Source organism: Triticum dicoccoides, chromosome 7A (assembly GCF_002162155.2).
Source record: "Triticum dicoccoides isolate Atlit2015 ecotype Zavitan chromosome 7A, WEW_v2.0, whole genome shotgun sequence".
NCBI lineage: Eukaryota > Viridiplantae > Streptophyta > Magnoliopsida > Poales > Poaceae > Triticum > Triticum dicoccoides.
Window position 1 is genome coordinate 623,503,996 of NC_041392.1, and position 144,179 is coordinate 623,648,174.

Consider the following 144,179-nt stretch of genomic DNA (forward strand, 5'->3'; position numbering starts at 1 on the left):
ATATCCATAGTACTAATGGTGATTGCACTAGTTATGATGAAAATGTCTCCTATAAACATGTCAAGTTTTGTGGAGTGCATTGGGTTTGTAAGTACACACCAAATAGGGAAGATAGATATTGCAAGAGGCATAAATACTTAGAAACTAAACTGTTGCAGGAAAGGCTAGATGATTGTGCTAAAAATTTAAATTTTTTTGGCCGTACTTGTGGACTTTGCAATGAACAGGGTCATTTAGCTATACGATGCAAATTGTTTCATGATCTAATCGTGTCCAAAAATTGTGATGACTTGATTTCCCTTGCACATTATAATGAACTTAGTTTGCTTATGGGTTATGAAGAAATGAAACGTATAACTAAGCATCTTCCAGAATTTGCCCGTTATAAACTTCTTGGTTTTGATCTAGAGGAAATTTATATGTATTGCGCGGTGAATTGCATTGAAAATCCTTATATTGCCAATTACATAAAGAAAAGAAAACAAATAGAAGATGATGAGAATACTAATGAAAGGGAGAGACTTCCCAATATTCTCCTATTATTTCTTATGATGGATCAGGTAACGAGGAGGAGCCTTCTATTCAACCAATCTCATTAATAATGAGCTCCAAAGAGAGGATTGAACCCACACATGATGTGGTGAAGAAGAAGAGAAGAAAACGGAAGAGCGGTAAAAAGATATCTCTCCCAAATAATGCTGCTTCTATTACTGTTGTGACTCATGAAAATATAATTGTGGAAGATAATGATACTTCTTATGATCTTGAAAATCTTTTTGGCACTTGCTTGGAAGATTATGATAATTGCTATACTATTAATGATAAGAGTGATTATGCTTATGATATGAAAAGGCCCAAGCTTGGGGATGCTATGTTTGATGAAGATGATGTTTTTGGAATATATTTGCTGCAATTAATGTTTGTCCCAAGCTTGCGGATGCTACATTTAATGAAGATGATATTTTTAGTCTCCCAAGTTTTGATATGCAAATTTATAATGTTGATAGCATGCCTCCTACTTATGATGATTATTGTGATGATACTTATGCTATAAAAAGTAGTGATTATATTTATAAAACTTTCCATGATTATGATTACCCTTTTTCTGAACATTACTCTTTTAGTATGGAAACAATTTATAGTATTCGAGTCTCTTATGATACTCCCACTATTCCGATTGACAAGAATTTTTCTTATGTGGAGAGTAGTAAATTATCTATGCTTTTAGATCATGAAAAGAATGCTTTAGGTGCTGGTTATATTGTTGAATTCATTCATGATGCTACTGAAAATTATTATGAGGGAGGAACTTATGCTTGTAGGAATTGCAATAATATCAAGTTTCCTCTCTATGTGCTTAAAGTTTTGAAGTTATGCTTGTTTTACCTTCCTATGCAAGTTGATTCTTGTTTCCATAAGTTGTTTGCTCACAAAATCCCTATGCATAGGAAGTGGGTTAGACTTAAATGTGCTAGTCAGATTCTTCATGATGCTCTATTTTTGTTTCAATTCTTATCCTTTATGTGAGCATCATTGAAATCATCATGCCTAGCTAGGGACGTTAAACGATAGCGCTTGTTGGGAGGCAACCCAATTTTTTTTGTTCCTTGCTTTTTGCTCCCGCTTAGTAATAAATAATTTATCTAGCCTCTGTTATGATTGAGTCTTTATGTTTTAAGTAGTGTTTGCGCCAAGTAGAACCGTTGGGAAGACTTGGGGAAAGTCTTGTTGATCTTGCTGTAAAAAACAGAAACTTTAGTGCTCATGAGAATTGCTGCCATTTTTTATTGGATAGTTCTATTTAGTTAATTCTTTTCGCAGATGATTAATAGATAACTTCCTCACGCTAGCTACAGATTAGTACAGACTATTCTGTTTTTGACTGATTCTGTTTTCCGTGTGTTGTTTGCTTATTTTGATGAATCTATGGCTAGTAAAATAGTTTATAAACCATAGAGAAGTTGGAATACATTAGGTTAAAGACCAATATAAATAAAGAATGAGTTCATTACAGTACCTTGAAGTGGTGTTTTGTTTTCTTTGGCTAACGGAGCTCACGAGATTTTCTACTTTAAGATTTTGTGTTGTGAAGTTTTCATGTTTTGGGTAAAGATTTGATGGATTATGGAATAAGGAGTGGCAAGAGCCTAAGCTTGGGGATGCCCAAGGCAACCCAAGGTAATATTAAAGGACAACTAAGAGCCTAAGGTTGGGGATGCCCCGGAAGGCATCCCCTCTTTCGTCTTCATTCATCGGTAACTTTACTTGGAGCTATATTTTTATTCGCCACATGATATGTGTTTTGCTTGGAGCGTCATTCATTTTCTTTTGTTTTGCTTGCTGTTTGAATAAAATACCAATATCTGAAATTCTTAAATGTTATAGAGTCTTCACATAGTTGCATAATTATTCGACTACTCATTGATCTTCACTTATATCTTTCAGAGTAGTTTGTCGTTTGCTCTAGTGCTTCACTTATATCTTTTTAGAGCACGGTGGTGGTTTTATTTTGAAGAATTAGATGAACTCTCGTGCTTCACTTATATTATTTTGAGAGTCTTTAGAACAGCATGATAGTTTCCTTTGGTTATGAAACTAGTCCTAATATGATGGGCATCCAAGAGGGATATAATAAAAACTTTCATATAGAGTGCATTGAATACTATGAGAAGTTTGATGCTTGATAATTGTTTTGAGATATGAAGATGGTGATATTAGAGTCATGCTAGTTGAGTAGTTGTGAATTTGAGAGATACTTGTGTTAAAGTTTGTGATTCTTGTAGCATGCACGTATGGTGAACCGTTATGTGATGAAGTCGGAGCATGATTTATTTACTGATTGTCTTCCTTATGAGTGGCGGTCGGGGACGAGCGATGGTCTTTTCCTACAAATCTATCCCCCTAGGAGCATGCACGTAGTACTTTGTTTCGATAACTAATAGATTTCTGCAATAAGTATGTGAGTTCTTTACTAGCACATATGCACGTGCGTTGCAACAGGAAAAATTGATATTTTGTGCAAGTATAATGTCCCACAACATCCGGTTCACCATGACTTTCTACAAAATGAACATAAAAAAATACGTTGCAATTTAGTCGTGTTCATATTTTCTTTGTCGGGCATAGTCTCCCACTGATTCCATTTAAGTATAATCATTTTTAATGGCATATAAATATAATCCTTTCATTAATTACCATGACGTCCTCATCCGTTTTAATCGGAAATCAGATCCTTCCTTTTTCTAATTTAGTAGCCGTAACACATTTAAGCATACAGATATTTCTTTTAATTATACTACCTTTTTACCTCAAATCCTTCATTGAAAATTTATTTATTAAGATCACAATCTTTCTTTTAGTTATTCCACCGGTTTACCCATAATCCTTTCTTTAATTAGCCACATCCATTTAAATATTCCATTCAAGCCCACAATCCTTCCTTTATTAGCTCATTCGCTTAACTAGCTCGCCCTAAATATGATGACTGCCACTCGTATATTTAGAGCGAGTTGGGATTAGTAAATGTGAAAGGCACATAGGTTGTTGGTTGTTACATCGAAGAGCTAGACAGGAGGTCATGTGTTTAATTTCCACAATGTTGATTTATTTTGACCCAATTATTTTTCACGGTTTCTATAAAAGCCCATAGAGGCCCATCAACGTACAAGTACCTGGCCCAAATCGCTTAATGTGTAAGCCAAACGAAAAGGATTAAACCAAACCAAGAATACCTATTCCCTTTAATAGTAGGTATAGAGGTATAGATGACTAATGTCGAGTCCATGGATTATACGCACTCTCACCCTTCCACCATTGCTAGCCTCTCTAGTACCGCACAACTTTCGCCGGTACCATAAACCCGCCATATACCTTCCTCAAAACAGCCACCATACCTACCTATTATGGCATTTCCATAGCCATTCCGAGATATATTGCCATGCAACTTTCCACCATTCTGTTTATTATGACACGCTCCATCATTGTCATGTTGCTATGCATGATCATGTAGTTGACATTGTATTTGTGGCAAAGCCACCGTTCATAATTCTTTCATACATGTCACTCATGAGTCATTGCACATACCGATACACCCCCAGAGGCATTCACATAGAGTCATATCTTGTTCTAAGTATCGAGTTGTAATTCTTGAGTTGTAAGTAAATAAAAGTGTGATGATCATCATTATTAGAACATTGTCCCAGTTAGGAAAGGATGATGGAGACTATGATTTCCCCACAAGTCGGGATGAGACTCCAGAATAAAAAAAAGTGGCCAAAAAAGAGAAATAGCCCAAATAAAAAATAAAAATAATAATAAGAGGCCATAAAAAAGGGAAGGCCCAAAAAATAAAAAAATGAGAGAAAAAGAGAGAAGGGACAATGCTACTATCCTTTTACCACACTTGTGCTTCAAAGTAGCACCATGATCTTCATAGTAGAGAGTCTCCTATGCTGTCACTTTCATATACTAGTGGGAAATTTACATTATAGAACTTGGCTTGTATATTCCGATGATGGGCTTCCTTAAAATGCCCTAGGTCTTCGTGAGCAAGCAAGTTGGATGCACACCCACTTAGTTTCTTTTTGAGTTTTCATACACTTATACCTCTAGTACATCCATTGCATGGCAATCCCTACTCACTCACATTGATATCTATTGATGGGCCTCTCCATAGCCCGTTGATACACCTAGATGATGTGAGACTATCTTCTCCTTTTTGTCTTCTCCACAACCACCATATTATTCCACCTATAGTGCTATGTCCATGGCTCACGCTCATGTATTGCGTGAAGATTGAAAAAGTTTGAGAACATCAAAAGTATGAAACAATTGCTTGGCTTGTCATCGGGGTTGTGCATTATTTAAATACTTTGTGTGGTGAAGATGGAGCATAGCCAGACTATATGATTTTGTAGGGATAGCTTTCTTTGGCCATGTTATTTTGAGAAGACTTAATTGCTTAGTTAGTATGCTTGAAGTATTATTGTTTTTATGTCAATATCAAACATTTATCTTGATTCTTATGGATCTGAATATTCCTTCCACAATAAAGAGAACTACATGGATAAATATGTTAGGTAACATTCCACATCAAAAATTCTGTTTTAATCATTTACCTAGTCGAGGACGAGCAGGAATTAAGCTTGGGGATGTTGATACGTCTCCAACGTATCTATAATTTTTGATTGTTCCATGCTATTATATTATCAACCTTGGATGTTTTATATGCATTTATATGCTATTTTATATGATTTTTGGGACTAACCTATTAACCCAGAGCCTAATGCCAGTTTCTGTTTTTCCCTTGTTTAAGTGTTCCGCAGAAAAGGAATATCAAAAGGAGTCCAAATGGAATGAAACCCTCGGAAAAGCTATTTTTGGAAAGAAAGCAATACAGGAGACTTGGAGTGCACGTTAGGGGATCAACAAGGAAGCCACGAGGCAGGGGGTGGGCCCACCCCCCTGGGCGCGCCCTCCACCCTCGTGGCTCCCCTGATGTATTTCTTCCGCCTATATATATACCCATATATCCTAAAACTATCGAAGAGCACAACAGATCGGGAGTTCCGCCGCCAGAAGCCTCCGTAGCCACCGAAAACCAATCTAGACCCGCTCCGGCACCCTGCCGGAGGGGGAATCCCTCTCTGGTGGCCATCTTCATCATCCCGGTGCTCTCCATGACGAGGAGGGAGTAGTTATCCCTCGGGTCTGAGGGTATGTACCAGTAGCTATGTGTTTGATCTCTCTCTCTCTCTCGTGTTCTTGATTTGGCACGATCTTGATGTATCGCGATCTTTGCTATTATAGTTGGATCTTATGTTCCTCCTCCCCCTCTACTCTCTTGTAATGGATTGACTTTCCCCATTGAAGTTATCTTATCGGATTGATTCTTTAAAGATTTGAGAACACTTGATGTATGTCTTGTCGTGCGTATCTATGGTGACAATGGGATATCACGTGATTCACTTGATGTATGTTTTGGTGATCAACTTGTAGGTTCCACCCATGAACCTATGCATAGGGTTTGGCACACGTTTTCGTCATGATTCTCTCGTAGAAACTATGGGGCACTCTTTGAGGTTCTATGTGTTGGTTGAATAGATGAATCTGAGATTGTGTGACGCATATCGTATAATCATACCCACGGATACTTGAGGTGACATTGGAGTATCTAGGTGACATTAGGGTTTTGGTTGATTTGTGTCTTAAGGTGTTATTCTAGTACGAACTCTAGGGCTGTTTGTAACACTTATAAGAATAGCCCAACGGATTGATTGGAAAGAATAACTTTGAGGTGGTTTCATACCCTACCATAATCTCTTCGTTTGTTCTCCGCTATTAGTGACTTTGGGGTGACTCTTTGTTGCATGTTGAGTGAAAGTATGAACCCTAGGCCTTGTTTCAACACATTGCAATACCGTTTGTGCTCACTTTTATCATTGGTTACCTTGTTGTTTTTATATTTTCAGATTACAAAAACCATTATCTACTATCCATATACTACTTGTATCACCATCTCATCCCGAACTAGTGCACCTATACAATTTACCATTGTATTGGGTGTGTTGGGGACACAAGAGACTCTTTGTTATTTGGTTGCAGGGTTGCTTGAGATAGACCATCTACATCCTACGCCTCCCGCGGATTGATATACCTTAGGTCATCCACTTGAGGGAAATTTGCTGCTGTCCTACAAACCTCTGCACTTGGAGGCCCAACAACGTCTACAAGAATAAGGTTGTGTAGTAGACATCAGGAGGCCGGTGCCAACCCCATCCAGATCAACGACGGCGGCGGCCAGACGCGACGGCTTTGCTCCTGGCCCGACGAGAGATCGGGGGCATGTAGCTGTCATCGCTCGTCTCCGGAGACTCGGCAAGCTCGGGAGAGTCGCTGGACCACCAGGAGTCACCGTTGTCCTGGCGACCCCCTTCAGGGCAGCACTCCAAGCGGCGGCCTTCCTCGTCGAAGACCTTGAAGAATAGTGTACAGGCGCCATCATACTCATAGTGGATGGCGAGGGCGCCTTCCGCGCGGCAGACTCGGGCGACCTCGCTCGAGTCATGAAGATCCTCCCGGAGGCGACCGCTTCAACCTCCACTCCAGTCGCCGGGGCGTCGCAGTCGGCGTGTTGCATCCAAAGATCGAGAGGGGCCCTCGGCAGCAGCTCGACGGTGAAGAACTGTGGAAGGCAAATCCAAACGCTCGGAGGCATTGCCGCCCACAACACGAACTCGCACGAGGAGTCCGCAGCATGGACCCCTGGGGCGACGACGTGCGCCTCCGCGGCACGGCGGCCACGGCCCTGGCGCGGGTGGCGGCGCTCGTCGCCCCTCCCTCCAGAAACCTCGGTGTGAGCGCACAAGGGCAATGGGTACCCAGGAGGTGGCCTCTCGTACCATGGTCGCGACACTACCGGCCTCACGACCATCTCGCGACGATGGGACCTCCTCTTCTTCGGCGGAAGTAGCTCGGGTTCGCTGAGGGAAGTCTTTCCCTTCTCCGCGGCCAAGAACCTCCGTGTCGGCGTCATGACTACACCAGCGAGCAGTGAAGCAAGGAAGGAGCAGAGGCAGGAGAAGCAAGGAAGAGACGGGTGATGGGGGGCTCCGCCCCCACTTCCCATTTATAGCCAAGAGGAGGCCAACCGCCGGCGTACACAATCCAAGGTAATAATGATCTTTTTCTGCATGCAGCAAGGACCCGTCAAGTCGGGCAGTTGCCGAGGCTGCATGGGGAAGCGGAGACGCCCAGGTCCAATCAATCGCCATGCGCCAACCACAGCCACAGTCTATTAGGGCCCGCGACGCTCCGCACTTTCCCTTTGGCTTCGCCTCGAAGCCAATCCCGAGAGTGCCTTGGGCCCAGGAGCTATTGTCGGCATTCTAGGAACGGGGGTCCCCAGACTTGCCTGCCTGCGGCCCACAGCGTGGCTCCACCAGCGGCCCCGAGAGCCTGATATTCAACCACACAAGCACACCAAGCACAAGAACACCTCTCCTCGCGAGGCTGCTCTTCCCTTGTACTGTTCATCCTCAGCCCAAGAGGCAATCCACCACACCACACTAGAGTAGGGTATTACACCACAACGGTGGCCCGAACCAGTATAAATCTTGTGTCTCATGTTCTTTGGGTTCGTCGAGCTAGGTCGTAAGATCGCAGAGCATGTGAGCTAGGGAGGGGGGAGATCTTCGTGCGCACCCTAGTGTTCGAACCTCAAGGGTTTTGCCGGAACCCGAAATCCAACACGCAGTAAACGGGACGGATTAGGAAGGGGCGCTTCGATCTCCGCACCACATTTTTCGCCACGTACCGAGTGCACGACTGTTGCGGGATTTGACAAGATCTCTCGAGCCCGCATGTCAGCCACTCGGAAGCGGGCAAGTAAAAGGCTCCGCGGATAGTGCGTCTGCACAGCGCATCCCATTCTCCTTCTCCTTCCTCTGTTTCTCCACCTCATCCTCCGTCACTCTCAACACCACCACACCACCCGTGAGCAGCAAGCGGCAATGGGGAAGGACAAGATGGCGGCCCTGGAGTGTGACTAGAAGGCGATGGCGATGGCGAAGGCGACGGGGAAGCCGAAGGGCAAGAAGACGAGTCGGGGGGGTCTTCTTCGAGGTCCGGCCTGCCACCCGGCTGGATCCAGGGTGACTGGATTCGGTCCACGATTCAGCAGGAGGATGTGGAGGATCTGGCCGAAGGGGTCTTGATTGCCCACAGATCTTGGAGGCTGCTTGGCAACGAGACCGAGCCGCAGGAGGGTGAGTGCGTCCTCCTCGCGACTCATGTTGAATGTGGTTTCTCTCTGCCCCCTCATCCTTTCTTTCGGGGTTTTCTGAACTTTTATGGAGCCCAACTTCACCACTTTAACCCTAACACCATCTCGTACCTCGCTGCATTTGTTTCCATGCGTGAAAATTTTCTAGGTTGTCGACCGCACAGGGGTCTCTTCAAACACATCTTTACCTGTGCTCTGAGTCTATGAAAAAGGCTAATCTGTCTGATGAGAGGACGCATGTGATCCAGATGTGTGGAGGTCCAGGTATTCAGATGAGAGGCAAAAGTACTTTTCCAGCTGTGATTCTTCCCGGGTCGGTTAGAGGGTGGCAGTCGACCTGGTTTTACATCAAGGACCAACCGACTCCTGGTCAGTCAACCGGTCTTCCTCCCTTCTCCATGGAGCGAGTCTAGCAGCCCACTTCTTTGAAAGTAACTCCGGCAGAGAAAGCAGAGGTGAACATGTTGATGGAACGAGTAGTCCAATTAGTCCGTGACAGCATGACTGGTATGGACTTGCTGGAGGTGTTTCTCAGTGGACGCATCCAACCACTCCAGGCCTGCGATCATCCTATGTGGATGTACTCGGGTATTTAAGACACCACTCGGATCCACCCGGAGGAGGTCACCGAAGAAATGGTGGAGCAGTGGTTCTAGGGCATCATTGGAAACAAAGATAACCCCAGGGGCTCCAGAAGAATCCAACCATTCGGCGCTGACCATGAACCTGAAAAGGTCTGTCTTTTACTATAGAGTGTTTCTTCATTCTGATTTGCAACTCTCTTTGTGTCCAACTGAATTCTATGCTATTATTTGCCTTCCAGGTTTACACTGAGATGTACTCGATGCCCAATGGAGAGCAGGACTAGGAAAGAGAGGCGAGTGAAGGCGAAGTGGCGACTGGAAATCCAATGACGAAGACGGGGAGGAGAGTGAGGACTCAAGAGACGGCGAGGAGGTCGACTCCCAGCCCCGTACTAAAAGGCGCTCCAAGCAGACCCATGACCCAGCGAGTATCCGTCGCAAGGCAGTCACGCAGACCTCAAAGCGCACTCGGACTTCCTCCCCCGTGCCAACTGAGAAGGCCCTAAAGCAACCCAAGATTGCAGCCCCCAAGCCTCGGAAGACCCTGCCTAAGATCAAGGTTGATGTTCCCATCGCCTCCTGGTAAGTGTCTTGTTTTCTCTTTTTATTCAAGAACTTCTTAAGTAGCTGTCGACTCGTTTTCTTGCTTGACAGAGTGAGTTCAGGAACTTGCAGTGTTGCTACTTCTGGGACCTACATGGGTATTTACAGGGATGAAGATGATGCGGAAATGGAAGATGCGACCACCTCCAAAGCAGGTGTGATTCTGCCATATTGCCTCCACTTTGTCAATTAATTTGCAGGTCGACTGATATCTTACGGTCGAATCTTTTGCAGCGCCGCAACATGTGATTGACCTTCCGGACGACGATGAATATGATCCCCAAAGGCCTATGGGGAGGAGAGGCACGAGCTCGGGCAGGAAGGCATCGGCCGGCAAGATAGCTCACACGACATCAGTGCTCGAACCGGTTGATATGTCTCCAACGTATCTATAATTTTTTATTGCTCCATGCTATATTATCTACTGTTTTGGGCAATATTGGGCTTTATTATCTACTTTTATATTATTTTTGGGACTAACCTATTAACCGGAGGCCCAGCCCAGATTTGTTGTTTTATGCCTATTTCAATGTTTTGAAGAAAAGGAATATCACACGGAGTCGAAACGGAACGAAATCAACTGGAGAAGTTATTTTTGGAAGGAAACACACCTGATGGACTTGGACCCCATGTCAAGGAAGGAACAAGGTGCTCACGAGGGTAGGGGGCTCCCCCCCTAGGGCGCGCCCCCTGTCTCGTGGGGCCCTCATGGCTCCCCAGACGTACCTCCTGCACCTATATATATCCACGTACCCTAAAACTTCCAGAACGTAACATAGATCGGGAGTTCCTCCGCCAGAGGCCTCCGTAACCACCTAAAACCAATCTAGACCCGTTTCGGCACCCTGCCGGAGGGGGCAATCCCTCACCGGTGGCCAACTTCATCATCCCGGCGCTCTCCATGACGAGGAGGGAGTAGTTCTCCCTCGGGGCTGAGGGTATGTACCAGTAGCTATGTGTTTGATCTCTCTCTCTCGCATGTTCTTGAGATGATACGATCTTGATGTATCGCGAGCTTTTCTATTATAGTTGGATCTTATGTTTCTCCTCCCCCTCTTCTCTCTTGTAATTAATCGGGTTTCCCCTTTGAAGTAATATTATCGGATTGAGTCTTTAAAGACTTGAGAACACTTGATATATGTCTTGTCGTGGATATCTGTGGTGACAATGGGATACCACGTGCCACTTGATGTATATTTTGGTGACCAACTTGCTGGTTTCGTGACATTGGGAACCTATGCATAGGGGTTGGCACACGTTTTCGTCGTGATTCTCCGGTAGAACTTTGGGGCACTCTTTGAGGTCCTTTGTGTTGGTTGAATAGATGAATCTGAGATTGTGTGATGCATATCGTATAATCATGCCCATGGATACTTGAGGTGACATTGGAGTATCTATGTGAAATTAGGGTTTTGGTTGATTTGTATATTAAGGTGTTATTCTAGTATGAACTCTAGGGCTGTTTGTGACACCTATAGGAATACCACAACGGATTGATTGGAAAGAATAACCTTGAGGTGGTTTCCTACCCTACCATAATCTCTTCGTTCGTTCTCCGCTATTAGTGACTTTGTAGTGACTCTTTGTTGCATGTTGAGGGATAGTTATATGATCCAATTATGTTATTATTGTTGAGAGGACTTACACTAGTGAAAGTATGAACCCTAGGCCTTGTTTACCATCATTGCAATACCATTTACGCTCACTTTTATCACTTGCTACCTTGCTGTTTTTATTATTTCAGATTACAAAAACTATTATCTACTATCCATATTGCACTTGTATCACCATCTCTTCGCCGAACTAGTGCACCTATACAATTTACCATTGTATTGGGTGTGTTGGGGACACAAGAGACTCTTTGTTGTTTGGTTGCAGGGATGCTTGAGAGAGACCATCTTCATCCTACGCCTCCTACGGATTGATAAACCTTAGGTCATCCACTTGAGGGAAATTTGCTACTGCCTACAAACCTCTGCACTTGGAGGCCCAACAACATCTACAAGAAGAAGGTTGTGTAGTAGACATCAAGCTCTTTTCTGGCGCCATTGCCGGGGAGGTTAGCGCTTGAAGGTATATCTTTAGATCTTGCAATCGAGTCTTTTAATTTCTTGTTTTATCACTAGTTTAGTTTATAAAAGAAAACTATAGAAAAATGGAATTGAGTTTGGCTCATACGCTTCACCTTTTTTAATATCTTTCGTGAGTATGATGGAAAGGATAATTGTGCTCAAGTGCTAGAAGAAGAAATCTATAAAATGTTTGGCACTGAATATTTTCATGATGAGCATGATTGCAATGTTGTTAGTATGAATTCCTTGAATATCCATGATGCTAATGATATGCAAAGCCACAAGCTTGGGGAAGCTATGTTTGATGAAGATGATATTTTTTGTCCCCCAAGTTTTGATGAGAAAATTTATTATGATGAAACCATGTCTCCTATTTATGATGATTATATTTATGAAAGAGGATTTGGAGAGGTCATGACTTTATTTTGTGATGAATCCACTATTCCGGAAGAGGTTCCAATTGATTATGAGAACAAGGTTGCTATCTATGATGATTATTGTGATGACTTGTATGCTATAAAAAATAATGATATCCATGAAACTTGTCATCATGATTTTAGTTTTCAATTGGATTATTCCTCACATGATAATTATTTTGTCGAGCTTGCTCCCACTACTATTAATGAGAACAATTTTGCTTGTGTGGAGAGTAGTAAAAATTCTATGCTTGTAGATCATGAAAAGAATGCTTTAGGTGTTGGTTATATTGTTGAATTCATTCATGATGCTACTGACAATTATTATGAGGGGGGAATATATGCTTGTAGGAATTGCAATAATATCAAGCTTCCTCTCTATGTGCTTAAAGTTTTGAAGTTATGCTATTTTTGCCATCCTATGCTAGTTGATTATTGTTCCCATAAATTGTTTGCTCGCAACATCCCTATACATAGGAAGTGGGTGAGGCTTAAATGTGTTAGTCATATTCTTCATGATGCACTCTTTATGTTTCAATTCTTATCCTTTATGTGAGCATCATTGAAATCATCATGCCTAGCTAGGGGCGTTAAACGATAGCGCTTGTTGGGAGGCAACCCAACTTTACTTTTGTTACTTGCTTTTTGTTCCTGTTTAGTAATAAATAATTCATCTAGCCTCTGTTTAGATGTGGTTTTATGCTTTTAATTAGTGTTTGTGCCAAGTAGAACCGTTGGGAAGACTTGGGGAAAGTCTTGTTGATCATGCTGTCAAAAACAGAAACTTTAGCGCTCACGAGAACTGCTGTCATTTTTATTTGGATAGTGATATTTAGTTAATAATTTTTTCATATGATTAATAGATAAATTCCTCAGGCCCAGCAATTTATTTTAGAATTTTATGAGTTCCAGAAGTATACGTTTGATCCAGATTACTACAGACTGTTCTGTTTTTGACAGATTCTGTTTTCGATGTGTTGTTTGCTTATTTTGATGAATCTATGAGTAGTATCGGAGGGTATGAACCATATAGAAGTTGGAATACAGTAGATATTACACCAATATGAATTTATAATGAGTTCATTACAGTAACTTATGATGGTGATTTGCTTTCTTATACTAACGGAGCTTACGAGTTTTCTGTTAAGTTTTGTATTGTGAAGTTTTCATGTTTTGGGATTCAATGGACTATGGAATAAGGAGTGGAAAGAGCCTAATATTGGGGATGCCCAAGGAAACCCAAGGTAATATTCAAGGATAGCCAAGAGCCTAATCTTGGGGATGCCCCGGAAGGCATCCCCTCTTTCGTCTTCGTTCATCGGTAACTTTACTTGGAGCTACATTTTTATTCGCCACATGATATGTGTTTTGCTTGGAGCGTCAATTTATTTTGTTAGGATTTTCTTGCTGTTATTTAGAACAATGTTTTGCATCTTTTATTTCAATAAAAGTGGCATTGATAGCCTTTACTATGCCTATGTTACAAGTATACATGTTGCTGTTTGAAAACAGAAAGTTCACCGCTGTTGCAATAATTCCCTAGAAAAGTCAGAATGTGATAAAATGTTGAAACATTTTGCATATTAAGCTCTGATAAATTTACTACAGTGGGAATTTTCTTTCATAATTTTTGGAGCTAAGGAAGTATGGATGTTGCAGCATTCTTTACAGACTATCCTGTTTATCCAGATTCCTGTTATGTTTGCATTGTTTGCATATGTTTGCTTCTTTAATGATTCTATTTGAGGATAGGATTATTAAATATGCAGAGGCATTTAGTATGCAATGTTGAATAATAATTTTAGTGATTTGCTACAGTAGAGTATGATAAGGTTTTGCAATGGTTTATACTAACTTATCTCACGAGTCCTTGTTGAGTTTTGTGTGGATGAAGCTTTTGAGATTTAGGGAGACCCTGATATGAGAGGAATTAAGGAGACACAAAAGCTCAAGCTTGGGGATGCCAAAGGCACCCCAAGATAATATTTCAAGAAGTCTCAAGCATATAAGCTTGGGGATGCCCCGGTTGGCATCCCACCTTTCTTCTTCAACAATTATCGGTTAGTATCGGTTGATCCTAAGTTTTTGCTTCTTCACATGATGTTTGCTATTCTTAGATGTCATTTTATTTTGTTTTGATTGCTGTTTGAATAGAGTACCAAGATCTGAAATTATTAAATGTTAGAGAGTCTTCACATAGTTGCATAATTATTCGACTACTCATTGATCTTCACTTATATCTTTCGGAGTAGTTTGTTGTTTGCTCTAGTGCTTCACTTATATCCTTTTAGAGCATGGTCGTAGTTTTATTTTGAAGAAATAGATGAACTCTCATGCTTCACTTAGATTATTTTGAGAGTCTTAAATAGCATGGTAATTTGCTTAAAATCCTAATATGCTAGGTATTCAGGAATAATAAAATTCTCTTATGAGTGTGTTGAATACTAAGAGAAGTTTGATGCTTGATGATTGTTTTGAGATATGGAGATGGTGATATTAGAGTCATGCTAGTTGAGTAGTTGTGAATTTGATAAATACTTGTGTTGAAGTTTGTGATTCCCGTAGCATGCACGTATGGTGAACCGTTATGTGATTAAGTCGGAGCATGATTTATTTATTGATTGTCTTCCTTATGAGTGGCGGTCGGGGACGAGCGATGGTCTTTTCCTACCAATCCATCCCCCTGGGAGCATGCACGTAGTACTTTGTTTCGATAACTAATAGATTTTTTCAATAAGTATGTGAGTTCTTTATGACTAATGTTGAGTCCATGGATTATACGCACTCTCACCCTTCCACCATTGCTAGCCTCTCTAGTACCGCGCAACTTTCGCCGGTACCATAAACCCACCATATACCTTCCTCAAAACAGCCACCATACCTACCTATTATGGCATTTCCATACCCATTCCGAGATATATTGCCATGCAACTTTCCACCATTCCGTTCATCATGACACATTCATCAATGTCATATTGCTTAGCATGATCTTGTAGTTGACATAGTATTTGTGGCAAAGCCACTGTTCATAATTCTTTCATACTTGTCACTCTTGATTCATTGCATATCCCGGTACACCGCCAGAGGCATTCATATAGAGTCATACTTTGTTCTAGTATCGAGTTGTATCATTGAGTTGTAAATAAATAGAAGTGTGATGATCATCATTCAATAGAGCATTGTCCCCAAAAAAAGAAAGGCCAAATAAAAAAAGAAAGGCCAAATAAAAAAAAGGCCAAATAAAAAAAGGAAGTCCCAAAAAAGAAAATAAATAAAAAGGGGCAATGCTACTATCCTTTTTTCCACACTTGTGCTTCAAAGTAGCACCATGATATAGCGAGTCTCATATAGTGTGCTTCAAAGTAGCACCATGTTCTTCATATAGAGAGTCTCATATGTTGTCACTTTCATATACTAGTGGGAATCTTTCATTATAGAACTTGGCTTGTATATTCCAATGATGGGCTTCCTCAAAATTCCCTAGGTTTTCATGAGCAAGCAAGTTGGATGCACACCCACTTAGTTTCTTTTGTTGAGCTTTCATATATTTATAGCTCTAGTGCATCCGTTGCATGGCAATCCCTACTCACTCACATTGATATCTATTGATGGGCATCTCCATAGCCCGTTGATACCCCTAGTCGATGTGAGACTATCTTCTCACTTTTGTATTCTCCACAACCACCATTCTATTCCACCTATAGTGCTATATCCATGGCTCACGCTCATGTATTGCGTGAAGATTGAAAAAGTTTGAGAACACCAAAAGTATGAAACAATTGCTTGGCTTGTCATCAGGGTTGTGCATGATTTAAATATGTTGTGTGGTGAAGATGGAGCATAGCCAGACTATATGATTTTGTAGGGATAGCTTTCTTTGGCCATGTTATTTTGAGAAGACATGATTGCTTTGTTAGTATGCTTGAAGTATTATTATTTCTATGTCAATATGAACTTTTGTCTTGAATCTTATGGATCTGAATATTCATGCCACAATTAAGAAGAATTACATTGAAATTATGCCAAGTAGCACTCCGCATCAAAAGTTCTGTTTTTATGATTTACCTACTCGAGGACGAGCAGGAATTAAGCTTGGGGATGCTTGATACGTCTCCAACGTATCTATAATTTTTGATTGCTCCATGCTATATTATCTACTGTTTTGGGCAATATTTTGGGCTTTATTATCCACTTTTATATTATTTTTGGGACTAACCTATTAACCGGAGGCCCATCCCAGATTTGTTGTTTTATGCCTATTTCAGTGTTTTGAAGAAAAGGAATATCAGACGGAGTCGAAACGGAACGAAATCAACTAGAGAAGTTATTTTTGGAAGGAAACACACCTGATGGACTTGGGCCCCACGTCAAGGAAGGAACTAGGTGCTCACGAGGGTAGGGGGCGCCCCCCCCCTAGGGCGCGCCCCCTGTCTCGTGGGGCCCTCATGGCTCCCCTGATGTACCTCCTGCACCCATATATATCCATGCACCCTAAAACTTCCACGACGCAACATAGATCGGGAGTTCCGTCGCCAGAAGCCTCCGTAGCCACCGAAAACCAATCTAGACCCATTCTGGCACCCTGCCGGAGGGGGCAATTCCTCACCGGTGGCAATCTTCATCATCCCGGAGCTCTCCATGACGAGGAGGCAGTAGTTCTCCCTCGGGGCTGAGGGTATGTACCAGTAGCTATGTGTTTGATCTCTCTCTCGTGTTCTTGAGATGATACGATCTTGATGTATCGCGAGCTTTGCTATTATAGTTGGATCTTATTTTTCTCCTCCCCCTCTTCTCTATTGTAATGAATCGGGTTTCCCCTTTGAAGTAATCTTATCGGATTGAGTCTTTAAAGACTTGAGAACACTTGATGTATGTCTTGCCGTGGATATGTGTGGTGACAATGGGATACCACGTGCCACTTGATGTATGTTTTGGTGACCAACTTGCCGGTTTGGTGACATTGGGAACCTATGCATAGGGGTTGGCACACGTTTTCGTCGTGATTCTCTGGTAGAACTTTGGGGCACTCATTGAGGTCCTTTGTGTTGGTTGAATAGATGAATCTGAGATTGTGTGATGCATATCGTATAATCATGCCCACGAATACTTGAGGTGACATTGGAGTATCTAGGTGACATTAGGGTTTTGGTTGATTTGTATATTAAGGTGTTATTCTAGTACGAACTCTAGGGCTGTTTGTGACACCTATAGGAATAGCCCAACGGATTGATTGGAAAGAATAACTTTGAGGTGGTTTCGTACCCTACCATAATCTCTTCGTTCGTTCTCCGCTATTAGTGACTTTGTAGTGACTCTTTGTTGCATGTTGAGGGACAGTTATATGATCCAATTATGTTATTATTGTTGAGAGGACTTACACTAGTGAAAGTATGAACCCTAGGCCTTGTTTCAACACATTGCAATACCTTTTGTGCTCACTTTTATCATTAGTTACCTTGTTGTTTTTATATTTTCAGATTACAAAAACCATTATCTACTATCCATATACCACTTGTATCACCATCTCTTCCCGAACTAGTGCACCTATACAATTTACCATTGTATTGGGTGTGTTGGGGACACAAGAGACTCTTTGTTATTTGGTTGTAGGGTTGCTTGAGATAGACCATCTACATCCTACGCCTCCCACGGATTGATAAACCTTAGGTCATCCACTTGAGGGAAATTTGCTACTGTCCTACAAACATCTGCACTTGGAGGCCCAACAACGTCTACAAGAATAAGGTTGTGTAGTAGACATCAGGATGCCGCTGCCAACCCAATCCAGATCAACTACGGCGGCGGCCAGAAGCGACGACTTTGCTCCTGGCCCGACGAGAGCTCGGGGGCATGTAGCTGTCATCGCTCGTCTCCGGAGACTCGGCAAGCTCGGGAGAGTCGCTGGACTACCAGGAGTCACCGTTGTCCTGGCGACCCCCTTGAGGGCAGCACTCCAAGCGGCGGCCTTCCTCGTCGAAGACCTTGAAGAACAGTGTACAGGCGCCATCATACTCAAAGTGGATGGCGAGGGCGCCTTCCGCGCGGCAGACTCGGGCGACCTCACTCGAGTCATGAAGATCCTCCCGAAGGCGACGGCTTCAACCTCCGCTCCAGTCGCCGGGCGTCGCAGTCGGCGTGTTGCATCCAAAGATCGAGAGGGGCCCTCGGCAGCAGCTCGACGGTGAAGAACTGTGGAAGGCAAATCCAAGTGCTCGGAGGCATCGCCGCCCACAGCCCGAACTCGCGCGAGGAGTCCGCAACATGGACCCCTGGGGCGACGACGTGCGCCTCCGCGGCACGGCGGCCACGGCCCTGGCGCGGGCGGCGGCGCTCGTCGCCCCTCCCTCCAGAAACCTCGGTGTGAGCGCACAAGGGCAATGGGTACCCAGGAGGTGGCCTCTCGTACCATGGTCGCGACACTACCGGCCTCACGACCATCTCGCGACAATGGGACCTCCTCTTCTTCGGCGGAAGTAGCTCGGGTTCGCTGAGGGAAGTCTTTCCCTTCTCCGCGGCCGAGAACCTCCGTGTCGGCGCCATGACTGCACCAGCGAGCAGTGAAGCAAGGAAGGAGCAGAGGCAGGAGAAGCAAGGAAGAGACGGGTGATGGGGGCTCCGACCCCACTTCCCATTTATAGCCAAGAGGAGGCCAACCACCGGCGTACACAATCCAAGGTAATAATGATCTTTTTCTGCATGCAGCAAGGACCCGTCAAGTCGGGCAGTTGCCGAGGCTGCATGGGGAAGTGGAGACGCCCAGGTCCAATCAATCGCCACGCAGCAACCGCAGCCACAGGCTGTTAGGGCCCGCGACGCTCCTCACTTTCCCTTTGGCTTCGCCTCGAAGCCAAGCCCGAGCGTGCCTTGGGCCCAGGGGCTATTGTCGGCATTCTAGGAACGGGGGTCCCCAGACTTGCCTGCCTGTGGCCCACAGCATGGCTCCACCAGCGGCCCCGAGAGCCCGATATTCAACCACACAAGCACACCAAGCACAAGAACACCTCTCCTCGCGAGGCTGCTCTTCCCTTGTACTGTTCATCCTCAGCCCAAGAGGCAATCCACCACACCACACTAGAGTAGGGTATTACACCACAACGGTGGCCCGAACCAGTATAAATCTTGTGTCTCATGTTCTTTGGGTTCGTCGAGCTAGGTCATAAGATTGCAGAGCATGTGAGCTAGGGAGGGGGGAGATCTTCGTGCGCACCCCAGTGTTCGAACCTCAAGGGTTTTGCCGGAACCCGAAATCCGACACGCAGTAAACGGGACGGATTAGGAAGGGGCGCTTCAATCTCCGTGCCACATTTTTCGCCACGTACCGAGCGCACGGCTGTTGCGGGATTTGACAAGATCTCTCGAGCCCGCATGTCAGCCACTCGGAAGGGGGCAAATAAAAGGCTCCGCGGACAGTGCGTCTGCACAGCGCATCCCATTCTCCTTCTCCTTCCTCTGTTTCTCCACCTCATCCTCCGTCGCTCTCGACACCACCACACCACCCATGAGCAGCCTGCGGCAATGGGGAAAGACAAGATGGCGGCCCTGGAGCGTGACAAGAAGGCGACTGCGACGGCGAAGGCGACGGGGAAGCCAAAGGGCAAGAAGACGAGTCGGGGGGGGGGGGTCTTCTTCGAGGTCCGGCCTGCCACCCGGCTGGATCCAGGGTGACTGGATTTGGTCCACGATTCAGCAGGAGGATGTGGAGGATCTGGCCGAAGGGGTCTTGATTGCCCACGGATCTTGGAGGCTGCTTGGCAACGAGACCGAGCCGCAGGAGGGTGAGTGCGTCCTCCTTGCGACTCATGTTGAATGTGGTTTCTCTCTGCCCCCTCATCCTTTCTTTCAGGGTTTTCTGAACTTTTCTGGAGCCCACTTCACCACTTTAACCCTAACACCATCTCGTACCTCACTGCATTTGTTTCCATGTGTGAAAATTTTCTGGGTTGTCGACCGCACTGGGGTCTCTTCAAACACATCTTTACCTGTCGCTCTGAGTCTATGAAAAAGGCTAATCTGTCTGATGAGAGGACGCATGTGATCCAGATGTGTGGAGGTCCAGGTATTCAGATGAGAGGCAAAAGTACTTTTCCAGCTGTGATTCTTCCCGGGTCGGTTAGAGGGTGGCAGTCGACCTGGTTTTACATCAAGGACCAACCGACTCCTGGTCAGTCAACCGGTCTTCCTCCCTTCTCCATGGAGCGAGTCTAGCAGCCCACTTCTTTGAAAGTAACTCCGGCAGAGAAAGCAGAGGTGAACATGTTGATGGAACGAGTAGTCCAATTAGTCCGTGACAGCATGACTGGTATGGACTTGCTGGAGGTGTTTCTCAGTGGACGCATCCAACCACTCCAGGCCTGCGATCATCCTATGTGGATGTACTCGGGTATTTAAGACACCACTCGGATCCACCCGGAGGAGGTCACCGAAGAAATGGTGGAGCAGTGGTTCTAGGGCATCACTGGAAACAAAGATAACCCCAGGGGCTCCAGAAGAATCCAACCATTCGGCGCTAACCATGAACCTGAAAAGGTCTGTCTTTTACTATCGAGTGTTTCTTCATTTTGATTTGCAACTCTCTTTGTGTCCGACTGATTTCTATGCTATTATTTGCCTTCCAGGTTTACACTGAGATGTACTCGATGCCCAATGGAGAGCAGGACTAGGAAAGAGAGGCGAGTGGAGGCGAAAGTGGCGACTGGAAATCCAATGACGAAGACGGGGAGGAGAGTGAGGACTCAAGAGACGGCGAGGAGGTCGACTCCCCGCCTCGTACTAAAAGGCGCTCCAAGCAGACCCATGACCCAGCGAGTATCCGTCGCAAGGCAGTCACGCAGACCTCAAAGCGCACTCAGACTTCCTCCCCCGTGCCAACTGAGAAGGCCCTAAAGCAACCCAAGATTGCAGCCCCAAGCCTCGGAAGACCCTGCCTAAGATCAACGTTGATGTTCCCATCGCCTCTGGGTAAGTGTCTTGTTTTCTCTTTTTATTCAAGAACTTCTTAAGTAGCTGTCGACTTGTTTTCTTGCTTGACAGAGTGAGTTCGGGAACTTGCAGTGTTGCTACTTCTGGGACCTACATGGGCATTTACAGGGATGAAGATGATGCGGAAATGGAAGATGCGACCACCTCCAAAGCAGGTGTGATTCTGCCATATTGCCTCCACTTTGTCAATTAATTTGCAGGTCGACTGATATCTTACAGTCGAATCTTTTGCAGCGCCGCAACATGTGATTGACCTTCCAGACAACGATGAATATGATCCCCAAAGGCCTACGGGGAGGAGAGGCACGAGCTCGGGCAGGAAGGCGTCGGCCGGCAAGATAGCTCACACGACATCAGTGCTCGAACCGGTTGATACGTCTCCAACGTATCTATAATTTTTGATTGCTCCATGCTATATTATCTACTGTTTTGGGCAATATTGGGCTTTATTATCTACTTTTATATTATTTTTGGGACTAACCTATTAACCGGAGGCCCAGCCCAGATTTGTTGTTTTATGCCTATTTCAGTATTTTGAAGAAAAGGAATATCACACGGAGTCGAAACGGAACGAAATCAACTAGAGAAGTTATTTTTGGAAGGAAACACACCTGATGGACTTGGACCCCACGTCAAGGAAGGAATGAGGTGCTCACGAGGGTAGGGGGCTCCCCCCTAGGGCGCGCCCCCTGTCTCATGGGGCCCTCTTGGCTCCCCTGACGTACTTCCTGCACCCATATATATCCACGTACCCTAAAACTTCCAGAACGCAACATAGATCGGGAGTTCCGCCGCCAGAGGCCTCCGTAACCACCGAAAACCAATCTAGACCCGTTCCGACACCCTGCCGGAGGGGGCAATCCCTCACCGGTGGCCAACTTCATCATCCCGGAGCTCTCCATGACGAGGAGGGAGTAGTTCTCCCTCGGGGCTGAGGGTATGTACCAGTAGCTATGTGTTTGATCTCTCTCTCGCGCGTGTTCTTGAGATGATACGATCTTGATGTATCGCGAGCTTTGCTATTATAGTTGGATCTTATGTTTCTCATCCCCCTCTTCTCTCTTGCAATTAATCGGTTTCCCCTTTGAAGTAATATTATCGGATTGAGTCTTTAAAGACTTGAGAACACTCGATATATGTCTTGTCATGGATATCTGTGGTGACAATGGGATACAACATGCCACTTGATGTATATTTTGGTGACCAACTTGCCGGTTTCGTGACATTGGGAACCTATGCATAGGGGTTGGCACACGTTTTCGTCGTGATTCTCCGGTTGAACTTTGGGGCACTCTTTGAGGTCCTTTGTGTTGGTTGAATAGATGAATCTGAGATTGTGTGATGCATATCATATAATCATGCCCATGGATACTTGAGGTGACATTGGAGTATCTATGTGACATTAGGGTTTTGGTTGATTTGTATATTAAGGTGTTATTCTTGTATGAACTCTAGGGCTGTTTGTGACACCTATAGGAATACCACAACGGATTGATTGGAAAGAATAACCTTGAGGTGGTTTCGTACCCTACCATAGTCTCTTCGTTCGTTCTCCGCTATTAGTGACTTTGGAGTGACTCTTTGTTACATGTTGAGGGATAGTTATATGATCCAATTATGTTATTATTGTTGAGAGGACTTACACTAGTGAAAGTATGAACCCTAGGCCTTGTTTACCATCATTGCAATACCGTTTACGCTCACTTTTATCACTTGCTACCTTTCTGTTTTTATTATTTCAGATTACAAAAACTATTATCTACTATCCATATTGCACTTGTATCACCATCTCTTCGCCGAACTAGTGCACCTATACAATTTACCATTGTATTGGGTGTGTTGGGGACACAAGAGACTCTTTGTTGTTTGGTTGCAGGGCTGCCTGAGAGAGACCATCTTCATCCTACACCTCCTACGGATTGATAAACCTTAGGTCATCCACTTGAGGGAAATTTGCTACTGCCCTACAAACCTCTGCACTTGGAGGCCTAACAACGTCTACAAGAAGAAGGTTGTGTAGTAGACATCAAGCTCTTTTCTGGCGCCGTTGCCGGGGAGGTTAGTGCTTGAAGGTATATCTTTAGATCTTGCAATCGAGTCTTTTAATTTCTTGTTTTATCACTTGTTTAGTTTATAAAAGAAAACTATAGAAAAATGGAATTGAGTTTGGCTCATACGCTTCACCTTTTTTAATATCTTTCGTGAGTATGATGGAAAGGATAATTGTGCTCAAGTGCTAGAAGAAGAAATCTATAAAATGTTTGGCACTGAATATTTTCATGATGAGCATGATTGCAATGTTGTTAGTATGAATTCCTTGAATATCCATGATGCTAATGATATGCAAAGCCACAAGCTTGGGGAAGCTATGTTTGATGAAGATGATATTTTTGTCCCCCAAGTTTTGAGGAGCAAATTTATTATGATGAAATCATGCCTCCTATTTATGATGATTATATTTATGAAAGAGGATTTGGAGAGGTCATGACTTTATTTTGTGATGAATCCACTATTCCGGAAGAGGTTCCAATTGATTATGAGAACAAGGTTGCTATCTATGATGATTATTGTGATGAATTGTATGCTATAAAAAATAATGATATCCATGAAACTTGTCATCATGATTTTAGTTTTCAATTGGATTATGCCTCACGTGATAATTATTTTGTCGAGCTTGCTCCCACTACTATTAATGAGAACAATTTTGCTTGTGTGGAGAGTAGTAAAAATTCTATGCTTGTAGATCATGAAAAGAATGCTTTAGTTGTTGGTTATATTGTTGAATTCATTCATGATGCTACTGAAAATTATTATGAGGGAGGAATATATGCTTGTAGGAATTGCAATAATATCAAGTTTCCTCTCTATGTGCTTAAAGTTTTGAAGTTATGCTTGTTTTGCCATCCTATGCTAGTTGATTATTGTTCCCATAAATTGTTTGCTCACAACATCCCTATACATAGGAAGTGGGTGAGGCTTAAATGTGCTAGTCATATTCTTCATAATGCACTCTTTATGTTTCAATTCTTATCCTTTATGTGAGCATCATTGAAATCATCATGCCTAGCTAGGGGCGTTAAACGATAGCGCTTGTTGGGAGGCAACCCAACTTTACTTTTGTTACTTGCTTTTTGTTCCTGCTTAGTAATAAATAATTTATCTAGCCTCTGTTTAGATGTGGTTTTATGCTTTTAATTAGTGTTTGTGCCAAGTAGAACCGTTGGGAAGACTTGGGGAAAGTCTTGTTGATCATGCTGTCAAAAATAGAAACTTTAGCGCTCACAAGAACTGCTGTCATTTTTATTTGGATAGTGATATTTAGTTAATTATTTTTTCATATGATTAATAGATAAATTACTCAGGTCCAGAATTTTATTTTAGAATTTTATGAGTTCCAGAAGTATACGTTTGATCCAGATTACTACAGACTGTTCTGTTTTTGACAGATTCTGTTTTCGATGTGTTGTTTGCTTATTTTGATGAATCTATGAGTAGTATCGGAGGGTATGAACCATAGAGAAGTTGGAATACAGTAGATATTACACCAATATGAATTTAGAATGAGTTCATTACAGTACCTTATGATGGTGATTTGCTTTCTTATACTAACGGAGCTTACGAGTTTTCTGTTAAGTTTTGTGTTGTGAAGTTTTCATGTTTTGGGATTCAATGGACTATGGAATAAGGAGTGGAAAGAGCCTAAGATTGGGGATGCCCAAGGAAACCCAAGGTAATATTCAAGGATAGCCAAGAGCCTAAGCTTGGGGATGCCCCGGAAGGCATCCCCTCATTCGTCTTCGTTCATCGGTAACTTTACTTGGAGCTACATTTTTATTCGCCACATGATATGTGTTTTGCTTGGAGCGTCAATTTATTTTGTTAGGATTTTCTTGCTGTTATTTAGAACAATGTTTTGCATCTTTTATTTCAATAAAAGTGGCATTGATAGCCTTTACTATGCCTATGTTACAAGTATACATGTTGCTGTTTGAAAACAGAAAGTTTACCGCTGTTGCAATAATTCCCTAGAAAAGTCAGAGTGTGATAAAATGTTGAAACATTTTTCATATTAAGCTATGATAAATCTACTACAGTGGGAATTTTCTTTCATAATTTTTGGAGCTAAGGAAGTATGGATGTTGCAGCATTCTTTACAGACTATCCTGTTTAGCCAGATTGCTGTTATGTTTGCATTGTTTGCATATGTTTGCTTCTTTAATGATTCTATTTGAGGATAGGACTATTAAATATCCAGAGGCATTTAGTATGCAATGTTGAATAATAATTTTAGTGATTTGCTACAGTAGAGTATGATAAGGTTTTGCAATGGTTTATACTAACTTATCTCACGAGTCCTTGTTGAGTTTTGTGTGGATGAAGCTTTTGAGATTTAGGGAGACCGTGATATGAGAGGAATTAAGGAGACACAAAAGCTCAAGCTTGGGGATGCCCAAGGCACCCCAAGATAATATTTCAAGAAGTCTCAAGCATCTAAGCTTGGGGATGCCCCGGTTGGCATCCCACCTTTCTTCTTCAACAATTATCGGTTAGTATCGGTTGATCCTAAGTTTTTGCTTCTTCACATGATGTTTGCTATTCTTAGATGTCATTTTATTTTGTTTTGATTGCTGTTTGAATAGAGTACCAAAGATCTGAAATTATTAAATGTTAGAGAGTCTTCACATAGTTGCATAATTATTCGACTACTCATTGATCTTCACTTATATCTTTCGGAGTAGTTTGTTGTTTGCTCTAGTGCTTCACTTATATCCTTTTAGAGCATGGTCGTAGTTTTATTTTGAAGAAATAGATGAACTCTCATGCTTCACTTAGATTATTTTGAGAGTCTTAAATAGCATGGTAATTTGCTTAAAATCCTAATATGCTAGGTATTCAAGAATAATAAAATTCTCTTATGAGTGTGTTGAATACTAAGAGAAGTTTGATGCTTGATGATTGTTTTGAGATATGGAGATGGTGATATTAGAGTCATGCTAGTTGAGTAGTTGTGAATTTGAGAAATACTTGTGTTGAAGTTTGTGATTCCCGTAGCATGCACGTATGGTGAACCGTTATGTGATTAAGTCGGAGCATGATTTATTTATTGATTGTCTTCCTTATGAGTGGCGGTCGGGGACGAGCGATGGTCTTTTCCTACCAATCCATCCCCCTGGGAGCATGCGTGTAGTACTTTGTTTCTATAACTAATAGAGTTTTGCAATAAGTATGTGAGTTCTTTATGACTAATGTTGAGTCCATGGATTATACGCACTCTCACCCTTCCACCGTTGCTAGCCTCTCTAGTACCGCGCAACTTTCGCCGGTACCATAAACCCACCATATACCTTCCTCAAAACAGCCACCATACCTACCTATTATGGCATTTCCTTAGCCATTCCGATATATATTGCCATGCAACTGTCCACCATTCCGTTCATCATGACACATTCATCATTGTCATATTGCTTAGCATGATCATGTAGTTGACATAGTATTTGTGGCAAAAGCCACTGTTCATAATTCTTTCATACTTGTCACTCTTGATTCATTGCATAGCCCAGTACACCGCCGGAGGCATTCATATAGAGTCATACTTTGTTCTAGTATCGAGTTGTATCATTGAGTTGTAAATAAATAGGAGTGTGATGATCATCATTCAATAGAGCATTGTCCCAAAAAAAGAAAGAAAGGCCAAATAAAAAAAGTAAGGCCAAATTAAAAAAAGAAGAAAGGCCAAATAAAAAAAAGGAAGGCCCAAAAAAAGAAAATAAATAAAAAGGGGCAATGCTACTATCCTTTTTTCCACACTTGTGCTTCAAAGTAGCACCATGATATAGCGAGTCTCATATATTGTGCTTCAAAGTAGCACCATGTTCTTCATATAGAGAGTCTCATATGTTGTCACTTTCATATACTAGTGGGAATCTTTCATTATAGAACTTGGCTTGTATATTCCAATGATGGGCTTCCTCAAAATGCCCTAGGTTTTCGTGATCAAGCAAGTTGGATGCACACCCACTTAGTTTCTTTTGTTGAGCTTTCATATATTTATAGCTCTAGTGCATCCGTTGCATGGCAATCCCTACTCACTCACATTGATATCTATTGATGGGCATCTCCATAGCCCGTTGATACCCCTAGTCGATGTGAGACTATCTTCTCACTTTTGTCTTCTCCACAACCACCATTCTATTCCACCTATAGTGCTATATCCATGGCTCATGCTCATGTATTTCGTGAAGATTGAAAAAGTTTGAGAACACCAAAAGTATGAAACAATTGCTTGGCTTGTCATCAGGGTTGTGCATGATTTAAATATGTTGTGTGGTGAAGATGGAGCATAGCCAGACTATATAATTTTGTAGGGATAGCTTTCTTTGGCCATGTTATTTTGAGAAGACATGATTGCTTTGTTAGTATGCTTGAAGTATTATTATTTCTATGTCAATATGAACTTTTGTCTTGAATCTTATGGATCTGAATATTCATGCCACAATTAAGAAGAATTACATTGAAATTATGCCAAGTAGCACTCCGCATCAAAAATTCTGTTTTTATGATTTACCTACTCGAGGACGAGCAGGAATTAAGCTTGGGGATGCTTGATACGTCTCCAACGTATCTATAATTTTTGATTGCTCCATGCTATATTATCTACTGTTTTGAGGAATATTGGGCTTTATTATCCACTTTTATATTATTTTTGGGACTAACCTATTAACCGGAGGCCCATCCCAGATTTGTTGTTTTATGCCTATTTCAGTGTTTTGAAGAAAAGGAATATCAGACGGAGTCGAAACGGAACGAAATCAACAGGAGAAGTTATTTTTGGAAGGAAACACACCTGATGGACTTGGACCCCACGTCAAGGAAGGAACTAGGTGCTCACGAGGGTAGGGGGCGCCCCCCCCCCTAGGGCGCGCCCCCTGTCTCGTGGGGCCCTCATGGCTCCCCTTGACGTACCTCCTGCACCCATATATATCCACACACGCTAAAACTTCCACAACGCAACATAGATCGGGAGTTCCACTGCCAGAAGCCTCCGTAGACACCGAAAACCAATCTAGACCCATTCTGGCACCCTGCCGGAGGGGGCAATTCCTCACCGGTGGCAATCTTCATCATCCCGGAGCTCTCCATGACGAGGAGGGAGTAGTTCTCCCTCGGGGCTGAGGGTATGTACCAGTAGCTATGTGTTTGATCTCTCTCTCTTGTTCTTGAGATGATACGATCTTGATGTATCGCGAGCTTTGCTATTGTAGTTGGATCTTATGTTTCTCCTCCCCTCTTCTCTCTTGTAATGAATCGGGTTTCCCCTTTGAAGTAATCTTATCGGATTGAGTCTTTAAAGACTTGAGAACACTTGATGTATGTCTTGCCGTGGATATCTGTGGTGACAATGGGATACCACATGCCACTTGATGTATGTTTTGGTGACCAACTTGCGGGTTTCGTGAAATTGGGAACCTATGCATAGGGGTTGGCACATGTTTTCGTCGTGATTCTCTGGTAGAACTTTGGGGCACTCTTTGAGGTCCTTTGTGTTGGTTGAATAGATGAATCTGTGATTGTGTGATGCATATCGTATAATCATGCCCACGGATACTTGAGGTGACATTGGAGTATCTAGGTGACATTAGGGTTTTGGTTGATTTGTATCTTAAGGTGTTATTCTAGTACGAACTCTAGGGTTGTTTATGACACCTATAGGAATAGCCCAACGGATTGATTGGAAAGAATAACTTTGAGGTGGTTTCGTACCCTACCATAATCTCTTCGTTCGTTCTCCGCTATTAGTGACTTTGTAGTGACTCTTTGTTGCATGTTGAGGGATAGTTATATGATCCAATTATGTTATCATTGTTGAGAGGACTTACACTAGTGAAAGTATGAACCCTAGGCCTTGTTTACCATCATTGCAATACCATTTACGCTCACTTTTATCACTTGCTACCTTGCTGTTTTTATTATTTCAGATTACAAAAACTATTATCTACTATCCATATTGCACTTGTATCACCATCTCTTCGCTGAACTAGTGCACCTATACAATTTACCATTGTATTGGGTGTGTTGGGGACACAAGAGACTCTTTGTTATTTGGTTGCAGGGTTGCTTGAGAGAGACCATCTTCATCCTACGCCTCCTACGGATTGATAAACCTTAGGTAATCCACTTGAGGGAAATTTTCTACTACCCTACAAACCTCTGCACTTGGAGGCCCAACAACGTCTACAAGAAGAAGTTTGTGTAGTAGACATCACCGGTGATCCAGCAGACTGGAGACCTCAATCGGGCCTCTGTCACTTTTGCCGATCTTGTGTCGACTGAACGTCTTTCAGCGTCAACTGCTCAAGATCCTGCTTCATCTATACAACTCCATGCTTTAGATCCTCAGATTGCTGCGACCGTTCCACCATCTCCATTGTTCATCACCCATCATATCCCGGAGGATCAGGCGAGTGTTGCTAAAGAAGCGATACTCCAAGCAGGCCTTATGATGGAACGGATGAAGACAATGCGTGAGACCAGTCAAGCCACCTATGACGCCAATGCAGCTCCCCGAGCCAACGTCTAGGTTAGTTGATTTCCGACTGCTCTTCTAGCTTGACACTTGAAAACGGTTGCCTTATTATCTGCAAGAAGTCCGTGGATGAGCGTTTTCAAACCTTTTCAAACTTTATATGCATCTATTCACCCACTGGGTGTTTTCTTTTATTTTGTAATCTTGTTCTCTTGAGTCAACTCTGTCTCGTTGAATGAACTTTCAGATTTGTGGGGGCACGCAGAGTGCACCCATTGGGTGTAGTCCCCGAGACCGATGTCGAATGTTTGATTCGGCGAGGGTATTAGATCTTGTTTATAATATATCCACTCGGTCTTGAACGGATCCCGTCGAGTGAATTCTCGAACCAGTGGGGGCACGCCAAGTGCACCCATTGGGTGTAGTCCCCGAGACCACGGTGGACTGCGGGTAGTCGGCGGTGGTCTGAGAATCAATGTTGCAGTTGCTTTTCTCTTCCTTCTCTTTTTTTGGCGACTAGGCTGACCAAGTCGGGTACCGAACTGAACCAGTGGGGGCACGCCAAGTGCACCCACTAGGTGTAGTCCCCGAGACTACTGTTGGATGTTTGATTCTGTAGTAGTCTTAGAACTCGTTTTGTCGTAATATCCTGAACTTGTACCTTCATTTCCATCGACTGACATATCTTATTTGCGGACTTCAGAAATCATGTGAGCTCATATCCCAATATGCTGAATTCGAGAGGAAGCAGATCCAGCTCAATCCTGACCCAGACTTGGCCAAGCAGAACTTGAAGAAGGCTAAGGACGAAACAACTGGTATGGAAGGTAAAAGCTTGCTGACTGTGAGATTGGACTGTCTCCTGTGTCATCTTTATTATTTTTGAGAGAAAATGAGGCAGGCTCTGGCACAGAAGGACCTTGATCTCGCAGCGGCACAGAAAGAGGCCCAAGAGAAAATAGCACTCGCCGACGAGAAGTTGGCTTCAGTCGGGACGTTAGAGGAAGACAACACCAAGATGAAGACTGCTCTTGTCGAAGCTAACAAGGAAGTGACGCGTCTGAAGAAGGACAAGGTAGCCCTGAACAACAAGATCGAAGATCTCTCCCAGAAGAAGAATGAGCTGGAGGCTTATCTGGGGGGCCTTGCCAAGAAGTTATTCCTCATGCTTGAAGGTATTTTCTCCTGCTCGTCTGGTTTCTCTTGACAGTTGTTGATTCTTCAGATGGCTCTTCGACTCATTATTTTGATGTGCTGTGCAGAATTTTGCCAACTTTGAAGAAGATACTGGGCGGATTGAAATGAACTTGGACCCCATCAACTCTGCTGTTAAGGATGAAGCTACCAAGAATGTACTCCAACTGGAATCTCGTCTTGACAGCGTCGTGGATTATCTGGCTCGACTGAAGGTGGTGGTTTCCCGAGTCAACACGGAGCTCTGGCCGAAGGAGACGTTCCAAGATGACCTCAAGTCTCTGATGACTCGACTCAATGGGATCCTCGGACAAGTGCGGGCATGGAAGAAGTCATCCGCCCAATGTGGTGCTGATGTGGCTCTGTCTCTGGTTCGTGTCCATTGCAAAGAGGCCAAGGAGGAGAAGTTAGCAGTGCTCAAGGTCGCCAACAACAAGCATCTCCAGTTCTAGTCCTTCATGGAGACCTTAATTGAAGCAGCCACTCGCATCGCGGACGGAATTAACCTGGACGAATTTGTCGAGCCAGCTAGTCCTCCTCCATAGGAGTGAACAAACTTTATGCCTTAATTAAATTTGCCTCGGAATGCCGAGTGATTTTGTAATTGTCAAAACTCCTTCATTCCTGATGCCCGAGCACTTTTATCTACGGTTCTGAACCCTGCGGGATTTATCTGAACTTGGTTTTTCTTTGGATATGTTTGTCTTCATCTTTGATGCTTTTGAATCTCTTGACTCCGAGTGAAACTTGATTCTTCTGTCGGAACTGTCATTAACTTTGTGATGCAGCTCTGTCGAGTGGGTCATGGACAAGGGCACAAGGTGTTGTGCACGACCTACACTTCGTCGCCCTTGCGGATCGGGATGGAGTGTATGTTGTACTTGTGACGCAACTCCGTCCAGTGGGTCATGGACAAGAGCACTAGGTGCTCTGCACAACCTGCACTTCGTCATCCCTACAGATCGGGATGGAGCATACATTATAGTTGTGACGCAGCTCCGTCGAGTGGCTCATGGACAAGAACACTAGGTGTTGTGCCTAACCTGCACTTCGTCTCCCTTGCGGATCAGGATGGTTTTTAACTTAGGCGAGTACAAGACTGCAGCTATGCCTCCGAGTGGGAGGATTGCTCTCCACTCGGTAGGATTTTAGAAACTTAGGCAAGTACGGTACTACATCTAAGCCTCCGAGTGGGAGGATTGCTCTCCACTCGGTAGGATTTTAGAAACTTAGGCGAGTACAGGACTGGAGCTAAGCCTCTGAGTGGGAGGATTGCTCTCCACTCTGTAAGATTTTAGAAACTTAGGCGAGTACTGGACTGCACCTAAGCCTCCGAGTGGGAGGATTGCTCTCCACTCTGTAGGATTTTAGAAACTTAGGCGAGTACGGGACTGCAGCTAAGCCTCCGAGTGGGAGGATTGCTCTCCACTCGGTAGGATTTTAGAAACTTAGGCAAGTACGGGACTGCAACTAAGCCTCTGAGTGGGAGGATTGCTCTCCACTCGGTAGGATTTTAGAAACTTAGGTGAGTACGTGACTGCAGCTAAGCCCCGAGTGGGAGGATTTCTCTCCACTCGGTAGGATTTTTAGAAACTTAGGCAAGTACAGGACTGCAGCTAAGCCCCCGAGTGGGAGGATTGCTCCCCTCTCGGTAGGATTTTAGAAACTTAGGCGAGTCAGGTTCGTGGCTAAGCCCCTGAGGGAGTCCTGGATTAAGGGTTCCTCGGGCGTCCGGACTATATGACATGGGCCGGACAAATGGGCCGTGAAGATGCAAGACAGAAGACTTCCTCCCGTGTTCGGATGGGACTCACCTTGGCGTGGAAGGCAAGCTTAGCATGCGGATATGAATATTCCTTTCTCTGTAAACTAACTTTGTACAACCCTATCCCCCTCCGGTGTCTATATAAACCAGAGGGTTTAGTCCGTAGAGACAATCTTAATCATACAGGCTAGACAATTAGGGTTTAGCCATTACGATCTCGTGGTAGATCAACTCTTGTACCCCCTATACTCATCAAAGTCAATCAAGCAGGACGTAGGGTATTACCTCCATCGAGAGGACCCGAACCTGGGTAAAACATCGTGTCCCTTGTCTCCTGTTACCATCAATCCTTAGACGCACAGTTCGAGACCCCCTACCCGAGATCTGCAGGTTTTGACACCGACAGTGGTGCTTTCATTGAGAGTTCCACTGTGTCGTCGCCAGTAGGTTCGATGGCCCCATCAATCATACACAACAATGCTGCCCTAAGGGTGGTCTTTCTCCCCGGCCAGATCTTCATGTTCGGCGGCTTCGCCCTCCGGGCCAACTCGATTGGCCATCTAGAGCAGATCGACAGCTACGCCCCAGGTCACCAGATTAGATTTGGAAATCTGGATTACATCGCTGATATCCGAGGAGATTTGATTTTCCAAGGGTTCACAACCCCAACCTCCGCTTTGTCCATAGATCTTAAGCGTGTCTTCAGGTCCGAAGACGGGAGTTTAGAACCCGCCGGACTCTCAACGGCCTTAGAGCCCAACACTGAAAGAATAGCGTCTCCAGCAATCATCATGAAGCCGGACTCTTCTCCGAACACTGGCTCCGAGTTCTCGGAGTCAGTAGCGTGTGAGCTCGGCCTAGGAATTTGCCTCCCGCCCTACTCCATGAACTCTCTTCTCCCTGGCCGAACCTCGCCTTTAAGCGAGACTCTGGACTTAATGCGTCCCTCATCATTACAGAGGAGCGACGTCTGAACTACGCCCTGCCCGGACTAGGGGCTGAGGGTAGGGAATTTTACATCCCACCCACCACCCACTTCATAGCCACTATTGAGGACTTAACCAACATGCTCGATTACGCCTCTAGAGACATCGACGGTATGGACGACGATGCCAGAGAGGAGCAGGCCCAACACCCACCAGTGACCGGACGTTGGACGGCCACCTCCTCGTACAACGTATACATGATGGAAACACCTAAAAACGGCGATAAAAACCTAGTGAAGGGCGAACCTCCTGAGATACCGCCGAAACATCAACGTCGGCAACGCCGCCCTAAATTGCATCGCGGCAATAATAGCAATACTGGCACCAGAGACAATGATACTCCGGAGAACGCCGAAGACCAAGAAGCCCCCATCGGGCCAACATCCGAACAAGACAATCGGGAGGACGGGCAAATTGATCCCGACAAACAAACAAGGAACGAAGACTCGGAGGACAGCAACTACCTACCACTCTCCAAAGACGACGTAAGCCTTGGCGATGAAGATTTTATTGTGCCAGAGGAACCCCTAGAGCAAGAGCGCTTCAAGCGCCAGCTAATAGCCACAGCTAGAATCCTGAAAAAGAAACAGCAACAACTGCAAGCTGACCAGGATCTGCTCAACGACGGATGGACTAATGTCTTGGCAGCCGAAGAGTACGGCCTCGAACTCCCAGCAAAGACTTACCCAAAGCGTAAACTGCTACCCCAATTCGACAATGAGGCGCCGAAGCCCATACCGCCCGCACATAACGCGGCTGACGGACCTAACCGACCACCACGTGGCCAGGGCAGAACAGCAACTGAGGCCGAACACCAGCCCACTCCACCTCTCCGTAAAAGTAGAGACAAAACAGCTCGGAAATATAGTTACAACCTGCGGCATGATTTGGAAAACAAAGCGGGCTAGACTAGATCGATCTACGGATCGCGGGGGCGTGCTCCGATGCGCAAAGACGGCTATCTAGCCGGGCATGACAAACATAACCATGCCCGGGCCGAAAACCGCAGATGGACTCCATCCGAACTACGTCGTGATGTGGCCCGCTATAGAGGCGCCGTACACCCCCTCTGCTTCACTGACGAAGTAATGGTGTCGGCATTCTGGGAATGGGGGTCCCCGGACTTGCCTGCCTGCGGCCCGCAGCGTGGCTCCACCAGTGACCCCGTACGACCCATCTTCACCAGCTAACATTCAAGACCCTCACGAGGGGCCAAGCCTCACGAGGCGGACGATGCAAGACCTCCTTAGGGGCGGCCTCACCAGGATGGCTTGCGAGGGGCGGAGAGATCAAGGCGAGGGGCACCTCGCGAGGATCCTGTGATACAAGCCATGACGACCGTAACCAGGCGGGCGCCAGCGTGCAGTGTCCTCGTTTCCTCTTTGGTGCTAAAGGGGAAAGCGCAGGCAAGGAGTCCCGAGGCATTAGGCAAAGGTTTCCATATCGGTGCAACAAGACCAAGACCAGCAGGATAGCAGGACAGAGGTCATCGTGGAGCCCAAGACGGCGTCACCACCAGAGCCTTTGGTAGGCGAAGACCACTTTTGTTAGGATAGCGTGTACTAGTTGTCTCCCTTCGAATTTGGCCGTTGTGGGATCCCTTCCCCCTCAATATTTGGGAAGAGGACCAGGGCCTCTATAAATAGGACTAGCCATCATCATGGAGAGGAGATCCCGATCTTCAACCACACAACCATGCCAAGTACAAGAACACCTCTCCTTGCGAGGTTGTTCTTCCCTTGTAATTGTTCATCATCAGCCCAAGAGGCAATCCACCACACCACACTGGACTAGGGTATTAAACCACAACGGTGGCCCGAACTAGTATAAATCTTCTGTCTCGTGTTCTTTGGGCTCGTCGAGCTAGGCTGTGAGATCGTAGAGTGCGTGAGCTAGAGAGGGGGAGAGATCTTCGTGCGCACCCCAGTATTCAAACCTCAAGGGTTTTGTCGGAACCCGAAATCCGACATTTGGCGCGCCAGGTAGGGGTGCGCCGGAGCCTTTAACCCCCCGACGGCCTCGCCTCTCCGACTGACTCTCATGGACGCCGCCTCTTCTCTGAATGGATCAACGGGCGCCCTCCGCGGCGCCGGAGGGATCCGGGCCTTCACCCCCGCCTTGCGGCAGGTGCAGTGGCCGCACAAGTTCAAGCCAGAGATGCCGCCCCATTACGATGGTGAGGCGGATCCGGCAGCCTTCCTGCTGGCATACGAAGAGGCCGTCTTGGAGGCCGGCAGTGACGGTAAGGTCATGGCCAACTGGCTCCCAATGGCCCTGGCTGGCGTGCCGTGTGCCTGGCTCCTCCATCTGCCAGAATCTTCCGTGGCCTCCTAGGAGGAGTTGCGTGACCTCTTCATCGCACGCTTTAGAGGACCGACACCCCCTGCCGTTGCGTCCCTCCTCGGTGGCTCGTTGGCGCCGCCCTCGGATCGTCACACCAAGCCGTTCTTTCACCAGATCAGCGTCGTCTCCACGCGGCAGGGGGGCTTCCCCGGGTTGGGCAGCGCCCAAGGCCGACCTGATCTTCAACTTGGGGGATCACCCGGTCAACACTGTCGGCTCGAGCGTGCTTTCGATGCTTTGCACGCCCACCATCTGCGGTGTGGCCGTTACCAAGACCCTCATCGATGGCGGTGCTGGCCTCAACGTGCTCTCCGTGGAGGATTTCAGCCTCCTTCACGTACCACCCGAGTGGCTCCGCCGCAGCAAGCCTTTTTCCGGGGTCGGTGGTGGCTTCTCCGACCCCCTGGGGCAGATCCGCCTCCCCATGACTTTTGGCACACGCGACAACTACCGCACAGACCTGATCGACTTTGACATCACCTGCATCGGCTTGCCATACAACGCCATCCTTGGTTACCTGGCGCTGGCCCAGTTCATGGCAGCCACTCATCCAGCCTACAACCTCATGAAGATGCCAGGAAGCAAGGACGTCCTCACCGTGGTCGGAGACACCAAGGAAGACGTGGTGGCGCTCAAGCTTGCCTTCAGGGCCACGGCGGCAGCTTGCCCGACCAACAAGGCAGGGCCCAGAGCCAATGGGGCTGCGCCGACCAAGAAGAAGTAGCTGTTCACTCAGGGCCAAGCCAGGACGAAGCAGATACCGGTCGACAAAGACGGGGCCTCTGGCGCCACCTTTACCATAGGCGTCGACCTCGCCCCAGATCAAGAAAAAGATTTGGTGGGCTTCTTGCGGGCGAACAGGGAAGTATTTGCCTGGGAACCCAAGCAGCTGGCTGGGGTCCCGAGGAAAGTGATCAAGCACCATCTGAGGGTATGCCCCAATGTGCGCCCTGTGAGGCAGAGGGCCAGGCGGCAATCCACGGAGAAGTAGTCTTTTATTGTTCAGGAAACCCGCAAGCTGGAGGCAGCAGGTGTCATTTGCGAAGTCCGGTACCCAGAGTGGCTGGCAAACCCGGTCGTCGTGCCAAAGAAAGGAGGGAAGGAGCACATGTGTGTCGACTTCACCAACCTCAACAAGGCTTGCCCTCAAGACCCGTTCTCGCTGCAGTGTATTGCCCAGATTGTCGACTCCACTACTGAGTGTGACCTGCTATGTTTGCTGGATGCGTTCTCAGGCTACCACCAGATCTAGATGGCGGTGGAACATGAGGAGAAGACAGCTTTCCTAACCCCGTGCGGGGTGTACTGCTGCACCTGCATGCCATTCGGACTGCCCAACGCGGGAGCCACCTTCCAGCGACTGATGCACATCGCCTTGGGCATTAGCTCAGAAGAAACGCTAAGGCCTACGTCGACGACATTGTGATGAAATCTCGGTGTCGGTGTCAAATCCGGCATATCTCATAGTTGGGGTCCTAAGCTAGGCGTCTTGGAGCGATGGTAATAGGGACACATGATTTTACCCAGGTTCGGGCCCTCTTGATGGAGGTAAAACCCTACATCCCGCTTTTGATTGTATTCATATGGGGTGTAGTACAGAGTACATGTATCTACCACGAGATTGTAGTAATGAATATGAGATTGTCTATTGACTAGCCTGGCCTCGGCTTATATAAGACACCGGAGGACTAGGGTTTTAGGAGAGTCCTTGGCTTGAGCATCAAGTCTTGTGGAGTCTTCCTTGTATGCGGCATGGGCTGTCCGAACTGACCCGATAGTGAACCGCCGTGGGGGTCCTCGGCCCGATCCAGCTGGCCGAGAGATGATGTGGTGAGTACTAGTCCAGGACACCGTCAGTAGCCCCCTGAACGGGTCTTCAAGTTGGGGATGCTCCTCGATTCTTCCGAACTGTTCGTCATCTTTGGTCGTCGGTCTTGAAAACTGGTTCAACAAATCTTTCCATCTTCGATCTTGAGGATCACCAAAGTGAATCCGAAGAGTTTACGCCTCGGGTATCCGAGGAGCCCCTTTAAGTTTCCGGCCTTTATCAATGCCTTGTTCTTTTTATGCCACACCTCGGGTTTGAAGTTGTTCCCGGGCGGCAGTGTCCTCTTGCATTTTGAGCTCCAACGCCGGATTGTGTCCAAGCTCCAACGCCGGACCGTATCCGAGCTCCAACGTCGGACTGTATCCGAGCTCCAACGCCGGACTATGTCCAAGCTCCAACGCCGGACTGTATCCGAGCTCCAACGCCGGACTATGTCCAAGCTCCAACACCGGACTGTATCCGAGCTCCTACTCCGGACTATGTCCGAGGTGTCATAGATCACCTTGGTTCAAGAAAGTTAAAAGAGTTTAGCCGAGCTTAATGTCGGAAATGCCCTCTATGGAGCTACCCACTGGCGCCCAAGCTTTATGCCGGACTGCTTTCGAGGTGGTGCACCACCCCGACTGCGGGCCGATTTTTTGTCAATATTTTTGATTAGTGCAATTTATTCTCTGCCGAGATATATAGCCAGTAGCCCTCAAGGTGTGTATCGGTCTAAAACCCGAGATGCACCTGAAGGATGACATAAGAGCGCTGATCCCAGTAGCCCCTGAGACTCAGGTTGATTCGCAAAATCAGCCCGAGGATCAACTCCTAACTCGGCAGAATACTTCGGGACACAAAAAGCGGTGTGCAAAGTCATCGAGACTCAGGTTGGGTGCGGCCGACCAACCTGAGGATCATAATCTCCTCGAAAACTATATTGCACTTAAATTTTATGCATTTGATTGCCAATGTAGTAGCCCCCCGAGAATTGGGTTGGGCAACATGACCGACCCTAGGACCGTACCTCCTCGGGAACTAGTTCAACTGTAATGTATGTTTTGACAATACAGAGGTGGGGTTCGACAGAAAAGATGCCGAACTGTAGTTTTGTAAAAGAGTTTCACGCCGAACACCTCAACCAAGAGAATGTCCTGCTTCCTGAAAGCAAAACATAAAATAGGTGAAAATATGTTATAAGCTCAAAGGCCAAAAACATGCGTAAAAACTTTACGTCTAAACTAGCAGTGTGACCCGCGCATTTGTGTGGCTAGATTTAGCACATTTCTTATATTTATTTGTATTTCTCTATAGTATATGTAGTAAAGTATGACATATAATATGAGTAAGATATATGCTTTGCGGAAACATAACTGATTCTATTATGTTGTTATTATAAAATCATCAGTAAAAGACCGACATAATTGGAGGCTTTGGTGCATGGTGTGACTCATGGAGTTTTGGACTAATATAGCGCTTTTTATGTCTATATTCCCTCTAATAAACTTTAGATGGATCATTTAGTAAGGATCAAACTAAAAAGTGAAAACTCATACTCCAGGTTAGTTGATGGATTACCATCCACCTTCTCATTTACTATATATTGATGGTGTTCTTGGCCATTGCAAGAAAGCTTATCTTATTCTAATTGGGTTTGTGAAAATATAAATATTATCTCTCCCTTCTCACCATCTTTATGTCTCAACATATTACTTTTCCTAGCTTCTCATTAGGGTCATGTTCGCATTTATCCCTATTTCACTTACCCATGCATAGAAGGTGCTTATGACATCCCCCTCTTTTCCTTCAGTAATGAGTCCTTTGTTTTTATGACCTTCGCCACAACAGTGCCATTCCATTCCTTGGATAAAGTTATTTCAAGGATTGGATTTGACATGAATGTTTAGTTACACTTGCATATTACTTATCAGCACATACATGGTCCTAGTTTATTTGGGTGGAGTGGATGCCAAATCTAACTGCCTGATTGTATATAAAGTATATTTTGAATTGTAGCTCCATATATACTTGTTTCTGAAGTGAATGGAAATCAAATTGCTAATTTTCCTCTCTTTGATTTTATTTCATGTAAAAATATAGTTTATTCTTTTTTTCCAGCCTAATGGGAGTTTTTTTTCACGTCAATGGTCGTTAGCTCCATGATTCCAGTAATTAGAAAAGCTATGTGTGATTTTGCCCATGTGGTGTCATCCGTACTATACGTGTCTATATTGAATTTGGTGTTTCTCAAAAGACAATTATATCTACTATCAATTGGAAGTAGACATGTCAACTTTACCTACCAGTGTTGAAGTCTTTATTTGTTGACTGTCTCACCCATTCTTTTTCATTCTACTTTGCCTACTTCAATTGCGCGAGCTTAGTTAGCTTTGTCCCATTTCAATTGTGTGTTCTCTCTTAGCACCTATATCGGTCGATCATTTCTTTTGCATTATTATATATGATGATGTGCATCTATGTACTTGCACATCTATACATTCTATAAATGAGTATTTATATATAGTCAATTTGCATAGAGAGCATATATAATGAGTATAGCTTTGAAAGACCGTCACCATATACTGTGGGACATCATGCAAAATTAGTATATTCAGGAAACGTATATGTTACTGACTCAAATCCTATAGGAACGATGGCGTTCAGACCTGAGAGTCTTCTATGCCTATACACCAATTATTAGCTGTTTGTTATTTGGTTTTTATAACTTATTAATTACCAAGCTTGCCGCCTGGTGGGAGTTGAATACTTTTATATTAAGCCCTATAAGGTTTTACATTAAATTCTTAACATCGAAAAGATTTCACAAATAGGCCATTGCCTGACTCAGTTTCCAATCTCCACTGATTGCACGTGCAGCTGCTATATCTCTGCACATACAAAAAACAGATGTTTCATGACTCAAGCATTTGATCTCTATTAAGAAAAGAGTCTTACGCATCTTTTTTATAGGAAATATGTCTCACGCATTACTACTAATGGCCTACTACTGCTCCTTTTTTTTTTCTCTTTTGCTTTCCGATCAGGACATGCATGCAGTATATATATTGCAATCCCTGGTCTTTGTGTTAAGGTCGACCGCTTGGGCATTTTTTTTATGGAGGCAGCTCGTACACAGTTCATGTACTTCTCTTTTCTGGAAAATTGTGTGTACAATTGATACACACATGCAGTCCCTCTTAATAGGGTATTTTTAAGATAAAATGAGTATATACACTTTGTGCGTATTGGAACCACTCCATTATACACCATATTTTTTTAGAAGATAACATTATAGAAATGCGATTATATTTTGAAATAGTGCACTTTTCCTACTTATTTTATTACTCCCTCGGTCCCAAATAAGTGATGTGATTTTAGTTCAAATTTGAACTAAAACCACGTCATCTATTTTCGGACGGAGGGGGTATGAAATATCTCAATATTTTCTCCCCTTATCCTCTCATCCCTGTTGATGGCAGAGCTCAGTACCAAAATACCTGTATACTTGTTTGAAAAGGAAAGACAGTAAAAGCTACCTGAGGCATATGCAGAAAATATTTTCTTGGAAATCTATTGTAATGTATTTTACAAAAGCCATTGTATGAAAGGATCTGACGCCTGCAAAATACCCTGCAAAATATGTTGTAATGTATTGTACAAACATCATTATCCAAAATCTGTTGCAATGCGTAATACAAAAATCCTTATCATTCATTGCTTTAGCATCCATGTTTTCATGGCGACCATTCAGGCTAGCTGGTTCCCACTAAGAGTCGAGAGGTAAGACGCCATAGCACCACCTCCTCGCATGGAGCGGAGAGATACTTGGACTGAAGCAATTCTGCTCAAGATTTTGAGAGAGAAACAGTGATCCTGCTACTGCTCGCGATGCGGCGACGCGCGGTGTACGTGTGAAAAGGATGCATGTATTATCTCTCGTGCGTTAGCTTTTGTGGGGAATCTTCCGTGAGTTATTGACCATATAACAGTATAAGGTAAGAAAAGATCATGGATGCTTTGATTACGTTTTTACTTTCCTTTTCCAACACGTCCTGATTTTTTTACGTATCGTAGTTTCCTAATTCAATCCGTGGATGATTTCTGGTTGCTTGGATTACGCACTCTCTTTCCTAATTCAATCGGTGGAAGATTCCATGTTTATTAGAGGAAGAGAAAACATAGCGCAAGAGAAAGTATTTTTTTCTTGTAAAGCCGTGAGTCCCTAAATTTTACGTGCTCATGACAATTGCTAGGCTAGCCTCAATTTTTTTATTATGCATATACACGTGACAGTTGATGGTTCAATATGTTAAGTAAAAACTATAAATCTTAGCCATTAATTCTTTGATCGGACGGTGTTACTAATATTACCGCATGTGGACAAACGTCATGGCTTGTTTGTCTCTTGTCTTAATTATATAATATATTGAATCAAGTTGTTTTGGTGTCAATAAGAAATTGGTCTTAAAAATGTACTTCTGTCGTGCTTTGACATGACAAATCCGATCTCTAGACTTCGAGTGGGTCAGCCTTCGGCTTCAACCTCCCTATCCCGAAGGTGGAGTGTTTCTCAGGCCAGTTTAGCGAACTAAAAGCGAGCAGTTTGAGAGAGAAACCAGGCTACCCGGCTATTGATCATACACCTGAGTCGATAAAGGAGTGGTAGAAAAAGATTTTGCAACGACTAAGAAAAAAACACCCATTATAAAACTGATCATATTAATTTAAGAGCCCCCAAGTAATTGGGTAAAAATTTTTTATCTATAACGAGTGTATGTACCGAAGTACTTATATCATATATGTGTTCACCCGAATTTTAAACGAGTCTTAACCGACCGTCGGCTTTTCCCTCTTCGGCCAAGGGCCGAAAAGTGTTATGTACTCCACCTGTCGAGAATATCGGCGGTGTTTCCGATAACCAGGCAATCAGGCCATAAGGCTGTAATAGACAAAGCACGCTCAGGGAACTTATGGTATATTACTGACGAAGTGTAAGAAACATCTTCGAAGAAAATAGAAGCTCCACCGATACCTTTCTTCGGTTGCTCATTGTTATTATGAGACTTATGCAATAGATTTTTTGTATTCATGAGTTCCGTTGTGTGCCGACCATGATTGAAAACAATAAGAGCGCTAGCTTTCGGCTTCACCCAGTCAGAGTTACACATCCGGATGACCCGACAGTAACGATCGCAGAGATGCTCCCTTTACAACCTAGCGAACAATCGGGAACGTAGGGGTAAACACAGGAACAAGGCAACCCAGCTTGCGAAATACTTAACTCAATATGGTGCATATTGTGGCGTAATACACGAACAAGGAACAAAGCCATACAAGTATAATCATATGCAAGGGGAAAGGCTTCATAAAAGAAGCCCCTAAATAAATGGGGTATTTGAATTTGTGTGTCACAAAAAAAGTTTGGACAAGGAAGTTTTTCACAAATAACTTTTTGCCAAAAAAGTAAAATGCTTGGTCGAACCGAACAAAATTTAAAACCGAAAGTCTTTGAGCATGAAAGCGACTTAGCTGGTTAATGTGCTCGGTATTGATGACGAGGTCCGGACTTATGGCTGGACGAAGACATAGACCTCGGCCTGGCCGAGGTGCCAACCCCCAAGCCGTTCCAGAGTGTCCGACAAAAGAGCTCGGCTTGACGAAGTGGCGACATAGCACGGTTGGCATGTTGAGGAGCAGCCCCCGGTCCAGCTGAGCTGACGAAGCTGGTCGACTGATGATGCCGGAGTCTCCGGAGTAGGTTTGATGAAGAGATGGCTGATACATCTCCATCGTACCTATAATTCTTGATTGTTCCATGCCAATATTCTACAACTTTCATATACTTTTGGCAACTTTTTATATTATTTTTGGGACTAACATATTGATCCAGTGCCCAGTGCAAGTTCCTGTTTGTTGCATGTTTTATGTTTCGCAGAATATCCATACCAAACGAAATCCAAACGGGATAAAAACGGACGGAGAATATTTTTGGAATATTCGGAGAATTCCGGAAGAAAAATCCACGCGAGACGGTGCCCGAGGTGGCCACGAGGCAGGGGGCGCGCCTGCCCCCTGGGCGTGCCCCTGGCCCTCATGGGCCACCCGTAAGGCGGTTGATGCCCTTCTTCGGCCGCAAAAAGCTAATTTTTGGTCAAAAAAATCACGGCGAAGGTTCCAGTCCAATCAGAGTTACGGATCTCCATATATATACGAAACGGTGAAAGAGCAGCAGACGAGAACGCAGAACCAGAGAGAGACAGAGAGACAGATCCAATCTCGGAGGGGCTCTCGCCCCTCCCATGCCATGGAAGCCAAGGACCATACGGGAAACCCTTCTCCTATCTAGGGAGGAGGTCAAGGAAGAAGAAGACGAAGGGCCCCCCTCTCCCCTTCTCTTCCGGTGGCGCCGGAACGCTATCGTGATCATCATCATCATCACCGCGATTTACACCAACACCTCTGCCATCTTCACCAACATCTCCATCACCTTCCCCCCTCTATCTACATAGGTCCACTCTCCTGCAACACGTTGTACCCTCTACTTGAACATGGTGGTTTATGCTTCACATTATTATCCAATGATGTGTTGCCATCCTATGATGTCTGAGTAGATTTTCGTTGTCCTATCGGTGGTTGATGAATTTCTATGATTGATTTAATTTTCTTGTGGTTATGTTGCTGTTCTTTGGTGCCCATCATATGAGTGCGCACGTGGATCACACCCTAGGGTTAGTTGTATGTTGATAGGACTATGTATTGGAGGGCAAGAGTGACAGAAGCTTGAACCTAGCATAGAAATTGATGCATACGGGATTGAAGGGGGACCAATATATCTTAATGCTATGGTTGGGTTTTACCTTAATGAACGTTAGTAGTTGCGGACGCTTGCTAATAGTTCCAATCATAAGTGCATAGAATTCCAAGTCAGGGATGACATGCTAGCAGTGGCATCTCCCACATAATACTTGCTATCGGTCTAGTAAAGTAGTCAATTTCTTAGGGGCAATTTCGCAACTCCTACCATCATTTTTCCACGCTCGCTATATTTAATTTATTGCTTCTTTACTTACAACAGCCCCTACTTTTTATGTACGTAATCTTTATTACCTTGCAAACCTATCCAACAACACCTACAAAGTACTTCTAGTTTTATACTTGTTCTAGGTAAAGCGAACGTCAAGCGTGCGAAGAGTTGTATTGGTGGTCGATAGAACTTGAGGGAATATTTGTTCTGCCTTTAGCACCTCATTGGGTTCGACACTCTTACTTATCGAAAACTGTTGTGATCCCCTATACTTGTGGGTTATCAAGACCTCTTTATGGCACCGTTGCCGGGGAGCAATAGCGTGGGGTGAATATTCTCGTGTGTGCTTGTTTGCTTTATCACTAAGTAATTTTTATTTGCTTTTCTTAGTTGTTTTCTATCTTTAGTCATGGGTAGGAAACGCAAAATACCAAAAAAATTAGTTGTACCTACTAAACCAATGGTTGAAGAACCACTCAAAATCTATCACACTGCTGATCAAGCTTATTACTTGGATCATCTTCGATACCTATGTGCTCATGCTGAAACCCCAACTAGCTTAGTTGAGGGAAAATCTTTAGATGAGCATGCTTGTTATGTGCGACACCAAATATCTGAAAAAGGGAAAATTTTACTAGGTCAAATTCATCGTTTGCAATGCTATGCTTGGAATTTATGTGAAATATATGATATTATTTGTTGTTCTGAAAACCCTAAGAAACACCTTCCCTATCAATGTGAGTTTAGTGCTAATGGAATCGTATCTTCGTATGCTAAGGGTGTTTATAGTTACTATGACGTTCAACAAATTGAAGAATTTGTTGCTTTTAAGGGTGCTTATGAAATTGCTTCTTTGATTGAAACATATGATGCTACTCTTTACAAATCTGAAAATTTTGACATACTTAAATATTTCTATGATAATTATGCTTCTAATGCCTATGTTGAACCATATATTGAGGACTACCCCTCTGTCCATGAAGAGACTAATATTTTGCAGGAGTCTATGGAAGAAGAAATTGATGAAACTATGAGCTCATTGGATGAAAAAGATGAGGAGGAGAGCGAAGAACAAAAGGAGGAAGAGCGGATTAGCTACTCATGCCCACCTTCTAATTATAGTAACTCTTCAACTCATACATTGTTTAATTTCCCTTCGTGCTTACCGAAGGATGATTGCTATGATGATTGTTATGATCCCGTTGATTCTCTTGAAATATCCCTTTTTGATGATGCTTGCTATGCTTGTGGCCAAGATACCAGTATGAATTATGCTTATGGAGATGAACTTGCTATAGTTCCTTATGTTAAAAATTAAATTGTTGCTATTGCACCCACACATGATAGTCCTATTATCTTTTAGAATTCTCCAAACTACACTATATCGGAGAAGTTTGTGCTTATGAAGGATCATATTGATGGGTTGTCTTTTACTACTACACATGATGATTTTGACAGATATAATATGCATGAGCTTGCTTCCCCTACTTGCAATTATTATGAGAGAGGAACTATATCTCCACCTCTCTATGTTTCCAATACAACAAAATTGCAAGAAACTGTTTATACTATGCATTGGCCTTTACCATGTGTGCATGAATTGCTCCTTTATGACATGCCAATGCATAGAAAGAGAGCTAGACTTCGTCATTGCATGATATATGTTACTTTGTGCTCACTACTAAATTACAAATCATTGTTAATTAAAATTGGCTTTGATATACCTTGGGATCCGGGTGGATCCATTACTTGAGCACTATGTGCCTAGCTTAATGGCTTTAAAGAAAGCGCTGCCAGGGAGACAACCCGGAAGTTTTAGAGAGTCATTTATTTCTGTTGAGTGCTTTCATATATTTTAAAAACAACAAAAATAAAGAGGGGAACCCAAAACTTTTTCAAAAAGGAAAGTGAAAGTGAGAAAGACAAGCATTGTTGAAGTGGGAGAGCTCCTTGAACTTTGTTCATGCTCACGACAACTTTGTGAATCTTGATTATAGAAACTTTTCAACAAAAATAATTATCCCCTTGTACAATTCCATTGTATTATGAAAATAATGTGCCAAGGTTTGCCTTTAGGATGTTTACTTCACTTGTTGGTTTGTACGGTGCAGGACAGAAACTTTGGCTGTAGAGCGCGATTTTACGTTTTTAGCTGGAACGTCAAATGGTTCTGATTCTTTCTGCACTGTCTTTCTATAGAAATTATTTATTTTTCCGAATTTTGGTAGAATTTTTCAAGTATCAGAAGTATGGTGAATGTTCAGATTGTTACAGACTGTTCTGTTTTAGACAGATTCTGTTTTTGATGCATAGTTTGCTAGTTTTGATGAAACTATCGATTAATATCAGTGGATTACGCCATGAAAAAGTTTTATTACAGTAGCTATAATGCAAAAACAAAATATGAATTGGTTTTCAACAGTACTTAGAGTAGTGATTTGCTTTATTATACTAACGGATCTTACTGAGTTTTCTGTTGAAGTTTTCTGTGGATGAAGTGTTCGATGATCGAGAAGGTCTCGATGTGAGAAGAAGGAATCGAGGCAAGAGCTCAAGCTTGGGGATGCCCGAGGCACCCCAAGTAAACATTCATGGATACTCAAGCGTCTAATCTTGGGGATGCCTCGGAAGGCATACCCTCTTTCTTCAACAAGTATCGGTATGTTTTCGGATTCGTTTCGTTCATGCGATATGTGCAATCTTGGAGCGTCTTTTTGCATTTGGTTTTCATTTTTCTTTTATGCACCATGCTGGTATGAGGTAGTCCTTGGTTGATTTATAGAACGCTCTTTGCACTTCACTTATATCTTTTGAGTATGGCTTTATAGAATGCTTCATGTGCTTCACTTATATCATTTGAAGTTTGGATTGCCTGTTTCTCTTTACATAGAAAACCACCATTTGTAGAATGCTCTTTTGCTTCACTTATATTTGTTAGAGTGTGGGCATATCTTTTGTAGAAAGAATTAAACTCTCTTGCTTCACTTATATCTATTTAGAGAGATGACAGGAACTGGTCATTCACATGGTTAGTCATAAAATCCTATATAAAACTTGTAGATCACTGAATATGATATGTTTGATTCCTTGCAATAGTTTTGCGATAAAAAGATGGTGATATTAGAGTCATGCTAGTGGGTAGTTGTGGATTAGTAGAAATACTTGTGTTGAAGTTTGTGATTCCCGTAGCATGCACGTATGGTGAACCGTTATGTAACGAAGTCAGAGCATGATGTATTTATTGATTGTCTTCCTTATGAGTGGCGATCGGAGACGAGCGATGGTCTTTTCCTACCAATCTATCCCCCTAGGGGCATGTGTAGTCGTACTTTGCTTCGAGGGCTAATAAACTTTTGCAATAAGTATGTGAGTTCTTTATGACTAATGTTGAGTTCATGGATCATACGCACTCTCACCCTTCCACCATTGCTAGCCTCTCTAGTACCGCGCAACTTCCGCCGGTACCATAAACCCACCATATACCTTCCTCAAAACAGCCACCATACCTACCTATCATGGCATTTCCATAGCCATTCCAAGATATATTGCCATGCAACCTCCATCATCATCTTATACATGACTTGAGCATTCATTGTCATATTGCTTTGCATGATCATAAGATAGCTAGCATGATATTTTTATGGCTTGTCCGTTTGTTGATATCTTTGCTACGCTAGATCATTGCAGATCCCGGTACATCGTCGGAGGCATCCATATAGAGTCATACTTTGTTCTAGACATTGAGTTGTAATATTGAGTTGTAAGTAAATAAAAGTGTGATAATCATCATTATTAGAGCATTGCCCCAGTGAGGAAAGGATGTTGTAGACTATGATTCCCCCATGTCGGGATGAGACTTCAGACTATACAAAAAAATAAAAGAGGCCAAAGAAGCCCAAATAAAAAAAAGCCAAAGAAGCCCACCAAAAAAAATAAAAAAATAAAAAAAATAAAAAAATGAGAGAAAAAGAGAGAAGGGGCAATGTTACTATCCTTTTACCACACTTGTGCTTCAGAGTAGCACCATGTTCTTCATATAGAGAGTCTCTTGAATTATCACTTTCATATACTAGTGGAAAATTTTCATTATAGAACTTGGCTTGTATATTCCGATGATGGGCTTCCTCAAACGCCCGAGGTCTTCATGAGCTAGCAAGTTGGATGCACACCCCCTTAGTTTTTAGTCTGAGCATTCATACACTTATAGCTCTTAGTGCATCTGTTGAATGGAAATTCCTACTCACTCGCATTGATATCTATTGATGGACATCTTCATAGCCCGTTGATACGCCTAGTTGATGTGAGACTATCTTCTCTTTTTTGTCTTCCCCACAACCACCATTCTATTCCACCTATAGTGCTATATCCATGGCTCACTCTCATGTATTGCGTGAGGGTTGAAAATGTTGAAGCACGTTAAAAAGTATGAACCAACTAGCGGATTCACCCGCGCGTTTGCGCGGCTAGATCTTTATAATATACTATTTATGTATTTTAGAAAACCATTTGTTATCATTTTTGTATTTTTTTCTGTGTGGTGAAACCAACATAGTCTAACATTAAATGTTTATTTGTTAAATGGCACTAAAATTTGGTTTGACAGTAATGTGTCCTAGATTATTATATGATCAATTTAAATCAGATGTTCAATAGACACATTTATAGCTAACGATTTAAATTTTGTCGTGATTCCTGATATGGTTACTTTATTTAAAATGTATGTACATCATTTTTTTGCCTTTTTCCTCTCTTTCACCTATCTTATTTATCCATGAAGCTATGCTATTTTTCTAGTGGCATGTTTCATCAGTAATCGTCAGTGTGAAACAACTGTAGTTGTAGTCTCATCTCATTTGCTTGTCTTATGGTTGTCAATTTTTTCCTTCAATCAGTGTATCAATCCTGATTTTTTTTACTTTGTTTGATTCTACAAAACCCAACTCATATATAATTCAGGTGTCCAGTTTAACTTAGTTACACTGCTAGCAATGTGGAGCTCTCTAATAACCTAGTCTTATTTAAAACTTGGTTGGGGTATCATACTATGCTTTATGCTACTATGTCGTTAGTTTTATAACACATATAAATTCGTTCACAAAACTTATTATTCAATTATGTGCAAGCCACTTGTAATTGTTATGATTGCACGGAAGTGTAACACCGAAAAGTAGCATGGTTGTCACTGTGATGTTTTTTTGTCACAGCGAGCACTCGCTGATCTTCTAGCTTTTTTGGCATACAAATTTGTGTTGCCTCTTTTTTGCCATATGATTTCATGTTGTCGTTCTGTCAGGGCATTTCCGAACTCGTGTTTGTATGTAGTTATGTATTTATGATAGCGCATGTACCATTAAGGATGTATATATGGTGGTCTACAAAAATATTGCTTGGGAACATATTTTGTTGATCGAGTGACTCCTGGTATATATTCATGTGTCATCGCTTTTGTTGGACATCCTTCGCACCTTAACTCTCAAGTCATTGCTTCTATTTCTTGCATAGTTTCTCTCCTATCATCACGTCCAATTCGTTTAACTCATCACCAACATATAGCTTTACCCGATGAAGAGGCTTCATGTAGAAGCTATTAAGGGAAGGAAAATATTATAAATTCACAAAATGGTTAATAGTACCAAATGGCTGGATTTCAAGTGTTCCCATTTGTACTTTAAGCAAGTGTTAATTTATATAGAAGTCAAGATTAACATAGTATTTCCCTTGCAAAAACAAAGATTAACATAGTATTTGTTTGCCCAGAAAATGAATGCTCTAGAGAAAATAATCTTATAAACATTAAAAAACGTCATGCAATTCTCTTTGAATTTTCATGGAAATTTTTACCCGCACACAAAGACAAATGTGCATGACAAATAAAATCATAAAAATTACATTTGATAATATAGTATTATTTACCTGACGGCCCGTCCACTTGTTTGACATTTCCTCACTATTGATACTACTCTAAGAAAACGTTTATCACATCCGACGCGCCGCACGTTATGCATGCCTGCATGATGCATCAATATTACTCAATCACTTTGCTCATTCTCTTCTCGGCTGCAGTTCCAAACTTCCAGTAAGCTCACACACTGTTCCAGCGGAGCCGGTGGTCTGTTGGAGTCAGCATCACGGTGGATGATTTCCATGTTGGTGCTTTCCACCTTCCATCTCAACGCGGGCGTTCCTTCTTGCATTGAACCGCTCTGACTTCTAGGCAACCGTGCAGCTGGGACTCGCGGTGATCGTACGCCGCCTGCTGGTCTAATCTAGTTTCACCACTTATGGACCAGCACATCAGCTGGCACACCAGCTGTGGTTCAAGGCCGATGCCAGCTTGTTCTGTATTAGCTGCAGGTCGGATGGCCCCTCCTTGCTCATCGGCGGCCTCCGACAAAAGTGCTTGTTCCAATCATGTCCCTAGCCGCTATGATATCATGCTGCTCTCGCCGACAGTGTGTGTGGTATCAGATGATGTGTTTGTTGAAGCGATTATTGTTCGAGAGGTGGCGCTGTGGTAGGACTAAAGGAGCTTCGACCATGCCAAAGAATTCGCCTTAGTCTGTCCGGCGTTCGAGCCCCATGCGAGTCTATTTCGTGTGGGTGTTGACGTGGCAGAAGGAGCACATGGGGAGGCATTCCACAGCAAGCTGCGAAGTTATCGCACCCATGTCACCCTCTGAGAGGGTATTGTCGCCCGGAGGAACGTGCATTAAGCTTGTCGGTGTCTCCGTCCCTCTCGCATGAGATCTTGCACACTCTGGGCAGGATCATGGCCTTCATTCATAACAGTTCCTTCGGAGCGTCATTGTCCTTTCCTTGATAGCGTCACGGGCTCCGATGAGATTTCAGGCGTGCGTGACAGAGTTGGAGATGAGCCGAGGCTTTATGGATCACATGTCGTCACGGGCTCTGGTGGGATTTCAGGCGTGCGTGACAGAGTTGGAGATGAGCCGAGGCTTTATGGATCACATGTATTTTCTTATGTATTCTATATACCTGGCGTGGGTTATTGAGCTTTCCTAATTTATGTAGATCTCAATACAGTAATATATTATTAGGGATCCATCCAGTATACGTTTGTTGCATGTAGGCATCTTGCTGGATTACGACTCTATATATTTCCTATTCAACACACATGTTTTTTATATGATCACGTATGCCTTATATATGTATACAAGTGACAGTCCAATACCTAGGTACATATTACACGTTCACATGTTACATAATATCTTTAAATCTCAACCATTATTATTCTGATCAAATGGTGCTAATAATATTAGTATATGTGGACAAACGTGATGCCTCGTTTGCCTTTTATCTTAAGTATATAATAAATTGCTCGGCTTGTCATCGGGGTTGTGCATGATGTGAATGTTTTGTGTGGTGAAGATGAAGCATAGCCAGACTATATGATTTTGTAGGGATAACTTTCTTTGGCCTTGTTATTTTGAAAAGACATGATTGCTTTATTAGTGGGCTTGAAGTATTATTGTTTTTATGTCAAATGATAGACTATTGCTTTGAATCACTCGTGTTTTAATATTCATGTCATGATTAGATATGTGATCAAGATTATGCTAAGTAGCATCCCACATCAAAAATTATCTTTTTTATCATTTACCTACTCGAGGACGAGCAGGAATTAAGCTTGGGGATGCTGATACGTCTTCATCATATCTATAATTTTTGATTGTTCCATGCCAATATTCTACAACTTTCATATACTTTTGGCAACTTTTTATATTATTTTTGGAACTAACATATTGATCCAGTGCCCAGTGCCAGTTCCTGTTTGTTGCATGTTTTATGTTTCGCAGAATATCCATATCAAACGGAATTCAAACAGGATAAAAACGGATGGAGAATATTTTTGGAATATTTGGAGAATTCCGGAAGAAAAATCTACGTGAGACGGTGCCCGAGGTGGCCACGAGGCAGGGGGCGCGCCCCTGACCCTCGTGGGCCACCCGTAAGGCTGTTGATGCCCTTCTTCGGCCGCAAGAAAGCTATTTTTGGTAAAAAAATCACGGTGAAGGATTCAGTCCAATCGGACTTACGGATCTCCATATATATACGAAACGGTGAAAGGGCAGCAGATGAGAACACAGAACCAGAGAGAGACAGAGAGACAGATCCAATCTCGGAGGGGCTCTCGCCCCTCCCATGCCATGGAGGACAAGGACTAGAGGGGAAACCCTTCTCCCATCTAGGAAGGATGTCAAGGAAGAAGAAGACGAAGGGCCCCCCTCTCCCATTCTCTTCCGGTGGCATCGGAACGCTGCCGTGGCCATCATCATCATCACCACGATCTACATCAACACCTCTGTCATCTTCACCAACATCTCCATCACCTTCCCCCCTCTATTTACAACGGTCCACTCTCCCACAACCCGTTGTACCATCTACTTGAACATGGTGATTTATGCTTCATATTATTATCCAATGATGTGTTGCCATCCTATGATGTCTGAGTAGATTTTCCTTGTCCTATCGGTGGTTGATGAATTGCTATAATTGATTTAATTTGCTTGTGGTTATGTTGCTGTCCTTTGGTGCCCATCATATGAGTGCGCACATGGATCACACCCTAGGGTTAGTTGTATGTTGATAGGACTATGTATTGGAGGGCAAGAGTGACAGAAGGTTCAACCTAGCATAGAAATTGATGCATACGGGATTGAAGGGGTATCAATATATCGTAATGCAATGGTTGGGTTTTACCTTAATGAACGTTAGTAGTTGCGGACACTTGCTAATAGTTCCAATCATAAGTGCATAGAATTCCAAGTCAGGGATGACATGCTAGCAGTGGCCTCTCCCACATAATACTTGCTATCGGTCTAGTAAAGTAGTCAATTGCTTAGGGGCAATTTCGCAACTCCTACCATCACTTTTCCACACTCGCTATATTTATTTTATTGCTTCTTTACTTACAACAGCCCCTACTTTTTATTTACGTAATCTGTATTACCTTGCAAACTTATCCAACAACACCTACAAAGTACTTCTAGTTTCATACATTTTCTAGGTAAAGAGAATGTCAAGCGTGCGTAGAGTTGTATCGGTGGTCGATAGAACTTGAGGGAATATTTGTTCTGCCTTTAGCTCCTCGTTGGTTTCGACACTCTTACTTATCGAAAACTGTTGCGATCCCCTACACTTGTGGGTTATAAATGGAAAAGCCTCCGGTCCAGCCGAGGTGACGTGGTAGGTCGGTAAGGCGACGACGGAAACCGCACGTCAGCATGTCTGTACGCCAAAGTGACAGCGCCGCCCGACCCGTATCATTTACCTCGGATCCCGCTGGCCGGATTGATCTCCACAGGGAGTTGCAACAACAATTATTGATGGCTTATGTGTCGAGGAGGATAGAGCTCGGACAGAATTTTTCCCTTGAGCCGCGTGCGGGCAGAAGAATCAATATTCAATGAATATATCCAGTCCACCATTAACTTTCATGCATACATAATGATGTGCAGGACAAAAATAAATAAAAAAATAAAAAATTCCTTTGTATAATTTATTTATGCAAAATAAATAATTCGAGAAATATAGTCTGGGCGCCGAGGTCTGCTTGTGACAGCGATGACGCGACGATGCAAACACAGCTCGGTCCGAATTTGCGGGATGGCGATGCTGTTGTGGTGCGCTCCGGACTTGTAGGGCGACAATACTGACAGGACACAATGAAGCTACAAGGAGTTTGGCCTGGAGCGCTAGCGAGATGCCTGCCAGGTCGAGGCGATGGAGCGCCATGGCATCGCGTCCGAGTCATAGACAAACAGTCCGCCGTATCATGGATATGAAGACAGCCTAGTTGCGTACAAAGTACCTGAGAAGCAAAAAGCTGACATAGAGCTTTATGTAGATTAGAATTCAAAGTGTGCGTGTACTAATTGTTTGATGAATAGTACGTCTTGGCAGTAGCCAACAACCTTGATACTTATATAATTTAATTTAAAGCAATGAAACAAAGAGGATCTCCCTGGTGGATGACGCCGAGTGGGAATCTCCTCGGCTCTGCATGCACTACTTCGCGCGAGTACTTGAGTGCTATACATCCTTTTGCCCTAGGCTGCCGCCGTATGAAGCTCGGCTGTTTTTTTGTGTTGGCTGTCTGTAGTAGATCCTCCAGCCGTAGGTTGCCGGTGGCCGCCGCACAGCCCGGATTAGATGTACTAGTTGGCGGCGCTGTTAAGAATTTCTCCATCTGCAAACAAAGTTGTACGACGCGGAAGCAACAATTTTGCAAAGTAGATAATTTACGTTTGAACAGATCTAGCTGAAAAAATATCACCTGATCATTCCATCGATCCGTGACGATCACCCAGCAGGCTCTCAATGAAAGCACCAATCTCGGTGTCAAATCCGGCATATCTCATAGTAGGGGTCCTAAGCTAGGGGTCCTCCGCATTACCCCTCACTTCAGCCTATGGCTCAAGACCTTTGATGTGAAGCCGAAGACGGTTGAGGGGCAGCATGCAACGTGCGGAGGGGCATTAATAAGCAAGATCGCTGGAGCTCCGTGGCCAAAGGGTTCCTTTTCAAAGATGTCCGGAATATGGCAACGGGAGTGGTTCTACGTCACCGCTCCCAGAAGTGCCAAGTGGGTAGCTTCCCCCGCCTTTCGCTCGGACCCTCCACCACAACTGATGTCATGGATCAGTAGGGGGCTGAGCTGGGGTCCAGCCAAGGATGTGCCCATACTGCAGAGCCGCATCCAGGATCTCTTCGAGGGAGATTTTAGTTTGGTTATGGTAGTGCAAGTCATGCTGGTTCGTCAAGTCCAGCCTTGCAAACGCCGGCCCCTCCGCTTGTGGGAATTCAACCCAGAAGGATCGCGCGCTATTTAGAATTTCCTCGGCCTGATGCATGAGGAGATGTACAAGTCGTTCTTCGGACCCCAAATAGAGTGTCCGGACACCTCCAAGGACGTGGGCCTTGTTGGCGAACGTAGTAATTTCAAAATTTCCCTACGCACACGCAAGATCATGGTGATGCATAGCAACGAGAGGGGAGAGTGTTTTCCACATACCCTCGTAGACCGAAAGCGGAAGCGTTAGCACAATGCGGTTGATGTAGTCGTACGTCTTCACGATCCGACCGATCCAAGTACCGAACATACGGCACCTCCGAGTTCTGCACACGTGCAGCACGATGACATCCCTCGAACTCCGATGCAGCCGAGCTTTGAGGGAGAGTTCTGTTAGCATGACGGCGTGGTGACGATAATGATGTTCTACCGACGCAGGGCTTTGCCTAAGCACCGCTATGATATTATCGAGGTGGATTATGGCGGAGGGGGCACCGCACACGGCTAAGAGATCAAGAGATCAATTGTTGTGTCTTTGGGGTGCCCCCCCGCCCCTGTATATAAAGGAGCAAGGGAGGAGGAGGCCGGCCCTAGGAGGGGGCGCGCCATGTGTGGAGTCCTACTAGGACTCCCTAGTCCTAGTAGGATTCCACCTCCCATATGGAATAGGAAAAGAGGAAGGGAAAAGGAGAAGGAAGGAAGGGGGTGCCCCCCTTCCCTAGTCCAATTCGGACCAGACCAAGGGGAGGGGTGTGGCCACCCTTGAGGCCTTTTTCCTTCTTTCCCATATGGCCCAATAAGGCCCAATACGTATTCCCGTAACTCTCCGGTACTCCAAAAAATACTCGAATCACTCGGAAGCTTTCCGATGTCCGAATATAGTCGTCCAATATATCGATCTTTACGTCTTGACCATTTAGAGACTCCTCGTCATGTCCCTGATCTCATCCGGGACTCCGAACTCCTTCGGTACATCAAAACTCATAAACTCATAATATAACTGTCATCGAAACTTTAAGCGTGCGGACCCTACGGGTTTGAGAACTATGTAGACATGACCGAGACACGTCTCCGGTCAATAACCAATAGCGGAACCTGAATGCTCATATTGGCTCCTCCCACATATTCTACGAAGATCTTTATCGGTCAGAACGCATAACAACATACGTTGTTCCCTTTGTGATTGGTATGTTACTTGCCCGAGATTCGATCATTGGTATTTCAATACCTAGTTCAATCTCGTTACCGACAAGTCTCTTTACTCGTTCCGTAATACATCATCCCGCAACTAATTTATTAGTTGCAATGCTTGCAAGGCTTAAGTGATGTGCATTACCGAGAGGGCCCAGAGATACCTCTCCAACAATCGGAGTGACAAATCCTAATCTCGAAATACGCCAACCCAGCAAGTACCTTCGGAGACACCTATAGAGCACCTTTATAATCACCCAGTTACGTTGTGACGTTTGGTAGCACACAAATTGTTGCTCTGGTAAACGGGAGTTGCATAATCTCATAGTCATACGAACATGTATAAGTCACGAAGAAAGCAATAGTAACAAACTAAACGATCAAGTGCTATGCTAACGGAATGGGTCAAGTTAATCACATCATTCTCCTAATGATGTGATCCCATTAATCAAATGACAACTCATGTCTATGGTTAGGAAACATAACCATCTTTGATCAACAAGCTAGTCAAGTAGAGGCATACTAGTGACACTCTGTTTGTCTATGTATTCACACATGTATTATGTTTCCGGTTAATACAATTCTAGCATGAATAATAAACATTTATCATGATATAAGGACATAAACAATAACTTTATTATTGCCTCTAGGGCATATTTCCTTCAGTCTCCCACTTGCACTAGAGTCAATAATCTAGTTCACATCGCCATGTGATTTAATACCAATAGTTCACATCACCATGTGATTAACACCCATAGTTCACATCGACATGTGACCAACACCCAAAGGGTTTACTAGAGTCAATAATCTAGTTCACATCGCTATGTGATTAACACCCAAAGAGTACTGAGGTGTGATCATGTTTTGCTTGTGAGAGAAGTTTAGTCAACAGGTCTGCCACATTCAGATCCGTAAGTATTTTGCAAATTTCTATGTCAACAATGCTCTGCACAGAGCTACTCTAGCTAATTGCTCCCACTTTCAATATGTATCCAGATTGAGATTTAGAGTCATCTGGATCAGTGTCAAAATTTGCATCGACGTAACCCTTTACGACGAACCTTTTGTCACTTCCATAATCGAGAAACATATCCTTATTGCACTAAGGATAATTTTGACCAATGTCCAGTGATCTACTCCTAGATCACTATTGTACTGCTTTGCCAAACTCAGGGCAGGGCATGGCATACTTTATAGAACCTATGGCCGAGGCATAGGGAATGACTTTCATTCTCTCTCTATCTTCTGCCGTGGTCGGGTTTTGAGTCTTACTCAACTTCACACCTTGTAACACAGGCAAGAACTCCTTCTTTGATTGTTCCATTTTGAACTACTTCAAAATCTTGTCAAAGTATGTACTCATTGAAAAACTTATCAAGCGTCTTGATCTATCTCTATAGATCTTGATGCTCAATATGTAAGCAGCTTCACCGAGGTCTTTCTTTGAAAAAAAACTCCTTTCAAACATTCCTTTATGCTTTGCAGAATAATTCTACATCATCTCCGATCAACAATATGTCATACATATACTTATCAGAAATGATGTATTGCTCCCACTAACTTTCTTGTAAATACAGGCTTCACCGCAAGTCTGTATAAAACTATATGCTTTGATCAACTTATCAAAGTGTATATTCCAACTCCGAGATGCTTGCACCAGTTCATAGATGGATCGCTGGAGCTTGCATATTTTGTTAGTACCTTTAGGATCGACAAAACCTTGTGGTTGCATCATATACAACTCTTCTTTAATAAATCCTATTAAGGAATGCAGTTTTGTTTATCCATTTGCCAGATTTCATAAAATGCAACAATAGCTAACATGATTCGGACAGACTTAAGCATAGATACGAGTGAGAAATTCTCATCGTGGTCAACACCTTGACTTGTCGAAAACCTTTTTGCGACAATTCTAGCTTTGTAGATAGTAACACTACTATCAGCGTCCGTCTTCCTCTTGAAGATCCATTTAATATCAATGGCTCGCCGATCTTTGGGCAAGTCAATCAAAGTCCATACTTTGTTCTTATACATGGATCTCATCTCAGATTTCATGGCCTCAAGCCATTTCGCGGAATCTGGGCTCATCATCGCTTCTTCATAGTTCGTAGGTTCGTCATGGTCAAGTAACATGACCTCCAGAATAGGATTAGCGTACCACTCTGGTGCGGATCTCACTATGGTTTACCTACAAGGTTCGTTAGTAACTTGATTTGAAGTTACATGATCATCATCATTAGCTTCCTCACTAATTGGTGTAGTAGTCACAGGAACAGATTTCTGTGATGAACTACTTTCCAATAAGGGAGCAGGTACAATTACCTCATCAAGTTCTACTTTTCTCCCACTCACTTCTTTCGAGAGAAACTCCTTCTCTAGAAAGGATCCATTCGCAGCAATGAATATCTTGCCTTCGAATCTGTGATAGAAGGTGTACCAAACATTTTCTTTTGGGTATCCTATGAAGACGCACTTCTCCGATTTGGGTTTGAGCTTATCAGGTTGAAACTTTTTCACATAAGCATTGCAACCTCAAACTTTAAGAAACGACAGCTTAGGTTTCTTGCCAAACCATAATTCATACGGTGTCATCTCAACGGATTTAGATGGTGCTCTATTTAACGTGAATGTAGCTGCCTCTAATGCATAACCTCAAAACTATAGTGGTTAATCGGCAAGAAACATCATAGATTGCACTATATCCAATAATAGTGTCAGGACCCCGATTCCAAGTCACATCGATCTAGCCGGTAACACCTCATATCACATTGGGGCCTCACGCACGGTATCCCCACGGGTGTCGCCTTACCATGTCCCGGGACAGTTTGCGCCTTTTGGCTCAAGTATATGATAGCGTCGCTAGCATCCATATGACAGAGAACCCGGGCCGACATGGCTAGTCGTGAACCCAAAGCGGCGCAGACCTATGGAGACACGCATACATGAATAACATCGAGCATGTCGGTCATCAGTGAGTGAATCCGGGCTGTAGCACTGTGCTAACAGGACTCCGGGGAACCCGGAGCTGTAGCAGGCTAGGCAGGACTCCGGATGTCACCGCGTGACATTTCCCCGAAGGGACAGACATAGGAACAAAGTGAAACACATGCCGGCCAGTCAAGTGTCCTGAGCAGTAGTGCTGGGCTAGCAGGACTCCGGTGAACCGGGCTGTAGTGGACTACTATGGCTCGAGGAACACTAGACTACATTTCCCCATAAGAAAGGCTGCCAAGGATAAACAACTAGATTGTTGGATCCCACTCATACCAAGCATTTCAATCATACACACAATATGCCCGATATGAGTACATACAACATGGCATCACAACAAAACTCTACAACTCAAGTACTTTATTTAAAGGCTCCAGAGAGCCATACATAACATGTTCATACAGGTAGGGGTCACATGACCCGACATGCAAGTCATACAAGCATACAAGCACATGCTGAAGCAAATAGTCTGAGTAAAGACACTAGAAAGAAAGAAGGCTTCTCGAAGCCTGTCTATCTACATAGGGTCCTCCATGGCCAGGGTCACCACCTGGGTGACGAGTTACTCATCGACGTCGAGGTCTACATAAAACCCATCGGAGGGGGCGGTGTTGTCGTCTGAAAACAGTAATTAAGCAAACATGAGTACAAAGGTACTTAGCAAGTCTTTCATCAGAACCTACTATACATGCTTGTTGTCAAGAAGGTGGTGGAGTTATTTCAGCAAGCCAGCTTTGACTCTTGGCTAAGCTATCCTATGAAACACCACTAATAAAATATTTTTTGCACACGAGTCCACTACTCATCAACACAATACTCCACCGGGGATCCTCCCTCGTCATCCTACGAGAGGGCCATCCTCGGTACTCACACTTATCTTGAGTCTTTTAGTAGTATCCATTAACTTGTCTATGAACTGTATAGGCAACCAAGTAGTCCTTTACCGCAGACGTGGCTATTCGAATAGTTTTATACCCTGCAGGGGTGTACTTCTTCATACACGCTTTCACCACTTACCGCCATTTACACGACATTTACTCGGCAACCTTCAATCGGAAGCCCAACGAGGGTGTCGGCCACGGCCTACCTAAACACTCAAGCCTCTAGTCCAAGTTTATCGCCTATCCAGGTTCCCTCCGCAGGGAGTCCGGCCGAGGTTTCCACATACGGCCCCGAACGATGTGAACAGGGTTCCCAACACACCAAACGGGTGACTCGGTACACCATGCCACGGTGTATCTACCGTAACATAGCCCACCCCTAGGGTCAGCGCTACGCACGGCCGCCAACACATAACCTACAAACACCAGAAACTAATTGCAACTCCTGGACAGAGTACTAGGGTGAATAAGAAGCCGAGAGGGTCCATTGGTTTCGGGCCCAATGTATGGTAGTAACTGAATCTTAAATCACACATACAGATCTTAGTTCTTATGGACGGCCTCAATGAAACAACCCACCATGTACTCCTACATGGCCTCTCATCGATACCTTTACCAAATCATGTTCAACACATCCCTCACATTACCGACATAATCATTTCACTCTAGCCCATCACCCAGATGAACCAGACCTGACACAACTCTAAGCATAGCAGGCATAGCAAGGAAGGAAACACATACATGGCTCATTCAACTCCTACACATGCTAGTGGGTTTCATCTAGTTACTGTGGCAATGACAGGTCATGCAGAGGATAAGGGTTCAACTACCGTAGCACACATCAGTTTGAATCGCGTTGTCTTAATGCAGTAAACAAGAGCAAAAGTGAGAACATGTGTTTGTATCGGAATGATCAATGGTTGCTTGCCTGATGTAATGGTAGTAGGGTACTGCCCTTCAGACGGATACTCGGGGTTATCCTCGGAGGCAGAACCTACCACGAAGGACACACCGAAACATAATCAACACATGACAATATGCAACAATATGATGCATGCTATGACATGGCAAAATGAATGTGTCTTGGCCTAATGCAACCTAAAACAGAAAGGACTGAACTCATTTGAATCGAAGATTCAAATGTTAGTTCATTTAACATAGCCTTATTAGTGCATTATCTTATTTTGCTTAAACAGCAAGGTTAACTTGTTTTGTCATGAATGAAACCATTACAGATGGATATATTGAATTTTTTTGATCATTTTTCATATATAATTTGTTTGATTTGGAGCTATGGTTGATTTTCTATGATTTTTAGAATTTTTGGCTATTTTCTGGAATTTCCTATTAATGAATAAATCCAGAAAAGGATTTACTGCATCAGCCTGACGTAAGTGTGACGTCAGCGGTCAACTGAGACGGTCCAGGTAAAACCTGACCAGTGGGTCCCATCTGTCAGTGTCAACTAACTAACTAAATTTAGTTAGTGTTAAACTAATACTAATCTGGTTTAATTAGTGGCCTCGGGCCCACTCGTCAGTGAGTCAGGGAAAATCAAACTAGGGTCAACCCGGGTCAAACTCGCCGGAGTTGACCCGGGGCTCGTCGCCGGCAAGGCCAGGGACGGCGGAGGGGTGCGGGTTTCTTCCTCTGGTGACCAAATGGCCGGCGGAGGGCATCTAAGTGACGCGGGCACTCGCCCGCGTCGAGTGGTATGGGTGGTTGGGCCTGGGGTGGCCGGAGTCATCGCCGGCGTTGACCTTGGCGGTCGCCGGGGCTCGGGTGAGGTCGGAGTCGTCCTTGTGACGGTCGTGGAGGCTCAAGTGGGGCACGTACGTGCTCTACGTGACGCGGGGAGGAAGCTGGGCATGGCGGCCGGACCATTAGATGGTCGGAGACTCGTCGGCGGCGAGCACAGGTGGCGGTGCGTGCGGGTGAACTCGAGGCGGCGCGTACGGTGCACGAGAGCTAGAACGGAGAGGGGGAGAAGGGTCAGTAGCTCACTTCGGTTGCAGGGGAGTGAACGGCGAGCTCGGGGATGGGCTGGAGAGAGCGGGGCGGCGAGGGGGATCTCCGGCGACCGAGGTTGAAGACGAGCTCAGTGCAACGTCTCCGAGGCGAGCGAGCGCTCGGGGATGGGTCAAGGCGAAGCAGTGGACGACGGCGGAACTTCTTGGCACGACGAGGCAATGAGTGGACGGTGGTGGCTGCGGTGGTGCTTGTCGGCGGCGACGGCTGCGCCCTGCTTCGGGGGAGAGAGTGAGAGAGGCGAGACAGGGGGAAGAGTGGAGCGGTCGAGGGGTCCAGGGGGTTGGTGTGGCACTCGTAGACGCGTCCGGGGCGTCGGCGGAAGCAGGAGGTGGCCGGCGTGTGGCCACGGGCACCGGCCACGCGCCTCTCGTCCTCCTGGCGAGAGGAGGAGGAGGACTGGCAGGAGCCAGTGGACTGGGCCGAGCTGGTGGGCTAGGTGGGCTGGGCCAGGTAAGTCCCTGTTCTCTCTCTCTCTTTCTGTTTTTCATTTGTTCTATTATTTCTGTAACTTCAGGGCTTTATTAAAAATGTCGGGGCATTTCCAAAAATCATAAAATTAATCATGGCTACTGCTTAGAATATATCCAACAACAAACATTTTAGTTTATGATTATTTGAGCATTTGAAATATTTTATAGCATTTAAATGCCGAAATGCAAATACTATAAGAATTAATCCAATGACCTTAAGATGTCCTAGAAAAATGTGCACCATTTTTGTCAAAGGTTTTAACCCAAAACAAAAAGGGTGGGCTTTTTAGAAGGGCATTTCAGGTTCATTGAAAAAGTTTTTAGTAAACCCTAGTTGTTCCAGGGGGGTGTTGGGGGTTCTGTCATCCCCATTTCAAATTTAAGAGAAATTTAAACATGATGCACACTCTAATGCTTGAACTAGCTAGGGTGTGACAACTCACCCCCACTCAAAAGAATATCGTCCCGAGATTTAGGATCCTCCGGGAAGAAGGTGGGGTACTCGAGTCGAAGACGATCCTCCCTTTTCCAAGTGGCTTCTTTCTCGAAATGGTGTGACCATTGAACCTTGAGAAACTTGATATTATTGCGTCGAGTGGTACGCTCGGCTTGATCAAGGATATGAACGGGATATTCCCGATATGAGAGGTTATCTTGTAGATCAAGCGTTTCGTGGTCCACTCCACGGATATGATCCGCAAAGCAACGCCTGAGTTGAGAAACGTGGAAGACATAGTGAACTCTGGAAAGATGCGAAGGTAGTTCCAATTGGTACGCAACTTCTCCTCGTTTGGCAAGAATGCGAAAGGGTCCGATGTAACAAGGAGCCAATTTGCCTTTGATACCGAAATGATGGGTTCCCTTTAATGGAGTAACCCGAAGGTAAGCCTTCTCACCGACTTCATAAGTCATGAGCTTATATTTACGATCATATTGGCTCTTTTGACGAGATTGGGCTGTTTTCAATTTCTCACGAATAACACGAACCTACTTTTCTGCTTCCTGAATCATATCCAGGCCAAAGAGTTGTTTTTCCCCGGTTTCTGACCAGTTAAGAGGCGTTCAACATTTTCGTCCATAGAGAACTTCGAAAGGAGCTTTGCCCAAGCTAGCTTGATAACTATTGTTATAAGAAAACTCCGTGAATGGAAGGCATTTCTCCCAACCCATTCCGAATGAGATGACAGAAGCTCGGAGCATATCTTCCAGAATTTGATTGACTCGCTCTACTTGACCACTTGATTGAGGATGGAAGGCGGTGCTAAAAGAGAGACGAGTTCCCATAGAGTTTTGGAAACTTTCCCAAAATCGAGAGGTGAAAAGACTCCCACGCTCTGAGTTAATTTCCAATGGAACACCATGAAGAGACACTATTCAGGAGATGTATAAGTCAGCTAGCTGGCTAGCGGTGATACTCTCACGAACAAGTAGGAAATGGGCTACTTTGGACAGACGGTCGATCATGACGAAGATGGCATTATTCCCTCTCTTGGTCCTAGGAAACCCAGTAATGAAATCCATACTGATTTTATCCCATTTCCACTCAGGAATAGCCAAAGGTTGAAGGGTGCCAGCAGGCCGTTGATGCTCTGTGTTAACACGACGACAAACGTCGCAATTAGCAATGTATTGAGCGATTTCTCTCTTCATCCTAGTCCACCAAAACCTTTGGCGTAGGTCTTGATACATCTTAGTACTACCGGGATGAATGGTGAGAGGGAATTCATGAGCTTCCTTAAGGATCAGCCACCTCAGGTTTCGTGCCTTGGGAACCACTAAACGGTTTCCAAAGTATACGACACCTTGATCATCAACGGAGAAACAATTTGCGACTCCTTTCTTAATGTTTCTCCTAATACGGGAGATTCCCGGATCTACCTTCTATGCCTTGATGATCTGATCCATAAGGGTAGGTTTCGCCACCAGGGTGGATAGGAATCCTCGAGGAACAATGTGAAGATTGAGCTTACGAAATTCCTCGTGGATAAGTGGTTGACTTTGTTGTAACATCAGGTTGTTACACTAACATTTACGACTTAGCGCATCAGCCATGACATTGGCTTTGCCCGGGGTGTAAGTTATTCCTAAGTCGTAATCCGAGATCAACTCGACCCAACGTCTTTGCCTGAGATTCAAATCCGGTTGGGTGAAGATATATTTCAAACTTTGGTGATCGGTGAAGATCTTGCAACGATTACCGAGGAGGTAATGTCGCCAAGTTTTAAGTGCATGGACTACAGCTGCAAGCTCTAGATCACGTGTGGGATAATTTTCCTCATGCGGGTGTAATTGCCGTGAAGCATAGGCAATTACCTGACGATCTTGCATGAGTATGCAACCTAGTCCTTGTCGCGAGGCGTCGCAATAGATAATAAAGTCCTTGGAGAAATCTGGTGGTACTAGTACGGGAGCAGATGTCAGGCGTCTTTTCAGTTCCTAAAAGCTGAACTCGCACTGTGGGGTCCACTCGAACTTTTTATCTTTCTCGAGGAGTTCAGTTAGAGGCTTAGCAACCTTGGAAAAATTCTCAACGAAGCGGCAGCAATAGCTCGCTAGGCCAAGGAAGCTCCGAACTTGCTTGACCGTCTCAGGTGGAGTCCAATCAAGGACGGCTTGAACTCGCTCGGGATTGACAGCAATACCCTTACCAGAGATTACATGGCCTAGATAGGTCACTTCTAGCAACCAAAATTCACACTTGGAGAATTTGGCATAAAGGCGATGCTCTCAAAGTTTCGTCAATACCAGCCTTAGATGTTCGACATGTTCCTCTTCATTCTTGGAGTAGATGAGTATGTCATCGAGGTAAACTACGACGAATTTATCCAAATATTCCATGAAGACCGAGTTCATTAACCGAGAGAAGGTGGCTGGGGCATTGGTTAAACTAAAGAACATAACGGTGTACTCGTATTGGCCATAACGAGTAACAAAGGCCGTTTTGGGAATGTCCCCGTTTCTGATTTTGATTTGATGGTAGCCCAACCTCAAATCCATCTTGGAAAAGACTGAGGATCCAGCGAGCTGATCATACAGATCATTGATCCTGGGAAGCGGATACTTGTTCTTGATAGTGACCAAGTTGACAGGTCGGTAATCTACAACCATCTGATCCGTTCCATCCTTCTTTTTGACGAAGAGGACGGGGCAAGCCCAAGGAGAGGAAATAGGACGTATGAAACCCTTTTTCAAGGACTCATCGAGTTGGTTCTTAAGCTCGGCTAGTTCTAAGGGTGCCATCTTATAGGGTCTCCTAGAAATTGGAACGGTTCCTGGAACAAGGTCTATCACAAACTCGACATCCCTGTCAGGTGGAACACCTGGCAGTTGTTCTGGAAAGACATCCGGAAAGTCCCAGACGATCGGAATATCCTCAAGGTCTAGAAGGGGGTTGGCATTTAGGGAGTAAAGCTCGCGCTTGGCCACTCGAGTTAAGACATTGACTGTCTTGCCCGATGGGAGAGTAAGTTGAACGGTTCCAGTGGCACAATCAATCTTAGCATAATGAGCTGACATCCAGTCCATACCCAAGATGATGTTTATGTCTGAGGACTTGAGAGCTATTAAGGATGCAAGGAAGACAAGTCTATGGACAAGAATTTCATTATCATGGTTACTCTAGAAGTTTGCCATTTGGAACCCGGAGTTTGAATTACCATGGAAGTGGGCATGTCACAAAATGTCGTGTTATGCAATCGAGCATAGTTCTCGGATATGAATGAATGAGATGCTCCAGTATCGAAAAGAATAGATGCCGGATGGCTGTTAACAAGGAGCGTACCAAGGACGACGTTAGGATCCTCATGAGCCTCCTCGGCTGAGACATAGTTGACATGGCCACGTGCAGTGGTGACCGTCTTGGCATAGAATGTCTTTCCCCTGGCTTACCACGGCCAACGGACTTTCCAGACTGATTGGGGTTGTTGTTCTGGGGACACTCTCGGCTATAGTGACCCGGCTCTCCACACTTGAAACATGTCACAACATTGGGGCGTGGAGAAGCATTAGCAGCGGGGCCACCATAGGGCTTGGGCAGTGCAAACTGCTGGTTGGGACGAGGCGCCTCAAAGGATGGCCTCGGAATGAACCTGGGTGGCAGTGCTGTGCTTGGAATCCACACCCGGCGCTTCTGAGATCCAGAGCCGGATGAAGAGCCAAAATCACGAGAGTGCTTGTGTGAAGCGTCATAATCAGACTGGCCTGTCTCAGCCCTGATGGCTTTGTTGACCAACTTCTGAAAGGAGGTGCACTCGTGCAGACGAAGATCGCGGTGAAGCTTAGGGCTAAGTCCCTTGCGGAACCTTGCCTGCTTCTTAGCGTCGGTAGATACTTCTTCAGGAGCATATCGTGCCAGATTCCCAAATTCATAGCTATATGCATCCACAGTCAGTCTTCCTTGGGTGAAATTGCAGAACTCTTCCCTCTTGCGATCCATGAGACCTTCCGGAATGTGATGCTAACGGAAAGCCTCACTGAATTCAGCCCAAGTAGTGATTTGGCCGACCGGGCGCATAGCTTCAAAATTTTCCCACCAAAGGCTAGCAGGGCCTTCGAGGTGATAGGCAGCATAAGTAACCTTATCAGCTTCGGCTACATTGGCAGAACATAGCTTATGGGTGATGCTGTGAAGCCAGTCATCCACGTCGAGGGGCTCGACGGAATGATTAAACTTTGGTGGATACAACTTGATGAAGTCATTGATTGACACCAAGTCATTTCGCTGATGGCGTGCAGTGTTCTGCTCAATCCGCTCCAGCAAGCGGTTAGTCTCACGCTTGTTTCTTTCCGCCTCCAGCATCACTTCGGCCAGAGAAGGCGGGTGAGGCAGATTTTCACCCCTAGCTGCACTGGCTTCCCCCTGCTCCGGGGCAGCAGGGTTGCTGCGGGTGTTGACCATCCTAGGAGAAAACAAGACAACATTTTAGATAAGGATGGCACAAACTTAGCAAGGAAGTGCAGAATGTAATGGATAACACGGAATGCAGAGATGTTCATTGCACGACATGGTAATATAGAAACTGCCATATATATTCCATTGGTCATACACATCGTACATAGTTTAGTGCAAGCTCAGGCTAGAGTACAACTACAGTGGAAGACATTACATCTCATCAGAGGCATTCCAAGCTCCTATATATTATTTTCCTACACCTCCGGAGCATGATACACACCAAGTCGTATCCCATGGTCACGCAGGACTGTGCAGAATACAACTACTACAATACTAGTGAGACTACTACTAGCTCAAACGGCTCCATAGTAATCCTCATAGAAGTCGCCACCAAAACCTGGAAGTGGAACATGATCATGTGGGAACAGATGGTCCTGCGGAGCCTGCGGACCAAAGGGACTCGGATGTGGCCTTGGTCCCACAGGTGGTGGCAGACGGGGACCACGAGGAGGGGTGATGCCTCCCACATCGCGCCACTCCATACAATCTGGCAATCCAGACCGTACAGGGTACAGATCCCTCAGATCCATGTATCCTTCCTGTACCGCCGGTGCAAACCGAGTCAAAGTGGCCCAGTGATCAGCATGAGAGTTAAAAAGCTCCATACGCAAGGCCCGATTTTTGCGGTCCTTATCCTCAAGCATCTCGGCAGTGGTGCGGAGTAGTGACTCCTCATGTGTGGGGTCAGCATAGATAGCCTGGAGATACCCTTGCGCTCCTGGAAGTGAAGCTGGCATATAACGGAAGTCAGTGTTCTGCAGCAGGCCAGTCCGGACTCGCATGATGGTCAGCATGGAATAGGCAGCATCCTACACAGCCATCTCAACAGTAACCCCGAGTCCATAGGAACAGTGAAGGGGCTCAGTGGCTCCAGGATAAGAGGGATATATCCTGACGGTACAGAGGTACTGGGTCTAGTTGAAGTCTCTGAACTGCTCTTCGACAGTGTATTCGGGATACCAACGGTAACCCGTCTCGATCATTACCCGGACTAACATAGCAGTATGAACAGGCACATCGAGGCACCGGGTCAGGCGAACAACTTGGTTTTGAGCACGAGTGGCCATGTGAAAGCACAACCACAATGCAAAGGCATTAGAATTTCTAGGGAAAATTGGACAGCATAACAGGTGTAAATGCTCAGAAAAAGGATTGAGACATCCACAACAATTTGCAATACCACTCAACAACATCATATCAAGGTTCTGATTCAACTGGCAACATACTAAAAGTAGTAGAAACGGTACTGAGGCTTGTAACAACAACCCTATAAGCTACTACGGATTAGTAACACGTGAACCTGATAGAAGAAGAGAGCCTAGTCCTTAACCCACGTTGAATGAGAATAGAATGACTCAGATCAGAGAGCATAAGGTAAAGGAGTAAAAGAGCCTTACGTTACCTCCCACAATGAATTCCCCTACATATAACTAAAGCATTTCTAGACTAAACATCGACCAGTTTGGCTCAATGAACCTACAGGAAGTCTGGCTCTGATGCCAACGCTGTCAGGACCCCGATTCCAAGTCACATCGATCTAGCTGGTAACACCTCATATCACATTGCGGCCTCACGCACGGTATCCCCACGGGTGTCGCCTTACCATGGCCCGGGACCGTTTGCGCCTTTTGGCTCACGTATATGATAGCGTCGCTAGCATCCATATGACAGAGAACCCCGGCCGACATGGCTAGTCGTGAACCCAAAGCGGTGCAGACCTATGGAGACAGGCATACATGAATCACATCGAGCATGTCAGTCATCAGCGAGTGAATCCGGGCTGTAGCATTGTGCTAACAGGACTCCGGGGAACCCGGAGCTGTAGCAGGCTAGGCATGACTCCGGATGTCACCGCGTGACATTTCCCCGAAGGGACAGACATAGGAATGAAGTGAAACACATGCCGGCCAGTCAAGTGTCCTGAGCAGTAGTGCTGGGCTAGCAGGACTCCGGTGAACCGAGCTGAAGCAGACTACTATGGCTCGAGGAACACTAGACTACATTTACCCATAAGAAAGGCTGCCAAGGATAAACAACTAGATTGTCGGATCCCACTCATACCAAGCATTTCAATCATACACACAATATGCCCGATATAAGTACATACAACATGGCATCACAACAAAACTCTACAACTCAAGTACTTTATTTAAAGGCTCCAGAGAGCCATACATAACATGTTCATACAGGTAGGGGTCACATGACCTGACACTCAAGTCATACAAGCATACAAGCACATGCGGAAGCAAATAGTCTGAGTACAGACACTAGAAAGCAAGAAGGCTTCTCGAAGCCTGTCTATCTACATAGGGCCCTCCATGGCCAGGGTCACCACTTGGGTGACGAGTTACTCATCGACATCGAGGTCTACGTAAAACCCATCAGAGAGGGCGGTGTTGTCGTCTGTAAACAGTAATGAAGCAAACATGAGTACAAAGGTACTCAGCAAGTCTTACATCAGAACCTACTATACATGCTTGTTCTCAAGAAGGTGGTGGAGTTATTGCAGCAGGCCAGCTTTGAATCTTGGCTAAGCTATCCTACGAAACACACTAATAAAATAGTTTTCGCACACGAGTCCACTACTCATCAACACAATACTCCACCGAGGATCCTCCCTCGTCATCCTATGAGAGGGCCATCCTCGGTACTCACACTTATCTTGAGTCTTTTAGTAGTATCCATTAACTTGTCTATGAACTGTATAGGCAACCAAGTAGTCCTTTACCACGGACGCGGCTATTCGAATAGTTTTATACCCTGCAGGGGTGTACTTCTTCATACACACTTTCACACTTTAGCACCGTTTACACATGTACTCGGCAACGTTCAATCGGAAGCCCAACGAGGGTGTCGGCCACGGCCTACCTAAACACTCAAGGCTCTAGTCCAGGTTTATCGCCTATCCAGGTTCCATCCGCAGGGAGTCCGGCCGCGGTTTCCACATACGGCCCCGAACGATGTGTACAGGGTTCCCGAGACACCAAACGAGTGACTCGGTACACCGTGCCCCGGTGTATCTACCGCAACATAGCCCACCCCTAGGGTCAGCGCTACGCACGGCCGCCAACACATAACCTACAAACTCCAGAAACTAATTGCAACTCCTGGACAGAGTACTAGGGTGAATAAGAAGCCGAGAGGGTCCATAATATGGTTAAATTTGCTGTTTGGTTAAATTTGCTCCTATGCCATGTTAAAATGTTTTATCTCATAACTAAATAACTGTAGCTCGGTTTCTAATAAACTTTATATGTACATGGGGTAGAAAAATGCCTAGTTTAACATGGTGGCCTTACTTTGCATGTTTAACAACTCTAAAATATGGTTTAGGGCAGAACAGTACCATAACCAAAATATGCACATGAGGAATTACCGGAATTGTTGTTCGTTGCTTCCGGCCTCATTTAAATTGCATAGTTAGATAATTTCTTTTATGCTTCACCTCTTGCCATGCTTAATAACATTTAATAGTGTTGGGTACATAACCAAGATAGAACTAAATAAGTCATGTGGTGTTTTCTTAAATATGCAACTCCGTTGCATATTGAGCCCCACTTAATTTGTAGAATTGCTTGTGCACTTTTCCATGCCATGCCTCTTTAAAACCGGACATGCATCATACTTGATTGTGCATCATGCCATGTTATGTGGTGGTTGTTTACTATGTTGTGTGCTTCTTTCTGGTGTTGCTTCTTCGGGTTGGTTCCGATAACGTCGTGTGTGTGAGGATCCGTTCGACTACGTCCGTTTGTCATCTTCATGGACTCGTTCTTCTTCCTTGCAGGATCTCAGGCAAGATGACCATACCCTCGAAATCAATTCTATCTTTGCTTGCTATTTGCTCGCTCTTTTGCTATGCCTATGCTACGATACCTACCACTTGCTTATCATGCCTCCCATATTGTTAAGCCAAGCCTCTAACCCATCTTGACCTAGCAAACCGTTGTTTGGCTATGTTACCGCTTTGCTCAGCCCCTCTTATAGCGTTGTTAGTTGCAGGTGAAGATTGGAGCTTGTTCCATGTTTGGAACATGCATTTTTGTTGGGATATCACAATATCTCTTATTTAATTAATGCATCTATATACTTGGTAAAGGGTGGAAGGCTCGGCCTTATGCCTGGTGTTTTGTTCCACTCTTGCCACCCTAGTTTCCTTCATATCGGTGTTATGTTCCCGGATTTTGCATTCCTTACGCGGTTGGGTTATAATGGGAACCCCTTGACAGTTCGCCTTGAATAAAACTCCTCCAGCAAGGCCCAACCTTGGTTTTACCATTCGCCACCTAGCCTTTTTCCCTTGGGAGTCGTGCATCCCGAGGGTCATCTTTATTTTACCCCCTCGGGCCAGTGCTTGTCTAAGTGTTGGTCCGAACTGAGTAGACTGCGGGGCCACCTCCGGGAAACTTGAGCGCTGGTTTTACTCGTAGGATGTCTCATCCGGTGTTGCCCTGAGAACGAGATATGTGCAGCTCCCATCAGGATGTCGGCGCATCGGGCGGCTTTGCTGGTCTTGTTTTACCATTGTCGAAATGTCTTGCAACCGGGATTCCGAGTCTGATCGGGTCTTCCCGCTAGAAGGAATATCCTTCGTTGACCGTGAGAGCTTGTGATGGGCTAAGTTGGGACACCCCTGGAGGGATTTGAACTTTTGAAAGCCGTGCCCGCGGTTATGGGCAGATGGGAATTTGTTAATGTCCGGTTGTAAAAAACCTAAAGTTAACCTTAATTAAAATGCATCAACCGCATGTGTAACCGTGATGGTCTCTTTCCGGCGGAGTCCAGGAACTGAACACGGTGTTGGAGTAATGCTTGACGTAGGTTGTTCTAGGATCACTTCTTGATCATAGTTTCTCGATCGTGCTTTGCCTTCTCTCTCGCTCTCTTTTGCGAATAGGTTAGCCACCTTATATGCTAGTCGCTTGCTGCAGCTCCAGCTCATACCTTTTCCTTACCCATAAGCTTAAATAGTCTTGATCGCGAGGGTGTGAGATTTCTGAGTCCCCATGACTCACAGATACTTCCAAAACCAGTTTGCAGGTGCCGATGTTACCGAGCAGGTGACGCAACCAAGCTCAAGGAGGAGCTCGATGAAGACCTTGTCCTTTGTGTTGTTTTGTTCTAGTTGATCAGTAGTGGAGCCTAGTTGGGACGATCGGGGATCTATGTAGCATGTGGGGTAGTCTTCTTTTATTTTGGTTCCGTAGTCGGACCGTGATTGTATCTGGTTGATGTAATGCTTTATTCATGTAATTGTGTGAAGTGGTGATTGTAAGCCAACTATGTATCTTTTTCCCTTATGTATTACATGGGTTGTGTGAAGATTACCTCACTTGCGACATTGCTTTAAATGCGGTTATGCCTCTAAGTCGTTCTTCAACACGTGGGAGATATAGCCGCATCGAGGGCGTTATACACACCCCACTCCACCAGCGCGGTGCCGGTGGACCTCAGGGAAGGGCCCAAGGTCGAGAACCCACCAAGTGGAGCCGCCGAGCCGGATGAGGTAGCTCAACACCAAGACGATGCTCCTGAGATAGCGGCTGCCACGACAGGTCATCAAGCCCAAGGAGCCGGAAACCCGCAGGAAACACCTCAGTCCCCGGGAGCTAAAAACCCGGACATCTCTCCCACCCTGGTCGAGCATCCTGTATACTTCGTCAGCACAGTCCTGCAAGATGCGAGGGTGCGATACCCCATGCCTCAGAAGCTCTTGCTCGCGCTCCTGGTGGCCTCGCGTAAGCTGCGCCACTACTTCCAAGGTCACCCCATCAAGGTCGTTTCAGCCTACCCATTGGAAAGAGTACTCAGAAGCCCCAATGCCGCAGGAAGGCTCGCCGAATGGAACATCGAGCTGCAAGCTTTCGACCTAGAGTTCAGCACAACCAGAGTCATAACGGGGGCTGTGCTCGCTGACTTTGTGGCGGAATGGACTGACACCCCGGAGCTCGAAGCAGGCAAGAACCGATCCCTCTCGCCAGGAAGTGAGGCGCCAGATGGTTGGGTCATGTACTTCGACGGCACATTTGCGCGTCAGGGCGCGGGGGCTAGAGCCGTGCTTATCTCGCCCACTCGGGACAAGCTTTACTACGCCGTGCAACTCTGCTTCCAGCGGGGCGAGAAGGTCTCCAACAACATCATAGAGTACGAGGGCCTCATCGCCGGCCTTAAAGCAGCAGTGGCCCTGGGAGTGAAGCGCCTCACCGTCAAAGGAGACTCACAGCTCCTTGTCAACTTCTCCAACAAGGTGTACGAGCCAAAGGATGACCACATGGAGGCATACCTCGCGGAGGTGCCCAAAATGGAGAAGCAGTTCCTAGGTCTGGAACTACAGCATGTACCTCATGGCACCAACAAAGAGGCCGATGACATCGCCAGAAGAACATCCAAGCGGCATCCCCAAGAGCCTGGCGTCTTCGAGGAGCGGCTTTTCAAGCCCTCGGCAGCACCTCCGCCTGCGGAGTCGGTGCCATCTCAGGAGGAACTCCCCCAGCCTCCAGCCTTGGGAGCCCCCGCCTGCGGCCCGACCTCGGGGGCGCGCCTCCTCTTAGCACTTGAACCTCAGGAGGGGAGCTGGATCGAAGAGTTCAAAGCATACCTGACACAAGTTATGCTGCCGGATAAGGAGGAAGACGCGGAACGTGTGGCCCGGCAGGCTAGGGCGTATTGCATTCATGACGGTGAGCTATACAGGAAGCGGCCAAATGATGTTTCTCGATGATGCATTTCTAGGGAACAGGGGAAGGAGTTGCTGGCTGACATACATGGCGGAGACTGCAGGCACCACTCGTCGTCGTGCACACCTGGTCGGCAAGGCTTTTCGCAGTGGGTTCTACTAGCCCACGACACTCAACGACGCGGTCGAGCTGGTGAAATCTTGTGAGGCGTGCCAGTTCCACGCCAAGCAGATCCACCAGCCTTCTCAGGACCTCCAGACTATCCCGCTCTCATGGTCGTTTGTGATTTGGGGGCTAGATATCCTGGGTCCATTCCCTCGAGCGCCGGGAGGCTACCGCTACCTGTACGTCGCCATTGACAAATTCACCAAGTGGGCGGAAGTGGAAGCTGTCTGCACTATCCCGGCCGAGTCAGCAGCCAAGTTCATCAAGGGCCTCGTAAGACGATTTGGGGTCCCTAACCGCATCATCACCGACAACGGCTCACAGTTCACTAGAAATCTCTTCAAAACGCATTGTGCTAACCTTAGAACGCAGATCTGCTACGCCTCCGTGGCACGCCCCAGGAGCAGCGGCCAGGCCGAACGCGCCAATGCGGAGGTCCTGAGGGGTCTCAAGACAAGGACCTTCAAGAAGAAGCTTGAGGCCTGCAGTAGGGGCTGGCACGACAAGCTCCAGTCCGTGTTGTGGTCCATCTGCACCACCGCCACCAGGCCGACAGGCGAGACCCCGTTCTTCCTCATCTAAGGAGCAGAAGCGATTCGCCCACACGACGTCAGGCGTCGCTCCGCGTGGGTCCTGGCATTTGATGAAACACGGCAGGACGCCATGCCGGGGATGGATCTCGTGCTGGGGGGAGGAACACCGCCGAGAAGCCTCGCTCCGAGCTGCGATGTACCAGCAGGCGCTGTGGCGGTAACACTGCCGCAACGTCTGCTCCAGGACACTCGAGGTGGGTGATCTTGTCCTGAGGCGGGTGCTCTCCAGGGAAGGGCTCCACAAGCTCTCGCCCATATGGGAGGGCCCGTTTTGGGTCGCCCACGTCTCTAGGCTTGGCGCTGCGCGCCTGGAGACGCAGGACGGGATCCCCATCCGGAATGCCTGGAACATCCAGCACCTCCGGAGGTTCTACCCATGAAGTAAGGCCCGGTGCGTGTGAAGCAAGGTGATGTCTCCTACACAAGCTTCTTGTAGACGTTATTGGGCCTCCAAGTGCAGAGGTTTGTAGGACAGTAGCAAATTTCCCTCAAGTTGATGACCTAAGGTTTATCAATCCGCAGGAGGCGTAGGATGAAGATGGTCTCTCTCAAACAACCCTGCAACCAAATAACAAAGAGTCTCTTGTGTCCCCAACACACCCAATACAACGGTAAATTTTATAGGTGCACTAGTTCGGCGAAGAGATGGTGATACTAGTGCAATATGGATGGTAGATAAAGGTTTTTGTAATCTGAAATTATAAAAACAGCAAGGTAACTAATGATAAAAGTGAGAACAAATGGTACTACAATGTGTTGAAACAAGGCCTGGGGTTCATACTTTCACTAGTGCAAGTCCTCTCAACAATAATATCATACCTGGATCATATAACTATCCCTCAACATGCAACAAAGAGTCACTCCAAAGTCACTAATAGCGGAGAACAAACAAAGAGATTATGATAGGGTATGAAACCACCTCAAAGTTATCCTTTCTGATCGATCTATTCAAGAGTCCGTAGTAAAATAACATGAAGCTATTCTTTCCGTTTGATCTATCATAGAGTTCGTACTAGAAAAACACCTTAAGATACAAATCAACCAAAACCCTAATGTCACCTAGATACTCCAATGTCACCTCAAGTATCCGTGGGTGTGATTATACGATATGCATCATACAATCCCAGATTCATATATTCAAACAACACAAAGAACTTCAAAGAGTGCCCCAAAGTTTCTACCGGGGAGTCAAGACGAAAACGTGTGCCAACCCCTATGCATAAGTTCACGTGGTCACGGAACTCGCAGGTTGATCATCAAAACATACATCAAGTGGATCACATGATATCCCATTGTCACCACAGATAAGCACGTGCAAGACATACATCAAGTGTTCTCAAATCCTTAAAGACTCAATCTGATAAGATAACTTCAAAGGGAAAACTCAATCCATCACAAGAGAGTAGAGGGGGAGAAACATCATAACATCCAAGTATAATAGCAAAGCTCGCGATACATCAAGATCGTATCACCTCAAGAACACGAGAGAGAGAGATCAAACTCATAGCTACTAGTACATACCCTCATCATGGAGAGCATCGGGATGATGAAGATGGCCACCGGAGAGGGATTCCCCCCTCCGGCAGGGTGCCAGAATGGGTCTAGATTGATTTTCGGTGGCTACGGAGGCTTCTGGCGGTGGAACTCCCGATCTATTCTATTCCCCGATGTTTTTAGGGTATATGGCTATATATATAGGCGAAAGAAGTCGGCCAGGGGAGCCATGAGGGGCCCACGAGGGTGGGGGCACGCCCAGGGGGGCAGGCGCGCCTCCCTGTCTCGTGTCCACCTAGAAGCTTCCTTGACTTCAACTCCAAGTCGCCTAGATCACGTTCGTTCCAAAAATCACGCTCCGGAAGGTTTCATTCCATTGGACTCCGTTTGATATTCCTTTTCTGCGAAACACTGAAACAAGAGAAAAAACAGAAACTAGCACTAGGCTCTGTGTTAATAGGTTAGTCTAAAAAATAATATAAAAGTTTTTAATAAAGCCCATAAACATCCAAAACAGATAATATAATAGCATGGAACAATCAAAAATTATAGATACGTTGGAGACGTATCAAGCATCCCCAAGCTTAATTCCTGCTCGTCCTCGAGTAGGTAAATGATAAAAACAGAATTTTTTATGTGGAATGCTACCTAACATAATCATCAATGTAATCTTCTTTATTGTGGCATGAATGTTCAGATCCATAAGATTCAAGACAAAAGTTTAATATTGACATAAAAATAATAATACTTCAAGCATACTAACTAAGCAATTATGTCTTCTCAAAATAACATGGCCAAAGAAAGTTCATCCCTATTAAATCATATAGTTTGGTCATGCTCCATTTTCGCCACATGTCGGTGTCAAAATTGGCGGATCTCGGGTAGGGGGTCCCGAACTGTGCTTCTAGGACGGATGGTAACAGGAGGCAGGGGACAAGATGTTTTACCCAGGTTCGGGCCCTCGATGGATGTAAAACCCTACGTCCTGCTTGATTAATATCGATGATATGGGTTGTACAAGAGTAGAACTACCACGAGATCAGAGAGGCTAAACCCTAGAAGCTAGCCTATGGTATGATTGTTTTTCGTCCTACGGACTAAAACTCTCCGGTTTATATAGACACCAGAGAGGGCTAGGGTTACACAGAGTCGGTTACAATGGTAGGAGATCTACATATCTGTATCACCAAGCTTGCCTTCCACGCCAAGGAAAGTCCCTTCCGGACACGGGACGAAGTCTTCAATCTTGTATCTTCATAGTCCAGGAGTCCAGCCGAAGGTATAGTCCGGCTATCTAGACAGCCCCTAATTCAGGACTCCCTCAGTAGCCCCTGAACCAGGCTTCATTGACGACGAGTCCGGCGCACAAATTGTCTTCGGCATTGCAAGGCGGGTTCTTCTCCAAATTCCATGTACCTATTGAACAGTGTCCGGTTTCTTGTAAATGTAGTGCTCCTTGGCTTCTACGCCCAATAATGGCTGTTTTCCATGTGTCAAACAAATACGAAAAGTCAGCGTGTTTTTTATATTTACACCCCTAGCAGCATGAATGAGCCGCCCATTTAAGGGGACGAGGATTTAGATCCAAACCACACCTTCTCCCTTCCGCGAGTATTCATCAGAGCGTATCCGACAGAGATCCATTCCATCATGGCCGGCTGCCGCAGCTCCTCCTCTCGCCCTTCCAGCCCTCAGCCCGGAGATTGGAAGAGGTGCTCCATCCCGCACAGCGAGCTAGTGATGCTCCAGACCAAGGGATTTCTCCCCCTGGCCTATATGGTCCCGGTTCGAGCTGGACTTGCCACCTATAATGACGGAGAGCAAGCGGAGAGCGCCCCCAATCCCTCCAAAGGAGAGCGGGTATGCCTTGCCCCTTACTTAATAAGAGGGCTCGGATTTCCAATTCATCCATTTCTCCGGAGACTTCTGGAGTTCTATGGCCTCCAGCTGCACAACCTCACGCCTACCTCCATATTGCATATCGCAGGCTTCGTAGCCCTTTGCGAGCTGTTCTTGGGCTGCGAGGCTCATTTCGCGCTGTGGAAAAGGCTATTCTGCCTTGTGCCCCGCTCTAAGGAGGGGTCAATATATCAAGTGGGTGGAGCCGAAGTGTGGCGCATCGCCGGGACCGGATATCTATCCGAAACCCCAAAGAAGGCGTCCGAAGACTGGCCTTCGGAATGGTTTCATATAGAGGATGTCTCGCTGCCGGATCCTGTCCGGATCGGCCTCCCTGAGTTCAACAGTGCTCCCCTAAAGAAGCGCCTAAGCTGGCGTCCATGGAGCCCTCAGAGGGAAAGTGACAGGGATGTTATTTACCTGATGGGCCGGATAAGATTGTTAGCTCATTCCGGACTGACCATGATTGGGGTCATGGCCGCATGCATCATGCGAGGGGTGCAGCCGCTTCAGTATAGAGGCCGCCCCATGTGGGACTTCAACGGGGAGGACGACGCCACCCGCTGCGGCCGTAAGGGGCCGGATTCGGCTGCCGCTCTAATAAAGACCTTGTCCGCTTTGTACAAGGGAGAAGAGGAGGAATTTCTCCGCGTCAACCCACGGGGTGGATTTTCTATGTACAATCCCCCAAGTTGGGTAAGTGGACACTTTTACTTGCCCATCCGTTTTATATTCCCATTGTTAAATTTTCAGTCTAGCGACTTCAACGGAGGAACTGTGCCAGGCTGTTAAAGAAATAAACAGCCCTCCTCCACAACCCGAGGATCCGGGACGGTCCCTCGACCCGGCCTCTCAAGAGGATCCGGACTTATCTGTGGAGCTGATTGATGGAGTGTTTCATCGATTGAGCAAGGACAACGCCTTGGTGGCCATTATGGAGGATTATCCAGGGCTACTCCCAGCCTCACAGGTAACTGAGACCGAAGTCCCAGCACTTTGACAAGGGATCTGTCCTCGCGTGTTTTCGATTGCCGTATGACAACCGTGTTTTGCAGGGGAGGTCCTTGAGACGGGAGGCCGAGCCTGCGGCGACTAGCCAACGAGGGGCGGCAAGGCCCCGCGAGCTGAAAGGAAGTGCGATTCGGACTGAGGCACCGGTGCAAAGGTATAGCACGCCACCTTATTCCCAGGTGTTATTCCTTTGAGTCATATTAACGCTCGTGCTCTCTTCAGGTCGAAGAGACCTCGCCGGACTATATCCAGAGAGGCTGCCAATCGCGCCTCCACCAGCCAGGCTCCAAAGCCTGGTCCGGAAGCGGAGGCGAATAGGAGGCGCGCACCGGACTCTCCTCCGACAGAGGATGCAGATATGCTGTCTACCACCAATTCCGAGGTGGAGAGTGCCATGCACCACAGACGTCGCCAGACAGTTCTTCGCGACGCTTGTTTCTCCCAAGAGGCATTGGATGCCTTCAATTCGGGAGACGCGTACCTCCGTGCCGCTCAAAATGGTCTAGCCAGAGCCACGGAGCAGTATGTGAAAGACATACGGGTAAGAAAATTTTGGTAATTATATATATATATACCAGTAGCCCCCGAGACTTGAAACAGTTAGAATAACTGATTTAAGGATCATTTGTTATGCAGGTTCTTACAGAAAAGAATACCCTGCTGTCCCAGGAGCTGGAAGAGTGCAAAGCCCAACTTGAGGCCGCACTAGTCGCGGCAGGGGAGCCTAAGGAGACCCCCTCTGGTAATATACGCTTTGAAAGATAAGTATTTTGCAAAGTGCGGCGTGGGTGCAAATCTGACAAATGAAATTGCAGATGGCGCCGGATTAAATCCGGAAGTGCAACAACTCCGATGCCAGCTAAAGGCTGGTGAGAGCATGCTGACAAAGGTGAGGCAGGATAAGAACGATCTCCAAGATGCCAACACCAAGCTGGGCGTTGAACTGAAGGACGTTCGTGCCCAGCTGTTGGACTCCGTGAAGGAGAATCAGCGGCTTCGACGCGGCATATATAGTAAGTGCTTAAACGAACTTTGAAAAAAGAGTTCGGCGAGGAAGTCGACTAACAGAGTAATGGCTGTAGGTATGCTGACAGGTCGTCCTGCAGAGGAAATGCCCGGTTCTACGGGTGACCTTCTTCCCGAGCTCTCACAACTGCACGAGCGAGTTCGGCAGGTGATGCAAGGCGTCGCCCAGGCCTTGTGGCCATCCGTCTCCATGCCCGAAGGCCTTGGAGAGCTTGTAGAGAAGCTGAAGGGAGCGCGGTGGCGCTTCCGTTTGTGGAAGATGTCGGCCTGCAGTCAAGGCTCCAGGGAGGCCTGGGCCATGGTGAAGACGTGATACATGAAGGCTGACCCAAACCACATGGCCGAGGTCGGACCCGTAAGGCCCGATGGGAAGGAGATCCCTGTGAGCTTAGTATATGGCCAAGTAGAGTTGGCCGCAAAGTATTCCCAACAGGACTGTAAACTAGGCAGCCTGTTAGATGGTATTGAAGAGGAATACAATCAGTCAGATTGACTATGTAATTTTAATTGACATGTGTAATGCCTTCTAGCCGGATTGTAGATGGTTTGTCATGGCCGACCTTTTCGCTTCAACCTCGGGACCTGACGGTCCAGAGTGTGTCCGAATACCCTCGCGGTTATATAAGAACCGGGGTATGCATGGAGACCAGGCGTAGGGGTCATTAGTGCTTGAACAGACAAGTGCCCAACTAGTTATGTTATATTACATGGTTAGTAAGAAACATCTTCCAGGGAGAATAGTTCCGTTAGGGGTTCCTTTCCCTGGGAGGCATGCCCTAAAGTGCATGTCCATTCTGCGAAAAGAGACGCAGGAAAAACATCTGGGGACGTATAGATAAATAAGTGAAAGAAAAGATCATCTTTAGTTCACCGACCGAATATTCCCTTAAGAACGCTAGCTTTCGGCTTCACCCAGTCTGAGGTACACATCCGGCTGACCCGGCAGTAACAATCGCAGAGGTGCTCCCTTTTACCACCTAGCTGAACAATCGGGAACGTAGGGGTAAGCATAGGAGCCAGGCAACCCAGCTTGGCCAAAACTTAAGTCATATCGATGCATATAATGGCGAATAAAAGGTACATGCGGAAGTATGACACATGTGTTGGGCATGAAGCCCGTTGTCGGGACCCTGATTCCAAGTCACATCGATCTAGCCGGTAACACCTCATATCACTTTGCGGCCTCATGCACGGTATTCCCATGGGTGTCGCCTTACCATGGCTCGGGACCGTTTGCGCCTTTTGGCTCACGTATATGATAGTGTCGCTAGCATCCATATGTTAGAGAACCCGGGCTGACATGACTAGTCGTGAACCCAAAGTGGCACTAACTTACGGGGATAGGCATACATGAATCAACATCGAGCATGTCGGTCAGTAGCGTGTGAATCCGGCTGTAGAACTGGGCTAACAGGACTCTGGTGAACCAGGTTGTAGCAGGCTAGGCAGAACTCCGGATGTCATCGCGTGACATTTCCGCGAAGGGACAGACACAGGAACGAAGTGAATCACATGCCGACCAGTCAAGTGTTCCGGAGCAGTAGTGCTGGGCTAGCAGGACTCCGGTGAACCGGGCTGTAGCGGACTACTATGTCTCATGGAAGCACAAGACTACATTTCCCCATAAGAGAGGCTACCAAGGATAAACAGCTATGTTGTCGGATCCCACACATACTAAGCATTTCAATCATACACACAATATGCTCAATATGTGCAATACAACATGGCATCACCACAAGACTCTACGACTCAAAGAATTTATTCATTAGGCTCCGAGGAGCGAGATATTACAAACATGGGTCTCATGACCCAACAATCATAGCATACAAACAAAGCACATGCGGAAGCTTAACATGTCTGAGTACAGACATCTATAAATGAAAAAGGCTGAGAAGCCTGACTATCTACCAGATCCTGCCGAGGGCACAAGATCATAGCTGAGGTAACAAGCTAAACGTCGAAGTCCACGTGGAACTACTAGTGAGACTGAAGTCTCTCTGCAAAACATAAATTAAGCAAACATGAGTACAAATGTACCTAGCAAGACTTACATCAGAACTAACAACACATGCATCGGTATCAACAAAGGGGTGGTGGGGTTTAACTGCAGCAAGCCATCTTTGACTCGGTGGCTATCCTGAACTATGACTGCAAGTAACTCTTTTGAGGTGGCGCACATGAGTCCACAAATTCACCATACCAATACACCACTATGGATCCGCTCCCGTCTCCCTGCGAGACCGCCATCCATAGCACTCACGCTTATCTTGCGAGTTTTAGAGTATCCACTTTCACTTGTCTATGAACTATGCAAGGGGTCCAAGTTTCCATATCCGAGGAATCTGGCTATTCGAATAGATAATGATAACCCTGCAGGGGTGTACTTCTTCACACACGCTCTCGCCACTTACCACCATGTACACGTCGTGTATCTCGGCAACCTTCAAGCGGAAGCCTGGCGAGGGAGTCGGCCACGACCTGACTAACCAACAAGTCTCTAGTCCAGGTTTATCGCCTATTCGGGCTCCATCCGCAAGGAGATCCGGCCGGGGTGTCGCTCACGGCCCCAAACGATGTGTACAGGGTTCCCAAGCCCACCATCCGGGTGCCACTTGGTACACCGGGCCACTGTGCCTAGTCTGTCCCAAGCCCACCTGTACCGGTTGCCACTTGGTAGACTACTAACACTACCAACAAACACCAGAAACTAGTTGCAACTCCTGGACAGAGATCGAATTGATTAATAAGTAGAGAGAGCTTGGAGCGCCCGGAGCCCAATGTGTGGTAGTAACTATTCATGGATCACAAACACAGAACTCAGTTCCTGAGGACGGCTGCAATGAGACAACCCACCATGTACTCCTACATGGCCTCTCACAGCTACCTTTACCAAAACGTGTTCACACACTTAGTTCACACATAGTAGGACATGTTCGTCACCATTCCAATTCATCTCTGATGAATCAGACCTGACTCAACTCTAAGCAGTAGCAGGCATGACAACAAGCATGAATGAGTAGGCACATCAGGGCTCAAACAACTCCTACTCATGCTAGTGGGTTTCATCTATTTACTGTGGCAATGACAGGTCATGCAGAGGAAAGGGGTTCAACTACCGCAGCATACAAGAGTTCAAACGTTGTTGTCCTAATGCAGTAAAAGAGAGCAGGAGCGAGAGAGTGGGATTGTATCGGAATGAACAAGGGGTTTTTGCTTGCCTGGCACTTCTGAAGATATTATAGCTCTTCATCGGTGTCATCGAACTCATCGTCGGAAGCACGTCTATCGAGAGGGGACAATCACTGGCAACTGAGAAAGAACACAATCAATGCAATGCACAACATGACGCATGATAATGACATGGCAATATGTTGTTGATTGAGCTAATGCAACTAGCAACACAATTAAATGAAGTTGGTTTGAACCCAAAGTTCAAATTCAAACTCCACATGTGGTTATTTAAATACCATTCACTTTATTTGTCCTAAACAGTGGCCTTAAGTTGTTCTAACATGCATGAAAATGGTACAGATGGATTCCTTGAATTTTTCTGATAATTTTTCATATATAAATCTTTTCATTTGGAGTTATAGATAATTTTCTATGATTTTTAGAAGTTTTGGGCATTTTCTGGAATTTCCCGAATAAACTTAAATCCAGAAAATGATTTATAGCGTCAGCACTGTGACGTCAGCGAGTCAGCAGACGCTGACCAGGTCAAACCTGACGACCGGGTCCCACATGTCATTGGCTCACTTTTAACTGGGAGTTAATCCCGTGTTGACTGGGATTTGACCCGCTACGGGGCCCGCCTGTCAGTGTCTGTTAGAGAGGGATTAGTGGCAATTAGCGCCTAACTAAGCGACCATGTCAGCCCGCCGGAGTTCGGCCGGTGGCAACCTCAACTGCGGCGGAAACTCGACGGAAAACAGCCACGGGGCTCGGTTTTGCACGTGGTTTGCGTCTACGGGTAGCTGAAGGTGCGCCGCATCCAACTGGGCGAGGGACAGTGGCTGGGGTGGCCTATACTCGCTGGAGACGAGCTCGCGGCGGCGACCGGAGTACGGGTTCGACGGCTAAGACGCTACGGTGCATGCGAGGTCGAACGGACAGCAGTTCTGGGCTCCCGGGAGTGTGCTGAGGACGATAGCGTCCTCGGATGTGACGTGCGTGGGATCTCCCCACGGCAGCGACATGGATGGCGGTGAGCAAGCTTTCGATCATGGCGGGGCTACGGCCTAGAGGGCGAGCGCGACCAGGGGAGAAGGGGAAGACGACGCGGGTGCTCACAGCGCGTCTGATGGCGTCGTCGGCGAGGTCGGGCGCGGTCAGGTTGCTGCGAATCGAAGACGACGACTGCCGGTGCAGAGGACGAAGATGAGCTCGATGGCGACAATGGGCTGCTCCCGCGCGTGGGGTCTTCTTCTTGGAGAAGCTTTGGTCCAGGGCAGTGCTACTGGACGTGGTGGTGGAGCTAGGGGTGGCCGAAGAGGGCGGTGGCAGCAAGCGGCGGCGGCGGGCGCGCTCGGGCAAATGAGAGAGGGAGCACCAGGGGAGAGGAGAGAGCTCGAGGAAGAGTGAGAGGGGTCGAGCGGTTCGGTACGACGCTGGGGCGTTCACCCACGCGTCCAGGGGCTTGGCGGCAAGCAGGAGGAGGCGTGGCGCCTCGCGCGCACGTGCGCTGTCCCGCCTCTGCCTACTGGCAGAGGTTAGGGATGACTGGCAGGGGCCAGCTGGGCTGGGCCGGCTTGCTGGGCCACAGGTAAGGCCAGGTAAGTGCTCTGCCTTTTCTATTTTATGTTTGTTCTGTTTTCCATTTTTTGAAGTTTTTTTTGAGTTTGGTTTTCAAACAAACCAATTTTTATGCTTCTGAAAATTATTATGTGGACTTAGGAAACTAGTTCAGAGCCACATGCAAATTTTCAAAATTATTGGGCTTATATCTATTTTATAGTAAATATAAACCCAAATCAAATAGCTAGTGATTTAATTCAAAGGCCCAAGAATAATTATTTCTGTGATTCCAAAAATATTGGTTTGAGTTATAGCTCTTGCCAATATTTTCAGAGGTTAGCAGGAACATTTTGTTGGGATCATTAAACAATTTTTAATGTTGATCATTTTTGTAAAAGACTTCTGAGGCTTTCCACTTTCCCCAATTCAACTTTTAATAAAATTTAAACATAATTCAACAAGATCAAGCAAGGACAACAGGGGCTGAGCTAGGACTATGACACCTGTATAAATAAGCTTCTGTTTAAAGAGGCCCCCAGGTTTAATGAGCGCGGATAGCGCGTCACTTTTTGAGCCTTTAAAGGCTATAAGAGAGAGAGAGAGAGGAGAAGGAGAGAAATGTAAGACAGAAAGTATATAAAAATGGACAGAGGAAGGAGACAAACACAGAGTCCGGCGCTAGCCATAGAATCTTCGTAGACGGGCTGCGTTCCATGGGTTCGGCTCGAGTCGGTTATCCGATGCATCTCGCAGACGGTACACTCCACCAGTTAGGACTTGGTCGATTATGAAGGGACCTTCCCACTTGGGCTTAAGTTTGTCCTTTTTCTTGTCTGGCAGGCATATAACTAATTCGCCAATGTTGTAATTTCTGGCCCGTACTTCTCTGCTTTGGTATCTTCGAGCCTGCTGTTGATAGAATGCGGAACGGGCTTTTGCCACATCACGCTCTTCCTCCAAGGCGTCCAAACTGTCCTGCCGATCGAGCTCGGCTTCTCTTTCTTCATACATGCGCACTTGAGGTGAGTCATGAATTATATCGCAGGGCAAAACTGCCTCTGCGCCGTACACCATGAAGAATGGTGTGTATCCGGTGGTGCGATTCGGCGTGGTCCGCAACCCCTAGAGTATGGAGTCGAGCTCCTCTACCCATTGCGTATTAGATTCCTTAAGGGACCGCACTAATCTGGGTTTGATGCCGCTCATGATAAGACCATTTGCACGTTCTACCTGGCCGTTGGTTTGTGGGTGATAGACAGAAGCATGATCGAGCTTGATGTCCATGTTTTTGCACCAGAGTTTTGCCTCATCGGCCGTAAAGTTCGTGTTGTTATCAGTGATGATGCTGTGGGGGACGCCGTAACGGTGTACAACCCCGGATATAAAGTCTATCACCGGTCCAGATTCGGCCGTCTTAATAGGCTTGGCTTCTATCCATTTGGTGAACTTATCCACCATGACCAGTAAGTATTTTTTCTTGTGGGTTCCACCTTTAAGGGGTCCAACCATGTAAAGGCCCCAGACCGCGAAGGGCCAAGTGATGGGGATAGTTTGGAGGGTGGTGGGTGGCATATGGCTTTGGTTTGCAAAAAGCTGGCAACCGACGCATCGTTGGACTAAGTCCTGGGCGTCTTCCCGGGCCGTTGGCCAATAAAAGCCTGTACGGAAGGCCTTGTTTACAAGGGACCGAGCTGCAGCGTGATGTCCGCCGAGTCCGGCATGAATTTCCACCAGGAGGTTCTGCCCTTCCTCTTCGGAGATGCACCTTTGAAGGACTCCGGTAGTGCTTTTCTTATAAAGCTCTCCCTCATGGACTTTATAGGCTTTAGATTGCCGCACTATGTAGCGTGCCTCATTTTGGTCCTCAGGGAGTTCCTGCCTGGTAAGGTAGGCGAGGAATGGTTCTGTCCACGGGGCGATGACGGCCATTATTATGTGGCCTAAAGGTGTTATTTCATTTCCAGAGCCTCCAATTGTGTCAGAGTGTTTGGTGTCGGGCAGTGCAGTTGGGTCCGGGCTGTTATTAGGTTCCCCTTCCCATACTACGGACGGCTTGAACAGCCTTTCCAAGAAGATGTTGGGGGGGACTACATCGTGTTTTGCGCCGATGCGTGCCAGGACATCTGCCGCCTGATTATTTTCCTGGGCTATATGGTGAAATTCGAGCCCTTCGAACCGAGCTGACATTTTTAGGACGGCGTTGCGATAAGCTGCCATTTTTGGATCCTTGGCATCAAAGTCTCCATTTATTTGGGATATTGCGAGGTTCGAGTCCCCACGCACCTCTAGGCATTGAATGCCCATGGATACTGCCATCCGGAGACCATGTAAAAGGGCCTCATATTTGGCTGCGTTGTTGGAGTCTGTGTACATTATCTGAAGTACATATTGAACTGTGTCTCCTAGATCCAAAAATGACCGGCAAACATTTTGGAGCCGTCGATGTGCATGACCCAGTTTGAATATGTGCCATACTCTTTAGGGAGTTCGGCATCCGTCCATTCTGCGACGAAGTCGGCCAAAACTTGCGACTTGATAACTCGCCGTGGCTTGTAAGTTATGTCAAATGGGAAGAGCTCAATGGCCCATTTTGCCATCTGGCCCATCGCGTCGCGGTTTTTTATAATATCGTTAAGTGGCACTTCTGAGGCTACTGTTATTGAACACTCTTGAAAGTAGTGTCGCAGCTTCTGGGATGCCATAAATACCGCGTATGCAATATTTTGATAATGCGGGTACCGTGACTTGCACGGAGTAAGGACAATGGACACGTAATAGACCGGCTTTTGAAGGGGGAATTTGTGTCCGTCCATTTCTCGTTCGACGACGAGCACTGCACTTACGACCTGATGGGTTGCTGCAATGTACAATAGCATTGTTTCGCCAATGTTTGGCGCGGCCAGGACTGGGTTTGTTGCCAAGATGGCTTTTATTTCATCGAGTCTAGCCGTGGCTGCATCCGTCCACTCGAAGTGTTCGGTGCACCGAAGGAGGCGGTAAAGGGGTAGGGCCTTTTCTCCTAGGCGGGAGATAAAGCGGCTTAGAGCCGCCACTCATCCGGTTAATTTTTGTATTTGTTTGAGGTCCTTCAGGATATCCAATTGTGACAGAGCTCGGATCTTGGCTGGATTTGCTTCAATTCCTCTACCGGATACAATGAAGCCCAAGAGCTTTCCGGCTGGAACGCCAAAAACGCATTTTTCCGGGTTGAGCTTGATGTCGTATGTTCGGAGGTTATCGAATGTTAGCCTCAAGTCGTCTACTAGAGATTCGACATGTCTTGTTTTAACGACCACATCGTCTACGTATGCCTCCACTGTTTTGCCGATCTGGTTTGCCAGACATGTCTGAATCATGCGCTGATACGTTGCGTCGGCATTTTTGAGCCCGAAGGGCATTGTGTTGAAGCAGAATGGGTCGTATGGTGTGATGAATGTCGTTGCGGCTTGGTCTGACTCTGCCATCTTTATTTGATGGTAGCCGGAGTATGCGTCGAGGAACACAATGAATCATGTCCTGCTATGGCGTCGATAATTTGATCGATGCGGGGGAGAGGGAAGGGATCCTTTGGGCAAGCCTTGTTAAGGTCATTGAAATCAACACACAGGCGCCAGGATTTGTCCTTCTTTGGTACCATCACCAGGTTCGCTAGCCAGTCCGGATGTTTTATATCTTTGATGAATCCGGCCTCCAATAGCTTGGCTAGTTCCTCTCCCATGGCCTATCTCTTAGGTTCGGAAAAACGCCGAAGAGCTTGTTTGACTGGCTTGAATCCTTTTAGGATATTTAAGCTGTGTTCGGCCAGCCTGCGTGGGATTCCTGGCATGTCTGAAGGGTGCCAGGTGAAAATGTCCCAGTTCTCTCGTAGGAACTCTCACAGTGCGGCGTCTACATCAGGGTTTAACTGTGCCCCGATGGAAGCTGTTTTATTGGGGTCCGTTGGATGGACCTGGAATTTGACTATTTCGTCCGCCGGTTTAAAGGAGGTGGACTTGGATCTTTTATCGAGTATCACATCGTCCCTATGTACCATGGAGCGCAGCGCAGTCAGTTCCTTAGCCGCTAGGGCTTCAGATAGCGCCTCGAGGGCCAGTGCGGCTGTCTTGTTTTCGGTGCGGAGTGCTATGTCCGGATCACTAACGAGAGTGATGATTCCGTTAGGCCCGGGCATCTTGAGCTTCATGTACCCGTAATGGGGTACTGCCTGGAAGACTGTAAACGCTTCCCGCCCTAGCAGAGCGTGATATCCGAACGGGGCCACCTGGAACGTGACCTCTTCGGACCTGTAATTATCCGGCGTGCCGAACACCACATCTAGTGTGATTTTTCCTATACAGCACGCTTCCCGACTGGGGATTATTCCTCTAAAGGTTGTGCTGCTTCGCTCAATGCGGTTCCAGTCTATTTCCATTTTTTGAAGGGTTTCCTCATAAATGAGGTTCAATCCGCTGCCGCCATCCATGAGTACCTTGGTAAGACGAAAGCCGTTCACTATTGGACTGATGACCAATGCGGCTGGTGCTCGGGCTGTTCGGAATTTAGGTTCATCACTAGCCTTAAAAGTAATAGCCGTGTCACTCCATGGGTTTATTGTTGCTACTTGGTAGACTTCGGCAAGGCCGCTGAGTGTTCTTTTTCGCATATTATTTGATGCAAAAGTCTCGAAGACTGTTAATACCGTACTGGTTTCTCTGGGGTGGCTTTCTGTGGCTTCTGGAATTAGAAGATCTTCGCCAATTTTTGCTACTAGGTGCCGTACGCGGCTTTTCATTTACTTTCCGCAGTTGGTCGGCCTTTCTTTTAAGTGAGAGTTTGATTTCTGGTGTTCCTTGCTGGCCTGGTTTCTTTGTCCTTGTTGCCTCCCTTTCTGCCCTCGGTTCCTCGTTTTTGACCCGTTCTCTCCCTCGCATGCCTCGCGAGGGGGCTGGGCAGGTGCCCTCGTGAGCGTGTTTTCGCTTTCTTGTCTTTTGCAAGGCACCCTCGCTCGAGCTCGCAAGCTAGCGCGCCCTTCTCAGTCCGTGCCCCCGGGTACCGCAACGCGAAGCACAGGGTTACGGCCGGCAGTGCCTACGATCAGGGTCCGGAGGAATAAGGATTTCCTAGCAAATTTTTGCAGTTATCAGGCACCTCTCAAGCACAGGAGACCTCGTCAGGCATTGGGGAATGCATGTCTCACGAGGCGGAATCTACTCCAGGTGCATCAATCTAAGTCATTCTACGCGCATACATAAAACATGATGCTGCAGCACAACACAGGAATGATAAACATAGCACAACCACTTAGAAACCATAATTGTCGCACGCCCTAGCAGGGCCCCATACTTGTCTCTCACTAATGCAGGAAGGGAAGGAAGAACGAAACAAAAGCGGAACACGCTCCCACAACAGGCCGCGAGGACGGGCTTGTGGCGCTCTCTCGAGCTCAGCCGGACCCCTCCTCACGCTTCACCGAAGCACGGGGGTGAGTCGAACCGCTGCCACCTTCAAAGCGGGCGCGGCAGCATGGCGACTGGTCGTAGCCGCCACTACTGGAGCTACCTTCGGATGGGGAGCCGCCGTAGCTGGATGAGTCATGACCGGCACCGAGGACAAAGCCGCCTTCCTCCTTGTCACGACCACCGCCAAGGCCAAGCACGTCGTCGCCATCACTGTCCTCGGGGCAGCACCCGACACGGTGACCATCTTCCCCAAATACCCTCACGAAGAGGGTCGCATCGCCGTCATACTTGAAGTGGAGGGCACACCGCCTGCCCAGTCCACGCGCGCGGGCGAACGTCTACCAGCCACGAGCCAGGACCGTGTTACCACGGCGGAGACCTCGACCGCGGCCCGGGAAGCCTTGCTACAGCAGCCGTCCGCCTGCAGCCAAAGACCACCTGCACCAGTGGTCGGCAACTCACCGACGAAGAAGCGTGGGAGCTGTGTAACATCCCAAAATTCTAAATTTTGCAATGTTATATTAAATAAATTATTATGATTGTTTATTTGATTGTTGTGTGATTGATTGTGTGAAAATGATTGGAAATTGAAAACTTTTTGAAAGTTGAATGAGAGGGAATAAAAGGACTTTCCCGAAACTTTCATCTTGCATTTTGATCACCATGGATTCAAATTTATTTCATTACAAAACCCTAGAGTGAAGATAATATGACTTCTTCCATTTAACAAAATAAAAAGGGGTTTGAAAATGATGTGAACTCCATTTTGAAATATTTCAAACTTAGAAACTTTAAGAAACTCAATGAGTTCATGAGGGAAGATAAAATAAATTCTTCAAAATTCAAAGAAAGAGAGTTGGAAGTTTGAAAAGAATAATTTGGAGGTCACTTCGAAGTTATTTGAAACTCATTTTCCATTTGAAGTTGTTTGAAATTCCAAATTCAAATCCAATTAGGAGTTATTTGGGTTTATATTCAAATTATTTTTATCCTAAAAATAAATACATGGAAATAAGGGTAAAATGATTCACTTCAATAGAAAATTAGGAGAAAATAAATTTGAAATCATTTTGCTATTTAAAAAATGATTTTTATTGATTTTAAATGCAACAGTAGCACTGTTTGACTTTTATGAATTTTTATGGAATTTAGTTGAACTTGAAAAATAGTTCATCTTATTGCTGCTATTTTTCTGAGCATTTTGGTATATAATATGCTTATATAATTTTTCTATTATTATTACTCTGTTTGTTTGTTTTTCTGACTCTTAAAAAAACCTTTTATTAAAAAAAACTCTGGCCAGCCAGGCCACCGGCCCAGCCAGCCAAACAAGCGCCAGGAGGCCTAGTGGCCCAGCCGGCAATTGGCCCATGGCCGACCTCCCGCGCCTGAGCCGGCCCAGTAGTGCCCCAGGCCACCCCAGGCCTTACGCCTCGCTCGCCCGCGCCCCTCTCTCGCTCGCTCGCTCCCCCTCGCACTTGCTGCCATATGGGGCCCGCTCCCCAGGTCACCACCAACCTCCCGCTCCTCCCGCTGGATGAGCACGCACACGCGTGATGTCTACTACACAACCTTCTTCTTGTAGACATTGTTGGGCCTCCAAGTGCAGAGGTTTGTAGGATAGTAGCAAATTTCCCTCAAGTAGATGACCTAAGGTTTATCAATCTGTAGGAGGCATAGGATGAAGATGGTCTCTCTGAAGCAACCCTGCAACCAAATAACAAAGAGTCTCTTGTGTCCCCAACACACCCAATACAATGGTAAATTGTATAGGTGCACTAGTTCGGCGAAGAGATGGTGATACAAGTGCAATATGAATAGTAGATAATAGTTTTTGTAATCTGAAAATATAAAAACAGCAAGGTAACTAATGATAAAAGTGAGCGTAAATGGTATTGCAATGATAGGAAACAAGGCCTAGGTTTCATACTTTCGCTAGTGTAAGTTCCCTCAACAATGATAACATAATTGGATCACATAACTATCCCTCAACATGCAACAAAGAGTCACTCCAAAGTCACTAATAGCGGAGAACAAATGAAGAGATTATGGTAGGGTACGAAACCACCTCAAAGTTATTCTTTCCAATCAATCCGTTGGGCTATTCCTATAGATGTCACAAACAGCCCTAGAGTTCGTACTAGAATAACACCTTAAGACACAAATCAACCAAAACCCTAATATCACCTAGATACTCCAATGTCACCTCAAGTATCCGTGGGTATGATCATACGGTATGCATCACACAATCTCAGATTCATCTATTCAACCAACACAAAGGACCTCAAAGAGTGCCCCAAAGTTCTATCGGAGAATCACGACGAAAATGTGTGCCAACCCTATGCATAGGTTCATGGGCGGAACCCGCAAGTTGATCACCAAAACATACATCAAGTGAATCACGTGGTATCCCATTGTCACCACAGATACGCACGACAATACATACATCAAGTGTTCTCAAATCTTTAAAGACTCAATCCGATAAGATAACTTCAAAGGGGAAACTCAATTCATTACAAGAGAGTAGAGGGGGGAGAAAACATCATAGGATCCAACTATAATAGCAAAGCTCGCGATACATCAAGATCGTACCACCTCAAGAACACGAGAGAGAGAGAGAGAGATCAAACACATAGCTACTGGTACATACCCTCAGCCCCGAGGGAGAACTACTCCCTCCTCGTCATGGAGAGCACCGGGATGATGAAGATGGCCACCGGAGAAGGATTCCCCCTCCGGCAGGGTGCCGGAACGGGTCTAGATTGGTTTTCGGTGGCTACGGAGGCTTCTGGCGGCGGAACTCCCGATCTAATCTCTGTTCTGGAAGTTTTAGGGTACGTAGGTATATATGGGTGAAAGAAGTACGTCAGTGGACTGAAGGTGGGGCCACGAGGCAGGGGGCGCGCCCCCACCCTCGTGGGTACCTCCCTTCTTTCCTGACATGCACTCCAAGCTTTTCATGTAGCTTTCCATCCAAAAATAACTTCTCCAGTTGATTGCGTTCCGTTTCGACTCCGTTTGATATTCCTTTTCTTCGAAACACTGAAATAGGCAAAAAAAAATAGCAAATCTGGGCTGGGTCTCCGGTTAATAAGTTAGTCCCAAAAATAATATAAAAGTGGATAATAAAGCCCAATATTGTCTAAAACAATAGATAATATAGCATGGAGCAATCAAAAATTATAGATACGTTGGAGACGTATCAAGTATCCCCAAGCTTAATTCCTGCTCGTCCTCGAGTAGGTAAATGATAAAAACAGAATTTTTTATGCGGAGTGCTACTTGGCATAATTTCAATGTAATTCTTCTTAATTGTGGTATGAATATTCAGATCCGAAAGATTCAAGACAAAAGTTCATATTGACATAAAAATGATAATACTTCAAGCATACTAACTAAGCAATTATGTCTTCTCAAAATAACATGGCCAAAGAAAGTTCGTCCCTACAAAATCATATAGTTTAGTAATGCTCCATTTTCGTCACACAAGAATGCTCTCATCATGCACAACCCCGATGACAAGCCAAGCAACTGTTTCATACTTTAGTAATCTCAAACTCATAAACTTTCACGCAATACATGAGCGCGAGCCATGGATATAGCACTATGGGTGGAATAAAATATAATGAGGGGGTTATGTGGAGAAGACAAAAAGGAGAAAGTATCACATCAACGAGGCTAATCAATGGGCTATGGAGATGCCCACCGATTGATGTTAATGCAAGGAGTAGGGATTGCCATGCAACGGATGCACTAGAGCTATAAATGTATGAAAGCTCAATGAAAGAAACTAAGTGGGTGTGCATCCAACTTGCTTGCTCACGAAGACCTAGGGCACTTGAGGACGCCCATTGTTGGAATATACAAGCCAAGTTCTATAATGAAAAATTCCCACTAGTATATCAAAATGACAAAACAAGAGACTCTCTACTATGAAGATCATGATGCTACTTTGAAGCACAAGTGTGGTAAAAGGATAGTAGCATTGTCCCTTCTCTCTTTTTCTCTCATTTTCTGGGCCTTCTCTTTTTTTATGGCCTTTCTCTTTTTTTTGGCCTTCTCTTTTTTTTCCTCACTTGGGACAATGCTCTAATAATGATGATCATCAGACTTCTATTTATTTACAACTCAATGATTAAAACTCGATACTAGAACAAAGATGAATCTATATGAATGCCTCCGGCGGTGCACCGCGATATGCAATGAACGATGGCTTTGCCACAAATACTATGTCAACCACATGATCATGCTAAGCAATATGACAATGATGAATGTGTCCTGATGAACGGAATGATGGAAAGTTGCATGGCAATATATCTCGGAATGGCTATGGAAATGCCATAATAGGTAGGTATGGTGGCTGTTTTGAGGAAGATATAAGGAGGTTTATGTGTAAAAGAGCGTATCATATCACGGGGTTTGGATGCACCGGCGAAGTTTGCGCCAACTCTCAATATGAGAAAGGGCAATGCACGGTACCGAAGAGGCTAGCAAGGATGGAAGGGTGAGAGTGCGTATAATCCATGGACTCAACATTAGTCATAAATAACTCACATACTTATTGCAAAAATCTACAAGTCATCAAAAACCTCGGCACTACGCGCATGCTCCTGGGGGGATAGATTGGTAGGAAAAGACCATCGCTCGTCCCCGACCGCCACTCATAAGGAAGACAATCAAATAACACCTCATGTTTCAAATTTGTTACACAACGTTTACCATACGTGCATGCTACGGGACTTCCAAACTTCAACACAAGCATTTTTCAATTTCACAACTACTCAACTAGCACGACGTTGATATTATTACCTCCATATCTCAAAACAATCATCAAGCATCAAACTTCTTTTAGTATTCAATACTCTAGATGAATGTTTTTACTAATCTTGTATACCTAGCATATTAGGATTTTAAGCAAATTACCATGCTGTTCTAAAGACTCTCAAAATAATATAAGTGAAGCATGAGAGTTCATCTATTTCTTTAAAATAAAACTAACACCATGCTCTAAAAGATATAAGTGAAGCACTAGAGCAGATGACAAACTATTTCGAAAGATATAAGTGAAGATCAATGAGTAGTCGAATAATTTTGCAACTATGTGAAGACTCTCTAACATTTAATAATTTCAGATCTTGGTATTCTATTCAAACAGCAAGCAAAGCAAAATAAAATGACATTCTAAGAATGGAAAACATCATGTGAAGAAGCAAAAACATAGGATCAACCGAAACTAACCGATAATTGTTGAAGAAGAAAGGTGGGGTGCCAACCGGGGTATCCCCAAGCTTAGATGCTTGAGACTTCTTGAAATATTATCTTGGGGTGCCTTGGGCATCCCCAAGCTTGAGCTTTTGTGTGTCCTTAATTCCTCTCATATCAAGGTCTTCCTAAATCTCAAAAGCTTCATCCACACAAAACTCAACAAGGACTCGTGAGATAAGTTAGTATAAACCATTGCCAAAACCTTATCATACTCTACTGTAGCAAATCACTAAATTATTATTCAACACTGCATACTAAATGCCTCTGCATATTTAAAAGTCCTATCCTCAAATAGAATCATTAAAGAAGCAAACATATGCAAACAATGCAAACATAACAGCAATCTGCCTAAGCAGGACAGTCTGTAAAGAATGAAGCAACATCCATACTTTTCTAGCTCCAAAAATTATGAAAGAAAATTCCCACTATAGTAAATTTATCAGAGCTTAATATGCAAAAGGATTCAACATATTATCACATTCTGACTTTTCTAGGGAATTATTGCAACAGAGGTAAACTTTCTGTTTTCAAACAACATGTATACTTGTAACATAGGCATAGTAAAGGCTATCAATGCCACTTTTATTGAAATAAAAGATGCAAAACATCTATTATATAATTAAGACAAGAGACAAACAAGCCATGACGTTTGTCCACATGCGGTAATATTATTAACACCGTCCGATCAAAGAATTAATGGCTAAGATTTATAGTTTTTACGTAACATATTGAACCATCAACTGTCACGTGTATATGCATAATAAAAAAATTGAGGCTAGCCTAGCAATAGTCATGAGCACGTAAAATTTAGGGACTCACGGCTTTACAAGAAAAAAAATACTTTCTCTTGCGCTATGTTTTCTCTTCCTCTAATAAACATGGAATCTTCCACCAATTGAATTAGGAAAGAGAGAGCGTAATCCAAGCAACCAGAAATCATCCACGGATTGATTAGGAAACTAGGATACGTAAAAAAATCGGAACGTGTTGGAAAAGGAAAGTGAAAACGTAATCAAAGCATCCATAATCTTTTCTTACCTTATACTGTTATATGGTCAATAACTCACGGAAGATTCGCCGCAAAAGCTAATGCACGAGAGATAATACATGCATCCTTTTCACACGTACACTGCGCGTCGCCGCATCGCGAGCAGTAGCAGGATCACTGTTTCTCTCAAAATCATGAGCAGAATTGCTTCAGTCCAAGTATCTCTCCGCTCCATGCGAGGAGGTGGTGCTATGGCGTCTTACCTCTCGACTCTTAGTGGGATCCAGCTAGCCTGAATGGTCGCCATGAAAACATGGATGCTAAAGCAATGAAAGATAAGGATTTTTGTATTACGCATTGCAACAGATTTTGGATAATGGTGTTTGTACAATACATTACAACAGATTTGCAGGGTATTTTGCAGGCGTCAGATCCTTTCATATAATGGCTTTTGTAAAATACATTACAATAGATTTCCAAGAAAATATTTTGTGCATATGCCTCAGGTAGCTTTTACTGTCTTTCCTTTTCAAACAAGTATATAGGTATTTTGGTACTGAGCTCTGCCATCAACAGGGATGAGAGGATAAGGGGAGAAAATATTGAGATATTTCATACCCCCTCCGTCTGAAAATAGATGACGTGGTTTTAGTTCAAATTTGAACTAAAATCACATCACTTATTTGGGACCAAGGGAGTAATAAAATAAGTAGGAAAAGTGCACTATTTCAAAATATAATTGCATTTCTATAATGTTATGTTCTAAAAAAATATGGTGTATAATGGAGTGGTTCCAATACGCACAAAGTGTATATAATCATTTTATCTTAAAAATACCCTATTAAGAGGGACTGCATGTGTGTATCAATTGTACACACAATTTTCCAGAAAAGAAAAGTACATGAACTGTGTACGAGCTGCCTCCATAAAAAAAATGCCCAAGCGGTCGGCCTTAACACAAATACCAGGGATTGCAATATATATACTGCATGCATGTCCTGATCGGAAAGCAAAAAAAAAGAGCAGTAGTAGGCCAGTAGTAGTAATGCGTGAGACATCTTTCCTATAAAAAAGATGCGTGAGACTCTTTTTTTAATAGAGATCAAATGCTTGAGTCATGAAACTTCTGTTTTTTGTGTGTGCAGAGATATAACAGCTGCACGTGCAATCAGTGGAGATTGGAAACTGAGTCAGGCAATATCCTATTTGTGAAATCTTTTCGATGTTAATAATTTAATGTAAAACCTTATAGGCCTTAATATAAAAGTATTCAACTCCCACCAGGCGGCAAGCTTGGTAATTAATAAGTTATAAAAACACAATAACAAACAGCTAATAATTGGTGTATAGGCATAGAAGACTCTCAGGTCTGAACGCCATCGTTCCTATAGGATTTGAGTCAGTAACATATAAGTTTCCTGAATATACTAATTTTGCATGATGTCCCACAGTATACAGTGACGGTCTTTCAAAACTATACTCATCATATATGCTCTCTATGCAAATTGACTATATATAAATACTCATTTATAGAATGTATAGATGTGCAAGTACATAGATGCACATCATCATATATAATAATGCAAAAGAAATGATCGACCGATATAGGTGCTAAGAGAGAACACACAATTGAAATGGGACAAAGCTAACTAAGATCGCACAATTGAAGTAGGCAAAGTAGAATGAAAAAGAATGGGTGAGACAGTCAACAAATAAAGACTTCAACACTGGTAGGTAAAGTTGACATGTCTACTTCCAATTGATAGTAGATATAATTGTTTTTTGAGAAACACCAAATTCAATATAGACACGTAGAGTACGGATGACACCACATGGGCAAAATCACACATAGCTTTTCTAATTACTGGAATCATGGAGCTAACGACCATTGACGTGAAAAAAAACTCTCATTAGGCTGGAAAAAAGAATAAACTATATTTTTACATGAAATAAAATCAAAGAGAGGAAAATTAGCAATTTGATTTCCATTCACTTCAGAAACAAGTATATATGGAGCTACAATTCAAAATATACTTTATATACAATCAGGCAGTTAGATTTGGCATCCACTCCACCCAAATAAACTAGGACCATGTATGTGCTGATAGGTAATATGCAAGTGTAACTAAACATTCATGTCAAATCCAATCCTTCAAATAAGTTGATCCAAGGAATGGAATGGCACTGTTGTGGCGAAGGTCATAAAAACAGAGGACTCATTACTGAAGGAAAAGGGGAGGATGTCATAAGCACCTTCTATGCATGGGTAAGTGAAATAGGGATAAATGCGAACATGACCCTAATGAGAAGATAGGAAAAGTAATATGTTCAGACATAAAGATGGTGAGAAGGGAGAGATAATATTTATATTTTCACAAACCCAGTTAGAATAAGATAAGCTTTCTTGGAATGTCCAAGAACACCATCAATATATAGTAAATGAGAAGGCGGATGGTAATCCATCAACTAACCTCGAGTATGAGCTTTCACTTTTTAGTTTGATCCTTACTAAATGATCCATCTAAAGTTTATTAGAGGAAATATAGACATAAAAAGCCCTAAATTAGTCCAAAACTCCATGAGTCACACCATCCACCAAAGCCTCCAATTATGTCGGTCTTTTACTGATGATTTTATAATAACAACATAATAGAATCAGTATAGAGTCATGCTTGCCAAAGTGCAGTTTTGTTTCCGCAAAGCATATATCTTACTCATATTATATGTCATACTTTACTACATATACTATAGAGAAATACAAATAAATATAAGAAATGTGCTAAATCTAGCCGCGCAAATGCGCGGGTCACACTGCTAGTTGTTCTAAATAACAGCAATCAAATCATAACAAAATAAATTGACGCTCCAAGCAAAACACATATCATGTGGTAAATAAAAATATAGCTCCAAGTAAAGTTACCGATGGAAGTAGACGAAAGAGGGGATGCCTTCTGGGGCATCCCCAAGCTTAGGCTCTTGGCTATCCTTGAATATTACCTTTGGGTGCCTCGGGCATCCCCAAGCTTAGGATCTTTCCAATCCTTATTCCATAGTCCATCGAATCTTTACCCAAAACTTGAAAACTTCACAACACAAAACTTAACAGAAAACTCGTAAGCTCCGTTAGCGAAAGAAAACAAAACACTACTTCAAGGTACTATAATGAACTCATTCTTTATTTATATTGGTGTTAAACCTACTGTATTCCAACTTCTGTATGGTTTATAAACTATTTTACTAGCCATAGATTCATCAAAATAAGCAAACAACACACGAAAAGCAGAATCTGTCAAAAACAGAACAGTCTGTAGTAATCTAGATCAAACGTATACTTCTGGAACACATAAAATTCTCAAATAAATTGCTGGACCTGAGTAATTTATCTATTAATTTATCTATTAATCATCTCCAAATAAAAATGGCAGCAATTCTCCTGAGCGCTAAAGTTTCTGTTTTTTGACTGCATGATCAACAAGACTTTCCCCAAGTCTTCCCAAAGGTTCTACTTGGCACAGACACTAATTAAACACATAAAACCACATCTAAATAGAGGCTAGATGAATTATTTATTACTAAACAGGAGAAAAAGCAAGGAACTAAAATAAAATTGGGTTTCCTCCCAACAAGCGCTATCGTTTAACGCCCCTAGCTAGGCATGCTGATTTCAATGATGCTCACATAAAAGATAAGAATTGTAACATAAAGAGAGCATCATGAAGAATGTGACTAGCACATTTAAGTCTAACCCATTTCCTATGCATAGGGATTTTTTGAGCAAACAACTTGTGGGAACAATAATCAACTAGCATAGGAGGATAAAACAAGCATAATCAAAACTTTAAGCACATAGAGAGGAAACTTGATATTATTGCAATTCCTACAAGCATATGTTCCTCCCTCATAATAATTTTCAGTAGCATCATGAATGAATTCAACAATATAACCAGCACCTAAAGCATTCTTTTCATGATCTAAAAGCATAGAAATTTTATTACTCTTCACATAAGCAAAATTCTTCTCATTCGGGATAGTGGGAGTATCATAAGAGACTTTGATACTATAAATTGTTTCCACATTAAAAGAGTAATGTTCAGAAAAGGGGTAACCATAATCATGACAAGTTTTATAAATATAATCCTCACTACTTTTTATAGCACATGTATCATCACAATAATTATCATAAGTAGGAGGCATGTTATTATCATTATAAATTTGCATATCAAAACTTGGGATACTAACAATATCATCTTCATTAAGTGTAGCATCCCCAAGCTTGGGACAAACATTAATTGCAGCAAAAATATTCTCAAAAACATCATCTTCATCAAACCTAGCATCCGCAAGCTTGGGCCTTTTCATATTATAAGCATAATCACTCTCATCATTAATAGTATGGATAGCACCAATAATATAGCAATTATCATATTCTTCCAAGCAAGTGCCAAAAAGATTTTCAAGATCATAAGAAGCATCATTATCTTCGACAATTATATTTTCATAAGGCATAATAGTAATAGGAGCAGCATTATTTGGGAGAGATATCTTTTTGCCTCTCTTCCTTTTTCTTTTCTTCTTCTTCACCACATCATGTGTGGGTTCAATCCTCTTTTTGGAGCTCCTTATTAATGAGATTGGTGAATAGGAGGCTCCTCCTCGTTACCTGATTCATCATAATAAATAATAGGAGGGTATTGGCAAGCCTCTTCCCTTTCATTATTATTCTCTTCATCTTCTATTTCTTTTCTTTTCTTTATGTAGTTGGCAATATAAGGATTTTCAATGCAATTCACCAAACAATATATATAAATTATCTCTAGATCAAAATGAAGAACTTTATCAAGGGAAAATTTTGGAATATCCTTAGTTATATGTTTAATTTCTTCATAACCCAAGAGCAAACTAAGTTCATTATGATGTGCAAGGGAAATCAAGTCATCACAATTTTTGGACATGGTACGATAATGAAACAATTTGCATTGGGTACTAAAATGATCACGTTCATTGCAAAGTTCACAAGCATGGCCGACATAATTTAAATTTTCAGCACATTCATCTAGCTCTTCTTGCAACAATTTAGTTTCTAAGTACTTATGCCTCTTGCAATATCTATCTTCCCTATTTGGTGTGTACTTACAAACCCAATGTACTCCACAAAAATTGACATGTTTATGGGAGACATTTTCATCATAACTAGTGCAATCATCATTAGTATCATGGATATTCAAAGAATTTGTACTAACAACATTGCAATCATGCTCATCATTCAAAGATTTAGTGCCAAACATTTTATAGATTTCTTCTTCTAGCACTTGAGCACAATTATCCTTTCCATCATACTCATAAAAGATATTAAAAAGTGAAGCGTATGAGATAAACTCAATTCCATTTTTTATAGTTTTCTTTTATAAACTAAACTAGTGATAAAACAAGAAACTAAAAGACTCGATTGCAAGATCTAAAGATATACCTTCAAGCGCTATCCTCCCCGGCAATGGCGCCAGAAAAGAGCTTGATGCCTACTACACAACCTTCTTCTTTTAGACGTTGTTGGGCCTCCAAGTGCAGAGGTTTGTAGGGCAGTAGCAAATTTCCCTCAAGTGGATGACCTAAGGTTTATCAATCCATAGGAGGCGTAGGATGAAGATGGTCTCTCTCAAGCAGCCCTGCAACCAAACAACAAAGAGTCTCTTGTGTCCCCAACACACCCAATACAATGGTAAATTGTATAGGTGCACTAGTTCGGCGAAGAGATGGTGATACAAGTGCAATATGGATAGTAGATAATAGTTTTTGTAATCTCAAAATATAAAAACAGCAAGGTAACTAATGATAAAAGTGAGCGTAAATGGTATTGCAATGATAGGAAACAAGGCCTAGGGTTCATACTTTCACTAGTGTAAGTTCCCTCAACAATGATAACATAATTGGATCACATAACTATCCCTCAACATGCAACAAAGAGTCACTCCAAAGTCACTAATAGCGGAGAACAAACGAAGAGATTATGGTAGGGTACGAAACCACCTCAAAGTTATTCTTTCCAATCAATCCGTTCGGCTATTCGTATAGATGTCACAAACAGCCCTAGATTTCGTACTAGAATAACATCTTAAGACACAAATCAACCAAAACCCTAATGTCACCTAGATACTCCAATGTCACCTCAAGTATCCGTGGGTATGATCATACGATATGCATCACACAATCTCAGATTCATCTATTCAACCAACACAAAGGACCTCAAAGAGTGCCCCAAAGTTCTACTGGAGAATCATGACGAAAACATGTGCCAACCCCTATGCATAGGTTCATGGGAGGAACCCGCAAGTTGATCACCAAAACATACATCAAGTGAATCACGTGGTATCCCATTGTCACCACAGATACGCACGACAAGACATACATCAAGTGTTCCCAAATCTTTGAAGACTCAATCCGATAAAATAACTTCAAAGGGGAAACTCAATTCATTACAAGAGAGTAGAGGGGGGAGAAAACATCATAGGATCCAACTATAATAGCAAAGCTCATGATACATCAAGACCGTACCACCTCAAGAACACGAGAGCGAGAGAGAGATCAAACACATAGCTACTGGTACATACCCTCAGCCCCGAGGGAGAACTACTCCCTCCTCGTCATCGAGATCACCGGGATGATGAAGATGGCCACCGGAGAAGGATTCCCCCTTTGGCAGGGTGCCGGAACGGGTCTAGATTGGTTTTCGGTGGCTACGGAGGCTTTTGGCGGCGGAACTCCCGATCTAATCTATGTTTTGGAAGTTTTAGGGTACGTAGGTATATATGGGTGAAAGAAGTACGTCGGTGGACCGAAGGGGGGCCACGAGGCAGGGGGGCGCGTCCCCCACCCTCGTGGGCGCCTCCCTTCTTTCCTGACGTGCACTCCATGCTTTTCCGGTAGCTTTCCTTCCAAAAATAACTTCTCCAGTTGATTTCGTTCCGTTTTGACTCCGTTTGATATTCCTTTTCTTCGAAACACTGAAATAGGCAAAAAACAACAAATCTGGGCTGGGCCTCCGATTAATAGGTTAGTCCCAAAAATAATATAAAAGTGGATAATAAAGCCCAATATTGTCTAAAACAGTAGATAATATAACATGGAGCAATGAAAAATTATAGATACGTTGGAGACGTATCAACGCGCTCCGCGCGAACCCGCCGGCCGAAGCTCTCGGGATAAGGCTTATATGTGCCACCCGCACGCCCTCCCCTCGCCTATAAATGCCCCCGACTCCCCTCTGTCGATCCTGCCATCTTGCATCTACCCACGCCGCTTGTAGCCGCCTCCTCGCCATTTTTCATCTTGCTGGAGCCGAGGTCTTCGACGGTCCATTCCGTTGTCAGTGAGCACTCCCAGACCTCCATTTCTTCGTCAATCGAGTTGCCCCATCATAAAACATCTTTTTGACACGGTTTTGGCCCATAGGTCCTGTGGGAACGACCGCCCGAAGCACGCTCAACCTCACCAGAGTGAGAGGAGCACCGCTGCCCTTCCTCTGCCTATCTGGACGACTCCGACGCCCCGCAGCACCAGCGCCCGAACACCCTGGACGCGCCGCATCTTCCGCTGGCCTCTGTTGTCGCTGGAACTCGCCGGAGTCGCTGCCCCGACGCATCGCGCCCTCCCCGGAGCTTGGAGCCGCTGCCTTTCCCTCGCCGCGTCCCGACCACCCCGACCGCCGTCGACCCCGCCACCGGATCGCCCACGCCGCGTCGGACTCCGCGGCCTCCTTCCCCGTCGACGAGGAGCGCCGGAGCCGCCGCCCCGTCACCGCCCGACGCTAGCGCCGCCGTGTTCTGTTCATCGTCGTCGCTCACTGTGAGCCTCCTGCTTCCCCCCTTGTTCTGTTAGTTTTTTCAAAATTAAACCGGTTAACCTCGGTTTTATTAAACCCGTGAGGTTTTAGTGAAAACCGGTCTTGGTTTTTTATTTAGCCGCGGTAGTGTTTTTCTTAATTAATGGTCGTTCGTCGTATAAGCTTCCGCAGTGAACGCTATTCGGCCAGTAGGAAGCCGCCACGTGGCCAGGGACCTGGTCGCGGATAAAACTTTTACAGTCAAGTCCCTGAGTTTTTAGTTTAGCCCCTAAACTTCGAATGGTTGTATCTTTTTAACCGTAACTCCAAATTCGACGAAACAAGCAGCAAAGTGTTCGCCTCGAATAGCTTTATCCAAAGAAACAGATTTGAAAACTTTTGGCCAATTTCAAATTTGAATTTATTCAGGTTTGAATTCAAACTTGAACTGGCCATATCTCCTAAACCGTAGCTCTGATTGATGTGATTCTTTTTGCACCATGTCACCGTAGCCAAACCCTACCACTTGGACCATTGTCACATATTTTCACACACTTATGATCTGTCCATGATAGTTTTATTACTATGCCATGTATGCACTTTAGTACACATCACATCTTTGCACCCTATGTCACATGTTGTTTTGCACCTAGGATATTTCCAGGCTAGTTAAGTGTGTTGAATGTTCATTTGGTTTTTCCAAGACTTTTTGCTTTGCATGTTCTTCTTGGTTCTCTGAAATGATTGCTTATGTGAGTGCAATGTTTGACTTTATAGATTTTCATCGGAGAGTGACGAATAGTTCTATTAAGTAAATTTCTGAGAGTGATATAATCTTCATCAACTATTATCAGGCAAGTTCACATTTGACCATTCTTCCAATTACCTGTGTTTATATTATGCACTTAGTCCTTTTGTGGTAGGATTACATGGTAGGATTTATTGTTGCCAGATGGCTATGCCGTTACCTAGTAGTTCATTTGAGGTAGGTCTGTTCTATACATCCTTGTCACCACTGTGTAAGTTAATTTTTGCCTCGCTAAATGTATACGTGGTTTGGGAAGTGAACATGGCGAGACATGAGTGACAAAGTAGTAATCAGGACCAAGACTTGTAAATGAACTACCTGGGCGGTATTTGGTTTGAATGGTGGCAAAGTACAGTGGGAGCATGCATGGTTAATCCATGGTGGTGCACCACTAGTGGTCAGCCGCCCAGGCTCAAAGAGATCAACCGTATTCTCATGTCTAGAAGCTTACGTGTGCAGCCACAAGCCAACATGGGATCTGGCTTAGTTGGGTAGTTAGTGTGACCCCTTCTAGGATGGGCTAGCAGATGTAGAATGAGTAGGTGTACCGGCCTATCTGTGGGTTAAGGGGGAATACTTTTGAAAGACTATGTCTCGGTCATCCTGTTCTCAAATGCCAGGCAGTGCGAGAACTTCAAGGGAGGCGATCGAGTCTTGTGGGGAAAAGTGCGCAAACCTCTGCAGAGTGTTAAAACCTAATCGATTAGCCGTGTCCCCGGTTACGGACAACTTGAGCATCTAGTAGTGGAAATGCTGGGAGATCTCATCACTCTTAATTTAAACAGTTGGGTTTTAAATGAAACTTTTGGAATGGATTGAGTCGGGTTTACCAACTCATCCTATGCTATACAGTAGTGGTAGAAAAATTTCTTTTATTCTAGGGAAAAACTAGATTTATGAAAAAACTAAAATTAGAGCTTTCCACCAACCAAATTGCATGTACAAATAGGTTCATTATTCTTATGATGTGACTTGCAGTACATTCAATGTACTGACCTACAGGGCTGCAACGTCTTATGTTGTAGTGATTTTTCTACGACGAGTAAGAGTTACGTTGTAGGGTTACGGTCTACACTCAACTTGCCGTTGGCGTTGATGGACTCCACACCCTTATGTTTGTTTCCGCTGAGACTTATGAGGTATATATCAGTTTTACGTTATTTATACATGTGATTGCACTTTGATATATACATTGATGTACTGTGTGTGCCAGCATACCGATCCAGGGATGGCACGGATACACAGAGGCTTGACCGTTTGAGGTCGGGTCGCTACAAGCTGAAGCCAAGTGCCGGCCGGGTTCTCCAACCACACGATGAACTCCGGCATCAACTCCGCCGAATCAAAGCGCAGCCGAGGAGGCCGCACAACCACGGCATGCCTCACCTCATCAACAGGGCTGCCACGACCTGGGCGGCTGCCGCCACGAGAGGAGGCGCCACCGCGGCCGTGAGGGGCCGCGGAGAGGGTCGCAGCGTGTTTGTGGGGACGGCCGTGCCCCCTCTTGGGCAGCGGAGAGTCGGGCCCCTCCTGGCGAGCCTTCCCCTTCTCCGCCGCAGAGAGCCTCTACATATGCACCATGGGTGTCGCTGCTGACGATGAAGCAAGGAAGAAGAAGAAGCGGGAGAAGCAAAGGAAGGGATGGGCGATAGGGGCTTCGCCTCCCCACCCATTTATAGCCAAGGGGAGGCCAACCGCCGGCCTCCACGATCTAAGGTAATAATGACCTTTTTCTGCACGCGGCAGGGACTCGTTAAGTCGGGCGGTTGCCGAGGAGGCGTGGGGAAGCGGAGACGCGCACGTCTAACCGATCACCGCGCGTCAAGCGGGGCCGCAGGATTTTGGGGCCCACGGCGCTCCGCGCTTGCCCCTTTGGCTTCGCCTCGAAGCCAAGCCCGAGAACGCCTTGGGCCCAGGGGCTACTGTCGGTGTTCTGAGAACGGGGGTCCCCAGACTTGCCTACCTGCGGCCCGCAGCGTGTGAGGGAGTCCTGGATTAGGGGGTGTTCGGGTAGCCGGACTATACCTTCAGTCGGACTCCTGGACTATGAAGATACAAGATTGAAGACTTCGTCCCGTGTCCGGATGGGACTTTCCTTGGCGTGGAAGGCAAGCTTGGCGATGCAGATATTCAAGATCTCCTACCATTGTAACCGACTTTATGTAACCCTAACCATATGCGGTGTCTATATAAACCGGAGGGTTGTAGTCCGTAGGATAACATACACAACAACAATCATACCATAGGCTAGCTTCTAGGGTTTAGCCTCTCCGATCTCATGGTAGATCTACTCTTGTACTACCCATATCATCAATATTAATCAAGCAGGACGTAGGGTTTTACCTCCATCGAGAGGGCCCGAACCTGGGTAAAACTTCGTGTCCCTTGCCTCCTGTTACCATCCAGCCTAGATGCACAGTTCGGGACCCCCTACCCGAGATCCGCCGGTTTTGACACCGACATTGGTGCTTTCATTGAGAGTTCCTCTGTGTCGTCGCCGTCAGGCTTGATGGGTCCTACGATCATCGATAGCGATGCGGTCCAGGGTGAAACTTGTCTCCCCGGACAGATCTCTGTCTTCGGCGGCTTTGCACTGCGGGCCAATTCACTTGGCCATCTGGAGCAGATCGAAAGCTATACCCCTGGCCATCAGGTCAGATTTGGAAGTTTAAACTATACGGCTGACATCCGCGGGGACTTGATCTTCGACGGATTCGAGCCACTGCCGAGCGCGCCGCACTGCCACGACGAGCATGATCTAGCTCTACCGCCTAAAAGTGCCCTGAAGGCCGCACCCGCATCGGCTTCAACCCTTAATTCGGAGCCAACTGCGCCGATGGAGGATGGGTGGATGGACGCCGCCTCGGGGGCTGCGATCCTAGTGGCGATCGAGACGAACACCAGCCCCGCACTCCGCGAGACTCATGATTCCAAGGAGCCGGACTCCTCTTCGGACTCCGAACCATTCGCGCCTCTGCCGATCAAATCCGATTGGGCGCCGATCATGGAGTTTACTGCCGCAGACATCTTTCAGCACTCGCCCTTTGGCGATATTATGAAATCACTAAAGTCTCTCTCTTTATCAGGAGAGCCCTGGCCGGACTACGGTCAGCGAGATTGGGATACGGACGATGAAGAAATTCAAAGCCCACCCACCACCCACTTTGTAGCCACTGTCGACGATTTAACCGACATGCTCGACTTCGACTCCGAAGACATCGACTATATGGATGCCGACGAAGGAGACGATGAAGAACCATCGCCTATTGGGCCCTGGAACGCCACCTCGTCATATGATGTATACATGGTGGACGCACCAAAAGATGATGACGAGGAGCGGATGGACGCACCGAAGGCTTGCTCCCTCGAAAAGCAGTCAAAGCGGCGACGCAAGCGCCACCCCAAATCCCGCCTCGACAGAAATAGCAATCACACAGACCCAGCACTGGAGTAGGGCAAACCACTGCCGGACAACGGCAATACGGATAATCAAACCGAACAAACAAATCCTATCAAGGATAATGGTCCGGATGACGTAACGCCGGACAGGCACCCGGAGCAGCAAACTGCCCGTAAAAGGCTTGTTGCCACTGCGAGGAGTCTGAAAAAGCAGAAGCAAAGGCTCAAGGCCGCGCAAGACACACTCCACATCAGATGGAGTAAAATGCTCAACACAGCAGCGATGTACGGTGACAATCGCCCCTCCAAGAGCTACCCAAAGCGGAAGCTGCTACCTGAATTCGATGAGGAGGCTTCAGACCCCCCACAACCAAATATCAAAGCAGCCACCTGGTCGGATAGACGACCCCTCTATCAACACAGAGTGGCATATAACGCCACTCACAATACAACACGCGACCCATGCGAGGGATCGCACCCAAAGGACGGCGGAACAAGATCCATCTATGGACCACGCAAGCGCGCCCCAGCATATAATGCAACACAACAAACATCCGGACAATGCGGTACACCCAGCTACAGGGGTGCCGCACATCCCCTATGTTTCACCGATGAGGTGCTGGACCATGAATTTCCAGAGGGATTCAAGCCCGTAAACATAGAGGCATACGACGGAACAACAAACCCTGGGGTCTGGATTGAGGACTACATCCTTCATATCCATATGGCTCGAGGAGATGATCTCCATGCCATCAAGTACTTACCCCTCAAGCTCAAAGGGCCAGCTCGTCACTGGCTCAAAGGCCTCCCCGAAAGCTCCATTGGAAGTTGGGAAGAGCTCGAAGACGCCTTTCGGGAAAATTTTCAAGGGACTTATGTCCGACCTCCGGACGCGGACGATTTGAGTCATATAACTCAACAGCTCGGAGAGTCAGCCCGAAAGCTTTGGAACAGGTTTCTTACTAAAAAGAACCAGATTGTCGACTGTCCAGACGCCGAAGCCTTGGCAGCTTTCAAGCATAGCGTCCGCGACGAATGGCTCGCCAGACACCTCGGCCAAAATAAGCCGAGAATGATGGCCGCATTAACAAACCTCATGACCCACTTTTGCGCGGGTGAGGACAGCTGGCTAGCCAGATGCAGCACCAGCGACCCCAGTACATCTGAAGTTAGAGATGGAAACGGGAAATCACGACGCAACAGCAATAACAAACGCCGAAATAAAGAAGACATCACGAAGGGCACGGCGGTAAATGCCGGATTCAAAAGCTCTCGGCCAGGTCAAAAGCCGCCCCCTAAAGGCACCAGGGATGAACTATCCAGCCTCAACAAAATTCTGGACCAAGTATGTCAGATTCATAGTACCCCTTGTAAACCTGCTAATCATACCCACAGAGAATGTTGGGTCTTCAAGCAATCCGGCAAGCTCAACGCCGTACACAAGGGGGAGGATACAACAAGTGAAGGCGAGGACGAGCCTCCCAAGCAAGACACGGGGGAACAACAGAGATTTCCACCAGAAGTCAAAACAGTAAAAGTGTTACACGTGATCAAGGGAAAAAACAACACGGCACTCCCAGGAAAATATACCCAGGTGCCTGTCACCGCGAAGTCCTGCCACTGGTCGTCTCAACCGATCACTTTCGACCATCGCGATTACTCAGCAAGTATCCGACGCGAAGGATGGGCTGCCCTAGTATTAGACCCAGTAATTGGCGGATATCACTTCACACGAGTCTTGATGGACGGCGGCAGCAGCCTAAACCTAATATATCAGGATACAATCCGCGGGATGGGGTTAGACCCAACACCAATTCGCCATAGAAATACTACCTTTAAAGGAGTAACGCCAGGCCCAGGGGATCGTTGTACGGGCTCCCTCCTACTAGAGGTTATATTTGGCTCCCCCGATAACTTCCGTCGCGAGCATTTAACCTTCCACATCTCTCCGTTTCAAAGTGGCTATCAAGCACTACTCGGACACAAAGCTTTCGCTCGCTTTAATGCAATACCACACTACGCCTCCCTCACACTCAAGATGCCTGGTCCATGTGGCATCATTTCAGTGCATGGAACTGCGCGCCGAAGAGAGTCAGGCTGCCTTGGCAGCCGCACACTAAAGGCGCCCGGACCAGCGAAAGCATCCAATAGGTCGTCAAGACCTCAGACACAACTAATCGAGTCCGGCGGCACTACCTATACCAAATAAATGGCCACACCCCTATTTGTCAATACAAGGGGCTCAACGCGCGCAGACAAGTGGCAATTTCTTCTCATCTTGAATTATACATGGTTTCTTTAAAAAACTATCTTTTTGCACGACAACTTTTTCACTTAACTTTCTCCCTTTTACAGACGATCATTGTGCTACACCCGTCCAGGATATGGCACAACGGAGACATAGGCGCAGACGTGCAGTAGGGACCCGCTCCAAGGATTCTTTTTAGATTAAGACCCTGCGTAAACCTTTTTTACTGTCTCTTGTTGATACATATCCACCATTGAGAAGGATGCTGACGTCTTGGCATGTAGCCATGCCAGAACAATGCACGTACCTGGACACAAGGGGCTTCTTACAAAGGCCATTATTTAGGCCCGGTTTATACCACAAAGACCAAATACCTTAGGGAGTGTTCATCGTCACGAGTTTGGCCCTATATGCATCAGCTCCGAATCATTCTCTTTGGTCAAATGTTGGGTTTGCCCGACTCCTGTGTTTTGGTGCCTTATGTTCCACTTTACCGGCTAAGGTAGCACCAGGAGAACTACTGCGATTGTGCCCTGGTTCATCCGGACGAGCACCTCAGTAGAGAAAGCCGAAAACTGACTGTCATGATATAGCGTGAGACTGGTCAACCACTCGATGACCTGTGGGAATGTTAGAATTCCTCCGCCTTAACGAAGGGCCATTTTCCGGCCAGGCATGTACGCACCCCGGGATCAGGAGAGTGCGGAGCCACCAGGGGCTATCTAGTAGCCCCACTGTCAAACTCCTATGGCTAATTGAAAGTGTTAAAGCATTATAGTCCGGTTGCCTCGTTCGCTCCGCTATAACCTCCTTAATAGGACCAAGACGTTGGGTTAAGTGTGAACGCGTGTTTTTGCGAGCACCTCCGCATTATATGCATGGGGGTTGAAGCCGACGACTGTAATCTTTCAGGTTATACACATGTATACATAAACGGCCGCCCAGGAGACATCATATTACTTTCAGGCAAAAGTATAAAAATAACCTTATAAAAATTTATAAAAGCATTTCGCTTACAACGAGATTACATATCACTCAAACATAATATTTTTTGAGCATTGGGTCTCTATCAAATGAGTGCCCTCAAGAACTTCTTCAAAGTAGTGCTCAGCAGCCCTTCGACCTATGGCTAAATCTCGCGCTGCAACAGTGGTAGCATCCATCTCCGCCCAGTATGCTTTAACACGGGAAAAGGCCATCCGTGCGCCCTCTATGCATGCCGACCTCTTCATCGCATTAATGCGCGGCGCCACGTCAAGGAACTGTTGCACCAAGCTGAAATAGCTGTTCGGTTTTGACCTTTCCGTCCATAGCTGATCCACAACAGACCTCATGGAGAGTCCGGACAACCTATTTAGTTCGGCCCATTCGGCTAATTGGTCAGTCAATGAAAGCGGACGCTCGGGAGAATGGAACTGTCTCCAAAACAGCTGGTCTACTTCACGGTCCATCTGACCCTGGAAGTACTTGGCCGCATTGGCAGCGCTCGCCGCCAAATCCATATACACATCCTCCGAACTCCACAGCCGATCCAGAGGGGCTTACCGTGGATCTTCGAACTTCCTCCGCAACATAAAGGATTTCCCAGCTACAATATCCCCGGCTTCCCGCAGCTCCTCCTTTTTTGCCCTCATAGCAGAGCGGAGGTCTTTTCTCGTCGCAGCAGCCTTCTCAAGGTCCGATGCCTTCGCCTGGTTTTCCTTTTCAAGAACCCGACAACGGTCGGCGGTGGCTTTTAATTCTATGGACATCTTGGCCATCTTGTCTCGGCTCTCGCCATGTGCGGCCTTCTCGGCTTGCAACTCTTCGGCCGCCTTCACAGTAGCGCATTACCCAACCTCGCTTGTTCCTTGGCTCGGGCAAGTTCTGCCCGCAAGGCTTCAACAGTGGCAGCTACATATTAAAGATACTAGCATCATGCTGCTCTTCCTATGTGGCGTTTACCAGATAATGACACTTACCCTATGCCTCGTCAAGCCTTTTGTTAACAAGGTCGATGTCGGCGTCTGCCGCATCCAACTGCCGTTCTAAATGGGCAAACTCGCTAGTCCGGCTAGCCACGAGAGCTTCCATCACCTGCACATAGAGGCGGTATGGTTATTACCTGGGAATATAATCCTCTGTTCGTCATCGTTTCCGACAACAACCAGAGTCTCGGGGGCTACTATCTACACAGGGCACACCTAGCATGTGCAGGACTATCATACATTCTTTTACGTACCTCAAAGCCTGTCAGTAGACTCATAAAAGCTTCATGCAATCCGTTTTCGGCGGACGAGATTCTCTCCATCACCGTATTCGTCAGCACACGGTGTTTTTCTGAGATGGCCGCTCGCCCCACCAACTCCCTTAGAACATCCGATCGCACACTAGACGGTGTCGGACTCTTTTGTCTGCTCTCTTCGGGAGCCGGACACTGGGAGCTTCGGGGGTCAATGGGATTATCTTCTGACCTCACCGGACTCGGAGAGGCCCTCCGCGACGACACTTCAGGGTCGCCCGCTTCCGGAGCGGAGGAGTCTGGAGGAGGCGTTTCGCTCTCCATCATCTCTGGAAGAAGATCCCCCAAAGACGAGCTCATTTGAGAGGGGCTAATGCCCGAACTGCAAAGATATATGCGGTGGTTATTTTCTCAGAAGCAAAGGATGGCATATCTGTACTATTAAAGTATTTCAGGTCACTTACGACTCGCGGGAGAATTGATCCCCCCGCGGACTTTGTGCGGCAACAGCGCCCCCCAAGGTAGGACCCTTTGTGGGAGACTTCTCCCGTTTGGAAGCTTCGGCTTCCAAATCCTCGGGCGCAGTCCTTTTCCTCTTCTGGTCGTCATCCTTTATGGAGACGCTCGCTCCCTCGGTTAGAATGGGTGGCGTTGGGGGCCCACGTCCGCCCGTATTATCCTCCACAGTATCTTCCTTCAAGGGCTCCGGGTAAGGTGCGGTCTGGAGCATCTTTTCCAATACCGGATTTTCCGAACCCTCGGACAGGGGGGCCGAACACCGAATCAACTTCGCCTTTGTTAGCCAGTCCTGGTCAAAAAGCGAACTCTCAGAAATAACTTTGTAACAAAGGAGAGATAGTATGTTCGCCCAGAAGATGCCTTACCTGTTCGGCGGCGCGGTTACTACTCAGGCCCACATCCTCGGTTATTTCCGGACACTCCACCCGAGGTCCGAAGAATGACTTGTACATCTCCTCGTGCGTCAGGCCGAGAAAATTTTGAATGACACGCGATCCCTCGGGATTGAACTCCCACAGGCGAAGAGGCCGGCGTTTGCAAGGCTGGACTTGACGAACCAGCATAACTTGTATTACTGCAACCAAACTGAAATCTCCATTGAAGAGATCTCGAATGCGGCTTTGCAGTATAGGCACGTCCTTGGCTGGACCCCAGCTCAGACCTCTGCTGATCCATGACATCAGTTCTGGTGGAGGGCCTGAGTGGAAAACAGGGGCGGCCACCCACCTGGCACTTCTAGGAGTCGTGATGTAGAACCACTCCTGTTGCCACAATTCAGACACCTCTGGGATGGAACCTTTGGGCCACGGAGCTCCTGTCATCTTGCGTATTGAGGCACCTCCACACGCTACATGTTGCCCCTCGATCATCTTCGGCTTTACTTCAAAGGTCTTGAGCCATAGGCCAAAGTGAGGGGTAACCCGGAGGAAGGCCTCGCACACGACGATAAATGTCGTGATATGAAGAAAGGAGTCCGGAGCTAGATCATGGAAGTCTAGCCCATAATAAAACATCAAACCCCTGACAAAAGGATCCAGAGCAAGGCCTAGACCTCGGAGGAAGTGGGAGACGAACACGACGTTCTCGTTAGGTTCAGGGGTGGGGACGGCCTCCCTCGGGGAGGCAGTCGATGCGAAATCTCGGCGGTCAGATATCTGGCCTCCCTCAACTTTTTGAAGTCTTCTTCCGTGACGGAGGAAGGCACCCATCGGCCTTGAAGGCTAGATCCGGACATGACTGAAGGTTCGGAGCACCTGACCTGAACTACGGGCGTTTGAGCTTGAGGTGGGGGAAGGATTCGATTGAGCATGGGAGGGAAAAATAAAAGCCTTGTCCCCTTTATAAAGAGGGTGAATATCAAGCGTCCTCTCCGTGTCCGTTTGGACTTGCCTATAATCTAGGAGTCCTAAAAACGGTTGGGTTACCCACGCCCGTATTGATGAGAATCCCGGAATAAGGGGACACGATCTCTGCTTTAACAAGACATTCCAAGGAAACCGCCTCGCATGACGCGCTGAGGTGGGATAATAAAACGACTCGGATAAAGGCTTGGCCGTGGTGTGTCACACTATGGAATACGTCAGCAGATTAGATTTGTGTAAATATTATTCTCTCTATGGCAATATGTGGAAACTTATTTTGCAGAGCCGGACACTATCTTTGTGTTCAAAATCTTCTATGAAGTACTTGGAGGAGGAACCCGCCTTGCAATGCCGAAGACAATCTGCACGCCGGACTCGTCGTCATTGAAGCCTGGTTCAGGGGCTACTGAGGGAGTCCTAGATTAGGGGGTGTCCGGATGGCCAGACTATACCTTCAGTCGGACTCCTGGACTATGAAGATACAAGATTGAAGACCTTGTCCCATGTCCGAAAGGGAGTTTTCTTGGCATGGGAGGCATGCTTGGCGATACGGATATGCAGATCTCCTACCATTGTAACCGACTTTGTGTAACCCTAACCCTCTCCGGTGTCTATATAAACCGGAGGGTTTTAGTCCGTAGGACAACATACACAACAACAATCATACCATAGGCTAGCTTCTAGGGTTTAGCCTCTCCGATCTCGTGGTAGATCTACTCTTGTACTACCCATATCATCAATATTAATCAAGCAGGACGTAGGGTTTTACCTCCATCAAGAGGGCCCGAACCTGGGTAAAACTTCGTGTCCCTTGCCTCCTGTTACCATCTGGCCTAGACGCACAGTTCGGGACCCCCTACCCAAGATCCGCCGGTTTTGACACCAACAGTTCCCAAGCCCACCATCCGGGTGCCACTTGGTACACCGTGCCATGGTGCCTAGTCTGTCCCAAGCCCGTCCCGTCAGACACCACCTGGTAGACAACTAGCACTACCTACAAATGCCAGAGATCAAGTAGATTAATAAGCCGAGAGGGGCCGGATAACCGGAACCCAATGTGTGGTAGTAACTGGACTTGGATAACATACACGGAACTCAGTGCTTAGGGACTGTTCCAATGATACAACCCACCATGTACTCCTACATGGCCTCTCATCGCTACCTTTACCAAAACGTGTTCACACACTTAGCCTTTATCGGTAGGACATGTTCACCACTCTGATTCATTCCAGATGAATCAGACCTGACACAACTCTAAGCATAGCTGGCATAAAGAAAGCAAGCATGTATGAGTAGGCACATAAAGGCTCAAGCAACGCCTACTCATGCTAGTGGGTTTCAACTATTTACGGTGGTAATGACAGGTCATGCAGAGGAATGAGTTCAACTACCGCAGCAGAAAGTAGCAGTTGAATCATTTTTGTCCTAATGCAGTATAAGGAGCAGGTGCGAGAGAGTGGGATTTTATCGAAATGCTCAAGGGGGATTGCTTGCCTGATAGATCAACGAAGGGGCACTTCTCCTCTGACAGGTACTCGGAAACACCTTCCGGAGTGGAACATATCGAGAAGAAACGGTGTCGGTGATCAATACGCAAACAAATGCAACAATATGATGCATGAACATGACATTTGCAAATGCTAGTGTTTGGGCTAATGCAAGATGCTACCAAGTTGGTTGAAGCCCATTTGAATCAAAGATTCAAATGCAAATTCAAAATGAAGCATTTAAAATGCCCATATTATGTTTTCACTTATACAACATGTATAAGTTGGTTTTTCATGCATGGAACTGGCATAAATGGATTCCTTGCATTTTTCTGATCATTTTTCGTATATAAATTATCTCATTATGAGCTACGGTTGAATTCCTATGAATTTTAGAAGTTGATATCATTTTCTGGATTTTCCTAATTTATTTTAATACCATAAAATGAATAACTACGTCAGCATGACAGTGGTATGACGTCAGCGAGTCAAACAGGGCTGACCAGGTCAAACCTAACCAGTGGGTCCCACTGGTCACTGACCTAGTCAACTAACTAAGTTAGTTAGCCCTAACTAACTGGGCAGGGCCCACTAGTCAGTGACTGAAGTAACTAACCTAACTAGTTAATTAGTGCTAACTAGAGTAATTAGTCGGGCCTGGCCCACAAGTCAGTGAGAGAAAGAGGGGGAGGTCAAACCGGGCAGTGGGGTCAACCCACGCCGGTCAACGGGTCAGCGGTCGCTGGCGTTTAGCCGCCGGCGAGTCCAGACGCGGCGGTGCGCTGCAGGATTCGCCTACAGAGCACTGTTTGGCGCGCGGAGCACATCTATGGGATGCGAATGCTCGTCCGCATCCAGCCATGGTGGTGGCGCGGCCAAGGGTTGGTCAGAGTGGCGCTGGCGACGAGACGGGCGGCGGCCGGAGCTCGGGTGTCGGTGGTTTTGTTGTTGCGGCGTGCTAGCGGGCGAGTGGATGCACTAGCAAGGCCCTACGGGGTGCGTTGAGTGCGTTAGGCACTAGTGCGTGACCAAATGGTCACCGGAGCTATGTCAGCGACGAGCTCAAGCGGCGGCAGGTGCGGGCAAGCAAGGTGCGGTCGCCATGGTGCACGAGAAGGCAAACAGAGAATGGGGAGAGGGTCAGCAGCTCACAGCGATTTCCGTGGAGTGGACAGCGAGCTTGGGGATGGTCTGGAGCGGGCGGTGCGGTGAAGGCGATCTCGGGCTGCTGGAGGTGAAGACGACAATGGTGGCGGCAATGCAGCACGTCCCTGGTCGCTTGGCTGGTCGAGGATGATGCAGGCGACGAGGCGGAGCACCCGTACACGAATAGAGGGCGAGGGGAAGGCGGTGGCTGCATGGGCAATGAGCGGCGGTGACGAGCTCCACTCGGGCGCGTGAGAGAGAGGGATCCAGGGGAGGAGGGAGAATGAGAGAGAGTGAGAGAGGCCTGGGGGTCGTGTGGCGCTCGTAGCAGCCTCCAGCAACAGCGGCAAGCAGGAGCTGGCCGAGCACGTGCGCGTGCGTGGCGAACACATGCCCCTGTCCTCCTGGCGAGAGGAGAGGTTCGACTGGCAGGGCCAGCTGGGCCGCACAGTGCCAGGCCTTAGGTGAGCACACGTAAGTTTTCCCATATTTTTGTTTTCTTTTCTATTTCTCACATTTGTTTTTGACTTAAAATAAATACTAGCACAATTCTAAAAATGTTGAGATTCCTTGTGACCACTAGTTATAATATACCAGAGGCCCCCACCAATTTCGAACATTTTTGGAGCCTTTAAAATATTTGTATTATTTAAACAGCTCCAATTCAAATACATATGGGTTCATTCAAAAATCCAAAATGTTTAGCAAAAATGCGCATCACCTCTGGTTGTTGTTTCCAACATTTTCCAAAGACCATGAACATTTTTGAAGAGCATTTTGGGTTCATTGAAATTCCATTTTTAATCTGAATCTATTTGAATTTGCTTTGGTGCTAGGGTTTGAAACATTCCCCATTTCAATTTCATTTGAAACTTAAACATGATGCACAAAGCAAGCCTAGATCATACCAGAACTTGGGATGTGACAACTCGCCCCCACTCGAAAGAATCTCGTCCCGAGATTCAGGAATTGGCGGAAAGAAAGTGGGGTACTCAAGTCGAAGACGATCTTCTCGCTCCCAAGTAGCTTCTCTCTCGGAATGATGAGACCACTGAACCTTGAGAAACTTGATGTTATGACATCGAGTGACACGCTCTACTTGATCCAGAATGCGAACGGGGTACTCTCAATAAGTGAGGTTATCATGGAGATCAAGCGTTTCATTGTCCACTCCGCGGATGGGATCCGAGAAGCAACACCTGAGTTGAGAGACGTGGAAGACATCATGAACTCGAGAAAGATGTGGGGGTAGTTCCAACTGGTAGGCAACCTATCCTCGTTTACCGAGAATGCGAAAAGGACCAATGTAATGAGGAGCCAATTTGCCCTTGATATCGAAACGATGGGTACCCTTCAAAGGAGTAACCCGAAGGTAAGCCTTGTCACCAACTTCATAAGCCACTTCCTTATGATGACGGTCATACTGGCTCTTTTGACGAGATTGGGCTGTTTTCAAATTCTCACGAATGATGCGAACTTGCTCTTCTGCCTCCTGGATCATATCTAGTCCAAAGAATTGTCTTTCACCGGTTTCTGACTAGTTCAAAGGTGTTTGACATCTTCGTCCATAGAGAATCTCAAAAGGAGCTTTCTTAAGACTGGATTCATAGCTATTGTTATAAGCAAACTCGGCGAAAGGAAGACACTTCTCCCAATCCATACCGAATGAGATAACACAAGCTCTAAGCATGTCTTCGAGAATTTGGTTGACCCTTTCCACCTGACCACTTGACTGAGGGTGGAAGCGGTACAGAAAGAAAGATGGGTTCCCATGGCATTCTGGAAACTTTCCTAGAAATGAAAGGTGAAAAGACAGCTACGGTCTGAATTGATCTCTAGTGGAAAACATGGAGTGACACTATTCGGGAGATATATAAGTAAGTGAGCTGACTAGCAGTGATACTCTCTCGAACAGGTAGGAAGTGATCCACTTTGGAAAGATGATCAATGACTATGAAGATAACATTATTTCCTTTCTTGGTCCTCGGAAAGTCAGTGATGAAGTCCATACCAATTTTGTCCCATTTCCACTCGGGAATAGCTAAAGGTTGAAGGGTGCTAGCAGGTCTTTGATGCTCTGCCTTAACACGACGACAAACATAACAGTTGGCAATATACTGAGCGGTTTCGCTCTTCATCCTAGTCCACCATAACCTCTGGCGTAGGTCCTGATACATCTTGGTACTACCGGGATGAATCGTGAGAGGAGATTCATGGGCCTCCTTAAGGATCAGTTGCTGCATCTGTTGACATTTGGGAACCACCAAACGGTTTCCAAAGTAAACAACATCTTGTTCATCCATAGAGAAATAGCCAGCAACTCCCTTAGAAATATTTTTCTTGATCCGAGAGATTCCCGTATCATGCTTCTGAGCCTCTATGATCTGATCCGTAAGGGTAGGTTTCGCCACCAAGGTATAAAGGGCACCTTGAGGAGCTATGTGAAGGTTAAGCTTACAGAATTCCTCATGGAGGGGTGGTTGACATTGTTGCAACATGAGGTTGTTGTAATAGGATTTATGACTTAAAGCATGAGCCATGACATTGGCTTTGCCTGGGGTGTAGGTGATTCCTAAGTCGTAATCCGAGATCAACTCCAACCAACGTCTTTGTCTGAGATTCATATCCAGTTGGGTGTAGATATACATGAGACTCTGATGGTCAGTGTAGATTTCGCAATGGTTAGGAAGAAGGTAATGTCGCCAAGTCTTAATTGCATAGACTACGGCTGCAAGCTCTAGATCATGTGTAGGATAATTTTCCTCATTTGGATGCAACTGTCGTGATGCATAGGCAATAACATGACAAGCCTGCATAAGAATGCAACCTAGTCCTTGACGCGAAGCGTCGTAATAGATAACAAAGTATTTAGTGAAATCCGGGGGCACGAGTATGGGCGCAGAAGTTAGGCGTCTTTTCAGTTCCTGAAGACTGTGCTCACACTGTGGGGTCCACTCAAACCTTTTATATTTCTTGAGAAGTTTCGTGAGGGGTTTGGCCACTTTGGAGAAGTTTTCAACGAAGCGGCGACAATAAATGGCTAGACCAAGGAAACTCCTAACTTGTTTGAACATTTCGGGTGGAGTCCAATTGAGAACGGCTTTAACTCTTTTGGGGTTGACAGCAATGCCCTTACCAAAGATCATGTGGCCTAGATAGGTCACTTCTGGCAACCAAAATTCACACTTGGAGAACTTGGCATAAAGAGGGTGCTCTCTGAGTTTTTCTAACACAAGTCTAAGATGTTGGGCATGCTCTTCCTCGTTCTTCGAGTAAATAAGAATATCATCGAGGTAAACCACGACGAACTTATCTAAGTACTCCATAAAGATCGAGTTCATCAAGCGAGACAAAGTAGCTAGAGCATTGGTTAGGCCGAAAGACATCACGGTGTACTCGTATTAACCATAACGAGTGACAAAGGCTGTTTTGGGGATGTCACCGTTTCTGATTTTGATTTGGTGGTAGCCTAACCTCAAATCCATCTTGGAAAAGACTAAGGATCCAGCGAGTTGATCATACAGGTCGTTGATCCTGGGGAGTGGATACTTATTCTTTATCGTGACCAAATTAACGGGACGATAATCTACAACCATCCGATCTGTACCATCCTTATTCTTGACGAAGAGGACATGACAAGACCAAGGAGAAGAACTGGGATGGATGAAACCCTTTTGCAAGGACTCATCAAGCTGTTTCTTTAGCTCGGCTAACTCCAAAGGTGCCATCTTGTATGGTCTCCTAGAGATTGGAACAGTTCCTGGGATAAGTTCGACAAACTCTACATCTCTGTTAGGTGGAACACCTGGCAGTTCTTCTGGAAAGACATCCGGGAGGTCACGGAGTATCGGAATATCATCAAGGTCTGGAAGAGGGCTAGCATTAAGAGAATAGAGTTGACGCTTTGCAACTCTAGTGGAGACAGTGACTATTTTGCCAGATGGACGTGTAAGTTGAACAAATCTAGTGTAACAATCGATATTGGCATGATGAGCTGTCATCCAGTCCATGCCCAAGATGATGTTAATATCTGAAGACTTGAGAGATATCAAAGAAGCAAGAAATACAAGTCTGTCAACAAGGATTTCATTACCATGGCTTACCTTGGAGGTTTGTCATTTGGAACCAGGAGTCTGGATTATTAGTGGAGTTGGCATATCACAAAATGACATGTCGTGCAACCGAGCATAACCTTCGGATATGAAGGAGTGAGATGCTGCAGTATTGAACAGAACTGAAGCTGGGTGACAATTGACAAGAAGCGTACCTAGTACAACGTCGGTATCATCTTGAGCTTCTGTAGCTGAGACGTGGTGCATACATGCTCGTTCAGTGGTGGTTGGCTTGGTACTGATCATCTTGCCTGGTAGCTTTTCATGGCCAACAGACCTCTCGGACTGGGGTGGAGTATAACTGGACTGTCGACGTTCTGGGAACGGGGGTCCCCAGACTTGCCTGCCTACAGCCTGCGGCGTGGCTCAAGCGGGGCCCAGCCCGACCCATCTTCATCAGCTCAAGCTCAAAGACCCTCGCGGGACGGACGACAGGAAGCTTCCTTAGAGGCAGCCTCATCAGGCAGGCTCGCGAGGAGGCAGAGAGATCAAGGCAGGGGTACCTCATGAGGAACCCGTGATGCAAGCCATGACGATCGAGACCAGGCGGGCGCCGGCCTGCGCAGTGTCCTTTTTCCCCTCTGGTGCAAAGGGGGCAAGCACAGGCCAAGGCATCAGGCAAAGGTTACCATTCCGGTGCAACGAGACCAGGACCAGCCGGACGACAGGATGGAGGTCACCGTGGAGCCCAAGACAGCGTCATTGTCAGTGCCTTTGGCAGCCGAAGACCACCTTTGGTCAAGATAACTTGTACTACATGTTCCCCTTCGAAATGGCCAATTGTTGGCGCCCTTCCCGCTCATTATTTGGGGAGAGGCCCAGGGCTTCTATAAGTAGAGCTAGCCACCATAGAAGGAGGGGACGGCTGTAAATCTAGTAGAACCAGAGCAAAGAGAGAGAGAGAGGCGACTAAACTAACCCTAGCAGTTCATTGCACCAGCTCAAGAACACCTCTCGCGAGGCTGTTCTTGCCTTGTACTGTCCATCATCAGCCCCAGAGGCAATCCACCACACCACACACTGGAGTAGGGTATTACACCACAACGGTGGCCCGAACCAGTATAAACCTCGTGTCTCTTGTGTTGTTCACCATTGTCATCTTAGTTCGCACGAGAGGATCAGACGTAGATCGGTAGGGAGATATCTCCGCGCGCACCCCAGTGTTCGAACCACAAGGGTCTGCCGGAACCCGAAACCCGACATTTGGCGCGCCAGGTAGGGGTGCGCGGAGTCCTCCTTCCTGACGTCCCGCTCTCCCCCGACATCGCATCCCGCCCTCATGGCGGACAACGCGCCTCCCGCTCCAGCAACGGATGCCGACACTGGGGCCAGGGGGCTCCGGGCCTTGGCTCCCGCCATGCCGCAAGTGCAGTGGCCGTGCAAGTTCAGGCCCGAGATGCAGCCGTGCTACGACGGCGCGACGAACCCAATGATTTTCCTACTGGCGTACGAGGAGTCCGTCCTCGGAGCCGGGGGCGACGATCAGGTGATGGCCGACTGGTTACCCATGGCCCTCACCGGCGTCCCGCGTGCGTGGCTCCTCGACCTGCCGACGGCCTCTGTCACCTCCTAGGAGGAGCTGCACGACCTCTTCCTCGCCCGTTTCGCCGCACCAGCGCCGCCCGTCGTTGTAGCTCTCCTGAGTGGCTCCCAGGCACCACCCTCGAGTCATCACGTCAAGCCGTTCGCTCGCCGGATCAGCACCGCCTCCTGGCGCCAAGAAGCCCCCCGGGCTGGGTGGCGCCCGAGGCCGATCTAACCTTTGACTCGGAGGACCGCCCCTTCAACCCCATTGGTCTGGGCGCGCTCTTGACGCTGTGCACCCCGCCATCTGTCAGGTAGCCATTACCAGGACCCTCATCCATGGTGGTGCTGGCCTCAACGTGCTCTCGATGGTGGCCTTCAGCCTACTCCACGTGCCGCCGGAGCGGCTCCAACCCAGCAGGCCTTTCTCGGGCATCGGAGCTGGTTCCACCGCCTCCTTGGGACAGATCCGCCTCCCAGTGACCTTCGGCACCTGCGAAAACTTGCGCACGGAGCTGGTCAACTTTGACATCGCCCTATCGGCCTCCCCTACAACGCCATCCTGGGCTATCCGGCCTTGGCTCAGTTCATGGCAGCAACTCACCCGGCGTACAACCTCATGAAGATTCCCGGGAGCAGCGGCGTCCTCACCATCTCAGGAGACACAAGGGATGCGCTGCAGGTGCTCTGGCTTGTTTTCAGGGCGGCCGCGGTGGCGCAACCCACTAGCACCGATGCCCTTGAGCCCAAGGGGGCTACGCCGGCTAAAAAGAAGCAGTTGTTCACCCAAGACAAGGCGGAAACCAAGCAGGTACCAGTCGACGAGGACCGGTCCACTAGCGCCACCTTCACCATAGGGGCCAACCTCGAGCCCGAGCAGGAGACGGCCCTAATCAGGTTCCTGCATGCGAACAAGAAGGTGTTCGCGTGGGAACCAGATCAGTTAGCGGGGGTCCTAAGGGAAGTGATTGAGCATCACCTCAACGTGTGCCCCAATGTACGCCCCGTGAAGCAGAAGGCAAGGTGGCAGTCTACTGAGAAACAGGCTTTCATCGTTCAAGAGACCCGGAAGCTAGAGGCGGCAGGAGTTATCCGCGAGGTCCGCTACCCCGATTGCCTGGCTAATCCTGTTGTCGTGCCGAAGAAGGGGGGAAAGAGCGCATGTGCGTCGACTTCACCAACCTCAACAAGGCCTGCCCGCATGATCCATTTCCGCTCCCCCGCATCGACCAGATAGTTGACTCCACCACAGAGTGTGACCTATTGTGCTTCCTAGATGCCTTCTCGGGCTATCACCAGAGCAAGATGGCGGTAGAAGACGTGGAGAAGACGGCTTTCCTGACCCCGTGTGGAGTGTACTGCTATACGTGCATGCCATTTGGGCTGCGCACCGCAGGCGCGGCCTTTCAGCGGCTGATGCACATCGCCTTAGGCCGGCAGCTCGGGAGAAACGCTGAAGCTTACGTCGATGACATTGTGGTGAAGTCTCGTGAGGCAAGAACCCTGATACAGGAGCTGGAAGAAACCTTTGCCAGCCTCAACGAAGTGGACCTATGGCTCAACCCGGAGGAGTACGTATTTGGAGTCCCCTCGGGCAAGCTCCTGGGTTTCCTCGTATCCCACAGGGGCATCGAGGCCAACCCGAAGAAGGTCAAGGCAGTCGAAGATATGAGCCCGCCGAGGACCCTCAGAGAAATGCAGAAGCTCACCGGGCGTGTGACTGCGTTGGGGCGCTTCATCTCCAAGCTGGGGGAATGAGCCCTGCCCTTCTTCAAGCCGATGAAGAAAAAGGGCCCCTTCGAATGGACTGAAGAGGCCGACGAGGCATTCCAAGACCTCAAGAGGTACCTTACCAGTCCGCCAGTGATGGTAGCTCCGCGTCCTCGGGAGCCCCTGGTGCTCTACCTTGCGGCCACCCCCTACTCCGCCAGCGCAGCCCTGGTGGCAGTTAGGGAGGGGCGCTGTGCCAAGGCCGCATCGACCGTCCGAACTGAAGCAAAGCAGAGCCAGGAGGGCCTCGCGAAGGCCGCAACCACAGCCGGAAAGGAACAACCGCAGCAGGAGAACGCACCCGGAGCAGGAGAGGCCTCTTCTGGTGACCAAGCCCCGGGGGCTCCATCGTCTCCAGAGACGCCTCAACCTCTGGAGGACGCAAGCAGTGCCAACACCCTCAACCTCGTCGAACATCCCGTGTACTTCCTCAGCACAGTGCTACGGGACGCAAGGGCACGGTATCCCATGCCTCAAAAACTCCTCCCCGCGCTACTAGTGGCCTCGCGCAAGCTGCACCACTACTTCCAAGGACATCCCATCAAGGTCGTCTCAGCATACCCCTTGGAAAGAGTGCTCAGGAGCCCCAACTCAGCTGGAAGGGTCGCCGAATGGAACATTGAGCTACAGGCATTTCAGCTAGAATTCAGCACGACCAGAGTTATCAAGGGAGCCGCACTTGCAGATTTCATGGCAGAATGGGCAGAAGCACCGGGTCTCGAGGCAGGCGAAGACCGATCACTTTCCCCGGGAAGTGAAGCACCGGACAGCTGGGTCGTGTACTTCGATGGGGCATTCTCCCGACACGATGCAGGAGCTGGCGCAGTGCTTGTGTCCCCTACCCAGGAGAAACTCTATTACACCGTGCAACTCTGCTTCCAGCACGGAGAGAAGGTCTCCAACAACATAGCAGAATACGAAGGCCTGATAGCAGGCTTGAAAGCAGCAATCGCCTTAGGGGTAAAGCGCCTCACCATCAAGGGCGATTCACAACTCCTCGTCAACTTCTCCAACAAGATATACGAGCCGAAGGACGAGCACATGGAAGCTTACCTCGCTGAAGTCCGCAGGATGGACAAACAGTTCTGGGGGCTGGAGCGACAGCATGTGCCTCGCGGCACCAATCAGGAGGCTGACAACATTGCCAAGAGGGCGTCTAGGCGGCTGCCGCAGGAACCTGGCGTCTTCGAGGAGCGGCTCTTCAAGCCCTTGGCGGCGCCATCACTATCAGGCGCGGCGCAGCCAAGGGAGGAGCCTCCTCAGCCGCCTGCCTCGGGAGCTCCGGTCTGCGGCCCGGCATTAGGGGCACGCCTGCTCCTGGCGTTGGAGCCTCAGGAGGGATGTTGGATCCCAGAGCTCAAGGTCTATGTGATGCAAGGGATTCTGCCGGAGAACGAGGAGGACGCGGAGCGTGTGGCACGGCAGGCCACGGCTTATTGCATCCAGGATGGCGAGCTCTACAGGAAGCGGCCAAATGACGTGTCCCTACGTTGCATTTCCAGGGAGCAAGGAAAGGAACTGCTGGCGGACATACACAGCGGAGACTGCGGGCACCACTCGTCATCACAAACCCTCGCCGGCAAGGCGTTCCGTAGTGGGTTCTACTGGCACACAACACTCAGCAACGCCATTGAGCTGGTGAAGGCTTGCGAGGCCTGCCAGTTTCACGCTAAACAGACCCATCAGCCCGCGGGGGGTCTGCAGACCATACCCCTCTCCTGGCCGTTCGCAGTTTGGGGGTTGGACATTCTGGGCCCGTTCCCTCGGGCGCCAGGGGGCTATCGCTACCTCTGCGTCGTTGTGGACAAGTTCACCAAGTGGGCCGACGTGGAAGCTGTCCGCACAATCCCGGCAGGCTCGGCAGTCAAGTTCATCAAGGGCCTCGTGAGCCGGTTTGGGGTGCCTAACCGCATCATCACTGAAAACGGTTCGCAATTCACCAGTAATCTCTTCAAAATGTACTGTGCTATCCTTGGAACGCAGATATGCTACGCTTCTGTAGCACACCCCCGGAGCAATGGCCAGGCTGAACGAGCCAACGCGGAGGTCCTGAGGGGCCTCAAGGCCAGGACCTTCAAGAAGAAGCTGGAGGCCTGTCGCAGGGGCTGGCACGACAAGCTCCAGTCCGTGCTATGGTCAATCCGCACGACAGCGACCAAGCCGACTGGCGAGACCCCGTTCTTCCTCGTCTATGGAGCGGAGGCTGTTCTCCCTCACGAGGTCAGACGTCGCTCCGCACGTGTCCTGGCATTCGACGAGGCTCAGCAGGACGCCATGCGGGGGTGGAGCTCATGCTGGGGGAGGAACACCGTCGGGAAGCCGCACTGCGAGCGGCAAGGTATCAACAGGCGCTACGATGATACCACAGCCGCAACATCCGCCCATGACCTTTGAGGTAGGGGATCTCGTGCTCAGAAGGGTTCTCTCCAGGGAGGGGCTGCACAAGCTCTCTCCCATGTGGGAGGGTCTGTTCAAGGTTGTTCATGTTTCTAGGTCTGGCTCCGCGCGCTTGGAGACTCCGGAGGGAGTACCCATCCAGAACCCATGGAACATTCAGCATCTTCGGAGGTTCTACCCCTGAGTGAAGCCGCTGCATTTTGGAAAAGGCCCGGTGCCTGTGAAGAAGGTGAATGCCTGTGAAGCCGCTACATTTTGGAAAAGGCCCGGTGCCTATGAAGAAGGCGAATGCCTGTGAAGCCGCTGCATTTTGGAAAAGGCCCGGTGCCTGTGAAGAAGGTGAATGCCTGTGAAGCCGCTGCGTTTTGGAAAAGGCCCGGTGCCTGTGAAGCCGCTGCGTTTTGGAAAAGGCCCGGTGCCTGTGAAGAAGGCAAATGCCTGTGAAGCCGCTGCGTTTTGGAAAAGGCCCGGAGCCTGTGAAGAAGGCGAACGCCTGTGAAGCTGCCGCGTTTCAAGAAAGGCCCGGTGCCTGTGAAGAAGGCCAATGCCTATGAAGCTCGCCGCCCGTGACACTCTCACATAATAATGAGTGGGGCTGTACACGCCCCGGAGTCTCCGGAGTGCCGCCCTCGGGCCTCGGGGGCTCCCGCCCATGCCCAGTGACAGCACTTAGCTCCGTGCTGGTGAGAAGACGTCGAAGACTAGAATAGGTGCCGGACGCAGCTTTCCCAATTGCTTTCCGCAGTTGGCTTGTTTATTCCCATTTGAAGTTTTTATTGGAGTTGCTGACGTTCCTGGCTTGTGGCTCTTTGTCTTTCTCGCTCGCTCGCCTCGTTTTCTCTCGCGAAGTCTCGCGAGGGAGGATCGCGGGCACCCTCGCAAGTGTTTTCTGCCCCGACCGTTTGGAGCTTTCCTATCCGAGTCCTCTGCAGGAGCACCCCTCCCAGTCCGTGCCCCACGGGCATCACGACACGAGCGCAGGACCTGGGCTGATCGCCCCCACAGCTAAGACCATAAGTTACCCCTCCTATTGATCCTTGCAGGGCACGAAGCGCACGAGGAGGCCACGGCCTCGGGAGGCGAGGACCGCGCCAATCCCCACCGAGCTAAAATAGTTCCCGCACATGGGAGCGCGGCGCGAAAACACGTCGCAGAAATAGCAGAAACAGCGCGATGGTTAAACAACAACAATTCTAATACGCCCCGTGGGGCCCTACATTACTTACTATTTTTGCGCATGATAAGAAAGAAAACAAAACGGGCGCGATTCATCCCACGCCAATCCACAGTGAACTGCTCCTCGGGCTCAGGCGGATCCCTCCTCTCGCTTCACCGGGGCACGACGGTGCGCTGACCCGCTACCTTCGCCAAAGCGGGCGCGACGGCGAGGAGGCTCGTCACGGTCACCGCTAGAGGAGCTGCTGCCTGAGAGGGGGTCGCCAAAGCTCAGCGAGCCCCGAGCACTGGCGCCTGTACACCAGTCGCCATCTTCATCTTGGTCAGGGCCAGGGCTGGGCAGGCGGCCGCGGTCGTTGTCTTCAGGGCAACACCCGGCACAGCGACCGTCTTCCCCGAACACCCTCACGTAGAGGGTGGCGTCGCCATCAAACTTGAAGTACAGGGTGCACCACCGTCTCAGGCCACGCGCGCGGGCAAACGTCTGCCAGCCGCGTGTCAGAGCCCCGTTCCTAGAAACGGAAACCTCAAGCGACGCCCAGGAGGCCCTGCTACAGCATCCGTCTTCCTGGAGCCAGAAGCCGCACCGGGCGCTGGCCGGCAGTTCATCTACGAAGAAACGGGGGAGCTGGAGCCTGGTGCTGGATGGGTCTGCCGACCACAAGACAAACTCCGGCAGCACCTTCGCTGAGCGAAAGCGTATCCTAGGTGGGCGCACACCCATGGCGTGCCCCCGTCGGCAACTGGGCACTCACCACCGCGTCGGGAACCGCCTCCATGGCCGCGGGAGGCCACCACAGGGACCATGGTATACTTGCGAGGGCGGCCTCGGCCGCGCTTGGCCGGAGGGGAGTCAGGCCCAACCTGGGGGGCCTTTCCTTTCTCTGTGGCCGAGAATCTCTTTGGAGCCATGGGAGCAATGAGTAATCAAGTAGAAAGAAAGGAGCAGCAAGGAGGGACGGGCCGAAGGGGGTCGCCCAGCCCCGTACTTATAGCCGGAGGAGGCCAACCACCATGCACCATGACCGCAGGTAATCATGAACGGTTTCTCTGCATGCAGGGACATATCAAGTCATGCGGTCGCCGAGGCGTCGTGGGGAAGCGCAGTCGCCCATGTCCAATCAATCGCCATGTGGCGCCCAAGGCCGCAGGCTGATAGGGCCTAAGGCGCTTCGCGCTTGCCCTTTCGTTTTCATACTGGGCCCAGCCCGGGCACGCCTTGGGCCTGGGGGCTACTGTCCGTGTTCTGGGAACGGCGGTCCCCAGACTTGCCTGCCTGCAGCCTGCGACGTGGCTCAAGCGGGGCCCAGCGGGGCCCATCTTCATCAGCTCAAGCTCAAAGACCCTCGTGAGGGTCCAAGCCTCATGGGGCGGACGATAGGAAGCTTCCTCAGAGGCAGCCTCATTAGGCAGGCTCGTGAGGAGACGGAGAGATCAAGGCAGGGGTACCTCGCGTGGAACCCATGACGCAAGCCATGACGATAGAGACCAGGCGGGTGCCAGGCGGGCGCCGGCCTGTGCACTGTCCTTGTTTCCCCTTTGGTGCAAAGGGGGCAAGCACATGCCAAGGCATCAGGCAAAGGTTACCATTCTGGTGCAACGAGACCAGGACCAGCCGGACGGCAGGACGGAGGTCACCGTGGAGCCCAAGACGGCGTCATCGTGAGTGCCTTTGGTAGCCGAAGACCACCTTTGGTCAGGATAACTTGTACTACATGTTCCCCTTGGAAATGGCCAATTGTTGCCGCCCTTCCCGCTCATTATTTGGGGAGAGGCCCAGGGCCTCTATAAGTAGAGCTAGCCACCACAAAAGGAGGGGACAGCTAGAAATCTAGTATAACCAGAGCAAAGAGAGAGAGAGAGAGAGAGGCGACTGAACTAACCCTAGCAGTTCATCGCAACAGCTCAAGGACACCTCTCGCGAGGCTGTTCTTCCCTTGTACTGTCCATCATCAGCCCAGAGGCAATCGACCACACCACACACTGGAGTAGGGTATTACACCAAACGGTGGCCCGAACCAGTATAAACCTCGAGTCTCTTGTGTTGTTCATCATTGTCATCTTAGTTCGCACGAGAGGATCAGACGTAGATCAGTAGGGGAGAGATCTCGGCGCGCACCCTGGTGTTCGAACCTCAAGGGTCCTGGTTCTCTGCAGGTGAGGCAAGTTCCTGAGGTAGGACATGGACCTACATTGGCAAGTGGTCCACTAATAGGCCTGGGGGGAGCACATTGCTGAGCTGGGTGAGGCGCCACATCGGATGGCCTTGGTGCATATCCAGGTGGAAGAGCTGACTTCGGAATCCAAATCCGTCGCTTCTGAGAGTCGGGGCGGGAGGAAGAACCTAGATCACGGTTGTGCTTACGAGACTCCTCGTAAGTGAGCTGAGATGTCTCTACATTGATGGCCTTGTTCACAAGAGCCTGGAATGTATCACAATGTTGCAGGTGGAGATCACAGCGCAACTTGGGGTTGAGACCCTTCCGGACTCTAGCCTGCTTCTTGGCATTCGTGGACACTTCTTCTGTAGCATAGCAGGCGAGGTTTCCAAACTCTCTACTGTAAAACTATAGAACTCTTCCCTCTTGCGGTCAATGAGAGCATGAGGAATGTGGTGCTCACAAAAAGCCTCGATGAAATCCCTCCAGGTAGGAATCTGGCCAGCTGGAAGCATAGCCTCATAGCTCTGCCACCAAATACTAGCAGGAACTTCCAGGTGATAGGTAGCATAGGTGAACTTGTCACCTTCATCCATGTTCGCATAACACAGCTTAAGAGTGATGCTACGGAGCCACTCATCTGCATCAAGTGGCTCAATGGAATGATGGAAGGTGGGTGGTTTCAGGCCAATGAAGTCGGTGATGGAAACCAACTTCTTACGATGATGTGGGGTGTTCTACTCAATCTGTGCCAGCAATCGGTTAGTCTCATGCTTGTTCCTCTCGGATGCTAACAAGAACTCTGACATCAGAGGCTGGTCAGGAGGATCCTCATCCCTGCCATCTTTGTGGTTCTTGCTATGAGCAACTGAACCTAGGTTAGCAGACGACATCCTGGCACAAAAACCAAGGAAACAAGGATGGAATTAGCATCGACATAAGGATGCGGAATGTAATGCAAAAGCATTGGAAACTCTTGAAATCCCAGGACAATTTCGGCAGCACAACGGATGTAAATGCTCAAAAAGTATTTTGAGACATTCATCAAAGGAATAGCATAATCTGTCCGCATCATAATATCAAGGTTCTAGGTCAAACTGATGACGCACGGAAGTAGTAGAACTGTACGGAGACACAAGCCCAACAATTCGAAGACTTTACGGTTTAGTAACACGTCATCCTGAGAGATAGAGGAGAAGCCTAGTCCTTAACCCTCACAGAAAATAAGAGGCTGACTCAGAAAGAATGACATGAGGTAAAGGAGCAGAAAGAGCCTTACGTTCCCTTCCGCAATCAATTCCCTTATATAAATAAAGCATTTCTAGACTCAACATTGACCAATTTGGCTTGGTAATCCTACAGTCAGTCAAGCTCTGATACCAATGCTGTCGGGACCCTGATCCTAAGTCAGACCGATCTAGCATGTAACACATCATATCACTTTGCGGCCTCACGCATGGTATCCCCACGGGTGCCACCTTACCTGGCCCGGGACCGTTTGCACCTTTTGGCTCACGTATATGATAGTGTCTCTAGCATCCATATGACAGAGAACCCGGGCCGACATGACTAGTCGTGAAACCAAAGTGGCACTAACTTACAGGGACATGCATACATGAATCAACCTCGAGCATGTCGGTCAACAGCGTATGAATCCGGGCTGTAGCAACTTGGCTAACAGGACTCCGGATGTCTCCGCGTGACATTTCCCCAAAGGGAGAGACACAGGAACGAAGTGAATCACATGCCGGTCAGTCTAAGTGTTCCGAAGCAGTAGTGCTAGGCTAGAAGGACTTCGGTAAACCGGGCTGTAGTGGACTACCAAGGCTCAGTGGAAGCACTAGACTACATTTCCCCATAAGAGAGGCTACCAAGTATAAACAACTAGATTGTCCAATCCCACACATAGCAATACACGTCACACGTATGCATAACATGCAAGTATGTGATGTACAACATGGCATCACAACATAACTGAAACTCATATGGATAGAGGCCCAGAAGAACCACATAGCATTCAATTCAAACAGGGGTCTCATGACCCATCATTCAGAGCATACAAGCAACGGAAGTGAGGGAGTCCTAGATTATGGGGTCTCCGGACAGCCAGATTATATCCTTTGGCCGGACTATTAGACTATGAAGATACAAGATTGAAGACTTCGTCTCGTGTCCGGATAGGACTCTACTTGGCATGGAAGGCAAGCTAGGCAATACGGATATGGATATCTCCTCCTTTGTAACCGACCTTGTGTAACCCTAACCCTCCCCGGTGTCTATATAAACCGGAGGGTTTTAGTCCGTAGGACAACACACAATCATACCATAGGCTTGCTTCTAGGGTTTAGCCTCTCTGATCTCGTGGTAGATCTACTCTTGTACTACCCATATCATCAATATTAATCAAGCAGGACGTTGTGTTTTACCTCCATCAAGAGGGCCTGAACCTGGGTAAAACATTGTGTCCCCTGCCTCCTGTTACCATCCGGCCTAGACGCACGGTTCGGGACCCCCTACCCGAGATCCACCGGTTTTGACACTGACATTGGTGCTTTCATTGAGAGTTCCTCTGTGTCATCACCTTTAGGCCCGATGGCTCCTCCGATCATCAACAATGATGCGGTCCAGGGTGAGACCTTTCTCCCCGGACAGATATCCATGTTCGGCGGCTTTGCACTACGAGCTAATTCGCTTGGCCATCTGGAGCAGATTGAAAGCTACGCCCCTGGCCATCCGGATGCGGAGACTTGATCTTCGACAGATTCGAGCCATAGCCAGGCGCGCTGCACTGTCACGATGGGTATGACCTAGCTCTGCCGCCAAACAGTACCCCAGAGGCCGCCCCGCATCAGCTCCGACCCTTATCTCCGAGCCAACTGCGCCAATCGAGGACGGGTGGCTAGACACCGCCTCAAGGGCTGTAGTCTCAACGATGATTGAGCCGAACACTAGCATAATCCTCTGCGAAGCCCGTGACTCCAAGGTGCCGGACTCTTTTTTGGACTCCGAACCGTCCGCGCCCCTGCCTAGCGAATCCGATTGGGCGCCGATCATGGAATTCACCGCCGCGGATATCTTTCAGCACTCGCCCTTCGGCGACATTCTGAATTCACTAAAGTCTCTCTGTTTGTCAGGAGAGCCCTGGCCGGCCTATGGCCAACATGATTGGGATGCTGACGACGAGGAAATTCGACGCCCACCCACCACCCACTTCGTAGCCACTGTCGATGATTTAACCGACATGCTCGACTTCGACTCCGAAGACATCAACGGTATGGACAACGATGTAGGAGACAAACACGAACCAGCACCTATAGGGCACTGGAAAGCCACCTCATCATCTGACATATACATGGTGGATACACCCAAAGAAGGCAATAGCAATGAGATAATGGAGGATGACCCCTCCAAGAAGCAACCCAAGCGCTGACGTCAGCGGGGCCACTCTAAGTCCCACCAAAGCAAAAGTGGTGATACCGGCACAGGAGATAATAACACTCCGGATAGTGCTGAAGACAACAACAATCCCCTCTAGCAAGATTTAGAGCAGGAGGATGGAGGAGCCAGCCCTCCCGAGAGAGCGGCAGATGGAGAGGAGGAGGATGACAATTACATGCCCCCTCCGAAGACGAGGCAAGCCTCGGCGACGATGAATTCGCTGTACTAGAGGATCCCGTCGAACAAGAGCGCTTCAAGCGCCGGATTATGGCCACGGCAAATAGCCTGAAGAAAAAGCAGCAGCAGCTTCAAGCTGATCAAGATCTGCTAGCTGACAGATGGACTGAAGTCCTCGCGGCCGAGGAATATAAACTCGAGCACAACTCCAAGAATTACCCAAAGTGCAGGTTACTACCCCAACTGGAGGGAGAAGCGTATGATACGGCTGATCGGCCACCTCGTGGCCGTGATAGAGAGGCATTCCAGCCAAAAACTCAGCCTCCACCCCGACGCCATTCAAATAAAAAGGCATGGGGAGATACACCAGACCTGCGAGACATATTTGGAGGACAAAGCAAAGCATGCAAGATTGATCTACGGATCACGAGGGCGCACAACTCTGCGAGACGATAAACGTCGCGCCGGATACAGTAAAAGCAAATCCGGCCGGGCCGAACACAGCGGGCAAGACCCATTCGAGCTGCGTCGCGATATAGCCCAATACAGAGGCGCCGCACACCCCTTATGCTTCACAGACGAAGTTGTGGATCATCAATTTCCAAAAGGTTTCAAACCTGTAAATATTGAATCATACGACGGCACAACAGATCCCGCAGTATGGATCGAGGATTTCCTCCTCCACATCCACATGGACGCGGTGATGACTTACACGCCATCAAATACCTCCCACTAAAGCTCAAAGGATCAGCGCGGCATTGGCTTAACAGCTTGCCAGCGGACTCCATTAGCTGTTGGGAAGATCTGGAAGCCGCATTCCTCGACAACTTTCAGGGCACTTATGTGCGACCACCAGACGCCGATGACTTGAGCCACATAATTCAGCAGCCAGAAGAGTCGGCCAGGCAATTCTGGACTCGGTTCCTTACAAAGAAAAATCAAATTGTCGACTGTCTGGATGCAGAGGCGTTAGCTGCTTTCAAACACGATATCCGAGACGAGTGGCTAGCCCGGCACCTTGGTCAGGAAAAGCCAAAATCTATGGCAGCTCTCACGATGCTCATGACCCGCTTTTGTGTGGGAGAATACAGCTGGCTGGCTCACAGTAATAACATATCAAAGAACCATGGTACCTCCGATACCAAGGACGGCAATAGCAGGTCACGTCACAACAAACATAGGCGCCGCATTAACAGCGAAAATACCGAGGATACGACAGTCAATGCCGGATTCAAAGGCTCTAAACCCGGTCAGCGGAAAAAGCCATTCAAACAAAGTACGCCGGGTCCGTCCAGCTTGGACCGTATACTCGATCGCTTGTGTCAAATACACGGCACCCCAGACAAGCCAGCCAATCACACCAACAGGGAATGTTGGGTGTTCAACCAGGCCGGCAAGTTAATTGCCGAAAACAAGGACAAGGGGCCGCATAACGATGACGAGGAGGAGCCTCGGCAGCCGCACACCGGAGGACAGAAGAGGTTTCCCCCACAAGTGCGGACGGTGAACATGATATACGAAACACACATCCCCAAGAGGGAGCGGAAGCGTGCGCTCAGGGACATATATGCGTTGGAGCCAATCGCCCCAAAGTTCAAGCCTTGGTCCTCCTGTCCAATCACCTTCGATCGCAGGGACCACCCCACTAGTATCCGTCATGGCAGATTTGCCGCACTGGTCCTAGACCCAATCATTGATGGATTTCACCTCACTCGAGTCCTTATGGATGGCGGCAGCAGCCTGAACCTTCTTTATCAGGACAGAGTGCATAAAATGGGTATAGACCCCTCAAGGATCAAACCCACAAAAACGACCTTTAAAGGCGTCATTCCAGGTGTAGAGGCCCATTGCACAGGCTCAATTACACTGGAAGTGGTCTTCGGATCCCCGGATAACTACCGAAGCGAAGAGTTAATCTTCGATATAGTCCCATTCCGCAGTGGTTCTCATGCGCTGCTCGGGCGAACCACATTTGCTAGATTCAATGCGGTACCGCATTATGCATACCTCAAGCTCAAGATGCCAGGACCTCGCGGAGTTATTACAGTCAATGGAAACACAGAGCGCTCTCTCCGAACAGAGGAGCACACCGCGGCCCTTGCAGCAGAAGCGCAAAGCAGCCTCTCAAGGCAATCAACCAGTTCGGCGCTTCAAAGCCCGGACACCTTCAAGTGCGCTCGGAGCAATCAGCAAATAGACCGCCTGGCGCAATCTGAGCTCACGTAGCAATACGACTGCCACCCCAATCCCAGACCAACGGCGAAACTCGTGCCACGCGTACATAATTACGCATTGAAAATATCATGGGCACAGGTGGGGAGGGGGGCACAACTGCGGCACGCCCCAAGACGCGGCTTAAACCGCACTAGGGGCTTCCCGTTTGGTTATTTTTCTTTTTTTCAGGACATTAGTCTCTGGAAACACTGTCCGGCAGCACTATTACCGAACACATGATGCAGCAACCAAGGAGGCAGACAGCTACGTCATACCATAGAATTCCCAAGTGGATTACAATAACGAGCGAAATATTCGATTTAATATCATTCCTCAGCTTGCCCTTGGAAGGGACATAGTCCTACGCTTTACTTATCACACTATCTGTATCACTCTGCCTTAACGCCATTTTTTGAATAAACAATGCATGACATTACGACTATTATTGCATTCTTGTTATATATATATATATATGTGTGTGTGTGTGTGTGTGTGTGTGTGTGTGTTCATTAATGATGCCTTGCAACTGTACACTTTGGTACGGCCAATACACCAGGGGCTTATGTACCCCACAATACGGTGTGAAAAGTCCGAACACTTTCACAAGTGCAGCACCTCGAACTTATAGCATTATATGCATCAGCTCCGAATCATGTCTTTGGTCAAATGTTTGGTTTGCCCGGCTCCTATGTTTTGGTACCTTACGTTCCGCTCTATCGGCTAAGGTAGCGCTAGGAGAACTACTGCGATTGTGCCCCGGTTCTGCTGGGTTCAGCGCCTCAGTAGAGAAAGCTAAAACTGACTGTCATGATAAGGCGAGAGACTTTTCGCTGTTCGGCGAGGTTTTCAAGTCCCAAAAGACTTATGCCGCTTAGAGCGAGGGGCCGGCCCTGTCCGGCTTAAAGGCGTGTATCACGCCCCAAATTCGGCCTTCCGAATACCAGGGGCTTCGCCAAAATTTAAAATTATAGAATTCTATGGCTAAGTGAGAGTGATAAAGCATTATTAGTCCGGTTGCCTTGTTCGGTGTGCTGAGCACCTCCCTCGAAGGACCCAAACATGGGAACAAGAGTGCTCAGGTTTATCCTGAACACCCCAGCACTCGTGGCATGCGGGCAGAAGCCGAGGACTTGCCATCTCTCAGATTGGATAAACAGCCAAACAGAAGGTAATATTTTAAATTCAAACAAGCGTTGCATAGCACATATGAAACAAGTTTTCATAAATACAGGATAAAACAAGCAAGTCTCACTGAAATATTACATCTTTTGAACACTCGTCCGCTATGGGACGGGCACCCGACAGAACACCCTCGTAGTACATCTCGGGGTGGCGGTGCTCCTTGCCCTCCAGCTGCCCCTCCTTGATCAGCTTCAGGGCGTCTAGCTGGACCCACTTCAATTTCACACGGGCGAAAGCCCGGCGTGCACCCTCAATGCAGACAGATCGCTTGACGACCTCCAGCCGCGGGCAGGCATCCATAAGCCGCCTCACTAGGCCGAAGAAGCTGTTCGGAAGGGCGTCGCCAGGCCACAGCTGGACTATAAAGCCCTTCATGGCCCGATCAGCCGCCTTATGTAGCTCGCCCATCTGCTTCAGCTGGTCGCTCATTGGCACCGGGTGTTCGGCCTCAGCATACTAAGACCAGAACAACTTCTCCGTTGAGCTTCCATCCTCGGCCTGGTAAAATTGTGCGGCATCGGACACGCTGCGAGTCAAATCTGCGAATGCTCCTGGAGAGCTCCGGATTCGGGTAAGTAATCGGTAATTTACTTTTACATGCTTGCTTTGCATATAGAAAGCCTTACCCGCCGCTGTCTTCTTCATTGCTCTATCTCCTGGAGGGCCCTTTGGGCTTCGGCATTGGCACTTTTTGCGCTCCCGAGGGCCGCGGCAAGCTCAGACTCCCGTGTCTTTGAGTCAAGCTCCAACACCTCGTGCTTCGCCACGAGAGCCTGGAGCTCTTGCTGCACCTCGCCCACCCGAGCCTCGTGCGTCTCTCGCTCAGTGTGCTCCTTGGCCGTGTTATCTTCGGCCTTGGTTAGCGCTTGCTTCAGGGTCGCCACCTCGGTCGTGGCCCCTGGCGAATATACGATGATCCTATCATTTTGCAATCGCATCTTCTTTTATATATACATATCTATAGACAGGGTATTGCTTACCCTTGTTCTCCTCGAGCGGCCTCTTGACAAGGCCGAGCTCCTTCCTGGACGCCTCGAGGTCCTACTTCAGTACGGCGACCTCCGCAGTCAGTGCGGCGGACACCAGCGGCGAAGCCTGCATATGCATATTGACATACTTATATTAGACTCCTGCGATATTATTTCATCCTCTGTTCGATTTTTCTTTGCGAACACCGAACAAAGCATCAGGGGCTACTGTCTATGCGGTAATATTTCTACTACATTTTAAAACACCTACCTCAAAGCCTGTTAGAAGGCTGGCAGAGGCTTCAGTCAACCCGCTCTTGGCGGACTGAACCTTCTGGACCACCGCACTCATAATAGTACGGTGCTCCTCGTCGATGGAAGCACTGCGAAGCACTTCCAGCAGATTGTCCGGCGCCTCTGGATGGACAGAGGTCCCCGGCACAGGTGTCTTGCCCCTGTTAGAAGGAGGTCGCCTGCCCGAGCCCAGAACCACTGGAGGTTCCGGCGCGGTGTTTGGCTGAGGGACGAAGTCGGAGCTCTCAGGGGCCCCGTCCCCTCGGCTCCCGGAGTCCGGAAGGTCGCCTTGAGGCGCCTCCGGGACTCTCTCCCCTCGATCCGGTGCCCCTTGAGAGAGCACCTCGGCGTCGTCGGTAGGATGAGGGGAGGTGGCGGTCAGGACTGGATCGCTATCCATGTCTGACGAGCCTAGGGAGCCGTCCGATGATACATCGATACTGGCTCATGGCGGCCTGCATAATTATGTTCGGCGTTAGGGAAAGCAGTGCGACAAAGGAATGCTATGAGTTACTCTGGTATCCGAATACTTACGATCTCCCCAGGGGCTTGGCACTGGGCAACCACTCGTCTTCGCCTTCGTCGGCGATGGTGGAACTGTCCGGAAGGAGAGTCCTTCCCTTCTTGGACCCTTCGTCCCCCCAGTTGGGCGGCCTTCCTTTTCTTATCTCCCCCAGCCGGTGTCGGAGTAATGGTCCACAGGTAGGCCAACCCGAGGCCCAGAACCTTTCAAGACATCGGGGCAGGCTGCGCCCCTCAAGACCCCAAGACGAAGAGCCGCCTTCTAAGGAGCTGACGGCAAGACGGCCGACTGACCACTCACGGCCGAGTCCCAGGGACGACTGCAGGGATAAGCCGACCCCTGACTGGCAACTTCCAGAGAAGCCGGCTTTGGGGAGTCGGCCTGCGACTCCAACAAACCCCATGACCTCATCAAGAGGGACGGGGCATGGGAGTGGCTATAGTGAAGCCCACTCCCACCCCTTACCAAGGGCAGGCATGGCCACACCACGCCGTACCCTAGAAGATCTCCGTGCGGCATGGCACTATTGCCATACTGGCCCTAACATCAGCACCACAGGATCGAGTCCTGTACCCACGACGGCTTTTTTGTATGGCCCAAAGGCAGCGGGCCCCATCAGTCAGTGAGATCCCAGGAGACGGCAAGAGGACCACTAGTCGGACCCGTCGGGAGTCGGCCCCGCGGAGTCGGCCGAGCCCTCCCCCGGGGCACATGCGCCATTAATCAAGATGTGACGGAGAGTGGCAATAGTGATCGCCCGCCAGGCGGCGGGGCTGTTGCCACGACCCCATGATCAAGCCCGTGTCATTAGAAGCATGGCTACAGTAATCAGCAGCCGGCAAGACCCGCCCGCGGTGGACGCGGCCTGTCGGCTCCATACCAGGCTAGTCAGCGGGGCCCACCAGTCGGCGGGCCCCAGCGGTCGGCGGAGAAGATGGAGGCCAAAGGCGCTGACGGCTAGGCCCGTGTCCAGCCGGATTACCATTATACCCCCGGGGGGTAGGCCTATATAAACCCCCCGGGGCACCCATGTAAAGGGTTGGAACCCATTAGCTCTAGACCAGATCATATAGGAGGGAAAGAGCTAGCCTTGACCTCTGCTACCTCCAGGAAACAGCTCAAGGAGCAATCGTGTAAACACTTTGCCATAGTGATCATGCGGAGACCCTGCAGAGCAGCAGTAGGGGTATTATCTCCCTAGAGAGCCCTGAAGCTAGGTAAGATTCGCCGGCGTGCATGTCTTCGCCTCATCCCGTTTCCAGGCACCGGCGACGTTCTACTCGCCCCCACCATGATAAGCCATCCTTTGGCATATGTCGCACCTAACCCCCGACATTTGGCGCCCACCGTGGGGCCTGGTGCACCGCCGTCCGGAACCTGTTCTGGACGGGAACCCTTTTCCTCCCTGGCGAGCGCAGCCAGCCAAGCACGCCAGACGGGGTTTGCACCGACGCGCTGCGCGGTGTTGAGATCGCCTGCGCAGCCAGCTGCCTGGCCGAACTTGTCGGTGAGGTTCGCCTCTCCGACGAACCTGCATCCAACGCAGGCACGGGTGGCTCCGAGAGCCTCCTCGCGGGCCTCGTCGATCAACTCCACATTTCCGGCGAGCCTGCCGTAGACTTGGAGTCTGTAGGCTCCACCGACCCGATGCTGGTCGACTCCGACACCGCGTCGCTCGACGCGTTCCCCACCAATGTGTTGGTCTATGACGAACCTCTCCCTCGCGCGAATAGCAATGGAAGCACCGTTACCGAAGTGCTCGTCATCAGTCATGACGACCTCCCCGGTGGAGGAGCGCACGACTCACTCGGCGCGGCGCTACAAGACCTAACTGCGCCCATTTCGGAAGACGCTGACGCAGAGACGTTGGAGGCGCGCCGCCTTCAGCTCGTTGAAGGCGCGAAGAAGCTGACAGCATGAGACGCTTGTCAGAAGCCTACCAGCGGGAGATGGATCGCGCCGTCGGCGGCATGCCAGCCCCGGCGGGGCCCAGCCGCCTTGGCGCGGTCCAGCAGCGCGGCGTAGCCATCGCCAACCTGTTTGGGGCAAGCCACCCTGTGTACGCTACCCTAGCAGAGAACATCCCAGCCGCCCAGGTGGCGGCGGACGAGCTGGACAATTTCGAGGGCGAAGAACGCCGCCTCATGATGGAGCGAGTCCGGCGGCTCCTCGACGCGGCTGCCGCGCAGAACGAGGCCAGCTGCCGCACAGATGCGCCACGGCGGCAAAACGACGACCTTTGCCGAGATCAAGGCGCGACGTCTCAGACGCCGGCTGGCGGCGCCCGAGGAATAAGAGACAAGGATCCGGTTGTCAGCCATAGTCGGACTCGCATTACCATAGAGCGCGACCGAGACGGCCGCCTGAGAGCAGTGGAACGACGGGACGACTGTCCGCCTCCCCCTCCTCGCAAGGAGAGGCGAGTCTCCCCGCCGCCTGTTGACCGTCCGACTCTCGGCGACCGCCTTGGTCGCCGAGAGGGAGTTGGAGAGAATGACGCCCGCCATCGGATCGACCGACTTCACCGATCCCTAGCGCTGGAAGAAGAAGACGAGCTGGGTCTGCCTTGTTTCGGGCCCCGCATTCGGGACGAACCCTTTCCCAGAGGATTCACGCTCCTAAGAGACACGCCCAAGTATACTGGCTCTATGAAGCCGGAAGACTGGCTAGTCGACTACTCCACAGCTGTCAGCATAGCAAACGGCAACAAGAGTGTCGCCGTAAAGTACGTTCCGCTCATGCTCCAGGGCACGGCCCGGACATGGCTGAACAGCCCGAAGCCCCGCAGCATCAACATCTGGGTCGATTTCACCAAAGCGTTCGTCTGCAACTTCACCAGCATGTACAAGCGTCCTCCTAAGCCTCATCAGCTCTCCTTGTGCATGCAAGGCCCCGAGAATCGACTCGCTATTACCTCACGCGTTGGGCCGAGCTTCGGAACTCCTGCGAGGGCATGCACGAGGTGCAGGCCATCGAGTACTTCACAGCCGGATGCAGAGAAGGCACCCTCCTCAAGCACAAGCTCCTCTGCGACGAGCCAGAAACGCTCGACGAGCTGCTGATCATAGCGGACAAGTACGCCACGGACGACTCCTCCATGAAGGCGGAGATTCAAATCAGCACGACTAGCAAAGTGGCGCCTCAAGCTCCAAGAACTCCGGCGGTAGACGCCAACCAGCGACCACAGCATCGCGACCACAAGCGCAAGGATCCGCAGCCGGCTTCCAGCAGCCGGCAGGTCGCGACCATTGAAGCCCAGCAGCCGGATGAGCAGCCTCCGCCCAAGCGATAGAAAGGCGGCAAGCCAGACTGGTTACCGGCCTTCTCCTATGAGCAGACCCTGGATGGACCTTGCAAGTTCCATAGCGGCGCGAAGCCGTCGAACCACACCACCCGGAAGTGCCACTGGCTCACCAGGATCGCCAAGGGAGATGGCCTCCTGCCTCCCCCGCCTGCTGGGCAGCCGCCTCTGCCTCCGCCCCAGCAGCCGGTTGTCAGGCCAGTCGGCGCAGTACAAGATGAATACACTGAAGAACATGG